Source organism: Megalops cyprinoides, chromosome 8 (assembly GCF_013368585.1).
Source record: "Megalops cyprinoides isolate fMegCyp1 chromosome 8, fMegCyp1.pri, whole genome shotgun sequence".
NCBI lineage: Eukaryota > Metazoa > Chordata > Actinopteri > Elopiformes > Megalopidae > Megalops > Megalops cyprinoides.
In genome coordinates this window covers 13,043,080-13,178,104 of record NC_050590.1, presented here as the reverse complement: position 1 = coordinate 13,178,104, position 135,025 = coordinate 13,043,080, and the positions used below count along the sequence as shown (strand labels likewise).

General features: G+C 42.0%; 2 protein-coding genes across 13 annotated transcripts; both read left to right on the top strand.

Annotated features, from left to right (window-relative positions):
* Nucleotides 1-36,717: 36,717 nt before the first annotated feature.
* On the top strand, nucleotides 36,718-101,712 carry LOC118781590 (chromodomain-helicase-DNA-binding protein 9-like). 10 transcript variants are annotated; one of them, XM_036534568.1, is made up of 38 exons: nucleotides 36,718-38,219; nucleotides 59,753-60,144; nucleotides 69,048-69,156; nucleotides 70,132-70,278; nucleotides 70,576-70,644; nucleotides 70,760-70,815; nucleotides 71,305-71,422; nucleotides 71,675-71,761; nucleotides 73,585-73,722; nucleotides 73,943-74,064; nucleotides 75,964-76,207; nucleotides 76,922-77,098; nucleotides 78,040-78,183; nucleotides 80,886-81,141; nucleotides 82,878-83,088; nucleotides 84,171-84,366; nucleotides 85,055-85,222; nucleotides 85,612-85,794; nucleotides 85,931-86,041; nucleotides 86,194-86,390; nucleotides 87,369-87,568; nucleotides 88,631-88,790; nucleotides 91,583-91,672; nucleotides 92,873-92,976; nucleotides 93,494-93,611; nucleotides 93,938-93,995; nucleotides 94,355-94,403; nucleotides 94,649-94,877; nucleotides 94,966-95,171; nucleotides 95,627-96,508; nucleotides 96,681-96,844; nucleotides 97,199-97,450; nucleotides 98,390-98,564; nucleotides 99,268-99,407; nucleotides 99,522-99,740; nucleotides 99,979-100,116; nucleotides 100,246-100,350; nucleotides 100,623-101,712. In XM_036534568.1, the coding sequence occupies exons 1-38, from the start codon at nucleotides 36,720-36,722 to the stop codon at nucleotides 101,598-101,600; spliced, it is 8,892 nt and encodes a 2,963-aa protein (XP_036390461.1). In that variant the 5' UTR covers nucleotides 36,718-36,719; the 3' UTR covers nucleotides 101,601-101,712. The 10 variants fall into 10 exon arrangements, with proteins under 10 accessions (XP_036390461.1, XP_036390456.1, XP_036390452.1 ...); XM_036534563.1 differs by having other exon boundaries at nucleotides 98,387-98,564; XM_036534559.1 differs by having other exon boundaries at nucleotides 94,352-94,403; nucleotides 98,387-98,564.
* Nucleotides 101,713-106,789: 5,077 nt separating this feature from the next.
* Nucleotides 106,790-124,587, top strand: rbl2 (retinoblastoma-like 2 (p130)). Of its 3 annotated transcripts, XM_036535197.1 has the most exons (22): nucleotides 106,790-107,113; nucleotides 108,709-108,839; nucleotides 110,419-110,619; nucleotides 110,757-110,821; nucleotides 114,216-114,344; nucleotides 115,041-115,201; nucleotides 115,928-115,992; nucleotides 116,421-116,598; nucleotides 116,987-117,150; nucleotides 117,546-117,658; nucleotides 117,810-117,913; nucleotides 118,158-118,295; nucleotides 119,033-119,197; nucleotides 119,628-119,742; nucleotides 120,136-120,366; nucleotides 120,491-120,750; nucleotides 121,060-121,236; nucleotides 121,428-121,499; nucleotides 121,715-121,817; nucleotides 122,341-122,561; nucleotides 122,847-123,011; nucleotides 123,305-124,587. In XM_036535197.1, the coding sequence occupies exons 1-22, from the start codon at nucleotides 106,976-106,978 to the stop codon at nucleotides 123,473-123,475; spliced, it is 3,267 nt and encodes a 1,088-aa protein (XP_036391090.1). In that variant the 5' UTR covers nucleotides 106,790-106,975; the 3' UTR covers nucleotides 123,476-124,587. The 3 variants fall into 3 exon arrangements, with proteins under 3 accessions (XP_036391090.1, XP_036391092.1, XP_036391091.1); XM_036535199.1 differs by lacking the exons at nucleotides 106,790-107,113; nucleotides 108,709-108,839; nucleotides 110,419-110,619; nucleotides 110,757-110,821 and adding an exon at nucleotides 112,223-112,784 and having other exon boundaries at nucleotides 123,305-124,586; XM_036535198.1 differs by lacking the exons at nucleotides 106,790-107,113; nucleotides 108,709-108,839; nucleotides 110,419-110,619; nucleotides 110,757-110,821 and adding an exon at nucleotides 113,525-113,633 and having other exon boundaries at nucleotides 123,305-124,586.
* Nucleotides 124,588-135,025: the final 10,438 nt, after the last annotated feature.

Here is a 135,025-nt window from a genome sequence, read left to right as displayed (position 1 = left end):
TGTGTTCATTTTTAATATAATAACTCTTTTCAGCATGCCTTCTCAGGATTTAAGCCCTTGCATACAGGCCGGAAACTAAAGTTTGGTGTTATCCCTAATCACTCCAGTAACTGAAAAGCCTGTTAAGCCTCATTAGGAGTTCTTCGCTATAACGATTTTATTGGAAGTGGGAGATGAAAATTGCCTGGATTAATGTGTTAATCCACCTCTTTAAAATGCTAATGTCCATTTTATGCCCATTAAATCTCAGCATGCTTTTTCTTTGATGCATGCAATTTCTATCAATTAAATACAGAGAAGTGAAATGGGTGCAGTGCAGATTAATTCTGCTTCTTGAAGTGTAGATCCTTTTGGGTTCAAATTTGCCTTGAATGTGAAGAGGAAAAAGACACTAATATCTGTTCAGTGAAATGTAAAACATCAGCAATGCTGCAAGACTAAAGCTTTTTATATATTTGTATGTGTATGTCTTTATAGGCAAATTAATCTCCGGCACATACTTTAGTTTTACATATATACAGGTGAGTTATGTCTCAACCAGCCTGACAGTGATCAGGTTTTGAATACAGAAATGGTGACCAAAGCATTTAGTGAAGAGTTTATTACAGTTTCAGGTTATGTTCATTAAGGTTTTAGGCACTGTAAAATGTATGCTGTGGATTTTTTGTTTATATTTATTTTTCACACTGCTGTCTTTGGAAACATTGTGAGTGTGAGCTTTTTGCAGACAAATTTTGGTCAACAGGAATATGTTCTCTCCACTTTACGGAAGAAACATGGATTCAGTGAATGGAGATAAGCATTTTGTTACGTAGTTTTAAACACTGTGTTTGTGAAACTGATTTCATTCAATATGTTTTATTTATTAATTGAATTAAATGCTCAGAATTCCTTTATACATACAATACAATACATTATTTTTGTATTTAATTGTTTTGGAGTCTTTCTTCCCTGGGAACTGGCCTACATATAATTCAGCCATTATATTTTTTGATATTAACAATTTATTAATGACAGTGTAAATACCCTGACTGACCATGAATTTGTACATCTGTCACACACAGGAACATTGTTTGGAAAGACTTCCATATGTAGAATGATTCAAATAAATCTGTGTTTATGGCACAGTTTGTATTAAATGTGAATTGACTTGATCTGATTTTCTGGGTCTGGGTATGTTTCTTCTTTTCTCTTCTCTCACTTGTACCACCACTCTCTGTTGTTGGGTGGCTGGTTTCACCCTTTATTTGTATCCATGTGCAGCTAAGAACACTCAAGCACTAAGTTAAAGAAAAATACACATTAAAATCAGTGTCTGAATGGCACTGCACAAAAGTTCACATCCTTTCACTGTCTGTTTAATGCTCCTTACATATTTTAGGGTGTAAAGTGATCTGCCATTGTTATGTAAATGGTTTCATTTGGTTAAAATGGAGGAATGAGCGAGACAGTTAAACCTGAGTGTTATCTAATAAAAGCAATCGTTCAGAAAAGCACTTTGAAGCAAGTGTAGCTGAAACATGCTCAGTGCTTTATCTGCCTCAAAGTATTGGGGAGATAAAATTACATCAGGCGCTTGAAGGACACTTGACTGCACGCAAGTCTTTAATTGGGAGTGGTCCGTGCTCTGTACCCATTATTACCCATCTTATTCCCTCTGATTGCTGTTCATCGTAATGCGGTCAATTTTCACTGTTTGCAAACATTTCCTCCTCCTTATAAGCATATGTAAAGCATTCGATGGGATGAGTAATTTATTAAAATCTACCTAATTTTCCGTGATATATTAAATCTCTGCTTCAGTAATCATAGCCCATTTCATTTAGCAAATTAGGCACCCACTACTTTGTGTGATTAAAGCCCTGGAAAATGAGGCCTGTGCTTGTATTAGTGAACATTCAAAGCCTGCTAATGGCAAGGAGATGGAATAGATTATGAGACAATTCATTACAGTTCAGCAGCAAAGAGGAATATCTGCATACTGTCTGAACCATCTGTGTTCTAATGGTCTTAGTAATGGCCCGCCATCTTCAGGAGGCTCTGAAATGACATCCATGCAATATTAATCTGTTGATGTACAGTGTGAGCCTTAGAATAATATGGTACTCTCTCAGCTAGCGAGCAGGCAAATAATGCAGACAATCAGTAACACCACGGGAACCTTCCCCAGGGAATACATGGCACCCTCATCTTCCAATCAAAGCATTCCCCGCGCAACTTCACGACACAGTACAGGAGTCTGCCGAACCCTTCACCAGCCCCAGAAAACGTGTTTCGATGTGCATGGAGCTGCTTCCTTATCTGTATACACCCTGAATGTTCACACGAGCCTTTTTTTTGGCTGGGCTTGACAGTATCACAGTCAGCATGGTGTGGCCATTTAAACCACTCCTGATTGTCAGGGAGAATGACTGGAGTATCTACAAAAGAATTCTGTCGACGTATTTTGTTGCCAAATTTTGTGTATTGCTACCAAGTACCAAGCAACGGCCTAAGCCCCAGACTTGGTGACTAATGTGAGTCAATGGCTGATCAGCAGAGACACTCCAAGGGCACCTGGAGATTGGCACCTGCCATGCAAGAGGCAGGTGCCAATATTGCCATAGTTGTGAGATGTGTGCTGTGAAAGCTTGTGGGATGCAGCTCTGTGCCCCTCTGGTGAGGACATGCTCTCTCCTCATTAGCAAATTAATTCAACAACATTGGAGCTGGTGCTTGTTCCACCCTCTCAAGGTGAGGAACCGGCAGCTGTCACTCCAAACAGCTGCCACAGCCACGCGCTGCGTCAGTGACACAGCTTACACTGTGTGAGACATGCTACTATTTATAAAGTGTCACACTTAATATACTTTATCATTTGTTATGGAGCTCCGCTGCCGAATCGCATTCAAATGAAAATGGGGAGTCCCTTCAGTGAGTTGGGAAATAAGACAGAAATGAAAGAAATGAACCAGATTGTGATTTTATTAGGTATGTTTTTAGTTGTCACCACAACACACACACACACTAAAAAGAAAAGGATAAATGCATTCCAAGCACACACTAGCATGTCCCTATAACATGACAGGACCACAGCACTGTATCCTTTACTCCACCCAAATCACTGAAGTAGCACAAACTCTCAGCTAGGACATCAACGACCATGCCAGGATGAAACAAGGTCCCTACATCTGTTAAGAAAATGCTGCACATAAAATTTTTGTGGATTTGGAAAATGAGATTATTAGTCAAACTGGCACCGCTATTAAATGCAAAATGATTTCCGCATGCATTCAACAGCAAAGTTTGAGTGAGTTTGATAATAACCTAGCAATAAAAGAATGGAGAAACAGGAATCTTAGCCTTATCTCTGAGCTGCCAGAGTGATAAAGTAAATCCTGCTTAACGCATGGCTGCTTATTTGTCTTCGCACTTCCATTGAGTTTTTACTCCTTTTGAAAAAAAGAAGAGGAAAGTCACTTATGTTCACTGAACTCTGTTGTATCACTCTGGTCTGTCTCTTCTGTATTTGCAAAATGGAAAAATGTCAATAAACGGTTTTAACTAACATCAAAATCTTTGTAGTCCTTTATTTCTACCTTTGACTTGGTTAAGTGTAAGTACTGAAAAGTGACAACATTCAACATGACTATTAAGTGTAATCTTTAATCAGGTGACTACTAAATGCAATCTTTAACTGTATTCATATTGATGTAATTCATACTAAAGGAAATCTGCCTTGAGAAATTATTAGTTTACAAATCTTTTAGCTATTATTTGGATGAACATTTGCCAATTCTTTTTGCTTATTTCCATCTTAATTAGGCATTTGGCCCATGAATAGTGTATGATGGTGCCTGTGATTGAATTCTATTAAAACCAAGAGGAAATGAAGACTGCACATATTTTAAGGGTAGATTATTTAAACAGGCCTTTCCACTCAACCTCTCCAAAAAGCACACATTATTTATGAGGCTGTCAGGAACAACAAACTTCATACATGCTCATTTTTGAGAAACCTGCGGTGTGGGTGAAAACCGGTGTAACAACAATTTAAAAGCAGTGTTGCTTGCACTTGTTGTCACTGTTGTTGCTCAGGCCAAATATCTTCTACAGTTGAAGTTTAAACCAATGACATCCAACTGGTCTAGAAAAAAATATCTGAAAGTGGGACAGGAAAGACAAGGGTAAGAATGTGTGAGTGACAAGCATGCTGACGTGTAGAGCATATTTGCGGAACACAGGAATGCTGCCCCCAAAGGCAACCTCCCCTGCAGTGTGTTTGAAGTGTGTTTGCTTCTCTCTGGTTCAGTCTGTAATGAAATGACAGGTCAAATGGCAAATCCACTGTGCATCCTGTCACAAGAAACATCATTCTGCCAATGCTAATGATTTCATGATGTACTAGAAATTTGATATGAATGTGCAAGTAGAGTTCAGAGGCACAACTGTACACTTATGTCATTGTTTTCATTGTTTTGCTTGGCTTTATGTGACTCCATAACATATTTTTTCTTATTTTACTAATATAGTAAATTGTCATTTAGCAGATAGCTCTTATCCAGAGCAACGTACATACATGCAGGTTATATTTTTTATCCATTTATACAGCTGCATATTTAGTGAGGCAATTGTGGGTTCAGTACCTTGCCTGAGGGTACGACAGCAGTGCCCCAGCAGGGAACTGAACCAGCAACCTTTTGCTTAAGAGTCCTGCACCTAACCACTACACCACACACTGCTTATTGCTGCCCACAGTGCTTATTACTATTTTATAAATGTGTTGTGGATCGTTAATAATGGCATTAATCAACTTCATTATTGTTAAAGCAGTGATTTACATTTGATGATTGATCAAATGTAAAGGTTTTTAATGGTTACTTTCAAACTTTCAAATTTGCATATAGTAATCACTCAGAATGTAAACGTTAGGTATATCTGAGTAAGCAATGTTAGTTTTGTTACATGCTGTAAAAGGCAGACAACAATAGACACTATAAAATGAAATGTTATCTCTTTGAATAAAACTAAATCCTCCTACTATGAACAAGGTAAAACCAGAACCATGACTGGTCCTCTAATGAAGATCATTTCCCTGTGGTCTGAAGCAAAGTTCTATTTAAGGGCTGCTGAAAGCTTGTTTTTGATGGTTTAGTAAATGTGATGTTGAGAACTATATAAAGTTTTTGAGGAGCTTTTGAATCTCTTGCACCTGAAATAAACATGATCATCAAGTGCTCATTTAGCACATACCCTTATCCAAGGCACATTACAATGCAAAGTATTTTTCTGATGAAAACAATATCAAGTCAAGATAGCACATCCCAATAGCTGCATCAACTCACTTCAGTATAGGCAAAAGAATTATGGTTATTGTAGAGTGTGAATAAATGGCAGTGAAACAGTATTTGTTTTTGTCTTTTTATCATTTGAAGCAAATGAACACAGCTGTAAAGAGTAATTTTATAACTTTTTTTCTCCTTTCTGTGTAGAGGCATTAATAACAGTACATTATCTAACCGTGAGGCTTCTGTTTAAGCAGGTGAAGTATTTGGAATTTTCAAATCCATGCCATGTTATATCAATTTACCAGCTAGGGAGGAGCAACACTGCCTATATTTAAATACTGGGATGCACAAACAATTCATAGGGATTTAGTTTGTACTGTACTTGTTCAGAATGTTTCGCACACTCATTTCTCTTCTGCAGTTTGAGGGTCCAGTCTCCCTTAACATGGTAAAAAAAAAAAAACAGCGCGAAACATGAAAATAATTAATCACTGCTTACCTGAACTGACAAGTTCTGTCATTAATACAAAGTGATTTTATGGGGTCCAATGTGTAGCTTTTGTGGAATACACATGAAATATGGGCAATAACACCTACTTCTCTGTGCTGTTCTTGTTTTTAATTTTTCTTTTCTGATACTAGAGGAAGTCTGGTATATATTTTAGGTGGTAAAAGTTCTAATGAAACAGACAAACTTGGTCTTTGATTGTACGGCCATGTTGTCCTTCCAGGGCCCCGTACTGTAATGCCATATGTTTAGTGCTCCATCACCCAGCTGTGGATGACTTCTGCCAGGGGCCAAGTCACAGAGAGGCCACGCCGACACATCATAAACTCCGCTCCCTCTGCTGGTCTCACAAACAAGTGACTCAAAGTCAATGTGTGGAAATAAAACCCAGGCGACAGCGAGCCTGGCTCTGTACCAGTGGCCCTTTAGCCCTCCACATTCTTTTTCTGATGGTTATAAAGTTGAGAACACAAATGGGTTCCATTAGGATGGGAGATGTTTACATATTAATAAGTTCATAGTCTCATGGTAGCTAGTATGTTCATACACATGTGCAAGTTGAAAGTTTATAGGATGTGTGTGCATATTTCTTCTGAAATCATAACCAGAAATCCACAGGACTTGAAGCTGTCCTTTTCAGTGTAACAAAGTGACATCAGTTAATGTCGAAATGACAGTTCTACAGACGGACAGTACATAGTCAAGACAATTCGTCTTTGTTCAATATGAGATTTGCTGATGTAGTGCTTGGTGTTCCAGAATGACTTGAGTCTGACAGTGTAATAGTCACAGTTTCTAAATAATGATTATAATAACAGTGCGCCCATAAGAGACTGGGGTGTCAGAGAGACGGAGCCAGAGAGCATATGCTTTGATCATGTGAACAGTAATTGGGATCATTAGGACCTCACACTGGGTTGTGGGTGTAATTGGCTTTTGCAGACGTGGCCCATAACCGTGTGGATCATAGCAAAGAGTGGCATGCTTTTGTTTGTGACAGCCACCACGTGTCGTCCTGTGTGGCACAGCTGCGCACACAGGCATGGGGGCCTTGCTTTCGATGTCTAATTGTTACAGCATTGGTGTTGTTGCCTTTTTATTCCTTTAACAAGAATGTGCTTTACAGGCATGGGCTACAAGGCTTAAGTAACTAGAGGGGTTTGGAAGTTTAGCCAAAACTGAATCCTTTGCAAACAGTAGTGAAAGCCTGCCCCCTTCTGTTTAATCACAGTATCATTTCTTGGCTGATAAGTCGACACTACAGAATACTTTCACTGAGGAGACATAACATATCTTTTTGCTTGCTTTTTTGTCTTTTATGCAACATGCTTTTTAAGTCGAATTTGTTTAACATAATTAAGACTTATTGTATGTGTCTTATTACTTTCAGCATGTGAAAAATACACATGCAAAGAGCAAAAAAGATGAAATCATATTGCATTGTAATATTGAGCATAATAACGACAACTGTGCCATTTCCCGTTTCTGAAAGAATATAACTAAACCTTATTTGATTTGTTTTGTTTATTGAAAATTGAGTTTATTTATATTTTCCTACACTCCTCGTTTTTGAGAAAAGTGCGTGCCATGTGCATTCATACGCTAAAGATTACTGCAGGTATAAACATTATACTGCTTAATCTCCCACATAATATGATAATGTGTTGTCTGACTTTCTCTCACACGCTAGGCAGTTAAGCGACACCATTATTTGACAAAATACACAATACATCACGAAATTAAATTTCAGGAAGTGGACACCACTTGTTTAGTTCGTTTACATCATACATTCTCCCTGTATTTTCTCGAAAGAAGTGTAGTTTAAGTGGACGGGGTGGCAGTATTCAGTCTGCGGTACTTGTCGAGTTTAATTTAATTCAATAATCCGGATAAATGAAATAAATCCCTTTTGGGACGCTCATTTTCTTGGTTAGAGAGATAATGTGGAATGAGGTTCACTGTGAAAAAATTAGGACATTATGGTTGATTGAGCTTTTACAAAAAGAGAGAAATATTAATACTGAGATATTCTTTATATTTATAATTTCACTTTAATGAATGAAAGCATCCATGTGGAAAACAATCAGAAAAAACGTAGGATTCGGTGTGTGAATTAATTAGTTTGAAAGCATTTCGCTTAATTTCTTTTTTATGTTGTTAAAAGCAGGAATTTTTGTCCATACATATAAATGACTGTGAGCAGAACAGACTGTGAACAGTCTTGAATATTTCAATACATGGTTTGAACCATGTTGTATCTGCAAGATTTTTCTAATAACTTGGCCTTCTGGACTGAAAGTACATAGAGTTTACTATGTATGATTATGTAAAGAAGATTGAAAATTTTCATTGTACTTGGGTAAATAATATATATGTATGTATATAGTGTGTGTGTGTGCGTCTGTGTTTGTCTGTCTGTTTTGCTATCCAATTGGCTTTTTTTAAAAGAATAACGCAAACTAGAATCTGTGATTATCAACAGAAATTAATTTTTTTTTTACTACTAATAGCATTACTATTGTGTGTGTGTGTGTGTGTGTGTGTGTGTGTGTGTGTGTGTGCGCGCGCGCACCCGTTCTTATTTTCTGTGAATTTAGGTTACTGAAGACTTAAATTGTCTGCCTTTAGTGCAAGGACCTCGCTTGGTCTCGGTTACCGAGATTTGCCACCGGCGTTGCACTTTTTAACGTCCCAACAAGAACTCCTACAACAAGGGAGCTCTCCCATCTGAACACAGGTACCACTATGTGCAATTGTTTTTCACTTTTAGTTCCTTAACTCGGCTTAATAATTTTAAAAAATGGTAGTAATAGCAATTCCCTATTTAAATGCATTTGTTGTGTTCTCATCAAGGGTAATTGTGACTGCAGTGATGGTGAAACAGTCTTTGGACCCCAGTGCCATGCATGTAGGTTGTATGATCATTGGTGAGCTCTATAACTGGTAGTCACACCATTTGATGGACTGAACACGAGAACTGTAAGAATGGCAAAAACAGTAAGTGGGCATTAAAGGGTAAACTTCCAGGCACAAGCATCTAATACCCCCCAAATCTTAAGTTATCATACTATAGCAAAGTAATATGTTGACATTTTCATCGCTATTTAGCTCGGTCAATGTACAGTAAACAGCAAAAACAAAATTATGTAGTGTTGTCTATTATGACAACAGATGAGAGCTTGTTACACTTTGGGGAGATGTTTGCGCCAAAATACTATGACTTTATATTATAGTTCACATATCTACAATATACTAAATGAGCATGGCCATGGCGAAAAGCTGTCTTGCAATAATGCATCATTTACACTGAGGGATTGGTCCTAGATGAATACCTGTGTTGTGACATTAAACACTCTTGTTTCTCTAACCAGCTTTGGGTTTGGAACTGCGACGTTTATGGTAGAAAGAAAAAGTGATTTTTAACAGTCATGTGATTGTATAGACGACATATCTTCGCTAAACTGGAGTAAGGACCCACCTTATCTGGTCATATTGATCTAGTTCTCACAAAGGTTACTTTTGTCCACCCGCCACGAATAGTGTGACAGCGAGACTTTCCAACTACTTTCCAATTATCTTTACTTTTATTCTACTGCAGTCACTAAAAGGGTAGTATAGAAAGTTAATAGAAATACAAAATGCATTGCATCAGAATAACCACTTTGGCAATGCGCAAGCTAGTATTAAGTCACTCTAGATCACAAAGGTGCTCTAGAATATGGAATACCATTTATTTTATTTGAATACATTTTACGCATGGCGTTATTTATTTAGGTGGGTCTAAAATGAAATGCTTGAGACTTACCTTCAGTTGTCTATTATTTGACAAGTTATAATGTAGTCTGGAACAAATATACCCTCAAAGCATACCTCTCATTCTTTTATGAAGCCCCGGTACAGTGTTACAAATGGAACCGGTCACCTCTCGCTTTCTCAGTTTCACCTGGTTAAAATCTGACCGGTGTTTTAACTGTGTGCAGCTCCTTTCCTGCCAGGTATTACGCCTAGTTGACATCATGCTGTTATAACTTGCATTTGACAATCTTTAAAATCTACATGGCAATTTTTTACATTTTTTACATAAAATTTACATTGACAATTTTTTAAAACATGTACATAACTGGTGTTCTCCTCACTGCTAAATAGTATTAATAACTTTACCTAAATTAGTGGTGAAATGTTAGCCATGTCCATATTTGTGTTTTCAAAACTTTGTTATGATAGTAGACCACAAGTTGTTTTATTGAAAATCACAATTGTAACTCATTGTTAGTAGATCGTTGCATTAGAGTGCCCTCTGGTGTCATTTATGTCTCTCATACGTTCATGCTTTTAGTTGCTCCGTCTGTTACACTTCAATAAGCTAGTTGTCAATTACTTATTTTAAAGTGTCTTTCCCATGTCCTCCTCCTTTCTCTCACTCTTCGTCTCCCTCCAAATCACTTTCTCTACTTGAGACAGTGACTTTGTGCTAAACATTGCTGAATGAGCTGTCCTTGGAATTCTGTAGCTGTTAAACCAACTCTCAGAGGTAATCACCCTAATTGACTTAAAACCATACACACATAAATGTACACTATATGGACAAAAGTATTCGGACACCTGACCATTACATTGTAATGACATTGTATTCAAATACATATACATTTTGCAGCTATAACAGCTTCCACTCTTCTCGGAAGGCTTTCCACAAGATTTTGGAGTGTTTCTGTTGGAATTTGTGCCCATTCATTCTGTAGAGCATTTATGAGGTCAGACACTGATGTTGGACGAGAAGGCCTGGCTCGCAATCTCCGTTCCAGTTCATCCCAAAGGTGCTCGATGGGGTTGAGGTCAGGGCACTGTGCGGGCCAGTCAAGTTCTTCCACACCGAACTCATCAAACCATGTCTTTATAGTCCTTGCTTTGTGCACTGAGGCACAGTCATGTTGGAATAGAAAAGGGCCTTCCCCAAACTGCTGCCACAAAGTTGGAAGCATAGCATTGTCCAAAATGTCTTGGTATGCTGAAGCATTAAGATTGCCCTTCACTGGAGATTGGTATGCTGAAGCATTAAGATTGCCCTTCACTGGAGATAAGGGGCCTAGCCCAAACCCTGAAAACAGGTGTGGCCAAATACTTTTGTCCATATAGTGTATGTCCAAATAGAGCTTTTACCTGTCTTGTCTGCTAATCAATCATCTGAGAGCATCTGTTAATGAAGGTTGGAGAAAGTGCAGTACGGGATATACCTGCAGATCAATGTGTGACAGCAGGGCTGGCTGTGTGCTGAGTGACAGTCAGAGCTTCACAGGGACCCTGCAGGCAGCCAGCCTGCCCAGGCAGTCCCACACAGACCTTTCTGTACATATATCACAGACTGAGTTCACACACATATGTATACACATACACAAACACACACACACAGTACACACATATATAAACACACATCTTGGCACACATACATACAGACACGCTTTTCAATGCTTACACACACAAGTGTATGTGCGCAAACACACACACACACACACACATATTGTCTACACACACCCTGACACACACATGCAAACATGTATCATACACTAGTCCACACACAAATTTACATATTATATATTGGGTGCATACATACCTGCTTTACACTCTCTTACTAATACTTAGGCATGAAATGTTTCACAGAAGGCAAAACCATTATAAATGCATGTCAGCAAGTAAGAGGGCCACATTACTTGTTAGTAAAGTGAGAATGGTTTGCTAGGCAACTTTGCTTAATGCCTGCAAATCAAACCTTTGACCCACATGATCACAACAACTTAGAAAACATATTCAATTATGGATTTTTGACACTGTCCTGAAAAAAATCTATCTGCTCTGGAGTTGGTGAGTGAAATAAAACCTAAATCTGCCTCTGCATTATCACAGTAGGGGTTGGTGCAACCCAGGATACATATCAAGATGTCAACAAGACATCCAGTCAAGAAGACTCTAGTCTTACCAGTAATCACTAGACAGCACAGCACCGCAACCAGTATTCTGATATGTCATGACTGTTCTGGGAATTTTGATCTTAGAATCCTGAGGGAACTTGCTTCTATAAGAAATTTCATATAATGTAAACATCTGCAGCAATGTATGCAACTGAGCCGTGCCAGCTGTCAAGTGGATTTATGAAGTCAAGGTCATAGTTCAATCTGTGCCTCTGTTTGACTGCAGTTGATATGTCAGAATACCAGAATACCAACTACCTGATTAAACAGGGATTCATCACTTGCATACATCTTTCATGCATCCATTATTCAGAGAGACACAATGTTAATTTGACCCATTACAATATCTAAGTCTTACATGAATGCATCTGTAATGTACATTGCACTACAAATGGGAATTGCAATGCAAAAGAGGTATCAGTGCCTCTCACTGTTGATTTGGTCATTTTCCAAAGAATGTCATCAGCAACCATTTGGAAAGTAAGAATACAATTGGCAGCACATATAACTAGCTGATAACAGCACACACTGGTGCCTTGCAAAACAGTGAGTTCTATGCCTGAACTGACTTAGACACATGGTGCTAAATTAGATTGACTCCTACTTGACCCAGCAGGAAAGGTAGATATTCATAATAAAATCTACAATGTGTCACTGTTCACTATTTAGACATAAAGAGAACACATACATTGCTTTTGTCTTTTTTTTTATCCAATCTAATGTATACAGTGGCTTAAAATGAAAACAACTAACTGACTGACCCCTAGGAGATGTTTTGGATAATGTGCTTGCTTTTGAAAGCTGAAGTTGTTTCTTTTGCCTCTACTCTGTATTCTGAATCAGTTGCATGAGATTGTCTGGCTGAAGACAACAGCCAAGCTCAGCTTTTTGGGTCATTCCTCCTGTGGAGCAATATTCATAAATTCAATTTCCAATCCATTCTCCTTTTATTAGTTTGGGTGTTATTAAATGAGAATGCTTCATCCTAATATATTTCCGGGGATGGGAAATGTGGCTGCAAGCTGTTATTCAAATCCAATAACATGTCTTGTATTTTGTGTGCGGCACTAATAAATGCCAGCATGTGATACATTTGCAGACAGCACTCACAAATCTATAATAGCAGGCCACAATGATTCTGGTGTCCTTCAGAGGTAAGAAAGATGCCTTGCCACTGTTACTCCATCATTTTTGGTTGATATGTTGCTCTTCTGGCCAGAGAACAGACAACTGAACACAGAGAAGGAGCCATCCCTGTGACTGGTACTGACTAGAGGAGAAAATGGGACCACTCTCAGAAACTGACCACTGAGAAAAATAGGCTACTGACACCCAGCTCTAACCTTGATTTCACTACTAAGTAAAGCTGGACACATCTTTGATATTCGCCACAAAGGAGAACACAACTATTTTAATACTAACCATAAACGAGTAAACTGGGCCGATATTTGATTAATTACAGAATAAAGGACAGCAGCCATCTCTGATGCTGACAGCCAAGGAGAATACTGAACAAAGTACTGATAACTGAAGCCAGATCTAAAGCTGGTCACAAGTGGATGCAATAAACTTATATCTGATAATTGCACCCCTATGGCTTGTCACTGACACTTCAAAAGTTACTAATATTTCTTCATGTACAGTACCACTTCCTCTAGTAGGAATACTGAGGCTTGCAGTAAATCTGGGAAGACATCTATGCTTGGCCAAATTCTATACTGTACCTATATATTCCCTTTCCCTCTGATATAATGATACTTACCTTTGTTCCGATGTCATATGAAATCACTTCTGATAAAAGTGAAATTTTCAACAATAAGACTGACATCACACACATACAAAATATCATTAAAGGCCATTGAACTTTGTCAGATTTTTTTGCCAACAGTGACTTCTCTGAACTGAGATTTGGCCAACATGCCAATGTCGTCATCTTTAGTCCATAGGCTAAAACATTAGTATTCCTCTCTTAACCGACTGCTTTATCTGCATTGGTAGACAACTGCTCATGCAAAGGTTACAGTAAGAAGCTTAGCTGTCTTGAGAAATAGCCTCTCCTTCTACCATGAATATATATATATATATATATATATATATATATATATCTTTATAAATGTACTGTGAAATCTGTGCTTATTATTGGCACAATGTATATTTTATTAGTCCTATAAAATGCCTAACATTGAATGGAAGGGACCAGCTTCACCACCCCATCACCCACTCCCACAGTACCCTTCTCCTCTCTCCTCTACATTTGCCTTCAGTATTGAATCTCTCTGACAATGGAAATTAATATGCGTTATATTCCTTCTCCTCTATTTACTCTGTGAGGTTTTTCTGGGCAACTTTATCAGCGGTAACATTATCAAGAGCTTTGCAGAGAGCCTCTTCATCATATTCACATCTGTGCCTGCCCAGTACTTGTCACTGTCAATCACCCAGCAATAATACACAGATGATTCTCTCATTTGGTTTAATAAAATCTCTGGGCTTATTTGCACAGCAGTCATTATAGCACATAATTGCTGCATTGAGGTGTTAGGCGAGCTGTAGCCTGGGGATAAGAGAAGACTATTGCTATATGAAGGATTTGTTTTTTTGCCTTCTCCTCTCCCTAGTCGCTCATATGCCTGAAATGAATATTGCATTTGAATCCAGCTCCTGCACTTCTTATGCCGCTTAACATTGTTATTACTTATTATCAGGACACCAAGTCATTCGTTCTTTCTTTCTCATGTCTTTGCTGTCAAGGCAAATTTCATTGCAAGCTGCCATATGCAATTTTTAACAGTCGTTTAAACCAAATTCAGGATTTGAATTGGAGGTGTGAAGGTTTCCAAAAAATGGACTGACATGAAGTATAACTAGGGGACATATTTCTCCCAGAGTTTAAATTAAACAACTTAGTAATAGCAGTAGTAGTACTGGTTGTAGTAGTAGTAATTTGTGTATGTCTTTTTGTACAACAAACATGTAGAAACATATAGAATCATTAATGTAGCACCAAAACCAATGTGATGGCCAGTTCAGCAATAGTCCTGGTCTCCATAGCACTGGATAACCCAAAAGTATCCCTAGATAATGTGATAGAAGAAAGATGATCAGCTGTTGGTCTTATTAGATTTTGATCATTGAATTCTACAGTTTCAGGCTCATATGAACATCTACATAAAAACAACCTGACTCTCTCTTCTGTTGTTGATTTTGGAGCCATCAGCTTAGTTATGCCACTGAAAAAATCACTCAGAAAATCTGAACATTAATAAAAGTTTTAGATGGAGTCTTTGATTTCACAAAAGCTGGTTGTGGGCAAAAAATAGAGGCACCAATAAAAGAACCAGATGCAAATTGCTTTTGTCAATGAGGTGTGGTGGAAACAAAACACAATCAGATAATAAAGCAATAATTGAGTGCCATAATTAGCTTTTACCTTTCAGCCTGGACAATGTCAATTTGCCAAATTAAATTTCACCAGTGAAGCATTAAATAAGATTTATTTTTGAATAATTAACAATCTTAATTGTCAGGAAATCAATCATTAAACACATGACAATGCAAAAGAACTTAGCTACATAAAATAGTACCAAAGGCACTGAGCAGACTTACTGGTATAGCTGAAAGTCCTGTCTTCACATTTTGCCCTGTGCAGGAAAATAATTATTCAGTCCCTCTTTATTTGCACTATATATGCCTGTATACATACAGTATAATTGGGTCTTAAAAATAAACTGGCACTACTGTAAAAATGGCCCACATCGGATAAATGTGACAGTGTCACACTGTTTGCATTTTAATTACTTGCTTTCTTCATTGATGTTCCTTTTGAGATGTGCAAGTTAAGCATAGCACAATGAGTCAGTATAGTAACATAAAAAATATAATAAAGTATCATTTTGCATGACATGCGGCACACCAATAAATAACCCTACGACTTTTGACACCTCGCCTTTGACAAACAGAAAAAAAAACAATAAAAACTATTCTGTATGTGTCCAAGAATGATCAACAATAAAATAAGACAAAGTTTGTATTGTTCAAACATGTCTTTATGTGAGCCAATGAAAAGGTATGTGTAATTATCATCATTTTAAGGGACTTTTTCTGGGTGCCCAAGGGAATAAGTCAGTTGGTGTTTTTGTGCAGGTATGTATGGTAGTCCATAAGGATTTTCTTCCTAATTCTGCACACCACCAAACAAAACGTCACACCTTTAGAAGATGTGTGCATTGACAGTCGGATAATGAGTTAGCATTGCTGTGGGAGAGGGGTTTGTTGTCAGAGATACTCACTGAACTATATGACAGACATTCTCTAACTGGGCTCTGACACTAGTTGCCAATGGTACCATGGGATCATCCGATATCCAACAGCTGGCATTGCAAATTGAGTTGCCTATTGCAGTGGTGGTGGTGGTGTGTAGTAACCTGTGATCCTTATGTTCCCAACGATGATGGCAGTTGCCAAAGGAAGTGGAATACTTCGAGTGGGACTGGCTGAGACCAGCTTATTTTATTTTTTATTCTCTGAGTACTGAACCCTTTTTGGAGCATGTCTGCAAACTACAGCCAAAAGGTCATTTTTGTCCCTAGCGGTAACCCCCACCCCATTTCCAAGAATGAGCTGCTTTACAGCCCAGTTGTGGTAATGTGAATTCCAAGAATGTGACTTAATTGCATTTAGGCCTAAACCTAGAGGTTGCACATGAGGATTGGATGCACTTTTAAGATTAATTAATAGTCATGTCCAACTGAGCAAAGCGTATATATCGGTATGTCGGCTTTGATAAGTAGTATGTTACTACTCATCATAGTAGTAAGTGATAAGATCTCTGACAAAGTATTGCATCAGAGATGAGAATGTACAAAGGAATAATTTACAGGAAGCAACAAAAAATATATATAGAAGGAACTGCACATGCTGTATATGTTCTTTTTAAATGTTTGCATGCAATCCCACATAGATTCTTCTTTTGTACAGCATATTGAAACTGGAGAAAAGTGCAAATAGGTCATAACTAGTATTTTAAGTTAACATTAGTAGGCACATATATTCCTACCTGACACAAATTTCCCTTTACCGTTCCCAATCCTTCAGATGGACACCATTTAAAAGGGCAGTGGTGTTAGCTTTCAGCAGGGTCCTGCTCCTGAGAGACTGGGAAAATAGGGACCTCAGGGCACACTGGTTCACTCTGGTTTCCAGAGAAGACAGGAAACAGATGGAGTATGTGAGTTCTTGGAGTACATGTCCATCTGAGAAGATCACATGCTCACAGCCCCATATATTTGCATTGAAGTTTGTATACAAGCTACTTGCATTGCTTGGCTAGGCTCTTTTTAGGAAAATCCTTTTCCATCATTTGTAGCATTTCCTGTAACAATGTTTTCCTTTATTATCATTACTACATTATGGATGAACCTGGTTCCTAGGTGACAGAGATGGTGTCAGGCCACAGGCACTGACTCACAAGCAGACCAGGAGTACTCAAGTTCCAGGAGGCTTTACTGGAAGGGGGAAAAAAATTGCAGGGCAGGTACGTCAGGCAGAATAGGCAGGGTCAAAAACCAGAGGGGCAGTCCAAGGCAGCATAAACAAGGAGCAGGAATCAAAAACAGGATCAGGCTGGGTCAAACCGGGCAGGCAGGCAAGGGCGGCAGGCAGGGACAAAGTTGGATGTCAGGCAGAAGTCAGCACAGGATGACCGCAAGAAGTAATCAGGCAGGTACGCAACAGACAAAACTGAGATGAACTGGTGACGAGACAGAGACAAGCAGGGTATATAAAGGCTGGGCTAACGAGGAGATGGAATGAAGGTGGGCAGGCAGGCAGGTGGAGCGATCAGGAAATCAGGTTGGGGGGTGGGGGGGGGCACAGGGCGGAGAGCGGGGCAGGGCCGAAACACATGGGAACTGTAAAGAAAAGCACATGGACACTGACAGACAGGGAAAACTCATAAACAACAGCTAGGGGGCCAGAGTACTGACAGATGGGTCTGTTTGCAAGCAGGAAGATCTGTCCCAAAAGGCAGCTTCATCCAATGAAATATTGTCTGTTGTGATGCCTAAATTAAATCTCAACCTTAACCCTAATCCAAACTGAATGTGTACACACTAATGTTTACACAATAGATTTATTCCTCTAAGCTGCATTTCACATTGGTGTCTGGTTTAATAAATTATGCCATGTGTTTTAATAGTACTGAAAGGTTTTTAACTTTGTTGTTATGCCATTTACAGCTGAGTGCAGAGACAATTTGGGATATCACCTCCATTGACGGGATCGTACAGACAAGGTTCACTTTGTGGACAGATCTACCTCTCTTCTAGCAACCACAACCTGTTGGACCTCCAAGACTACCAATTTAGTTGTATTTAGAGGGTCTCAATTTTTTAATCAACCATTAAAGTGTAACTGTTTTCAGTCTCAAGTTTGATTGACAAGAGGTCTGACCGTGAGGATAAAGGATAGCAGAGACAGAGTTCCCCACAAGCCTTTTGTGGCAAGAAGGAGCTCCCTTCCATCCCCAAGAATGCAGTCCCCTTTACCAAGCCCACATTGCCTGCTGCCTCAGCGCAGTCCTCAAAGGGAACTCACACCTTTTCCAGGCCTTTTAACCTCAAGGACTTACTGTTAGTAGACTTTTAATTTCACACCACAATATATGTGATCAGAGCATAGAATTTTACCATGAGTAAAGCAGTGTAGACATGCTGATGACCAGAAGGTTGGCTTACAGTGAGTACTCCAGCCATGTTGGAAGTCATGTGTGACAGTTAAGCTATGGTTATGAATTCTGATATTGATGTCAGTTACATATGGACTTTTCCCCAGTCAAGGTTTCCTTATCTTTGGTTGGAAGATGCATAGACTGCATGTTGTCATTTTCATTGCAAGTGATTATTTACATACATATTTTATTTGCTTATATACAAAATTCCACAGCTCTACCTAAGCAAACATGTTTACTACTGTCTGTGATACATTGGTGGAATAACTTTGCATTTGTGGTAGATTTCTAGAAAGAGTGTCATTAAATCTACAAGCCCTACTTCAGCGATGTGACTGAAGAGCATTTGGCTCTGTTTGTTTGTATGATTTAAATTCATGTCTGTGGCCTGAATCTTTATTTTGTTCAGATTATGAATGACAATTAGAACCATTCAATTAGAAGCATTCCATTCACTTGACAGTTACTTTAAATCTAGTGAAAAAAATGTCCCCTTAGTACTGGCTCCACACTGTTGGAGTGAGCTTCCTGCTGAGATTCGTACAACAGACTCCCTGGGTGCCTTCAAGAGAAAGCTGAAAACCTTAGCTGTATCTCTAGTCTACCTTCCTCCCTGTCTCTATCTTATCCATACCTTTTATTTGTAAGCATTATACTCATTTTTTTCTGAACTGTCAAACTACATAATACCGTACAAAATGGGTTTGCTGAAGAGCAACATTACATTACATTAAGTCATTTAGCATTAAAAAACCATTCTAGTTTAGCACTTAACTCTAACAAGCACTAAAAAGTATTTTACTGACTTCTTGTAATGCTTTTTGATAACTACTCTCAGCATAGTGATGCACTTATTTGGAGGTTGCTCTGGGTCTGTGTCTGCTGAATGACATAATGTAATGTAATGTTGCTCTTCAGCAAACTCATTTTGTAAGGTATTATGTAGTTTGACAATTTAGAAAAGATTGAGTATAATGCTTACAAATTTGGCAGGATGCTTCAGTTGGTCCTTTACTAATATAAATGATACAGACAAGTTAACTAGTCATCTGACTGAATCTGAAAGTTTGGTGGGAAATGGTGTGATGCAGAGCAATGAAATGGTAACCAACTCATTACTGTATATTTCATGTTGTAATACATTTGAACTTCCCTCCTTGTCTCTGTCTGTCAGTACGTGGTTTTTTGACAGTCCTGTGTATCATTCTTTAGAGATAAGTCATGTCCACAAACTTAGATGTATTCTTTTTTAATTCTATCAGCCTCTTTTACATTTCTCCTTTTTTAGAAATGTAATTTGTTTGTCAAAAGGAAGACCTTGTGTTACCTATAACATATGTACTGGTGAACAGGGTTGGGAGGGTTACTTTAAAAATGTATTCCGATACAATTAGGCTACTAATTACCTGTTAAAAAATGTAATCAGTAACCTAATCCAAGTATCACAATATTTAAGCAACGTAACTTGATTACTTTCCATTACTTTACATGATACTCATGGAATAAAGCAACTAATCATTTATCTGTAATATTTTAAAAGCTGCATAATTTTGCCCTCAACCATGTAAACATATTCACACACAAAGTGAATGAAAACAACACAGCAAGAACCACTGGTGAAGGGAAATATGGATGGAGACTTTAGGTCTGGAACTGAAGTAGCGCTTAGTTACCTCTAGTTTCTGTGATGTGAGTAAATGTAACTCAATGCTCTAGCCATGGAATCCAGTTGTCCACAATGAAGCAAAAGAAAGGATTTTTACACACAAGGTGAATACTCAGATCTGATGCTTAAACGAATGACACTTCACACAAGGCTTCACAATGCTTCTTGTGTTGAAATCAAGTTCCTGCTGGACTCAGGGATTTGTTGTACTGAAAGAGAACCAGAAGAATGGTTGAATGGTTAAGACTAATTTCCATGCCCTGTGTCTTGTGCAATGTATCATTATTGCCTAGGGACAGCCTGAAGATCACCGCAAGGGGCAATGTCACATTGGTGGTTCAGTGGTAGAATTTTGTGGGTGGCAGTGTAGCATAGTGGTTAAGGAGCAGGACTCATAACTGAAAGGTTGCGAGTTCGATTTCCCACTGTGACACTGCTGCTGTACCCTTGGGCAAGATACTTAACCCACAATTACCTCAGTAAATATCCAGCTGTATAAATGGGTAACATTGTACAAAACTGTAACTGATGTAAGTCTCTCTGGATAAGACCGCCTGCTAAATGCCAATAATGTAATGTAACAAGGGCACTCTACACTCTCTATGAGCGTGAGTGTGAACCTACACCTTTATGTTTTTACCACAAGAGGGTGACATCTCCCCAGAATTCTCTGTGAATGGAATTTTACACTGCTTTCACTCAACTTACATTGACCTCTGTTACTGCTTAGATATTAGAATTAAAGCCAGGCGTTGTTTCTATGTGTAGATCAACAGGCAATGGATTAACATTGAAATGGATTAATATAAACATTTGCTAGTGGACTCATGATTTTGGATTTTTTTTTGTCTCCGATTTCAATTGTTGATAAATATTGCACAAACAGGTATGAAATTTTTTTTTGAAATTTTTTCTTTGAAGTTAATGTTCAGAATGAGTGTAAGTTATTTACCATTGCAAATTATTGGATACAACACTAAATGCTTTTGTGTATGATGGACTTTCTTTTTCAGCCATAGTGTATATTACATGCTTTAAATGACATACACCTGGAGGAAAATTAATAGTTTGAAGATGCATCAGCTTTAAGCAGACCTCAAGTTAAATTTTATATATCTGTCTATACTGCAATTCAAATTGAATGTGCCTGTGATTTATCCTTGTTGAAACAATGGTTTTTGATATGTAGATACATAAGGGTATTTGTTTTAACTTCTGACATACCAACCCAGTCTGAAAGGGTATAGATCTGCTAAAACCTGCACTTTGTTCTATTTATATACAGATGTAAAAGGTGTGTAAATATTCATTATGGGGTTTTCAATTTTACAACCATCTTTGTTTCAGAATAACCATTGGTTTTAAAAAGATTGTGTTAAGATGTTTCTGTGTACAGATGTGTTTTTACAAAGATTTAATTTAGATGAGTGTAAACAAGCTGATCAAGTGGCATTGTGTCCTGTATGTAAATGAGATGTATGGAATATGTGAAGACTGTTTGAGGTACATTTAAATAGTTCTAGATCACACGGGAAAAGACAGATATCTACATTCTTAAACCGGCCTAACACACTGCCAGTATTTCCCCCACAAGCAGAGACAAGGCTTTTCAAGAATGACCTTAGTGCTAGAAAATGGCAGTGCTTGGTGACAGATAAAAAGTTGCCATTTTTCCCGACTACATTTACATTTACATTTACATTTATTCATTTATCAGATGCTTTTATCCAAAGCGACATACAAAAGTGCATATAGTGGGCAAACAGGCACAAGGGCAAGATGTGTACAGGTCATACAAACCTACGACTAAGGAACACCAGATAAAAACGCAAAGCAACAGCAGAATCTTGTGTTCTTACTTGCATCTTCTTTAATTACCTACATGTTGGTGTTTAAGCATGGCATTGAGGATTAACCCAGATATCAACAAAATGTTAGTAGGGTACTGATTGGTAATCTTTGAATGAGGTCATTGTTATGTAAAGAACGACTCGGGCACAGAGAGTTCAAGTTGGAGTGTCCTCCATTTAATCACTCACACAACTAACAAACCTGACTGACATTGCGTGCAACGTCATACGTAAACCAGAGAACACTGCATTGCCATGGCAATGGCGAACATAACATTTCCCCCCCCTCTCACAGGAAACTAAGTGTGAAAGACTGCCTCAAAGTCATTGAAGCGTCCAGGCCGCGCATGCGCCCGAGCTGGACGACCCTCTGGTTCAGTGGCAGGCTCAGGGGTCGTGAGTTCAGGGGCTATGGCTCCAGGCTGGACTGGAGGTGTGGGGCCATCCGGGTTTGTGCTGGGATCTGTCCAGGGGCCATCCTGTGGGGCTGATGTGGCTGTTACAGGGGCCATACTTTCACTAAGCCCAACAGGAGCCTGGACCCTGCGCAGGCGGCTGGAATGCCAGCGGGTGCCATCTGTAAGCCTGTAAGTAGCCGGGCCGAGTCGTTGGCTGACCTGGACAGGATGTGACCAGAAAGACTGCAATTTATTCTCGCGTAGTGGTCGGCGAATCCTGACCCAGTCGTGGACTGCGATGGTAGGAGACCGAGCTCGCTGTCTCCCGTCAAACCGAGTCTTCATCTGGTACTGACGTGCATCCACCTTTTCTTGGATCGGGTGAGCTGGAGTCTGGGCCAGGGCAGGGCGAAGTCTATCCAGAGGCAACTGGAGCTCTCGTCCCAGCATGAGGGAAGCGGGAGAGACTCCAGTCGTGGCGTGTGGGGTGGCACGATAATGTAACAATGTCTGCAGTAGGCTGGCGCTGAATGTGCACCCTTGAGCAAGGTGAGCCCTGATTCCGTTCTTCAGAGACTGATTCAGCCGTTCCACCCCCCCGTTGGCAGAGGGGTTATAGAAAGCTGTGCGGATATGGTGAATCCCTTTCTCTTTCAGGTAGGAGGTCAGTTCACATGAAACCATTTGAGGCCCATTATCAGTGGTGATTTTCTTGGGCAAACCCCAACGGGCAAATAAAGAGTCCAGAATGTCAATTAGCACTTTGGCTGTCACTGAGCCGGCTGGTGTCACCTCTGGCCACTTAGAGTGAAGGTCGTAGATCACAACCAGAAAACGCTGATGGTGTGGCACGCCATGCAGCTCACCACAGACATCGAGCTGTAGATGCTCCCAGGGTTTGGACGGCCAGGTCAAAGGTTGCATGGGTGGCGGCGGGGCTGGGGCCCTGGTCTTGCCACTGAGGAGACAGGCGGTGCAGTCCTTGACCAGGGTCTCAATGTCCCTGTCGATCCCAGGCCACCACACTGTGTCCCGACATCGTTGTTTGAGCCTGACTATGCCCAAGTGGCCCTCGTGCGCCATAGCAAGGACACGCGCACGCAGGGAACTTGGGACCACAGTACAGAGCCCCCTGGCAACACAGGTGTCATTCCAGCATGCAAGCTGCTCCCGGATCCTGAAGTAGGGTGTTAGCTCATCCGGCACCGTTTTTGGCCAGCCTTGCCTGATGTATGTTGATACTGAGGAAAGGACAGGGTCGGCTGCTGAGGCATCCTGCAGCTCACGCAGCGACACAGTTTCCTGGAGTGGTGTATGGAGCAGCTGTATGATGTCATTTTCTGCTTGCTCGCGGCCAGGGACTAAGACCTGAGATGTGGGCGGGGCGGGGACTGACCGGGACAGCAGGTCTGCTACCACGTTGTCACGTCCGGGCGTAAACTGCAGGCGGTAGTTGTATTGCAGTAAGCGGTCAGCCCAACGGTGCAACCGTAGTGGCCTGTGGCCAGTGCCTGATGTGGCCAGAAGGGCAGTGAGTGCCTGATGATCAGTCCTCAGTGTGAATTCGCGGCCATACAAATACATGTGCCAGCGCTCACAGGCCCACAGGCACGCCAGCGCTTCTCGTTCCCCCACAGAGTAGCGTTGTTCTGTAGGGGTGAGGGCTCGGGAGGCGAAAGCGACAGGCCTTTCTGTACCTCCCTGGACCTGGGACAGCACAGCACCAATGGCTATGGCTGAGGCGTCGCATGTGACCAGAGTGGGGCTGGCTAGGTCGAAATGTGCCAGGACCGGTGGTGTTGTGAGCTGCATCTTCAGGCGTTGCACGGCATCAGAACAAGCTGGTGTCCAGACCCAGGGCTCATTGTGTTTCAATAGTCTGCGCAGCGGCGCAGTCGTCTCGGAGTACTGCGGCACAAACCTGAGATAGTACGCCGTCATTCCCAGGAAAGAAGCAATCTGAGCTGGTGACGTGGGTTCTGGGACTTGCTGGATGGCCTCTGTGTTAGAGAGGAGCGGGCTTATGCCCTCAGCAGAGAGGCGGAACCCCACATACTCGATAGACGAGGCCCCGAAGACACACTTTCCTCCGTTAAGTGTGAGGTGGTGTTTGGATAATGCTGCGAAAACTCTCTGGAGCCGTTCATCATGCACCGCGGTGGTGGAGCCATGGACTACTATGTCATCCAAAAATACAGCCACGCCTGAAATCCCAGCCAGGATGGAGGCCATTATTTTCTGAAAACAGCTTGGAGCTGAACTAAGGCCAAAAGCCATGCGTTTGTAGCGAAAAACCCCTTTATGCGTAATGAACGCAGTCAGGTTGCGGCTATCTGGGTGTAAAGGCACCTGGAGGTAGCCCTGGCACAGGTCCAGTTTGGAAAAGACTGTAGACCCATAAAACTGGGCGGTGAGCTCCTCAGTTGTTGGCAAGGGGTAGCAGTCGGGTATTATGGCCCTGTTCACGGACCTCATGTCTACACAGATGCGCAGGCCCCCACTCTTTTTCTTTGCCACGACTAAATTAGATATCCATGGTGAGGCATTCACCTGCTCAATTATGTCCTCATCTAGCAGACGCTGCAGCTCAGCTGTGATGTCATCGCGTAGGGCTAGCGGGGAGCGACGGAGTGGTTGCATCACTGGTGTGACGTTACGGTCTACCATGGGTTGGTGAGCAAAAGCAGTGAGACAGCCCAACCCACCGAACAGGCCAGGCCATTGTTCCTGCCATGTGGAGGCGACAGTGTGAATCTCTGAGCCTGTTGTGTCGAGCAGAGTGAATCCGAGGCCACTGAAAAGGTCTAGACCAAGTAAGTTGGCACCATGGCGGGATACGTGGAATGTGAATAGTGGCAGGGTCTTGTCCCCATAGCACACTGGAAGTCTGACAGAACCGACAATGTCGATTTTAGAATTCCCATAGCCATGCAGCGTGGTGGAGGCTGGATCCAGTGGCTTATGAGAGAAGAACCTTTTCCAGGTTGACCAGTTCAAAAGTGATACAGTGGCTCCTGTGTCAAGGAGGAGGGGCAGTGTGACACCATCAACCATAAGTGAACAGGTTTTAAATGAAACACCTGAACGGACATTGTGGATAATTGTTGCGGGGGCAAGTGGATGTTGCTGATTGACTCTGGTTGGAGCAGATCTACAAACTTTGTGAAAATGGTTAAGCTTCCCACAGTTGGCGCAGGTCTTCCCCCGTGCAGGACAAGCTTGTGCTCTAGAATTGTGTGAGAGGGAACCACAGTTACCACATGGCTGTCTGGGGCGCTCGCGTGGTTGTGAAGCTACTTGCACACAATCTGAACTGGCAGTTTGCTTGGCAGAGGAAGTTTGGAGCTGTAATTCGTCTGCTGTTGCTGACGGTGATGGGGCGGACACTGACAGATTTGCCGCGCATTGGAGAGCAGATTCAACTTGTAGCGCTATTTTCACCGCCTGAGCCAGTGTCAAGTCGTCATTCTCCAAAAGCAGTTTGTCTCTAATTTTATCACAGTTCGTCTGTAAAATGAGTTGGTCACGTATCATTTCGTCTTGCAGTGACTTAAACTTGCACGAACTAGCTAAGCCTCGTAGATCAGCCACATATTGGGAGACAGACTCACCAGACCGTTGGTGTCTGCGCCAGAACATTACGCGACGGAGAAGGGCACTCTGCGGGGCCGCGAAGTGGTCTCTGAGCTGTTTCGCAGCCTCGTCGTATTTGGTGGATTTCGCGAAAGTTCCGAAGACTCGCTGACCCTCTGTTCCGAGACAGTGCAGCAGCAGCGCACGTTTTCTCCCGTCCGTAACATTGTCCAAGCCTGCAGCTAGAAGATAGGTTTCGAAGGCAGCAAACCACTGCAACCACGGCACGGGTGGTTCCCCAGGTAGGGCAAGGAAAGGAGGAGGTGGTGGCAGAGAGTAGTCAGCCATCCTCGTCGCCAAATGTTATGTAAAGAACGACTCGGGCACAGAGAGTTCAAGTTGGAGTGTCCTCCATTTAATCACTCACACAACTAACAAACCTGACTGACATTGCGTGCAACGTCATACGTAAACCAGAGAACACTGCATTGCCATGGCAATGGCGAACATAACAGTCATTGCACAATATTCACTTGCTGTGATCCTTTTTTTTTTTTTTTTTACTACTTTTTCCACCATATTAATGTATTGGGGTTCAGGGAAAAAGGTGTTCTGACCCCATTTACTGTGTACCTCACCAACTTAACAATCCACCAACAGAGACAGATTTTGGTAGTGCAGAAACTAATGACGAGTAAGCTACATGATGCTACATGAGAAAGGGAAAGACAATACAGACCAAGGCACTTGGCTAAGAGGCAGTCACCCAAGCAGGGCATAGGATACGAGAGGGACTCACCAGCAGACTACATTCTTTTCAAACATGCATGATGGGGGTTCTGCATCCACTTACCACCTCCAACTGGGTACAGGATGAAAAGTTAACAAAACAAAAACAATCTTGTGACACTGTTATGTCACAAGATTTGAAGGAAGTCCAGGGAAATGGAAATCAAAAGTCTTCAACAGCTTTGTGAATGGCAGTATCAACTGCGTGACTCAGTTGGTGGTTGCATTCTACCAAACTCACAGTGTAAACCACAGAGTGCTCATTCAAACTGGAAAAGAGAAAACCTATAGGTAATCTATACATCAAGATACAAAATACCTCAGAAATATGTCAGACCAGTCGACTGGATAATAGCCACTGATTTGATTATTTTACCCTTTCAGAATTGATCTCCACCACCATGACATTGGCATGACTGCGTATACACCCCTTCAAATGGGGACTGCCTCCTGTCACATAAAAGTGATGTAATGTGCCATAGGGGAAAAAACAGATGGAAAGCTTAAAAGACATATATATGTATATGTGAGTGTTTGCTAACCTCTTACAGATAAGGTCTGTGTAGTGATGGACCTGAAACTGGAACTGTACAAAATTAATATAATGATGTGTTTTCACAGAAGAATGTGGCCCAGGGATATTCATTGTGGTCTCAAAGGTAGGTTTAATAAAACCTATGAAAGGATATGGCTGGACAAAGCATTCATCACTCTGCCTTGTATCATTTTAATTGGCATATATATTAGGCTACACTTCCCTTGGTTTTCATTGTCATATATTTGGTTCAGGCCTTAGTAGATTCAGTGTGACAGGATGCCCATGGTGTTGATGTGGAGATTTCCAAAAAAGCCAGACAAAGAACCACGATGCCAAAATAATGATGATTTTATTGCTTCCCAAACAGGTGAAGGTGTAGGTGAGGACTATTTACAGTGCAGGTAGAGAAAAAATAAACAATAATAAACACTAACAAAAAACAAGACAACTATAGAAAATGAACAAATAAACAAAGGTATATACAAGGACTCAGTTACTGCTAATTAGTGCTGCATGCAACTAGACGTGGACCAGTTTGCTCTCTCATTTTACCAACCCACAAATGAAAGTAAATAAGTAAATGTCTGGCCTTTATACCTGGTGGCTGCCTGAGAGAAACCACCATGTCTGACTTCCTTTAACAAAGACGCAATAAAAATTTCCATTTTAAAAAGAAAGTATTAAAGTATTTCATTTGCCCTTACAATTCACCTGCTACCTAAAAAAATTCGACTCCTCACATTCAGCAATTTTCCCGCAAATAATCGGTGGCGGTGCAATACTCGTAAATACGGTATTGGATGTAGTGTCACTCCATTTGTTCCGGTTGCTCTTGGAAACCCGGAAGAGACGGGTTTGTTTTCGCAGTCCGATTCTCGCCGGTGCGCCTGCTCCCCATTCAGCACACTGTGCGCTGGAACGTATACCGTCTCCCGTTTGTATCTGTGAGCAACAAAACTATTAAGTCTTTCCTTGTCGTTTCTAATAAAGTCCGTAACGGACAGCTGTCTCCGTTATATACAGTATATATGTTAATCAACAACTGTAAGGTAAATTGCAGGTAGTTTTCAGGGTATTACTTAAAGTGCCCTTTAACAACATTTACAACTGGGATTAGTTAGATTTGTTCTATAAATAATGGTAACGGAATCATATTGTCTAATGACGCCCTAATAGCAGGATTAAATCCCTTGCTGCGGATTGTTTTTTTAATAAAATTGTTTGCTTTGAGACAGACAACTCCTGGCTCAGTAAGAATAGCTTAAATTGTACATATTTTGCACAGCTATATTTTAAATAATTTAATTTAAATAATCCTAAAAAGCTTTACTGCCAATCAAATGGTGTATGAAATGTGTCTTTTGGCATATTAGTGCTTGCTATAGCCTATATGTACACAACAATAAATAGCAAATATTAATGTTAAATATCAAAAGTAAACATGAACAGATATTCATAATCTGTTAAATATTTCGGATGGATATTACATGATAAAAGATCACTTGAAGTGGTTCATGAAGTGATTCTGAATACTCTTCAGTGTGCGACTCTTTTCACAATTTATGTTTAAAAATACACAATATTCCTTCTGAGACCATGAAGTAGCCAGACCATTGAATCAAGTATACTGTACCTTTCAGCAGTTTTCAGTCCAAGCAGTCCTTGTCAGTCACAATTCTAAGTAAGACTCAACTGTTTTAACCTTGTCATTGATTATTTACTTTACAAATATTCTGACAATCTGCATTATAAATGAATTGTCTGAGCTCCACACTAGATACTAGAATCAGAATCCACTAAACTGAATTTATCTCTGAAAAGCATAGAAAGGCCTGTAATTTTCCTCATGTTTTTCCAAACATTGGCAATGAAATTACTGAAATATATGTTGTTTTCACAATCATGTTTTTTCAAAATATTTACCTGTAAGTGATGTCAGAATTTAACAAACTACAAGCCCACCCCTCAAACAAACCACGGTGACCCCTCCCTTACAGACAGACTCAATAATTTTTACATGTGTTTCGAGGCCTGTAATAACACCACAGCGCAGAAATTGACACCAGCACCCAGAGCCTTCTCTGTTAATCCCCAAAAGGCTGCTGGTCCAGATAACATACCTGGATGCATTCTCAAGGACTGTGCAAAACAGCTGAAGGATGTCTTCACAGACATCTTTAACATCTCCCTCAGCCAAGCAGTAGTGCCCACCTGCCTCCAGAGCACAACCGTCTTACCTGTGCCCAAGAAACCCAGCCCAGTCTGCATGAACGACTTCCGTCCCGTGGCTCTTACTCCAATAGTGATGAAGTGTTTTTCGAGCGACTGGTCTTGCAACACATTAAGGCTGGCCTCCCCACAAATCTGGACCCCCTACAGTTCGCTTATAGAACCAACCGGTCCACAGACGACGCAATATCCACCACCCTCCACCTCACCCTGTCACATCTGGAAAATCGGGATGCCTATGCCGGACTCCTCTTCACCGACTTCAGCTCAACCTTCAACACCATCATACCACAGCAACTGGTGGAAAAGCTGAGGTTGCTGGAGGTGGATACTGGCACCTGCAATAGGAAGCTTGACTTCCTGACACAAAGGCAGCAGTCAGTCAGAGTCGGCAGCCACACATCAAGCACCATCTCAGTAAGCACAGGCTCACCCCAGGGCTGCGTCCTGAGCGCCCTGCTGTTCACCCTGCTGACCCACGACTTCAGAAAAGCCTGCACAGTGCACCACCCCCTGCTGACCATAGATGGCACGGCCATGGAGAGGGTCAGTAGCATCAAGTTTCTGGGAGTGCACCTGGCGGACGATCTGTCCTCGACCACTGACACCATGGCCGTTGTCAAGAAGGCTCAACAGCGGCTCCACCCCCTCCAGAGGCTCAAGCAGGCCAGCCTACCCATTCTGGCCCTCACCACCTTCTAGAGGGGCACCATTGAAAGTGTTCTGACCTACTGTATCACTGCCTGGTTCGGAAACTGCATAACTTCCGAACAGCAACAACTGAACAGGACAGTGTGAACAGCGGGGAAGATCATTGGTGCCCCTCTCCCATCCCTGCTGGAGATCTTCAATCAGCGCTGCGCCTGCAGAGCCTCCGGCATCATCAAGGACCCCTCCCACCCCTCCCACAGCCTGTCTTCCCTCCTGCCATCAGGAAGGAGGTAAAGAAGTATCCGTACCAGGACCACCAGGCTTCTAAACATTTTTATACCCCAGGCTGTGAGGATCATGAACACTCTTTCCTGCCCCCCCTTCACTGAACCATTAACCCCTCCATAGGACCAGACAGACACTTCTCTCCACTAGTGCAATCCTTTTCACGCTGCACCTGGCACTTTTTGTATAGGAAAAAAAGATAATTTATTGACAGTACATGCTGCTATTCCCCTCCAAATATACCATAAAGACATGCTGCTATAAAGACATGCTGCTATTCTCCTTCAAATGTTTACATAACTGAGTGTATTGTATATAGATATATGTTGTTTTAATTCTCCTTAACTTATGTACACTGTTGGTATAGGAGAAACGGCATTTCATTCTTGATTGTACGCAAGTGCATGATAAAATGACAATAAAGGAAATCTGAAATCTGAATCTGAATTACACAACCATGAAACTCTGTGATCAAATGGCCAGTATAAAAAATGTTTGGATGATGCAATACAATATAACTGAAAATATATAGCCCACAGATGAACTGTATGTGCAGTGCCACAAACAGTGCTGACAAACAGATTTGACCAGCAAGGCTATCTCTATGAAGTGAAGTATTTCATTAAATCAATTGGTGCTTAAGTCTTAACTCTATGCATCTCTAGAGCACTACACTATCGCTAGAATGCACTGTTATATTTACCTTAACTAAAATATGCGTTACCCAAAGATTTTTTTAGCCAGAACATATCGGTAATGAACACATGTTCATTTAAAATATTCAACCCGCGTGATCTAAGATTATGTTTTCTAATTTATTTATATAGCGTAGTACTTCTTAATTTATCAGGCTGCTTAGTATTTGGCCTACATGCTTCGTGTGCCGTGTATTAACTATTCAACAACTGAACTTATTTCGATATGACTTTTGTTTCAGTAATTTCAGAAACAGTACACGGAATTTCGACACTGTATTTAAAATTTTCATGATAAAAACTGATGCAGTTTACGTCCGTTTCTGTTCGATATATTCTGTACTGTGAAATGCATGTTTCTTCGTGACGCCGGTCACGACTACAGAGGATGTCATACCGCTAACAGCCACCAGAGGACGCCACACGATCACTGCTAGTTAGCGCAGCACTTTCACTATCTCTAGCCACAGTTGCAACATTTCTATTCGGGAGACTACAGAAATATGAAATCAAAGTAAAACCTCCGACAACTGGCTTTAGCTTTGACGCGGCCATCTTGTGTGTCGTCCTCATCGTAACCTCCTGGCCCTTGGATTTCTCGCCTAAATTCGGGCTCTGGCAGGTGCGTTGGGGACACACAGGTGAGACCGACATCCAGTTTCAGGCGAAACAATTCCGAATCTCGGTTGCAGGTAGTCTAAACTGAACAAACTCCCAGCCGTCCAATCAGAGAGCAAATAACTGATATGCAAATTCTGCGTTTCATCACCTTAGCGGCAGTGCAGCCGCTGAGTTGGACCACATTGCTGCAAGTAAAACTTCACAATTATAATTAGCTTAGCCTACGAAAACTCAGCTTCGCATTGGGCCGGGTGAGACGCCTCGTGTTGGTAAGTAGCTAGCTGATTCCGAACAACGTAAATTCTGTGCAAATTATGTGTGGTATACGAATGTTTTTACTTCAATCGGTGTAGGAACCTGTCACTTAGCAAGTCGAAAGAGAATTCGTGTCGTTCAGTAAGGCTCAGGGAATCCCTTCCAAATACCAAACTTTCCGTGACATCGCTCCCTTCGACAATGGATATGTCAACTGGGTTACTCCCAACCGCTTCCGCCATGGTATGGGACGCGTCTGGCTATCGCTGGTACCAATCAGGTATTGCTGTGCCTTTTAATTTTCAGGGTGAATTAGGGGAGGATGATGTAGCACTAGGAGATTCCCGTATACGACATAGTGCCACAGACGGGGGCTCGTGTCTGTGAATGACGATCTCCCCTCCTCCCCCGCTTCGGACTACGTTGGCGTCACGACACCAGACTATAGGCTGGGGAAGCGAAGAGGCGATGTGGAAACACGTGTGCGATTCGCTCCCTTAACAAATGAAACGTCCAGCTTGCTAGCCCAGCTGTCTACTTGTCTTTCCGTTGAGAGCAAGTTTGGCCTGTTCAAGTGAGTGTAATAGAAGTTTCCAAATAACCGAAGGGGAAACCTCTCTCTGCGCCGCTGTTATAATTAGCTAGCTACTGGAGAATGAGCACAGGTTTAGCCAGCTAGCTAGTTATCCAGCTGGTTAGCTGTCTTGCTGTCTGAGACGAGGAACCAAGACCTCTCTGAAGAAACGATACTCACACACGTACGCAGGATGCTAAGGTTAGTGGTGATATAAAGCTACCTACCTATGTCTGCCTGACTTCCAGCCTAGTCCCCAGAAGACAGGCATAGCTATCCCAGATACCCGGCCTTACTAAGCTAGCTAGCTAGTTGCCCATTGCGTCACGAACATCTTAGTGGACAGCAAATTATGCCGGGGTGGTAGCTACCAGCAGGAAGCCAACTAGATATGATTTTTCGATTTGTTCCGACGCCTGAACACAAGACATCAGTCATTCGGCTTCATACTCTAATGGAACACCGGCGACATAGGTTTATAAGTGGCCTGTCACATTCTCCCGGGCAACTGAGGCCGATCTGACATAGCCAGTAAGCTAACCTGTCTAGCGACTTAGCTAACGAATTGGCCCTTTTTGTAAGCTAACTAGCTAGTTGCATGCCGGTAATCCTATTTCTCTGGACCTGTTAGCAGGTATAAGAAAACGCCTTCGCTTTTGACTGTGCATTTTGTATTGACAAAGTCATGTGAAAAGTATGGACGTCTATTTATTTTTGAATTGAGAGAAACTGAACTATAAGTGTACCGAGGTATACTTGTTAGTGTTGAGATTGGTGTGACATTCGGTCCGGATAGCGCAACACACACCAGACCCGGGATAAACAAAGAAACAGCTAACGTTAAGGTAAGTTAAAGTAGGAAGTGTACGTAGCCAACTTGACACATGACATGAATAAAAATGAAAAACTGAAAAGTTTATTGTGTATTCAATCCATTTTATCGTGTCGACCTGTTGCTTGTTTGGTCGTGCATTTTAATCATCGGATATTTAACATCTTTATTCAGCTACGTTACAACAGGAAATGTTGCCAGTAATGACTATGACGTCCTGGAACTAGCAATGCACGACTGTTCTTTCTCTCCATCGTGTTTGTCGGTGACAGTTCACTAGCTGGAGAGGACTGCTAAAACCTAATTTCACTTAACCTTCCATGTGTATTCATACGGGTGCAGTGATTTTGTGAAAATCACTCACATTTGTTTATTTATGTTGATATCCCTTTTCGTGGACAGAATTTTTAAAGTTTTTGACATAGACTGGTGCATGTACTGAAAGGCCCACTGGTTGCTTAAAATGATGTTGCAAAGGTCTATGTCAGGAGTGAAGCCTCATTGTTTTTGAATGCTTCGAGTTGCGTTTTACAGAAGAGTTGATCTAGGCTTCATGTCAATTGAAGGGAGTACTGTATAATATTTTTTCTACCTCTGTTTCATGTCTTTTCTATAAATGCTGTGCTTTTATAAATATAGTGATAGTAGAGTTTAATGTACAACCTTTAATGGACAATATGCATTCTTCCTTCTGTGGACAAAGTTAAGGAGTAACCTCAGCAGACAGCATTGCATAATATAATACTTTATCTTAGAATTTATATAATGGTGTGTGACATATGCATGTGCACACATGTTGCATGTGTCACCCTTTGTTGTGGCTTTTTCCTCACCTTACAGACGTTGATTCCAGGTACTGAAAAGACTGTTTTCTGATGGTTTTGACCATCCATTCTGAAGTGACATAAAAACATGGGGCTATGTAGAAGTTGTTCAGTTTGTAAGGTTAAACTGCTGTTATGAGCGAGTAAAATGTTGGCTACAGGTTTTCCTGTGCCAGAGAGTGTTATAATCTAGGACCTTTTGACCACACATTTCACAAAATTAAGATGTTTTGCTTACCCTAGGTATAGCCTAGTTCACTTAATGTACCAGAAGGAGTCTGTCTTGAGGTCAGTCTGTTAATGCCATGGCTCTCTACTTGAAGTGGACGGGATTGAAAGACATGTATTGTATTGTTGAAAAAATTTCAACTTATGAACAAAATGTTGGAGGATGCTCAACCACAGTTGTGAATCGATTACATCATTTTAAGTATTGTGCAGTTCCAGTAGGTACCCATGTGACATAATGTGTCAAGCAGCTGAAGTGGCCTGTGGTCACACTATTGTTAATACAAAAATGGCTAAAGCATGCAGAGGCAGGGAAAGTACTTCAAAAAGCTATGAAGGTCAAAGTATTAAAATGTTTGTCAGCAGAAGTAGTTCTATTTGTAGCTCTGCTTTAGAAAAATCTTGTCTAGTAAGTGGCTAAGTAGTCCTTAGATTCCCATAAATCCTACCTGTTGCTAAGTGTAGAATGTTTCAGTATTGATGGTAGCTATTTTCATTGATAATGTAAATAGTTAGAAATGGAAATGTTAGTGCCAAAAACTACATTTGTGAAAACATGTAGTCTAAGGTGTGCAGGCAAAATCCGAAGTATCGAACCACAAATTTTCTATATTATGTAGATTAATAATAGTGCTTGAAAAACAGGTGTCTCTAAAGGAGCTCTCATAAATGTCCATTACTGGGAGATCATCAGAGTTTACAGCCCAAGAGGCAAATTTGCTCAAAACTGGCTTTTTTTCTGAAGTCAGCTCCTAAGTGGGTTTCAATGGGTACTCTGAAACTGAAAACATGACCACACTACTACTACTAGGGTGAAAGATAGGAATACATTTACTACAGAAACATGAACTGTGGCCTACATTCTTGTATTTCATTTCGTAAGACCTGGAATTGATTACTCAGTAGGATTATTATCAATATGGTAAGTTAGACTGTCAATATGGTTGTGTTCCTTGAGCATGAGTCCCTGAGTAACTGCAAAAGGAGATGAGAAGGTGATGTCTCATCCAACATTTCGCAAACTGTAGGAAATTGTTATGGAATCTCATGCCCCACAGTAGAATTGGATGAATGAAAGCGCTTAAAAAGGAACTAAGTATAAATAATGAATGTACCAGGCCTTGTGTGTCTTTTAATAGAGAAACCAAGCATGCACTGGTTGTTTTAATGCAACCATGCTATGAACTAGCATCGCGAATTAAGGATGATATGTTCGATGACTGTTTATTTGATGTGAACGAGACAGGAATCAATCAGTAATGAATCTTGCACAAGCAGATCTGTGACCAGACAGTGCCTGTCTGTCCTTGTCAGTTGCTTACTAGTGCTGCACTGTGTAGGAAGTTTGCTGGTGGTAACTGACCTCACTGTGTCATCATAGCAGGGTATGTAGTCCCCCCACATGCATTAGTAAGTGATGTCCTGGTACCGTTCGATGCTGGAGAAAACTCTGTCCTTTCCTATGAATTGACTGAGAGGAACTCACCTTTAGCTTACCTTAGCTACCACTCATGCAGATACCTGTTACTCTGAATAACTGCTGGTGCCAAGTATGTTCCACCCCCTGATACTTTCAGTTGAAGTCGAAGCACAGGGACCATAAATCTAACAGCAATACACTGGCCTTGTGTGAGCCACGTTGAGAATTTGCACATGAGTCTGCAGGCAGAATGATCCAAGGCACATGATATTTTTTTTCTGTTTCAAAAGACTTGGTTTGTAATTAATGGTGCAAATGCAAGCAATTTAGAATAAAGTAACATTTAAATAAGTTAACAACTGGCTGGTGTTCTTTTGGCTTCCCATGAAAGTTTAAAAAGGTTTTGGTTTTGAAAAAGTGATGAGTTTTGTAAAGCATCTGTTAAAATTTGCCCAGAAAAATAAAGTGCATTACTCATGTTTAAGACACTGTCACACTAGGGCACCATATCTCATGAATCATTGTTTTTTTTCTAACATCATGAATTTTATTATGCAGTGATCAAAAATTTAGCCAGCATTATCTTTAACGTCAAGCCTTGATCCTCGCACATTGTCACTGACCCCTAAATCTCTTTCTCTATGTCTTTCCCTCAGCTCACAGGATCTCTCTGTGGTGCATCACAGTACTATCACGTCATCTTACCTTGATGGATGAATTGAGGTTCTGTATCCTGTGAACCTTTCATTCAACAGCAGCTTGGAACCAACAGAGTCCTGCTTGGAGGGTTGGGAAGTGTGCATGAGTACACACCATGACTGATCCCATGATGGACTTCTTTGATGATCCAAACCTGTTTGTGGGGAGTTTGGAGGGGCTGTCAGATGAGGCCTTTGTAGCTGGTCCTGTGTCTTTGGTGGATGAGCTGAACCTCAGCGCTGGGTTTGAGCCATTGCAAGTGGAATCTTTAGCTGCAGGGAAGCACACTGGCATAGTACCCACCTCCTCCTCTTCCTCCCAGAGCTTGAATTTTGAGCAGCAGATCAGTCATTTTGAGACCATGAAGGCCCCACCGTCTGTTGCACAACCTTTCTCTGGGTCTGAGTGCAGTGCTGTTGGCAGTGGTGGTGCCTTGTTGGCCCAGCACTCACAGTTCCACAACTCCCCAGCACATCAAGCACCCCAGTCCAATGGGCTTTTCCCAGACAGCAGTCCCATGTGGGGAAATCAGGACCAGAATGGGAATTCATTTCATCCACTGCAGCAGCAGCAGATTCATCACCAACACCTTAACCAGCACCACCACATTCAGCAGCCTCAGCAGCATGTGGACTCCCAGCCACTGCACCAGCATGGCAAGGCCTTCCCAGACCACCGCAATTTTGACTTCTACCAAGGCAACCTAGCACAGAAGCAAGAGCAGAATCCCCACAACCTGCCCCATTCCCTGCCACTCAATGCAAATGGGAGCCGTAATGGGAGCCCCTCTCACCAAAGGGGTGCAGCTAATGCTATGAACCAGCCCAAGTCCTATCTAGACACACACAATGCCTCCTTTCCGAGTGGCCCTCAGCAGCAGCAGCAGCAGCAGCATCAGAGCAGCATGCTGAGCTGCCAGGGGGCTCAGAAGTTCTCAAGTTCATCGGAGGACATGAACCTGCCTTTCTCCAGACCATCCTTGTCTGCATCACATTCTCTCTCCTGCTCTGTCAGTTCTGGGGCTGCCTACTCTCTGTCTCAGTATTGCTTTCCTGGACAGCCAGCAGTGAGCATGAGCGAACCTCAGTCTTCTGTGCCAGTCTCTATCACCACCACCAAAACCTCCAGGGCTGCAGCCCTGCAGTCGTCAATGGCGGACTTCTCAGGGGCAGGAGATGCTTTTTCGTTGCTCCCTGGGATAGAACAGGATGCAGTGAATCAAGCTGGGAAATGCCCTTTCCAAGCTATGCAGAACTTGAGGCAAACTCAGGGAAGCTACAGCAGCGCTGAGATGTTCACTGAAGACATGACCTGCTACCCTGGAGCTACGAGCCAGCATTCCTCCAACCAGCAGGGTAGCTGTGAGACGACTGTACCTCCAGCAACCAGCAGTAATGGTTACCCGGAGCTGGATGAGAATCTTCTGCAGCAGGTGGGTGGTCAGAGTGGGGATTTTGAGGGGCTTGAGGCACCCGACCTCCTGGAAGACGACCTTCTTCCTCAGCTAGAGGCTGCCCTGAGCCAGGAGGCCCCGCTGGAACAGCAGGATGACTCCAACTGCTCCTGGGCAAATGACACCCAGGTGGAAGAAGAGGGCAGCTCATTCTCACTGGATTACATGACACAGGTGAGTTTTAAATGGACGTTTGGTATGAGCAGGGGCTTGGAACAGTTGGTGCGATCCATAGGCTCAATCATGTCCTGACAGCTGGAATTTGGGAACGTGTCTGAAGGCTGCTGAACACAATGGTTAGGTTGCAGTTTTAAACAATTTTGTGACATAACATTGTATTTTAAGTGGTGTTTTATACTCTGCACTTGGTTTGGAATAGCAGGGAAGCCTTACTGGCGATGCAGAGAAAACCATGACACTCTTTCTCTGATATCCCAGATCATAGGCCAGCCACCTGTGTAATGTTTAACTAGTGCTGAAAGCTATGAAAGTCACAGGAAGCATGAAGTTGAGGGGGAGTGAGGGTCTCCATTAAAAGATGATGATTTATTCTAGCTACCCAGACTTCAGGCAGCATGTGTCAGCTAATTAAGAATGGCAGAAGTGTCTTCAGGACTTATTGTAAGCATGCTTAAAGCTATAATGAGATGTGGGTCACTGCAGGCTGGAGTCACTGTAAGGTTGTTAGCTGCAGCTTTTATCCACTTCCACTGATGTGGTTTGAGGGGGTGGTGGCACTGTGTGTGTTGGACTGATCTGTGTCCGTTTTCTGAAAGACTCAGAGTGGACTGACATCCAACACAAGGCTGAGTTCCCAGCAGTCCTAGGAGTGATAGTGTCATTCCTTGCTGGCCAGGAGCACAGCAGTTATGTACTGTGAGGGGAGAGCTGGTCGGCATCCAGTAGAGAGGCTGTAGAGGCAACAACTGGCCCCTGAAACAAGAACAGCAGGGAAGGCTTTGGGAAATCCCGTCAGTTTTCTCGCTTGCACTCTGTATGGTCTGTGTCCAAAGGTCTCCTCATTAAAATGAGACGCTCAAAACAGCTGGGTAGTCATCTTTCCCATGCATGCCCTATGTGGCCATAACAGCCATTTGCACTATCGTCAGCACAGCCCAGACTTGCATTGATGCACAAATCCTAACGGCACTGCAGATGGATTGGTGCGTTGAAAGCCTACCCAATCATTAGTCTTACTGGACTGCTCCTTTGCTGTCAGCACCACATTTTAAATCTCTAATGACTATTCCTTTTTGTTTGTGACACTGTCAGAGGAGACAAACTCTATTGGCGTTCAGACATTTTTTGGAGGGTGGGCTGATATAAGTGTACAATTCCATACTGCATTGAAATGAAGAAAAAATAATGTTTTCCATCAAAAATGGTAAAGCCAGATATGTACATCACACTGGTTAAGGCCATTATTTGTTTGGGGCCCTTATATAGGGCAGCTTTTATAGCATTTTACATTTTGTTGATTTGTACAGCTGTGTAATTCCTGGAGCAACTCAGGTTGAGTAGTTCAAGGGAAACCACAGCACCCACCTGGTATTCAGTTTTGTGCTCTAGGTCACAAGTCCAGTCCCTTTTCAGCCACACATTTAAGGCACTGCTTTGACAAAGTTGCAGAATTACTTTCTCTCTACTGGTCTGCAAGGAAGTGAAAGTGAATCTGTATAGTGAATTAAAGAAACTTGATGGGCAACATACTAACACTGATTTCAGTGACCCAGAGTGTGTTTATAGCTAGAACTCAATATAAATATGATTCTGAAGACATTTACAATTAATGTTGTTTCATTCCTATCTTTTAACTTTTTTGGAGTTCTCTACTGAAGTTTGCACATGCAAGTAGCCTGATATATCTAGACACCCTTTAATTAATAATAATTTTTGAGAAAAGAGTTCATTAAAATGTTAGCCTCAGCATGTTAGCCGAGGAAACTATGTATGACTTAGTATTTTAGTTAATAGTAATAGTTAATAGTAAATTAGATATTCAGAAGACATGGCTTGCTTAGGGCCACATGAAGTCCTTTTTCTTTTTGATATTTTCTTGATTTCTGTTTTTTCTAGTTTTAAAGCATGTTTTCTGTTTTCCTTGCAAAACTGTCTGTAGCTTAATGTGTCTTAATACAGTTTGCTAGTTGGCATAAAACTCGCTGTGTAGTATTTAATTTTACAGTAGGTCTCACCACTGAATTTATCTTTCACATTATCTTTTGATAGTAACAGCTGTGCCCTTCAAATCAGAACGAATATGTCAAAGTGGAGGTTGTCTCCGAAGTGGCTCAGAAAGCAAAGACATTTGTACCACGTGCAGGCTGAGCCCTACAGTTCAGGTTCAGTACCAGCCATTTCATCTGTCAAAAATGTGTGGAAGCCCACAGCAGTGGAACAAATTGTCTGCCGTGGTTAGGGGTGAGAAGGTCAGCTAGGTTGCCCTCGTTTCACTGTTCTCGGCACCATCAGGTGCCTGTAGGTTGCTCGGATAACATCGATGCAGTAGTGATTATCCTCCAGGTGACAGCTGCTTGGCTGAAGATTGCACAATGTTCAATTGGCAATCACTGAAGTTGAGTGAAAATGGGGAGAATGCAGAAATAGAGAAAATGTGAGGTTTGTCTCAATATAGGCTGAATGAAACATGGGTCGTTTTTTTTTTTTTTTATTAAATATTTTATTGTATTTTATACATAGTTACAACAGTTTTTCCTGGTCATGGTAACTTACACAATATCTGTATTTATTTTATTTATTCTGTTCCTTCTTGGTTTTGAGTGGTAGTGTGTAAGTGATTGTGGGAATCTGTGGGGTCCAGTGTATGTGAACAGTGTGATGTCATGAGCTGAGTGTGATCCCAATAATAAAGTGCTCCTAAAAGTGGTGGTAGCTGAGTCCAGTCAGTAGTAAATGTTTCAGTTGGTTGGATTTAATTGTATTTTTTTTTGACAGAACTTTGACATTAATCCCTACAGGACAATTAGGCAACAAATATAGAACAAGAGTAAGACAGTACAAGGCCTTAGTGGAAAAGTGCTCCATATTACATAGTGGAAAAGTGCTCCATATTAAGAGAGTAAAAAGACACAGTCGTGGTCTTTGCAGATGCATCCCCTTCTATATATGTTTTTGAGTTATTTTCTGCACAACCCACCCGCCCCCTTGGGTGTGGGGAGAGAATGGGTCTGGTGTGAGAAGATGGCCTGGAGCCATAGCTGAATCGCTGGCTTTGTCGCTTCCTGACACTGCTTTAAAAAGGTTTATATAACTCTGAGCCAGGGCGGAACTGTGGCCAGGCCTGAAACCTGACACCACGTCACTCAGAAGAGGAGGAGTGGCCACCTGCTGCTGGGAACCTTCCCTCTCTGTGTCTGTGAAAGGCTGTCACTGGCTCACTCTCCCAGGCATACGGCCCAGTCTGCTTGCACACTGCTGGAGAGAATGAGAGGAGGGCGGAGGGTGGGGGTCAGAGGTGAACAGGAAGCAGACTTTATATAAAGCCTGCAGTCTTGGCAATGGGAGGAAAGGGAGGCGGAGCAATAGAGGAAGGGGGAAGTTGTTCTTGGATTTAGACTGTGAAGACCATGTGGGATCCCTGCCAGCCAAAATTGCACAGTAGGTCTGACAAATAAGCATTCTCTTTTTTGTGTACAGGGAAGTTTAATCCACTTTACTTTGTTGACCGGTGGTTTGGGCCTCTGGTAGTGGTATCACTCTGTGTGCAGATGGGTTTTTGTGTGGCTGGAATGTCAGGCTCGTGGGTAGTGACGCAACGTGAACTCCCCAAGCCCCACTAATGCCGGCTTTTAACCGCTCACTGGGAAGCGAGAATCTTTCCACCCACTGACAAACTCCCTGCCTGTCTTGTGGGAGAGAAGGGAGGAGAACTGTCTGTTTTCAGTGATTTTTAGTGGCACATGCTTAGGTGTTTGCCTGAAACCAAGAGTGGAAACAAACCAATTTTTATAGCTATAGCTATTTCTGTGCCTATTTTTGAGCTTAATAAGCTGTAATAAAGTGAATGCACTTGCTTTACGAGTGAAATGGTCATTTCTGTTATGTTTCCCCCCCATGGCGACAGTAATAGGAATGGGAGTTAGTTATTGTTGCAGACAGGTTTTGAGGGTAGTGGATAGATGGAAGACGGCAATTGCTGTTCATGAATTGAAGGCCCTTTTTTTTACAACATCCAGTGATATTAGATAGGAATATGCCATATAATCAGATGGTTATAAGGAATGTTAATGGGGTAAAGTTCAATTCTTCTTTTGTGTCAGCATGTTAAGAATTAAGTTCCACTCTCAGAGATGCAGTTATTTTACTCTTAGGCCTATATGTTTCATCTTTCTTTATCAGGTATGAGCTGTACAACATGTTTGGAAATAGCTTTCATATTTTAATATGAACACTGTGTGGACATCTACACAAAATAGGTTAACACAGGTTTGAAAAATTTATCACGTGGCATATGGATAGGGTTTACAAATCCCTAAACATATATATTAAGCTTACATTTCCATGCAGTTTTAAGCTCATAGTTTTGCTGGAAATGTTTTTTTGCTTTACTAGCCAACATTTCATATAGAGGTTGTAGAATATCATATTTACAAAGCACCACAAAGTTAAATTGCAAGGTTACCAAATCCTACCATTTTCATAGTAATCAGGGTAATAGGGAACTCTTGTCGCAGCCTGAAACCATGCTCTGCACTTGTTTTAAATGAAGTGTACTTGTTGTTGCAGTGCAGAAAAATAGTCTAATGGTCCAACTACAGCTTTCCTCATGCTAGTAACACTCTGTCAATCTCAACTAGGGCTGCAACTAACGACTATTTTGATAGTCGAATAATCTATCACTATTGAAACGAATAAGCGACTGTTCGGATTATAAAGCACACAGTTACTCAATGGCTCTTATTTATCTATCGCCTTTTAAATTTAGCTTGAGGTTGGAGTAATTCAGTGAGGGCAGTTGCTTGCTGGGGGGTACAAGTCTGCTTCCTTTGAAGAAAGCCATCCATGGAGATCCAACAAACCCATAACTCATTCAAATTAAGACCTGATGTCATTGTGTATTTATGCGTTACAACATGAAACAATCGGGGTGGAGGAAAAAATATCTCTCTCCCTCTCCCTCTCTCGGATAAAACCAGCAACTGTTTGGTTACAACTCCTGCTCCTTAACCACTGTGCTACACTGAATGAATTTGGGGCAGGCAGTGAAATTTGGGCACAACGATAAAAAGAACGGCTCTCAAGTATGACTCGGAGCCCTTCGTTCGTACCAAAAAACCGATCAAAAGGCTTGGATGGGTCGCGAACGTAACATCACTAATTCCAATGCAACCCACATTGGGCACGCACGCATCGACACGAGTTGTAGAAATCTTTCGCAATTTAGAAAGTATCAAATTCTCCAGTGTTCTCTAAACTTGTGCACTCGGCAGCAACACCATCTCCAGCCATAAACATCACCATGACAACGATGCAACGTTTAAGCAGAGACAGGCTCTGGTTTAAAGTTGTAAAGTTAGAGCACATTTGGAATGTGAACAGGATTGTTGTGAATAAGAGGTTATTTGCTAGACTGTATGTTCAATGTCATTAATAATTTATTGATCAAGAGAAAATGTATTTCAAAATAGAAAACGTTACAGCTCATACCGTGAAGTAACATGGCTTTTAACATTAACATTGGCTATGCTAGCTAACTAACTTAACGAGACGAGTCTTCATCATCCAGAAAGCCAACGTGCTTGAGCATAACTGATGTGCTGCCATGCCAGGCAAGGTCAAGTTTGCCATGCCAGGCAGAGTTAACCCTTTCGCGCATGGGGTCACACCGGTGTGATTTGCCGTTTAGCGCTTATGCTTAAAATGGTGCGATTAGAAGAATTTTTCTAGATTTAATTTATCTAATTTTAGCTTTGAGGAAACAGCGATTTAACATTAAAAAATATAGCAAATGCTAACTGAAAACTGGGAAGCTTAATAATGCTAATGAAAGCATAACAAACCATGTAATGGAACACGCGTGCTACATAGAATAAAAAATAAGTTACGTGCGAAAGGGTTAAGAGTGAAATGCTGCCACACTTTTGAGGTCTTTGGTCGGGAAGGTGTTGTTCACTCCAGTAAAGCAACGTAGCTTAGGCTACATGTCTGAGCATTCTGAGTCAGCACGAAAAACACACGCTATGATGTCACCAACTAACTGACAATTAAATTCATTGGCAACTAATTTGGTAATCGATTTTAGTTGACTACGTCAATTATTCATTGCACCCCTAGTCTCAACAGCATGCCAAGTGGAAGCAAGAGGACCATGCTCAGCTGAATTGTTTATTTCACAAGTAACTTGAATGGGCAGATTTCCTTGCTAAATTTCCACTCATGCGGCTACCTTGGTTGTTTTTAAGACTTCTCTGCTTTTATAGGAAACCATTGTCTAACAAGCTAACCAAAAATATGTTGATTGGGATACTGAATGTTATGTCATTCAGTCAGTATTTGTTGCTCAAATATATTGTATTGACCAGTAGGTTAAAATGGACACAGGTTTCTGAAAGGTTCTGAAATGGACACAGGTGGGATTTTTCATTCGTCAGACATTACAGTACACATTGGGCTGTTTTCTGAAAAATAATATAATGACATAACTGTTATTGTTTAGCATTCCTTGTTGGGGGAAAATGTTTTCAAAAGAACGTCTGTTAAATCACATTGTATGGTTGGACACAATCTCAAATATGAAAGACCTTCAGACTTAAATGAAATGTAGCATTTTGGTTAACTGAACAGCTTTTCAGTGCAAAAACAAAAAAGCAGCTGGTGATTTGGGGATATCATAAATTTATATTATGTGACTACATATTGATTTTTTTTTTCTTCTAGCCGATGTCCAAGGTTAGATTATGGTGAAGTAGTTTATCAGGGCTTTGATAGCCAGATTGCCTACCTTTCTATCTTGAACATCTTATTTATCATCTCATCATATAGATTTTAGCTATTGTGCAGTTTAGTGTCTAAGTAGTGCATAGCTTGGGGCAGAACACAACAGAGACTGTTTGTTCTTTGATGCTACAGTCAACCTTATGAGAGAAATGCTTTGAAAAATGTATTTGTAGAGAAATTAGGTTTGCAGTACATGGGTATTATCAAACACTGCCCCATGAAAACAGTCAGGGAATGAACACATTACTGTGTCACTTAGTGTACAATGGTGCTAGGTAATGCATGGGTCCTTCAAATGTATTATTAACCTAATTGCAACAGTGTCCCGAGACTGTCCTGTCTTTTCTTATCTGTGTAGGAAATACAAAGGTGTTTTTGAAGTGCTTTCAAGCTGTTGATGCTTTGAACACATGAGATGTTTTTGCTCTTTTTGTAGATGGAAATTGAATGCGAATTAGGCCTAATTTGAGTACTCCCCTGCACCTTGTCTCCCCAGTCCCACAATGCCCTGCTGTCATCTGTCCCCTCCAGTGTACCCCCCACAGGCACCTGTCTCTGGCTGAAGTGGAAGGGGAAATTAGAGCAGAAAAAAAAGATTGACCTCACACAGCACTCAAACCTCTCAATCTGCCTGGAGCTTGAATCTGCATCTCCCTGCCTAACGTGTCTCATTCTCCTCCATGAAAGAAGAGAGGTTCTAAATAATGCAAGAGCAGTAAAAGTATGGAATTAGACACACTGCTGTAACTTGGCATTGATGGCTACGGCTCTCCTCTGGACCACTCTACACTCCTCCCCTTTCAGCAGGATGAATGGGGCTGCACTGCTCCTGTGTGGCTCTTCTGAGTCTTAGGACCCACAGTAAATCTGTCTCCAGCACTGTGCCTCCAGTGTGACCAGTGTGTCTGATACAGCATCTGATACGACACATATGTTTGAGAGAATCGTTGCTCGGGGGAGGTCAAACCCTTTGTAGGTGAAAAAACAACCGACTTTCTCCTCTACAGCATTGAAGAGGGATTCTGAGTAATAGTGAGACTGTTGCCTAAAAGATCCACACAAGCACTCTCCTGTACCATATCTTTAATGTGGCCTCCTAAATCTGTCTGTGTTACTGTTACAGTTTGAAGACACACCCAATTCTAAACTGATTTAGATCAAGATTGGGCATGAGCCAAATAATGTTAAATGATTTTACCCTTACCCATTGTTTCCTGTGAGTATGTAGACTGGCATTACTCACTGGTCTGTGCCTCTTGCTGCCTGGTTGGCACAGAGCTGGGATGTCTAACATCAGAGGTCCCCCATCACCGAGGCCCTATTAAGTTAATCTCCTGAGATCTTCTAATGTGCTGAAGAATGCGGCTGGAGAATAAGGCCATGCTTTCTCAGCCCAGCATTCGCCCCGGGTCAGCTCTGCCCCACTCACTGTTTTACCCTCTCACCAATTCTCAGGCACACACAACAGCTATGAGTGTAGCATAGTGGCTGAGCAACTGAACTGCATGCTATAGTTCTTGAGTGGTGCAGCATGGTTGGACATCTGAGCAAGTTTAACCTAAATTTTGGATGTGTGGCATAAGTGCAGACAGGGGCTTCTAATCTAAGCGCTGCATAAAGACTAAAACCTATGTCAGCTAATGTGCAACAATGAATACATTAGTAGTCGTGATGACCTTTTTTAATGACTTCTTAATTATATCATGGGTTCCTAATATGGGGAAGGTGAAAAGGTATGGGCATCAGTGGATGAGCTACAGCTGTCTATACAAGGGTGTGGGATGCTCAGACTGGTTTAAATTTGTTTTTACAGATCATGGTAACATTTTCAAGTAGCTGCTAATCATAGCAGCTGACCACCCGTGCGTTTGCACTGCAATGTAGTTAACATAGAAGTGACTAGTAACAACATTCAGAATGTTGGATACAGTGGGTTTGAAGTTTTGAGGATGATACAAAGAAATAAATCAAAAATGTGAAGTCATTCTCAGTTATTCCTGGAAATATTTGGCGTTTCCTAGCATAGTTGAAGTGTAGCTAGTTTGGTGCCTAGCAATTTGGATCCTTTGTGTTACACTAATATAAAATAGCGAAGTTTACTGTATGAAAACAACAAATTTAGCTAGTAAGTTAGCTAGCAAGCTAGCTACTACTTGCAACAACAGCAGCTAGGTAAGACAACACAGAAATAATAATTGGCTAGCCTAAGGAACCACAACAGCATCCTTATTTACTACTTCTCTGAAATTGTCAATCTAACCTTGCAATCTACTTTGCGTTGAAGGGCTGAGTTAAGCAGGTTTTTTTCCCCCAGAAATCATTCTTCAGAAGTGCCATTCATTAGACTGGCATTGCTTGCAAGGCTTTGAAATCCTTGTTCTGACACTGTTTTGGGAAATTCATGTAGCTATACTAACATTATGTATAGTATGTAGCTGCGTTGAACTTTCACGATAACCTTTATTGGGGCTCAAACTCATGTTATTCTTTGTCAGACCTACACCAAACCTACTGTTCTGGCTGTGACCAGTTTGAAACTGAGGTTTTGAGTTGGGACTATGATCTGGAAATCTTCCAGTTCAGACTGTCTGATACCCTTCATTTTCCTTTCATGGAAACAGGGTATTACAGTGCAGCAACAAAAACATTTGTTTGACTACATTATAGAATGAGATGAGATTTAATTGGACTTATCCTGACATTTGTGACCCTATTAACTGTGTCAAGGTAGTAAACTATTCAGTATAAACAACTGGCCGTTACTTTGACTCTCTGTGTGAAATGGGAGTTATATCAATTGGATGATTGATGTAAGAACACCATACATATGCATTATTTACATCCTGTCTTACACATATTTACTGTTCTTTTTGATGATTACCTCCACCCACAAGCAATGTCTGTGCTTTGATGTTATGCAAAATTGAATTGTGGTGGTGGGGGTGGAGAGCTATCCTAAAATGTGTGCTTACTTGTACATCAGCCTATATGAATGTGCTTGTTAGGGGCCCTTCATCATGATTAGCAGGGCAGTTGATGGTGGGCTGTAAATCTGCGTGCCAGTCCCTGTTTTATTCTCAGGATTCCCCCTGTCCCCACCTTCAAAGATGCTTATGTCAGGCATCGCCAGTCTGTCTTGGTTTGCTGTCCAATAAAAACACTAATAGGCCTCAACACACTTACCCTCCTGGTATGTCTATAAAGACAGTCCCTATGACCCACTGGAGATGTAAAAAGTTTGAGATTTAATCAAATGAGCATGTGAATTAGGTGGATTACAAAAGCCAGCCTAATGTGCCCCCTATTTAAAGTTGGGTTTAGGGCCAGCAGAGAAAATCTGAAATTTGACATGGCTAATGGTATTCTTACCTGAAATATTAATGGATGCATGCATGAGAAATTAACATGCTGATCTGTGTGCCTTGGCTGGAAAGCCAGATGCTCCAAGTATCTGTCCACCTCAGGTAGAACTGCTCTATTTAGGTGCCATTGTAGCATTCTTGGCTGCTGTTGTACAAGTTGCAGAGGGGAGCATACCTCACGCATATACAGCCAGAAAGTCAGGATGTATGTATAGAGTCAGTACTTTTCTGTTATTTATTTATTTTTATTTTGGCTTGTTTTCTACCACTCTCTTCTATCTGCTACTAATATGCTACCCAGAATCTCCACAGAGAGGAGCCTACTAAATGCAGAATTAAACAAATAAATTGAAACAATTGTCTTCAATCAATAACCTTCTGCATAATATTGAACCATATTAAATGAATTTACAATGAACTTATAATTGCCTTCTCTTGGACACAGTCTTTGCCAGGATTTTAAGCAGGCAGTGGCTTTCTTCAGTGAAGACAGTGCATACTGCACAGTCTGAACAGACCGCATGAACTGCTGCTAATGAATTCCTGCATACTGCATGCTATTAAGTGTCAGTCAGTACATGCAGCCCCCCTTTTTTGGTTAAAACAATTATTTTCTATGATTTTATGTTTAAAGTTTTCTCTGGGTCTTCAGACAGCATAACTAACTAATTATACAATATTAATGAAGTAAAATGATCAAATGTACCCTGAGTTATCACAGTTTATTACATTAGAGCTATATGTACAAGCAATGCATACACATTGTTTTAATGAAGTCCCATGATAATGCACTCCCTCTTTCCAAGTATTTTTACTGCATAGGCTGTTTCACACCCTAAAGTTATGTTATGTAAAGGGGTCTTTACAGAACAATTTATCATTTTATTCATATTATTTTGAGCAATTATTTTGTTGGCTGTTGAAGGCACACAAGGCAACCACCAGGGTGTGAGGGAGGTGGGCTAAGGTCACTGTTCCAGTATTTGATAACCTGATAATATATCTCCAAACTCTTAGTTTATACTGTTTGCTGTCTTGCAGCAAATTTTATGTAGCAATGATTTAAGGCAGTAGTAAATAAGGGCAGCATTATGGAATCTGTAGTTTTGTTTTAGTGTGCCAGATTCTGCCATGAATTGGCCAGTTACATTTGAACACGGAACCTTAGATTTCAGATGTGTGTGCTGTGCTTACAGTGATTCCACTGTACCATGGGAAGTAGGAGCCCTGTGCAAACTGTAAATGTGCACGCTGTTGGGAATGCACTCTAATAATAGAATACCTTAACTTTTTTTTTTTTTAATGTACACAGCTCTGTCATCAGTCTCAGCCATTGCCTCTGTTGTAATTTTCCTTCTGGCAGTTTTCTGTGGTTCAGCCGGTGTATGGATTTTAGTCTCATGATTTGTATGTTTTCTGTAAGCTTAATCAGTGAGGCACACTTGTTTCATTTCCTTGAAACTGAATGGGATGTAGTATAATAGTGTATTGGCCCTTGTTCAAGACAGTTTTTGAGCTGTACATAATGAAGTTTTTGTGGATTGTGTATGTGTTAGTCTAGTTTGTCTTCGAATCGCTAAAAAAATCAAACTTTTGCATGCAATACATGTGGCATGAGTGCATGCAGAACCATTGCTGCAGTGGCTTCTAACTCCCCTTAAAGAGCAAGTGGTTTCAAACGGTACATTAAATGTAGTTTTCGTAATTTGAAAGGATACCCTTAGAATCAACGGTATTGCATTTTTCAAATTCACTCACAAAATCAAGGCTAAAGGGGTTGTAGTTACTGCTTTTAGGACAAGATAATGTCTTAAATAGGCATACAACTTAAAGTAACTGCTCTGTAGCTCTCAGAGTTGCTATAGTAAGTTAATGGATTACAAGTACTCTCCTTACTGTATTTGAGTGTTTTTTTCCAGTATTTGTAGTTTTTGTGAGTATTGTTAGATGACGAAACTCTGTTTTACTCGTGTTTTAATAAAGCATTCTACTTTTTACTCCACAACATTTTCTGGGTTGCACATAGCTCATCTGAAGCTCATGCTTCACATGGTCATTATTTTATATTATATCACCAACTGTGCACAGAAAATAACTGGGCTCAAACAAATGGCCAAATTATTCAACCTACTATCACCGTAACAATTCAGTAGCCAGTCAAATCAACATCCTGCCCAAATTTGAGTATTTAGTTTTTTTTTGTACTACCAAGTGCTAAGAACGTAAATGTTCCTCCCTGCTCGCACTTGCACAAACTATTTAGCCTGGAAAACATGAGGAACAGTTGTGATAGTAGATGTATCAGCATACAGGGACTCTTAATATAGCCAGAGGATACATGTAAAGTTAAGTTTTCAAACATTTTATTCAGTAATATTTGAGTGGTTGCAAGCTAGCTAAATACAGCTAGCTAGTTATGTAATGTTATCACAATAGCCATTAGGTAGGCAGAACAGTCACTAACAGCCACCAAGATAACACCAGGTTAGCTAGCTAGAAGGTAATAGTTGAACTTGGCATCCTAGCTTTTGTTATGCATGGTAAATTAGCTAATATTTGCCAAGGAATCACCAAAATAGCACGTGCTAGCTTCTCGCTAGTCACTCATGTGTTGTATCTTTTGATATTCTGTGGTAATGTTAGCTAGTTAGCATTATAGCTTCAACACCCTGTATTCAAGAAATACACAATAACATGATGGCTGTCCAACAACATGAGTGAGATAGTTAATGAAACGAAACATTGTGTGTGTGTGTGTGTGTGTGTGTGTGTGTGTGTGTGTGTGTGTGTGTGCGCGCGTGCGTGTGTGCGTGGGTGCATGCGCGGGTGCATGCGCGTGCTCCTCCTTTTTGATTAATGCACATGTTGCACAGGACAGGTTGAATACACAAAGGAAAGTAGCTGTATTCAAGTAATTTATATTACATTGCAAATGTTCCAGAAATGCAGCACAAAAGTACTTCTAAGCATTTTTCCCATAAGGTACTTTTCTTATTCTTACTCAGGTAGGGTCTTGGAAAATACTTTTAAATTCTACTCAAGTAATTTTCTTCTGAAGTAACAGTACTTCAGTTTTTGCAGGATTTGCCAGGATTCTTTCCACCACTGCTACTGTGCATACAGGGCTCAAACAGACCACTAAAGCATTTGGCTATCCTGCAGGCCCCACAAGCTGGTTGATGTCTGTTCTCACATTAAAGGATCATTAAAGCCTGTTGCTCTTTTTAATCGGTTCAGGAAGCACCGCTGCAGATCATGTCCTGTTTCATTCATCAGCATTGTATGACTTGCGCCATTGTAACTGATAATTGGCCAAGATGTCCAGGTCTAATTAGTGGATTTAATCTTTTCCCCCCAGCCTACAAGTGTAATCTACATTTCATTAACTGGGGCACTGGTGGAGTGTCTGTTTTAAGGGTGGCTAAATATTACTGGTTACTCAAGCATCAGGCTCTCTTATTGTAATGTGCAGCCTACCTCCACTGCTGTGTTGAAAACAGTGGAAAGACAGTACTTGAAAGTGTTAGAGCATACTTTCCTGGAAGTGATTAGGGCTACTAATTAAGGTAAAAACGTGATCTTTGATATATAATACACACACAACATGTTGGGGGGCATAGGAGAAGATATTTTGTTGCTTTAGCTTGATTTCTGGGAAAGAAACAACCAAGAAGTAGTTTTTGTTTTGTTTTTGCTCAGAAGAAAAATGAAACATAAAATGTTTCATTGACAAAAAGAGAGCTTACTTCCTTCAGTTGTTGTGGTATTTGTTATAATAATAGCTAAAATGCAAGAGAGACATTGTTTCAGGAATAGATCATGACGCAAATGTAATGAGACTCAAATACATCCACTGTATAGTATGTAATCTGTCTGAGTTATAATATTTCATTCATCTGGAATAAACATTTATAGAAGGTGGAGTTTATATCCATATATATATATATATATATATATATATATATATATATATATATATATGTATTCCTTTTGTTGAATTTTCTGTATAATTTTGTTTTATGATGTACATTGTTCATAAAAAAAGGTAAGGCTTCACATTAAAAAATGGACAAAAAAAACACCAATTTTAAAACATTCAAATTTAGGGAATCAAAATATATAAGTGTAGTTATCCACCCCATCTTTGCACAATGTATAATCCTTAGAATAGGAATTGCGAGACCTTTGCTAGACTCAGCTCAGCTTTTGCAGAGAAAAACAAACATATGTACTCTCTGGTTTTAGGAATTCATGTTTGTTGCTACCCCCCCCCTCCATCACCATGAACGGGCTTGATAATGCCATGGTTAACCACATACCCAGCATTCAAAAGTGTACACATTCAAATTCTGAGGTTCTTCCATGGATTCCCCTCCCGGAGAGATGAAGACAGTACTGTTTCTACCTAACGTGTTCAAAACTCATTTTCTAGCTAGGACAGTAATTTAATATCTTAGGTTGTTCAAATGATTTTCAAATCCAGAAGAACATGGTAGCAACGGTGGAAGAATTTCTGTGTAGGTGTTAGTGGTCAACAAATATTTTATTTTCTGACCACATTGAACAACAGATCTAACTTAATAGAAGTTTTGCAGGGTCTTTTGAAATTCTTCAGGAGCTTAGAGAAATGCACTATGCACAAGGTTATGTCACATTCTGTTCAGTATGCATTGCAAAGCAACTTTGTACAAAGGCCCCAAACTAGCCTAGAGCTGACAACTCCCTGATGTGAATGTTGACCAGAGCATCAGCCTATCCTATTTGAGAAGTCTAAAAAGTCTGTAAAGTACCTTAATATGAAAAAGGCTTCTTTTTAAGTACCTCATCTTCCTCTTCCTTTCTTGGATGCCAAGTGGCTCAGCATAATAATTCCAAATGCCACTTTTTAATAGATCGCATCTGGGTACATTTTTATTTTGTCCTCGAAATTGTTGTCTTTGAGGTATGAGGAACAGCATGTCTTCTCATCTTATCTTCTAGGAGATATAGTGGCATTTGATCATACTATGAGCCATGATTAATTTAATTGCTGCGTTACCTGACATGAAATGAATGGAATCTGGACTGACAGGTTAAATTAGCTCAAACTGGAAGTCATACTCAGAATGCAGGCAGAGCATGACGGGAAAGGTCAAAGTTTGGGAGGCTTATTCATAAGATATTTATGGCACAAGCGTAACAACATTTTGTTTTAGTAATCATCAGGCTTTGTCGAATAAATCAGTGAAGAAAGGCTGACTGTCGCTGATTGATATTGATTTTGTTGTAGCAGAGCAAAACACTAATGGCAAGTAGGAAGATATTTGCATATTTGTAAATTAATATTCATTTAAATAAGCTATTAGTATATAGATAGGACCGTGGTGCTGTTTTTACTCCATGGTGTTTAGTTATATGGTGAAGGGTTTTTTTGTGGGGTAAGTGGCAATGATGTGGACAACTGGGTGACTTGGAGCTGTGTGATGACATCTATAGCACAGTATTTCTGTCTCTACAGTTCTCTGTGTTATTCAAATCTCACGTCTGTCAGCTGAGGAAAAAATAAAATGGTTATATCAACGCTGGATATGAGGCCATCCATCTTTGAGGGGCTGTAATAATGAATAGGACTGAAACTGCCACCTGCGTCTCTGTTCACACTGAAGAAGGAAAGCTGCTCTTAGCAGCAGAAGACAGAATATTTGCATTTTAACTGTTCAGTTGCCAAGGAGCTGCTGTATGGAAATCCTAGTACCATGTGATTAGTGAAGCATGTGTGCATTTGCTGTTTTTTTGGTCCCCTCATACTGACTGTCAGATGTCAAGAGAGAGATGAGCATGAACTGTATATGGACACCATGCTTGTGTGTATGTGCTTGTCTCTGTCTTCCTGTATTTGTGCACGCATATCTTAAATTGAGAATTCAGGTTGTCTCCTGCTCATAAATAAAGATTAATGACGAACTACTCTGCCGTTAAGAAACAAACCGTTACACCTTGGTTTGTAACCTTATGCAGAAATTACCAAAATGAGCCATTGAGGTACACAATGCTGTTAAGAGAGTGAAATTGTTGCCTTTTAGGATGTCAGGGGTAGGAGTTCAAAGGCTGTGATTCAGCTGTATTAAGAGTCAGTGCAATGGGTCTTGCTTATTTATCTGCTATATGGGATGTGCTGTCTGATTATCATGTAACAAAGATGCACATATTGTGCACACTCATGTCTGGAACATCACAGAAGTCTGCAGGGCTGGTTCCTTTCCCAGTAGTTCAAACTGCAAGGACTGACCTCAGAGAGGCGTCAAAGACACAGACAGAAGTAAACATTGCTGCTGTCAAGGTCTTTCTGATACAGTGTGGTTCCTTGTGAGCCACAGAATGCACAAAGCATGCAAGGTTGTTGAGAAGAGCACCACGGAGCCAGAGACTGTACATTTGCACCTAGTTTTCCATATACCCAGGTAAAATTCTTCACATCTCGACTGCCTTTTTTCTGGTCTTGATAAAGACTTTTGTTTTGGATGTGTTACTGTCCAGAAACATGTGGGTTGATTATTCTAGTAATGATGAGTCCTAAATATTGTTGTAAGTATTGTTTTTTATTCTGAATAAATTACTTAGTGTGGATGAAATATGCCAATATGCTGGACCCAGCAGGCCAGTATGTCACAGGATGATGGCTTGAATGTGGTGCCCATTAGGGATGTGCATCTCCATCACTGAGGCCGATGCGATACACATCTCGATGCATTGCCAATGATCCAATACATTAAAGATACATATGAAGCAACTACTAATGCAATGCGATATGATTCACCCCTATTGTGATGCAGTGCGATTCGACACGATCTGATTCAACACAATGCAATTCAACGCGATATGATGCGATGCAAAAGAATATGAATTCAGTATGGTACATAGTTTGATTTTTATTTTTTTGGTTCTTTTAAGCAGACAGCAAATCATAAATTAACTAAAAATGTGCCAAGTTAGTTGTGCTGCCTGTGTACTTTATTAATTGCATGCGTCTTGTCAAATTGTCCGTTGAAAAATCCAAAGTGTCACCAAACATTTGATTTGTAGTAATTCGGTGGAACATGTAGCTCTTCCTTCTCCATGATAATCTTATGACTCACCCGAACACTCCCCCAACTCACGCAAGACTTGGCCAAGAGACTTGACGAGAATTGGCCACTGACAGCAGTGGAGATGAGAGCGCGCTTGAGAAACAGTTTAGAGAGGAGGAGTCAATCTGAATATAAAATTATTGATCACATTTCTAATTAATAAAGACATAGGGCATCTACTAATAATTATATATAAATAAATCAGATTTTACCGATGCAAAAATGTTATTATTATGTCCGGTGCACACTTTTTTAATCGGGGCAATCGCTTCGTGAACTTTTATGCCAGTGCACTGGTGCAAATTGGTGAATCTTACCATCTCTAGTGCCCATAGTGATGCTGTGTGGTCAGGATTAGAGATGCAACTGCCCGCCGCTGTGCCTTTGCTGCTTTGAAGCTCCGCTGCTGTGGAGACTGTGGAGAGGATGGATTTCCATGGAAGCAAACTAGGAGGGGTTGAATAGCTAGTGTGGATGCAAGGGGCTCTGTGGCAGGGATACACCCCTCCACACAAGCAGGGAGGGCATATGTTGTAGATTATTGCTTCAGTAATTATTACGTCTCATGCAGACTCCCCAGAGAGAGACGCCGAAACGCTCAGCAGCAGAGACTGTAAATCACTGTTCCACTGCTTAGGAGCCTTGGAATCTTAAGCAGGCTGCACAGCAATGTACCTTCTTCATGGAGCACGGTGTTCATTTAGACATTATCTGTGTTCACGGGTCTCAGATTCTTAATAATGACTGTTATATGTCATTGTCACAGACTGTCATTCCGCAGTATGTTACAGTACCTTTTCAGCAGCATGTGATTATATGGTAACCATGCTCTGAAAGAGATGTAAAATCCAGGCTTCATACCTACCTCATGTGAAAGGGACCAGGAGTGATTTTCTGCTTTGATCTGCTTTGCTGAATGGGATTTCAGTGATGTGACCTCTCAGAACCCAGACACTGTGGACTGAGACACAGTCAGGTACTGGTGAAAGCCCCTCAGGTTACATGGGGGGGAATGCACCAATTTCAAGTGCAAGGAGGTTTTTTGTGGTTCCTCCCCATCCCTTGCACCATATGGTGGCACTTCACATTTGAAGGAGGCTGAACATCATAAAGAATTCCCTCCACAGGGACTCTAGCAGGATTGATGGGTCTTTCATTTATTGACAGGACTTTTGTCCTTTGAACCAGGACTGTTTCTTAGAAACACACTGACTGAAAGGTCATTTCAGTGGCTTATTTGTGATACCTGGCTGCTGTCATAGACTGCACATGATTTAACTGTGGATTTGGAATTTAACTCCTCAGCGAATATGGTGTCTTTGCTAGTTATTTTTAAATTGGATGTAGGGTGTATATTCGTTATATTAGTAGCTGTTCTGAAAGTTTACAACCACTGCTCTTGAGTGGTAGGTTTATGTATTCAGAATTATATGTTAGAAAATATTGTATAGTTTATATGGTGCTTAACAAAAACATAGATTACATCAGGTAGGTTTGATTTGGGGTTGATGAAATCCAGTGCTTTTAGAGTTAAAATTGTGAAAGTTAATGTAATAACTACTAGCACCATCTGCTGGTCTTCTAGCTCACAAAAAATGTGAGTGAAAGAAAGAGAGAGAGAGTGAGCGAGAGAGAGAGAGAGAGAAAAACGAGTGGATTTTAACGACATCTCTAATATTCATGCTGATGCATTTTGCTGCTTTGTGCTTTCATTTTCCGCCGCTCTGTCGGAAGCTCGCACTCTCAGCACACTCCTCAGCCAGGGAAAGGGGAGGGGAGAGAGGGAAGAGGAGGAAGAAAAAGTGGAGAAAAGCAAACCAACCAACCACGCTAGTACAAAACCCTTTTATACACATAGGAACCTACCTTAGCCTGGGATGTGAGAGGAAGAGGCAAGGAGGAGAAGGAAAAAGAGATTGGTGTTTGAGGGAGGTAGGAATAGCATCGGACTGCCAGGGAGACCCAGCTAAAAACAGCAGAATGAGAGCTCCCAGTGCAGCCACGCACCTCTGCTCTCACACCTCCGACTGAACCGGGATCAGCCGTCACTTCCCAATGCTTTCCCCCTGAGCCCAGCCTGCTAGGGGAGGAGGAGGACGAGAACGAAGAGGGACTGCTGGTAGCAGTTGCTGTGTTGGGGGTAGGGTGGGGGGGAGGGGGGGGAGAGATCGGGTTTGGAAGAAGCAGTGGAAGGAGAGACAGCAGGAGTGAGAGAGGAAAAAATCCCGGTGAAAAGGGCAAGGCTTTTGTTAGGCTGCTGAGGGGGAAAAAAAACATGTCTTCAGTGAAGAGGCCAAGAGGAAGGGTAAGTGAGACACGCGGGCAGCCTTAAGGGAGGGAGCGGGGAGGGGGGGCTGAAGGGCTGACAGGAATCAAACCCCTCTCTGCTACTGCCTCACACTGCAGCCTCTGCATCGCCATCTTGTAACTGCTATTTTTCTTTTCTATTTTAATATCATTCAGCTGCAGCAGGCCTTAAAGTGGCACAATTCGTTTGCTCGCTTTACTCCTTTCCCCTTTTTACTTAGATGCTCCCACTCCCCATCTCATTCACTCCCTCTCTCTCTGTCCCTCTCACGCTCTCTCCCTCTCACTGCCCCCACCCCCCCCACCCCCCTTCCAATGCAGCAGTGGCTCTGTGTTTGCGTCGGCAGGGTCTCACATGTGCTCTAAACATTAGTCACCTAAGAGGCCACTACATGAGGCAGCAAAGTGAGCCACTCCAAACACGTTCCCAGTACCTTCCGCTGTATTGTCTGTGAATGCTTTCATTGGAGGTTGTGGTGGCAAAGAGCTTCATATCACCACAGTGCTCCAAGCCTTTCTATTTATTTATAGATGTAGCACAAATCTGTAGGGCATTTAATTTGGTTTGTTTGTATCCACTTTCCTGTTCTCCAGCTTGTTTTTTTTTTTCCCAATAAACTTGAAGTGGATTAATGAGACTATTCCAGTGCTGGGGAGTAATTTTCCCTCATAGCCTTGGTAAGGCACACGTGAAAAAACGTAATAGAGTTCTTGTTTATCATCCAAATGAATTGCTATTTATTCCATCCCCCTACCCCCTTTTGTTTCCGTGCTTCTAGTTGATTCTCTTTATTTAGCATGCAGGATAGCAACTGGCCTTGGCATGGTCATGTATTTGCAAAGCTTTCAGACTGGGGAAAAATATAGTCCAAGGCTGCATTTCAAGGGGTTGACGTGGGACAGTATATCACAGTGTGAAGCATGAGTGTTTTCATATAGTTGTGAATTTCATTTTTTATACTTTTATGTGGTGTTATCCATTTTTTTTCCTTTCCCTTTTGCTGTGTTCTGCGTTATTGATGTTGATTGTGGTGCTGTACCTGTCAATCTGGACTACTGTAGAAAAGACCACTATCACTGGTTGGAGAGGAGAAGCGGGAGTCCTGTGTGTTGGTCAAGTGTACAGATCAGAGATTTGAAAACACCATTGTGTGTGTGTGTGTGTGTGTGTGTGTGTTACTGTAAAAAGTGGTATTTCTTTCTCTAAAGCTGTGAGAGAAAATCAATGGATGCTGGCTTTGACTGGTGTGACAGCTTCTCTTCATTTTTAATGGCAGCTTGCTGTGGCATCTCGCTGTCACAAATACGTTTATTTCACAACATTTTAATATGTCATCTCTCTCATCTTTTGCTGGACAGATCATAATTTCTGTGAACCTAACCCATCAAATGAATTAGGTTTTCAGGTTTTCAGAAATTCCTGATCTACATAGAGGTGTAAATTTATAAACCTCTTTTATTTGCTCAGTCAGTATGGATCCAAATTTATAGAGAACTACATGTTTAACAGTTGACAGTGGACAGCATTTATAGAGTAAGCCTACATAGCATTTGGTACCAAACTGATGTGCATGCAGTGATGTGGCTAATTGGTAGATAAATTGCCTAAGGCTAAAAAAGTAAGGTAAATTGGGAGCAACTGAGTGACAGCTCAAGTGTTGACACAGGAGATGGGTGATGCAAGGTTTCTTCGCTCGTCTGTCAGCATGTTTTGCTTGTTTTACTATTGGCCCTCTAAAGCAAGTCATACAGTCAGCTTCTAATATGTGTAAAACATGAAGGTATTTTAATTCTAAATGTCAGACCAAGCAAATATTAAAAAGGATTAGAAGATGTAACCTCTGTTATGACTTTGAGATTTCATAAATCCACAGAGTTGAAAAGAAGTTATTCTGTATACTAAATATACTCTGTATGTAGTGTGATGACAGGGATGTATTTGTAGTGATTGTATATCTCTCCTCTCCTTCCTTAGCCCCGTAAGAACACTAATGGTTCCAGTAACCACCCACGGGTCCTCAGCCTGACGATGAAGAGCAGCTCATCATCATCTTCATCATCCTCATCGTCCTCCTCCTCTTCCTCCTCCTCCTCCCCCTCCTCCTCTGAAAAGAGGCTGCAGAAGAAGCAGCTGATGGAGATGGTGCCAGAGGACAAGCAGGAGAAAGCCAACCGGATCATCTCAGAGGCCATCGCCAAGGCCCGGGAGAGGGGCCAGAAGAACATCCCGCGGGTCATGAGCCCAGAGAGTTTCCGCTCACCGGAGCGCAGGACGCACCACAGCAGCAAGGCCCAGGCCAAGGAGAAGGCCTCCAAGAAGGCCAGGATCATACCCCCTGCCAAGGCCAAACAGAGGCCCAAGATTGGGTAAGTGCTACTCTGCCATGGGCTGCTAAAAAGCTGTAGCAGCAAATAGGTGAATGTGCACTAGACATGTAAGTGTTCTTTGATCAGCTGTGTTTACTGTTCTGTGATTACGGAAATGTTTTTGAGTTATTCTTATGCTTTGTTTTTGATCTGATACTAGTAATACAAATGCCCACCACACCCTTGGGACTGTAGTAGCATTGATCTGATTCTGTGCCGTGTTCTGATTTGACCTGAGTCTGGGAATAAGGTATATGCCCTGATAGATTAAGGACTTAATAAATTATAAGATTCATGACTTACAACAATTAAGGTGGCCTCCTGGTTTCTGCAACACATGGCTTAAATTGGTCTAGAGTGTAATGCCAGATGCAGCTATGTGTAGGGCCCAGCAGGTTTTCAGGTGGATTGTTAGTGTGCTTCCCCTCTGTCTACAATGAGTGCTGTGATCCTGAAAATCCTTGTCGGATCAGCATCATTGGTGCTTTAGCCTTGCAAGGGCATCTATTGCAATGGCCTAGTTATCCCTCTGGGGTAGTAGTGAATCTCCTCAGCAAAATGAAGCAAATACCAAAAAGGTGGTGTGGGCACAGTGCTGTGTCAGACTGTCAGTAAAAACTGAGTCATTCTTCCAGTAACCGGCTGCTTATCTGTTTTAGTTCAAGGTGTTAGAATGAGTGCTGTGCTTTCATTGTTTGTGTAAATCCTTCCTGTGTGAGCTGATTACAGCCAGTGAAGGTCTGAAATGCCATGGTGGCAGTAGAGCACGCTGTCTCTGGAAAAGCAGGAAAAGGAAGGTCTTCTTGTCTGGTTGCGATAGCCCTGCCCCGAGGGGGGAATCATTCTGTCTCCTCTTTGCGGAGGTCACTCAGTGCCACAGGGGCACCAGGCCTCTGCTGTCTGTGACTGGTGGGCTGCTTGTGCAGGGTGCTGAGAGTGTGTGCACACGCACAGTCAGTGAGGCTTGTGAAATACGGTGCTTTCAGGCCAAGGGAGTGCGGGGGGTGGGGAGGGAGATTGGTGTAGCATCGCGGCGCTGGGTTCAGTAGGTGAATGCAGCTGCTTCATATTTCTGGTAGAAAAGGTGCACAGTGTTTTTTGATCGATTATTTTTCTTTTGTGCAAAAGCTGTTGGAGCTGTTAAGTATTTGCTTGAACTGGTGATTATTTCTGCTCGGTCAGATTTTGTCACACCATGGTAGTTCTGAGTGAATAATACAGACATGTCTCAGGTAAATTAGCCTGCTGGCGTCAGCATGTGACCACACAACAGGCAGGCTGTTTGTCGAGATATACACAGGATGTGCTCAGATGTAAACACTAAGCCCAGACTGTAGCGCAGAATCATGTGTGGCTCCAGTTATGGATGAGAATCCGTTACAGAAACACTTTGATTTGAGGAGTCTGAATATTGAGCAGATCTACATAGACAGCTTGTGTGTAACATAGTACATGGCTTTTATGAATGTTATATCTAAATGTTAATGGTGGTGAGGTTCAGACAGTGGTTTTAGGAATAGATCTGTACATTACAATGAGAAAAGTCTGGAGGGTACTCTGTCAGTTTCATTACATTACATTATGTTACATTATTCTCATTTAGCAGATGTTCTTGTCTAGAGTAACTTACATGGTGCTTTTAATAAAGTGGCATAAAAAAGTTGCACAAACAGGACACCACTAACCACACATGAACATGAAGTGTCACTGCCAAACATAGTGCTGAGATCACAAATGTGTGCCTAGATTGAATTGTAAGTGCAAAGCAATATGTACGACTTAAGGACTATACCATTCCAAATACAATGCAAACACATACTACACACATGCAAGTAAAGTTTCTGCAAATGTGGTTATGCAAATATTTCAGTCAATGCACCGTTTAAAATATTAGTGTTAGAATTGCCATCCTCTGTAGCATATGGGAAGTGTTTTTAAGTATTTTTTAAGGGCCGGTGTGTACAGACAGTCCTGCTCAGAAGAAGCCACTTTGGCAAACCGTGGCCCATCCTGTCTGGCGCCTGCCCCACTGTAACATGATCAGGGCCTAATGTCAGCAATCAGCATGACCCCCCACACACAACCATACACCGATACTTGTGTCCCTGCAGACAGCTGTGATGAGCTGTTTGGTTGGGCGCATCCATCCCTTTGTGATTGATATGAGTGCAGTGTGCTCGCTACATGACCTCAAGCCCACATTTCACCCCATAACTGAGGACTACTGTGCACTGCAGTTAGTGCACATGAACACTAAGGACCCGAAACATGAACAGGGAGAGGTCTGCGTGCTCAGAGGGTCACACAGTTTAAAATGAAATCTAAGATGGCATGCTGGTCCATTACTTTATTAAATTGGCTAAATATTGTCTTCAGGAGCCATCTGGAGAATTATAGTTGCGGGGAAATAATCTCCCAGCATCAAACAACGGTCCAGAGCCACCGGGTTCTGCAGAGGATGTTAGACGATATGATGCCAGTTGTTTATAGTGGGTTGATCACATTTTGACTTTTGTGCTGTTTCCCGGCAGGAAATAAAGTATAATGTAGGGCTATCTCTGCCTGCGTGTGGGAGAGGTGTACAGTGGCACTGTCATGTAAAGGTGCACCACTTCAGCACAGGGGATTGCGTCTGTCCCAGATAATGTAGGCCACGTGAGTAAACGCTGCTCTGTGGAGGTTTCATGCCATATTACACCCTGGGCGGCGCTGGCTTGTTTTTCTTGATGAAATATTAATGCGCACCTCTGCGCTCCTCCTGCAGGGCCGCTAAGCGTCAGGGAGAGCCATTACTCCAGCTTGCATCGTGTGCTCCCTGCATACTGATGGCCTGCTTGTCACTGCACGGGGGGTAGGATTCTGTGGTTAATAGCTTCTGGAGAAATGAAGGCACAGGGAGGGGGAGGCTGCGTGTCTCCGCAGCACACAGGGACAGTGATGGGCGGTGACAGTAGTCATACCTGCAGAACATAAACATGGCTCCCTCCAGCGTTTCCTGGGCAGATCCTGGGCTGTTTTACCTACAGTGGATCACACAGTTCTTGGATGAAATTTATGTAAATGAGCTGATAATCGACCATAATGCTAAAAAATCTCTGTGCAATTAAACTGCCAGATGCAAGTGTGTTGTGCATATATAAAAAAGAAATGTATTAAATGTGTATAATCCATCTGGTAGCTGTCAGTTATGTATGGTGCATCTTGCTTTTGCATAGCATTGGGAAGGCTGCAGCACTATTTCCAAGTGGCCTCTAAAGCCCAAGCTGCTTTTCCCTGATAGAGCAAGTCTGTTCTATAAACAAAATAGTCCAGAATCCCAAGTGCTGTTGGGCTGTGGTGAATTTTACAGCTGTTTACTGTGGAAGTGCTAGATATGGAACTTGTTCCACCACACTATTCATATTCAGACACAGTAGGTACTTTCATGCTAGCAAAAAGAAACCGAGTAGGCTGCATTTGGTTTTGAAATGTGAAAACAAATTTGCTGTGAGGGTGCTCTGGATTGGGAGTGCTGCATTCACATGTCACATTTTTTATTCTGGATGTTCCAGGAAGAAAAGCGTACATTAAAAGCATATGTGTTTGTATATAACCCAATACCTTTTTCCACACTGCTCTGTCTTTGAAAGCCACATCATAGAGTTCAGTGCCCTCATATATGGAATATGAAAAAAGCAAAGCAGACAGAGTCTGACCTTGGCCAGGGCCTGTTTTGAACCAGTATCCCAGCCAGCACTGGTCACAGTACGAAAGCTGCTAGTGTCTGCCTTGCTGCACCACCAAGCAGCACAGCTGTGTTTCCTGTGACACATGTCATCACTGCATGATCCTTGTCATGTTGTACAACCTGCCACAGTGTTGTATATGCTAATTTCACTCTTCTGTCTGTAAGTGGTCCAAGTTCTGAATATATCACACCAGCTATGCTTGTGAGAGTGTCATTGTGGGAATGGGAGTCATGGGGGGTCATTTTCTCATGTAATACAAGCAGGCTACTTTTATTCTGCTTAAATATCATTACAGTGAACATTCAGTACAGTTGTAGATATCAGTAAGGGAAACAGCTGACAAATCTGTCAAGTGCAAATATCTGTGGTTGTATCAGATTTCTTTTCAAACTTGAAATGCACACTGTGGTCACACCCTGATCACTCACATGGCACAGGGGACACAACGCACATTTCCAACAGTACGGAACAGCAGGCGCCCTGCCAACTAGGGCAGGCCAGTGGAGTGTGGCTGGAGGCAAAGAATCGGACAGGATCGTTGCATGTAATGCTAATCTGAGGAGGCGGAGTGGCCGCACATCTTCCAAGGAATCACCCTGTTTCTCAGAGCTATCGCCTCTGAATGGAAATCTCATGTAACCAAAATCATGCTGTTTTGGTTACAGGGGGATCTCGCCAAATTTAAGTGTGCATATTAGTCTGTTGATTGATGTGTCCTCAGCAGCATGGGCCTTCTTCTAGCATCTCCCCAGGGCTTGGGTTTAGCCTGCTTTCTACAGTGAAAAAGGAATGGGGACCACAGGGGTGGTCATTTGAGGCTCACTGCACTTTGCAGGGGAGTGTGCTTGGGAAATGGAGCAGGGTGTTCTGGGATGGCGATGGTTGATGTTTTCACAGATCCACACTAGGTGTAAACCAGTAAGGGGTAACAGGATTACTGTGCAGTGCACTACTCCTGTATACTGTACAGGGATGTCACACCTGTAGGACAGTCATGAAAGCACTTAGACCTCAGTGTAATTAGCACATTGTGAGTTTTAAAAGCTTACCCTAATCTGTCTTGGGATCAGGTCATTGTTTTGTATAGTCAATGGTGATTTTGGAAAAAAAAATGCAAAGAAAAAAGTTTGATTCACTTCGAATGATATTTAGAAGCACCACTCACCTGTGATGTAGTAGATGGAAACATAAGCATGAATTCAAATGAAAGTTTGTTTTTTTGGGTTAAGTCAATGTTGTGGAGGTGTGAAAGTTTAATGTATTTCTTTGGGCACTGGTAATGAAGAGCACCTAGGGTCTAAGAAGCCACAAAAGTGTTCCACAAAAGCGCACTGACACGATGAGCTAATGGTCTATTTTTGTCTTCTTCATACATGTAGTGGAAAGCTCTTGTGTGAAAACTGCCTGCAGATTTAAACTCCCAGTGCATATTTGAAAAGGCTAGCAGTAACAGTGCAGCCTCTGAGACAGCCATGTCTGTGCTCTCCTCTCCTTTCAAAGCTGCTTCTCTGAGATCAAGAACAGCTGAGTGAGCTGTGGTGTCATTGACAGGATGTGATGCAACTGCCACAGCCCGCACTGCTTATATCACTTCTGGACGCGTTGCCAGGCAGCTTCAGGTCATGTGTTTAAGAGGATGTGTCAAGAGGGCTATCATCTGTTGTGTGATGGATGCAGGGCCAAATGAAGATGGTTAAAGCGACTGCTCAGTCTTTCACGTTGTAGCAAGGCTTCTGTCCTTTCCAGAGGTGCTCACCACTGATGGAACCAAGCCAGGACTGACTGGACCAGATTGGTTGTTAAGCTTGGGAGTCATGCAGCCTCAGACATAAATTTAGGTTATCACATTTATATTTTTAATGTTGAATTTTTACATTTACATTTATTCATTTAGCAGACGCTTTTATCCAAAGCGACTTACATAGGTTACAGTTCTTTACAATGTTATCCATTTATACAGCTGGATATTTACTGAGGCAATTGAGGGTTAAGTACCTTGCCCAAGGGTGTGTCCCAGCGGGGATCGAACCGGCAACCTTTCGGTTACGAGTCCTGTTCCTTAACCACTATGCTACACTCCTGCCCATTGCTTTGTTTGTTCTCTTAATTAGGTGCGGGACAATGTATTGGTTCACAGAATGCAGTGTTTGAGGGCAGGTGGGAGTGGATTGCAGAACAGCAAGTGTAATCAAAGATGTTTTACTGCGGTAACATTAGGTCTGGCTTTCTGCTGTATGTGCTTTGATAACTGGAGGCAGAACTCCTGTCACTTCACCTACTTCTTATGTGCTTGTCTTGACTGTGGAAATCACAGCCACCTGCATTACATTCAAGGGACATCTTAGTCATAGCATTGTGTGTCTGTGTGTGTGTGTCTGTGTGTGCCTGTGTGTGTGTGTGTGTGTGTGTGTGTGTGTGTGTGTGTGTGTGTGTGTGCAAGCATGCGCATGCGTGTGTGCATGCACGTGTGTGTGTGCATGTGCGTATGTGTGAGAGAGAGCGAATTAGAGTGCTTACACACACACACACACACACACACACACAAAGACCAAACACAAGTAGGCCATAAGTTTTTCTGTTGTGTCAGTGGTTGTTTGATAAGTGGAAGTGTAGGCAGTTGAGATCTTTCATACTGTAACTGTTCTTAGCTTGCTTTGAATTTTTGATTCCCTTTATAAAATGATAGGTTTTTAGAAAAAAGTCAGCAGACACAGTGCTGTGTTGTAACTTTATATAATGGGCTTGGCCCAGTACATAACAGATGTTTAGATTGGTGAAACCTGCTTGATGCAGTGGTTTGTGGGTAATTTTGAAACTGAAATGTGAGTAAAATGTATACAGATGAGCGGAAGGGAGTGACGGGACTATGATAGGTGTCTACAGCTTGGCTGTTGGCCAGATTGACTGCTACTCTCTGGATCCAATAAAGCACTGGAGTCCTGGGGCACTTCCAGGAGAAGGGGCCTACCACCTCAGCACCATACAAGTTTCTCTCTCTCACACACACAGACACATAGTGCCTGCCTGCATACACCATTCATATTTCCCATGCACATGGAGTATATTCACAGCTCTCTTGCAAACAAACACTGCCTCTCTCTCACACTGGCTGCCAACTATGTCAGAGTCCAGAATACAAACCAGCTGCATCAGCCTTCACATTTTTCAGTCTACTGAGCGGGAGACCTCCAAGGACACCTGCAGATCCCTAGTAGATGTTGTGTAGCAATTAAGTATTTAGATTCCATTGGTCGAGGGCAAGGCTTTAAATCAAAGGTTCTGGGCCTTGACTCAGGACTGTAAAACTGTGTCATGGCAATCAGCTTGCATTTGCTGAATAAATTAGGCATCAGTAAACTGTGAGAGGGAGAGATTCTCCAGACTTTGTGAGTGCTAGCATAGTTCATAAGTTCCATTGTTCCTGTAGGCCCATAAACTGTCAGCAACTTTGTGTGTCTAGTGTGTTAGTACCAGAGCTGTCTGTTTAAGCTGCTTCCACTGTACCTTTTGACCCTGGTGTGGAGCTGGGAGAAGGCTGCTGACCCTACCCTGTGCAAACTCCATGGTGATAAAAACACTGAATAAAACCTCAAACAGTCCTGGGAAGACAGGGGCTGCCATAACTCTAAGATACAGAACACAGTCCCACTCTGACAGGATGACGGATACTGTTCAGCTGCCATTTGATGCAGGAGACACTCTGGCCATCTGCTACCACATAGCATCAAGGTCTCGTTTCTGCATTCTGACATAGCCATTTAACCATCGTTCTTGCAGTGTATGTGCAGGATGATGGTGAAGCATGGGTTGTCTGCCTTTGTGAATGCAATTTGCTCCAGTACAGCAGGCCTACCTAGGCTGTTACTGGTCAGTGTGTGGAACTGACATAGCCTGTTCTTCACAGTGTGATTGGCTTCCACATTAGCACATGTGGGATTAAAACAGAACTGGTCATCAACATTTTCATTTGGATCAAATATTACATTTATGTGGCAATTGACTAATTTTGTTTGAGATTTGAGCTCAATGTTTGAAATACACTATATGGCCAAAAGTATGTGGACTCCTGACCATCACACCTATATGAGCTTATTGGACATCCCATTCCAAAACCATGGGCATTAATATTTACATTTATTCATTTTTTTCATTTATTCATTCATTCATATGGAGTTGCCCCCCCCCCCCCCCCCTGCAGCTATAACAGCTTCCACTCTTCTGTGAAGGCTTTCCACAGGATTTTGGAATGTGGGAATTTGTGTCCATTCAGCCGAAAGAGCATTTATGAGGTCAGGCACTGGTGTTGGATGAGAAGGCCTGGCTTGCAATCAGCGTTCTAATTCATCCCAAAGGTGTTCAGTGGGGTTGAGGTCAGGGCTCGGTGCAGGCAATTGGAGTTCCTACACACCAAACTCGTCAAACCATGTCTTTATTGACATTGCTTTGTGAACAGGGGCACAGTCATGCTGGAACAGGAAAGGGCCTTCCCCAAACTGTTGCCACAAAGTTGGAAGCATACAATTGCCTAAAATGTCTTTGTATGCTGCAGCATTAATGTTACCCTTCACTGGAACTAAGGGGCCTAGCCCAAACCCTGAAAAACAGCCCCAGACCATTATCCCTCCTCCACCAATCTTTACAGTAGGCACTGTGCATTCCAGCAGGCAGCGCTCTCCTGGCATCCGCCAAACCCAGATACATCCATCAGACTGCCAGATAGTGAAGCGTGATTCATCACTACAGAGGACGTGTTTCCACTGCTCCAGAGTCCAGTAGTGGCGTGCTTTGCACCATTCCAGCCATTGCTTGGCATTGCGCATAGTGATGTTGCGCTTGTGTGCAGCTGCTTGGCCATGGAAACCCATTTCATGAAGCTCCCGACGCACAGTTCTTGTGCTGATGTTGCAACCAGAGACAGTTTGGAACTCTGTAGTAAGTGGTTCAACAGAGGATAGGCGGTGTGGCTGAAACACCTGAACTCAATAATTAGGTGGGGTGTCCACATACTTTTGGCCATATAGTGTATCTTACCCTCATTGGTTTAATTGTGTTCATAACCTTAAGAGAAGTGATGATATTTTCTGTGGAGGTTTGGAAAGAATGTTAACAGAGAAGATGGATGTGTTTTATTATTATTTGCGTTCCTTATGACAAATTCTCCAATTTTGACTCTAGGAAAATTGTCATCAAACTGGGCAAGAAGAAAAAACGGAAGAACGAATCATCAGAGGAGCTTTCAGAGGACGAACCACCCCCTCGACGCTCGTCCAAGGAGGACGACTTGGTGAGACTGTCTTACCAGGATCGTAACATCAATGTGTTGATATACATGTGTGCTTCCAGAGAGGAATGCATTCTGGAAGAATAGGTGATGTATAAGAGGCTACAGAGAGGCACATGGCTACAGAGAGGCTCATAACATGGTGAGAATATGAAGTAAAGAGATACAGTCATCTCGCAGAGTAAGTACATATGACTTGTCTCGACACTTGTGATCACCTCTGTCTGCCTATGAAGTTATAATTATCCTTGTTGAATATCATCCCAGCCTTAATTAAGTCATCCAGATGATGACTCATTTAGGTTGAGTCCCTAGAATAAATGGCATGCCAGAAGCTTTGATAGCTGTTAACAGCCAAGTGATTTTGTCAAGGCTTTGCCAATCACCGTGTCATACGCTTATGTGCACTTTGTCTTTTAATGCACTGACATTTTTGTGCATCTGTTTCATTGTAAATTAATCGTGTCAAGTCCTTGAAGTCATGATGCATGAAAGTGTCTCCCAAATACATTGATTGATTTTTACTGGTAATTATGATAATGATGATGATGATGACGATGATGATGATTATGGTTATTATCATAATTCAGGACGATATTCTGCTGTCATTCCCAACAGCAGCCCCTTACGGACACGGGTACGAGACTGCACAAAGATTAATCTGAGACTGTAGTGCAGTGTGAAAATCTTCTCATTACAGTAGGCCTGAAGTCATTGTTAGAGAAGCCACACCAGTGCATTGTTGGGTGTTGCATCAGAATGGATGTCTGTTTAACTAATAACTGGACAATCACCTCCTCAGTGAATGTGGTGTAAAGAGCAGTAGAAGTGGGAAGACCACAGGTCAGCTTGCTGTCTTCACACCTCACACCTGGTCTCTTTAATGAATGTGTTCTCATTCAGCTAGCGGGGCTCATGTCATGCTGCCTTCACCTGACCTGTCCAGATGATAATGACAGCTCTTTGTCACCCACACAGAAGAGAAGATCCAATCGGCAGGTCAAGAGAAAGAAGTATGTGGAGGACGGGGAGTCCAGGGTGTCTGACGAGGAGATGAGGGTGGTTGTCAAGGCTAAGAAAGCAACGGCAGACCCCCGCAAAGAGTCGGAGATGCAGCTGTTTGTGGTGAGCGCAGGCCTCACATGCAGCAGCCATCACAGTAGTGCAACTTAAAAACTTAAAGTCTCCATAGGGACTAGTAATTCCAGGACTAGTAATCTTACGGTTTTCTCATTAGGCAAACTGTAACAGTAACTGTAACTGTAACTGACAACAGCAAATAATTTGACAATGTATAAAGCAATGCTTTTCCATTCCTCTTTCACATTAGTAAAAACTCTTATACCAGTTGCACCAGTTCCTTATTAAAGTTTAAAGGTGTTTCTGTGCTTTGTTTCACATTTCCATTCACCTTTCCTGTAGGAGAACCCCACTGAGGAAGATGCTGCTGTTGTTGATAAAATCATGTCATCACGCCTGGTGAAGAAGGAGGTAATAACTGCATCTGCTTAAGACTGTTGTGAAACACACCTTCATTATGCTTCTGTTTTCTGGGCTTGGTTTTGCCTTTTTTGTCATCATATAAAACGCTGCTTCTCTCCTGTAGGTCTCTCCGGGAGTTGCGGTCGAAGTTGAGGAATTCTTCGTAAAATACAAGAACTAGTAAGCATTACTTTTTGTAATATACAGGTGCATAGTGTTTCAATATTCCTTGTTCTTTCTTGGTTAACTGAAGGGCTATAAACTTTGTCTTTTTTTTTTTTTTAATAAAAGATCTAAAGTCATTAGCCTGTCTATGCTTGCCTATGCGTGACCAGTATTTTAACAAGCCTCTGATTTAAAGCATCCTGAGCAACACTCGCACTGTCTAGCAGCAGAGCTGGGCTGTTTATGGGTTTGAAATCAAGAGTATGAGAGAACCATATTCTCTCTTTTCCTCAAAGGTGATAGGCCTGACACAGCTGGCGTTCTGCAGTGCTGCAGTCTGTTTTTGTAACATTCACTCCATAAAGTAAAGGTGTACAGTATTGATTTATCTATTTCATAAGGTAGTATATGGCTCGCATGTCATACAGTTCTAAACTCCTGACAAGGATGAACACATCCTCGCATTTATTTGAAATTAATTTGTCTCTCCCTGCCCTGTGTCAGCTCCTATCTTCATTGCGAGTGGGCCACAGAGCAACAGCTGGAGAGGGACAAAAGGATCCAACAGAAGATCAAACGCTTCAAGATTAAACAAGCACAAAGAGCACACCTCTTTGCAGATGTAATGGATTATATGTGTGTGTGTGTGTGTGTGTGTGTGTGTGTGTTTGTGTGTGTGCATGTGTGTCTGTGCGTGCGTGTGCATGTGTGCGTGCAAGCATGTGTCTGAGTGTTTGCGTGTTCTTAGTGATGGTGCACACTTACGATACTTAATCTCACTCTCACCTGTGGCTGCAGAGATGACTGTATATCGTGCACAGTCTCACACTTGCAGCAAAAGAGCTAAGACTGGTTGTCTACTCCTGATTTTCAGATGGAAGAAGATCCCTTTAACCCTGATTATGTGGAGGTGGACAGAGTGCTGGAAGTGTCTTGCTGTGAGGACAAGAACACTGGAGAGGTAATCGTTCATTGAATCGGCATTCGATTGTGAAATTAAGCATTCGATTATTAGGATGGGTGCTCAGTTGCAGTTTTAAGGTTATTGCTACTGTAATACAAGAAATTTAGATGTTAAAGCGGCCTACTTTTTATTATCATTGAACATAAACAATTTTGCCAATAAACTGTGGGGTGCCGCCAAGTGTAGACGAAATGACTTCTGTGCTTCTGTGTTTCTGTGCTACGAAACGCATAAATTCATTACCAAACCATGTAACACGTAACGCGTTTTGTCCACGAAAAACACAAACGCGTTAGCACTGTGAAACGAAATACTGAAGAGAGCACATACTTTCATGCACAGAAAAAAAAACAGATGATTCCTGTCGTGCCCCGAATTGACCGTTGTGCTTTTCATTTTGTGGACAAAAGAAATTCATTTTGTAGACAAAAGTAGTTCTGTTCACGTCATAGATGTCCCAGGCTAGCATTTATGCTTTTTAGGCACGAAATGCAGAATGCGCTGTACTATCATCATTCCGTGCCATCGAATGTTCATTTTGTTCACTTAACTGTTTTGCTATATTACTGAAAGTATGATGTGCACGAAAGGGATTTAGCACAATATATTCCGTGACTCCGCAGTTACAGAAGGCATTCCATCCACAAAAGCAAAGGCTGCTTGAACTTTCGTAGACATCAGTGTTTTGCTTAAGTACAAAATTATGTTCATAGGCTATATTACTGAATGTGCACGAAAGTGCTTTGGTTCAATACATTCTGTGAGTCAGCAGTTTACAGAATGAATTATGTGTCATGAAATCGCACAGGAATAATTCCTTACACTAAAGCAAATGCTGGTTGAACTTTTGTTAACAGAACTGTTTGTTACATTCATTTGGTCACTTACGAAATGCCGAAGCAACAGGCCAAAACAACGACGTCACGTCACAGGCATGCAAAGCTTTGTTTGAAAAAGGTTGGCTAAAATTTGACTGACAAAAAATGGCATTCGATACAGCCCTAGCACTGACATGATAAAGCAGTGCTTTCACTATATTACAAAACTAAAGCTTAATTGTAGTAGTGCACAAATATTTGTTCCCTCTCCAGCTACATCATCATGGACAGCACCAGTCAAAAGTTTGGACACATCTACTCAAAGAAGGGTTTTTCTTTATTTTTGCTATTTTCCACATTTTAGACATCATTTTAGACAGTAAAGCCATCAAAATTATGAAATAACAAATGTAATTATGTAGTGATCAAAAAAGTGTTAAACAAATGTCTAAAATATAAACAAAAATCCTAGATTTTAGATTCTTCAAAGTAGCCAAAAATATGTTTTAAAATTGTTTTTTTTTTTTTTTTTTTCCGAAATTCATACATAGGCATCGACCTCACTATTTATATTTGTCTAAGAAACAAATTTCAAGCATTTAAGCATAAGTCTTTAGATCAAAATGTCTGTGAATGCATGTGAAAGCACCTTAACCAGGTGTGTCCAAACTTTTGACAGGTACTCTATGTGTGCTGTAAATTTACAGCCAAGAAAACCCCACAAAATTTCTGTGTTCCAAGCCACAAGCCCTTCTCATATTGTAAGGAGGTAGTGGTACCACCTTGACAAGACTCATCTGCTTTACCTTCTGTCACCCTGAAACACACCAGAAGGTTATTAAAACTCTGCCTCTTGACATGGAGAACAGTGACGGAAGGACCGCTGAAACTGACATCCAAACCCTGTACCAGTTAAGCTTTTGATGATTTGAGGTAATTCATTCAACCTGGGAGAACCTTGTGACTCTCTGTCTCTCTTTGTGTGCTTGTATGTACCTGCAGCCTGTGGTGTATTACCTAGTGAAGTGGTGCTCCCTGCCTTATGAGGACAGCACCTGGGAACTCAAAGAAGATGTGGACCAGAGCAAGATTGAGGAGTTTGAGCAGCTGCAGGCAGCCCAGCCAGACTCCCGCAGAGTGGTGAGTGGCTGTCTTTCCCTCTCAGTTTCGCTCTATGTTGAAGTGCAGGGCTATATGTAGTATTAATTTGGTTGGCCTGTGAGGAAACAACAGGTAACTATGCCTGTTTTTCCAATTGTGTATATATGTTTGTAAATAGCTGTCTGGTTGCCTAAATAAACTCTCCCCTTTGTTTACTGCTTTCCTCCCTCCCTTCCATCTTTATCTCGTTCGAACACAGGAGCGACCCCCAGCTAGTCACTGGAAAAAGAGGGAACAGTCACGGCAATACCGCAATGGCAACAGCCTCAGGGACTACCAGCTGGAGGGAGTGAACTGGCTGCTCTTCAACTGGTATAACAGGTCAGTGACCACAGGACTGGCCAGACACAGCACACTTAACAGCCTGGTCTTTCAGTGCACTGGGAATAACCTTTCACATGCAGTATAAACATGGGCGATGGCATTAGACTGCTAACCAGCACACAGCATGCACTGTTGAAGCATTACCCTGACAGCCTGTCTGCCCCAACTCGCCTGACACACTGAAAGATATTCTGTTCCAGCCTGTTATTTAAATACAGAGAGGAGGGTATATTTAATTGCTCATATGTTGTGCTCTGTTCAGAGGTTGGATTCAGATGGTTTTTACCTCACTTCTTTATGCAGGGGGACTTGTTTGAAACATTTGTGTAATATACAAATCCAACATTTTGAATAAATTTGTGATTTTGTTGTATTTTCTATAGATTTTCACACTTGAAAATGTTTTTGAGATTTAGTGTCCCATGAAGGTGAAAATTCCTAGTCTGTATTAGTGCTATTCGACACGCTTGCTTTTCCGAGGGCTAATTGCTGTCAATGGAAATTAGACTCCATTTAATATTGGCTCAAAGTATACAGAAATGTCTGGCCACTTGCCATGCATCCATTCATTGTATTGTTCAATTCCTTGAACATGTCTGTCTGACAGACGCAATGTTCAGACTCACTGATCTACTCTGGATAACACCCCAAGCCTAATCCACGTCTGATTTCTTTGGTTACACTTCTTCTCGCTTCCCGTTTTCTACAATAACAGTGCAGCATTTGTGGTTCAATAGAGTGGATACCAAGATGGGCCTTGATAAACTGTCAAAAATGTCAATAGCATCACTTCATGTTCAGCTGTCATTGAAATTATGTACCACAGAGGGAGCAATGAAGATGCTGCATTTATGGATGAAGCTCGTATTGTTCACAAATCTGTTAATGAAATGACTATTCACCTGGGAGTTCATAGATTGCTCTTCTGAATGGCTACACACCTCCTTTCAAGCTCAGCTTCTGGTTTGCTGAGGACATGTAGATTCAAAGTGCCACTGCTTTGAATTATACCATTGTTATATTATACCATTGTTAATGGTATTGCCAGGAAACGTATGCACTTGTGCAAGTTAAATGATGTCTGTGGATTCAGCCCCTCAGTTTTGTATCTGGCATTTCTGATGTAGGTAGGGAAATACAGCTGTGAAGGAGGTGTGTTACACAGATGGATGGCCTATGTAGATAGAATGCTGGGTAACCCTATGCACTAGCAGCACAACTTGCCGAGATGTTATCTGTTCTAAAAACTTTCCAAAAAAGAAAAAACAAAACTCAATCTCCCTAAGTCACCAGCTGCTGCTAAGTGGTTTGGAAAATTGTTCCTAGCCCTTTCTGTAGTGTGTGTGTGTGTGTGTGTGTGTATGTGTGTATGTGTGTATGTGTGTATGTGTGTGTGTGTGTGTATTGACTGAGGGTGTATTCGTGAAATATGAAGCACATTGCTGTGTCCAATCTGGACAACTGCCAAGGAAACCAGCAGTGAAGTTGTGAAATGGGAATAACTGCACATTGCAATTAATGTCAAGACTTGTTAAATTAAAAAGCCCTCTCTGGAACACAGGGTCTATTTGATACGGCTCATGCCTGTGGAGAAGAGCTTTTATTCCCATGTCAGAGTCTTGCCTACCCCATAATGCACTTGTGCTGCTTGTGTTCATAAGAAGAGAGGTAGGTGGGAGGGCTTGTTTTTAGCATTGATGCTAAAAGGCTTTCACTGAGTATCAGTGAGTGTTAAATTGTAGTGTGAAAAGCAGTTGCCCCAGGCTAAATGGTCTGTCCCTTCAGGTTAAAAAACAGTCAGACTCAAATAGCCATTCACAAATAACAGTGGGGGTCAGGTATGCATCTTCCCTAGATTCTGCTTGATCCATGTGATAATTTTCTCTGCCCCCATAGACGAAATTGCATCCTGGCTGATGAAATGGGCCTGGGAAAAACCATCCAGTCCATCACATTCCTGGAGGAGATCCACCGCGCGGGAATCAAGGGCCCCTTCCTCATCATCGCCCCACTCTCCACCATCACCAACTGGGAGCGCGAGTTCCGCACCTGGACGCACCTCCACATCATCGTGTACCATGGCAGCATGGTCAGCCGGCAGATGCTGCAGCAGTACGAGATGTACTTCAGAGACCTGCAGGTGTGACATTATTCATGGCACTGCTGTTCCAGTTCTCTATATTGAGTCTGTAGAGCAGTACCATTGCTATCATTGCAGAATGAGAGATTTTGAGAGAGAGAGAGAGAGAGAGTTTCAGTGCCTTCCATGAGGCTTATCAGGCAGACACCTGAGGCACTCTGTTACAAGCCCAGGCGCACACGCAGGCTATGATCTGTCATGACAGCAGTTTTTGGATGTATGCAAATAGATGCGCCTAGAAAGAACAACAGCCACCAGGCTGGATCACAGCAAGGCTGTACTGTCACCCCGTCCTCTGTAGGCTCTTTTTGACAGTGCACACAGCTGGAGGGATCAAAGAGAGGTTTAGGTATGTTACAGCATCAGGCGACTAATCATTTGGATGGTCCATCCCATTCAGTGTGCGCACTGTCAGCCTGTCCACTTAATGTAACAACAAGTGACTCTGCAGTGCATGCCATCTGAAGACATGGCCAGGAAACTGGAGAGTGTTGACCATTAATCACATTATATGGTGTAAAACAAAAGCAAACAGTTTACTGTATGCAGTAGTGCGGTATTAGGTATTTGGTTAGTTCATGTTTTTTTTCTGTTAATTCGTGTTATCTTCTTGGTTTATCACAGAAGTGTACAAAAGGTGAACAGATTTAAATGAGGCTTGTTTGGTTTGTGTCTGTGAATCTATGCTCATATGCACTTCTCTGTTAATGACAGGGCCGTATGATCAGCGGGGCATACAAATTCCAGGCCGTAATCACCACATTTGAGATGATACTGGGCGGCTGCCCCGAGCTGAATGCGATTGAGTGGCGCTGTGTCATCATCGATGAGGCCCACCGCCTCAAGAACAAGAACTGCAAGCTGCTGGAGGGCTTCAAGCTCATGAGCCTGGTACGTGTTCTGTGGTCAATTAACAGACAGTGTGACATATTTCTGCCTAAAAACAGAATGGGTGATCTCCATATAAATAATAGTGTAGAGTTAAGCATCCAAGATCAGCTGAAATGGCTCATATTTGTCCCTGAAGGACTGAAGTTAAAGAGTATAGATATCTATCATTTCAGTAATCCCCAAGGGGACGTTAGCAACTTCCTAAATGCATGAATCAGATTTTATAGGGCAAGACTTGACAAAATTTAACAAAACATCATCTTATACATACATCTCACTACCCTTAATGGTGGTTATGGTGGTTGCAGAGTCTCGCTTGATGTATGTTCTTTTTTTTTTTTTTTCTTTTTACATTCCGTAAATGCATGACTGTATAGGTGATGTGCTTGAAAGTAAACAGTGATTGTTTCATTCATTCCCAGGTATTAATTTCATGGTGAATATGTCTGTAACTCATTTGTAGTCTTGTGGTTAACATCCATTATCGTTTGAGTCAGGTGAGGTAATACATAACATAATCATGGTAGTGTGAAAGAACTCAACGTTTTCACAGTCTTTGTTCCACAGCCAAGTGTTTGGAAAAACGTGCCCAGCATTGCAACATTGAGGATTATTTTTAATAATGCCCCATGGCTTGTCTCTTTTACTTAACACCTGAACCATATCTGGTAATTCTTCCATCACCATTAGAAACAAAAATAACCTCATTTAATAAAGCTTAAAAAATTGAGTATACAACAATATGCAGGCAAATGTGCTGCTGGTGACAGCACATCCATGTCTTTCACACCTACTTCACAATGCATTGTCATCATATCTTGTAGGCATATCAGGTGGTTGTCTCTTGTGATAAGATGCAAGTTGTAAAACATTTCTTTCTCCGTCTCTATGTCTCTGTCTTTTTGTCTCTCTCTGTGTCTCTTTCTCTGACCCTGATCCAGGAACATAAAGTTCTTCTTACAGGCACTCCTCTTCAGAACACAGTAGAAGAACTCTTCAGCCTGCTGCACTTCCTGGAGCCATCGCGGTTCCCCTCTGAGAACACTTTCCTCAAGGAGTTTGGGGATCTGAAGACAGAGGAGCAGGTATGAGCTCAGCCTGATATCCCATCATGCTCTGCACCTTTTTTTGTGCAGTAAACATTCAGAGTATGCATATTCATCAGCATTCCTAGCCAAAGCTTGAAGGAAAGGAATTCAAATTCTGTGTTCTGTAGCTGTTAGTGAAATTTGGAGAAAAGGTGACGGTCTTGTGTTACATTATGGCCCTGTTCACACCGGCATTAACATGCGTCTTGATCCAATCCGATCACAAGTGGACAGCTCTAAGTACGTCAGTTCACACCTAGCATTAGAATCCGTCTCCACATGCGTCTTGAGTGACCACTTGTGATCGGATCTTGCTTCCCTGCTCTATATACAAATAAACACGTACACGTACACATACCAAATGACTAATCACGACGAAGAGATGGATTACGTGCTGGGAAGCTGGTTCTGGGTTTTTCCCCTAAAGTTAAAATCATATTTTTAAAGAGGATTTATGATTTAATCATTTCTTAATTTTCGCCATGGTTATTTTTTTGTCAACAAAAAAATATCAGTCGCTGTGTTGAACCGATGTCTGACCGTTGTTCTGTGGTCTAGCCATTGCTTTTTGTGTAAAAAAAAAAAAAGCAGACAGTTTTGCGTTTGCGTTTGGGTCATTAACTGTCTGTTTACCTTTCAAATAGCCTACGTTCTACATCTCACTGTTTCATACAGCCTTCGGGCTCACAGTGTCCCGGACACCAATAGCCTATTTAACACTAGAACTGTGGCGAATGTCATGTATGTGTATTTAATTTTGAAAATCGGTACAGGGTTAATTTAAGGCGGGTCTTTAGCATCATAGGGATACTTGAACTTTGTGTTTTTGTTGGTATAATAATGTGTTTTCAGCTTATTTTGCATGACAGTGCCACGAATAGAGCCTTGGCTTCAGTTAATCAATGTCAGTAAATCCAAGGTGTAACTTCATCGAAAAGACACTATACTTTATCTACATACGCAAATCTTTGATGACTTGACAGTGATTAATCTTTTCTGAAGCATTAAAATATTGTTGTCTGGGACACCCACGAGCCCGGTGGCTGCATAGCCTATGGGACACCGTTGTGCTCCTGTCAGACGCACACCCATTCTATCTCGCGTTGTAACAACGGAGAACTTTAATCCCTGTGAGTGGGCGGTCCTTCAGTGTGGCCCCGGACACATTCGCGTACACACTGCTAAAAGAATGTGGCCACATGCGGTCCAGACCACCTTCGAATGTGGTCTGAACGATCGGATCTCAATGTGTGCTCAATGCATCTTGGGTACGTTCACACCTGAACTTAGAGCTGTCCACTTGTGATCGGATCACCCAAGACGCATGTTAATGCCACGTGTGAACAGGGCCTTAAAGATACTTAAATATATGTCATTTACCCCATTTGATGGAGGTCCTGTTGGTTTGTTTGTGGTTGTGGTTGTGTGGGGAGAACGTCACTTTCCTACTGGGTCACTGTGACTCTCTGCAGAACTAGTATAACCAAATATACTTACATATTGCTGATGTTGGTATTGGAAGACCTACATTAGCTTGTGTGAGTACGTTGCAAAGATCTGATACCTACAGGGCAATATTACTCAAGCTCTTACACATGATTTACTCTCAGTGACATAAAACATTAATATAGAAAGTTGCACTTAAACCTTAAATGGAGAAACCCCTGCTTGTCTGTGGAGATGTGGAAATCCTTGTTGTAAATTTCTTCTTGATGAGTGGTGCATGGTTCACACCTTCTTGGGCTGCTTTCTCGACTTCCCCCACATTACTGGCAGGATTTTGACTTGTAACATCATGTTCCCAGGGTTCCTGATCCTTGCTGAGGAGAGCTGCCTCACAGCAGGTTTTCAGTCTCTCTTTAAATAAAGAACACTCAGTGTGTGGTTGTTACCTTGTTACAGTTCAAGCCGTAATCAGTCATTCAGTCAAATTGTATTTGTTTTATAGTGTATTTTTATCATGGAAATTGTCACAAAGTGCTGGACTGCATGCATCTTCCAGCAGGAATAAAAAAAAAAACCAGGGCCAATTGGAAATGGAAAATTATTCTCTGACCCCAGGAAAAGGCAGCTGAGTGATTCCTGGAAAACAATGGAATGTTAACAACGGAATGACATGAAAAATCCACTAGTTCGTTGCACCAGCTTGAGTCTAGAGACAACTCTTATAAGAGTTTTACAGTGCATTGATGGGCTGGGCATGTTGTTCATTGAGGCAGGTAAATGCCAGTCAGTTTGGGGTCTAGGCTGCAGGAGCATTTGTGGTTTGCATGAAGAAGGTGAGCAGGTAAATGTGGACCAATGGCCATGAAGGTGATCAAAGATTCTTCAGAGCAGTATACCTTCTCAGCAGTGGAGGCTAGATTTGATATGTGATTAGAGAATAGGAAATTTGCATAGGGTCCAGGCGGTGTATTAACATTTAAAAGTATGAAAGGTAGCGGTTTGGAGGCACATGGTGATCCAGTGGATTAAAACATGTCTCCTGCACCCTGTCTCCTCTGTCCTTTAAAACTGGCTGTGGGAAATCTTCACAGAGCCTAAAGCCTTTTTGTGGAGATTTTATTACAGTTCAGTAGTTGAGTTCAAGATGATATAAATACTCTGTTCTTCCTCTTTGCCTTTGACACAAAGTGGCAAATGTATAAATGGGACCCACGGTACATGTGGAACATCCATGTATCTTTGTGTTGCTTTAGGTGCAAAAGCTGCAGGCTATCCTAAAGCCCATGATGCTGAGGAGGCTCAAGGAGGATGTGGAGAAGAAGCTGGCCCCCAAGGAAGAGACCATCATCGAGGTGGAGCTCACCAACATCCAGAAGAAGTACTACCGCGCCATCTTGGAGAAGAACTTCTCCTTCCTGGCCAAGGGTGCTGGTCAAGCCAACGTGCCCAACCTGGTCAACACCATGATGGAGCTGCGCAAGTGCTGTAACCACCCCTACCTCATCAAAGGTACAGTGTCACACAGTGTCAGTGTAACCGCTATATCAAATTTCGCACACAATCACCACTTCTGCTTTGTCAAAGGGACACTGTCACAAGTAGTCATTGTGCCAACCTCATTAAAAGTAAATCGTCATGTACTTATCGTCCTCAGCTCAAAGATATTCACAATCACTGGTAAAATATTCATATAGTCATACACTAATTTCTGTACCTTTCATCAAAGCAAACGTAATCATGATACTGTCTCCCAACATCAGCGGCCTTACTTCTAGGCTATTCACACTGTTACCCTTTCGATACACAGTCAACAGCTTTTTCTTCACATATTTGTTTATGTAACACAAATGCATACAGTTGACTTAACACAAAATCATGGTCATGCCTCATGCCTGTCTCTTCAATGTCCTGTGTACAGACACCGTTAATAGCACCCTTTATGTGATACGCTGATGTTATATCATGTTATTGTTGCTAAAGTCACTTCTCTCACAAAGTGCGCCGATGGCTCTCACAGCTCTCATGTTGTTTTACAATATCAAGCCCTTTGTTTTAGCCCTGTCTTATTCTTCCTCTAATTTTAACATGTAATTTTGTCAATTTGCATATAATTTAGTTTCTCATTAATTGAGGGGAAAATCCAACATGCTCAGCTCTACCATTAGTTTGTACCATGGCTTAGTTGACGTACGTATATAATCCTTCCGTGTGTGAGGGGAAAAAAACAAATATTGCAGCAATTTGCCCCACTTACCCTCCTCTGCTCCTTGCCGGGTCAAAATGCTATTTCCCTACTACAGATATTACGTCAGATCACATGGATAGTAGAGTGAAGTACGTCATGTTATTGTACAGTCGTTTTCACTTCTGTTGTATGACACTATTGACCTAAATCATGCTCTTAAATATTCTCCGTTACATCAGAGGGAATAATCTGAAATCCCTACTAAAGGCATGCTGTGAAATCATGGCTGAAAATAGTATCGGAGTGGCGCTGCAATTTAAAACAGACTTGTGACCACATAAGTTGGCTGAGGAAGCACAGCCTCATTCAGTGTTGAGCCAGGCTGGCCTCTGTAAGAGAGGCACAGGGAATGTAGGCCCTCCTCCATGGCGCTTCACTCCCCTGGGCTGTGTTAGTGTCACAGAGCCTGGCCCTGGGATATGAGTAGCTGCCAGACGGTCACCATCTGACATGCTCCCTCCTCCCCTCAATATTCCACCATCTAGCAGGCCGTGTACTCCACTTCTTATTGTGTGCTAAATGTCATCCTAATGTTCATTGGCTTCGCTGTTTGTGGTAATTAAAATGATTGTAATTTGTAGTTTAAAACTCTGTTGCTTGGAAGCCGATGACTCTTTGAATTCTCATAGGACATATTTCTCTCCATTGTAAACCTGTAAAGGTTTGGTTCAGTTGCAGTGCAGGTATTTTCCCAAGGTAACTGTAATGCTGAAGTGTCAAGTGTTGACTTTTGGCATTATGGCATACATGGAGTAAAGTGCTGTGAGGGTCTTTTTACTAAATAACATTGATGTCGCAAAATCAAGCAGGAACCAAATGGCCTGGAGTTAGTAGGGCTATATGATGATTGTGTGTTTGGAGAAGTGCAGTAGGGTTTAACACTTAACTTTGTGTTGTAGAGGCCCCTGTTAGCCCCTGTGAGGCCCCTGTTTTGTATCAGTGGGATTTGTAAAAGGGCACTGATGTAATGCTGAAGGGCCGCCCTGTTCTCCTCTCTCAGGGGCTGAGGAAAAGATCTTGGAGGACTTCCGGGAAGTTTACAGCCCGGCTGCTGTGGACTTCCATCTGCAGGCCATGGTGCAGTCGGCGGGCAAGCTGGTCCTCATTGACAAGCTGCTGCCCAAGATGAAGGCTGGAGGCCACAAGGTGCTCATCTTCTCCCAGATGGTGCGCTGCCTGGACATCCTGGAGGACTACCTCATTCAAAGGAGGTAATGTACAGAATACATGCTGAAAAGGTCCCAACACTTCCACTACACCATTTGAGACATGCTGTATCTCATTTTATCACATCTGCATTTGCACCAGAGATAGAGCTAAGAATAGAGGACCTGAGAGGTTCTTGGATATGACTACCCTTGGAACCATAGAAATAGAATGAAAAGTAGCTTCTTTTTTTATAGAATGACTGAAACCAGCATCATTTTTGGTGCTAACTATTGCTGTAGGCACTGCTTGTACTATAGTGATATAAGCAGAGAGTGTCTACTTTTACCTACCCAGTGATGTTCCTTATTAATCTTGTCAGTTAATGGATTTGAGAGAGATTGGGGGCAGGAGAGAGAAACAAAAAGCCTGGCTCAGCCACTCAGAGGATTGGTATTAGCTCATTGCTTGCAGGTGCCCTTCTTTTCTCCACATGTTTCATTTCCTACACTTTTCTCTGACTTGCCCTTGGCATGAATAAAAAAAAAAGCACTGTAGAAGTAAGTAAACACAGTGGGTGGTGGCACAGAGCCCAGCTGGAGTTCAGCTGAAGGTCTTGGGGCCTCTGGGGTTCCTGGCAGCTGGAAAGGGGCAGCTGTGTGAGGTCACTAGAGGTGCAATGGATTTTGCTGGCCTGAAAGTGTATGAACTAAAATCATATACAGCATGGTTCATTTGTCATTTTAAACTTGACTGATTCAGTCCTGAGAAAAAGACTGCAAGAGATTTTGAAGCTGAACTTCCTGTGGTTGGATGCTCACTGCATTGCTGTTGTGATTAGTCATACAGGAGGACGCACTTCCTGAGTCCAGGAACTGCAGTGTGGGAGTGACAGGAAGACATCCCTTACTGCATTATGCAGGCAGTGTGGGAATAAAGTGGGCTTGTTGTGCAGTGTAACAGTGATGATCAGTATGAAACAACCATTGAGTTTCTATTTAAAACTGTACAGTATGCTGACCTCCGAGTTAAAACATGAATTTATGGTATAATACAGCAGCACCTTGTGTGCGATGCAAATATCAATGCAAGAATGTGATTTTTGCCTTGATTTGGCATGGTATGAGCTGCTAATGCTGTGTTGCAGGTATCTCTATGAGAGGATTGACGGGCGTGTGAGGGGAAACCTACGTCAGGCCGCCATCGACCGCTTCAGCAAACCAGACTCGGATCGTTTTGTATTCTTACTGTGCACGCGTGCAGGGGGCTTGGGCATCAACTTGACCGCAGCGGACACCTGCATCATCTTTGACTCAGACTGGAACCCCCAGAACGACTTGCAGGTGCAGTCCCTCTCAGAGCATTGTCATGATGATTTGTTCTGATTTTACGGAAGATTGTGCTTGTGGTCATGGAAACTGATCGCTGTGCCTAAAATTAATTCCCCTCAAAAGCATGTTTTCTGTACATAGTTAAAGATCAGGGACCAAGCTCTTTCAAGAGGTACTCTTACATCACATATTTGATGATGTAGAAGTGTCCTTTGTGTGAAATGCTATTTTACATATGTGTGAGGCTACATTTGAAAATCCAGAAATCTGCATCGTGTGTGGAAACGCACTAAGCTAACAATATTACCTCAAGCCAACTTCCTCAGAATGCTTTTCTGAATTACGAGACTGAGTGAGTTACATGTGGTTAGTTTCCCCCAACTCATCTGACAGGCCTGACACCTGCTGGCTGACCAGCAGTAATGCTGCTTGGGAATCTGACAAGGGGGATATGAAGCTGGCTTTTTCTATGAATAGTATATTTCTGCATAGCTTTGTGATTATCCTCATCTTGGCCAATGTTCTGTAGAAATGAACTTTAGGTAATGACACACAAAACATAACAGAAAACATGGTTAGAGGAACATGTAGAGGAAGTCTTTATATAATAGCTCAAGAATATCATCATAAAAGATGAAAATCTGCATCTGAGCTGTTTGACATACTGTGAATGTGTGCGTGTGTGTGTGTGTGTGTACAGGCCCAGGCTCGTTGCCACAGGATTGGGCAGAACAAGGCGGTTAAGGTGTACCGGTTGATCACGCGGAACTCTTATGAGCGGGAAATGTTCGACCGTGCCAGCCTGAAGCTGGGCCTGGACAAAGCTGTGCTCCAGAGCATGAGTGGGCGGGAGAACAGCATGGGTGGAGTATGTCTACTTATCACTTCTGCTCTCTGTCCTCTTCCCCAGTGTTCAGAGACATACATCTTTTGCACAGTAGCTCTTCTGCTTTTTTTCTTTTGTTAGATGACAGTGACTAATTTACCTCCCATTTTACGTGTGCAGTTTCACTGATATTATAACAGTTTAAAAAAATTATCTGGAGAAATTAAGTTATTGTTTTAATGCTGGCATTGTGGTGTATGTACTGTTTAACTATAAAATAGAATGTTGAAAATGTTAAGTGTTACTTTCTGAACTACATGCACATGCATACAGTATACTTGCTATGGTGTGATGCGTTGGGTCTTAGGCTTGGTTTATCAGTGTGTCAGGGTCAGTGGGCCTGATCCTCCATGTCCTCTATCCTCCAGCAGATCCAGCAGCAGCTGTCTAAAAAAGAGATTGAGGACCTGCTGCGGCGGGGGGCATATGGGGCCATCATGGACGAGGAGGATGAGGGTTCCAAGTTCTGCGAGGAGGACATTGACCAGATCCTCCAGCGCCGTACCAAAACCATCACCATTGAGTCAGAGGGCAGGGGCTCTACTTTTGCCAAGGTACAGTGCTTTTCCTGTTGCTGATGTTGCTGCATCATCAGATGTCAAACTATTTGGAGCTATCAGGAAAATAAGTACAAAGATAAAGCACCTTGACTCAGTTTTAGTGATGTTTTGGAATTGTTTTCTCCCTCAGGCCAGTTTTGTAGCCTCAGGGAACAGGACAGACATTGCTCTGGATGATCCCAACTTCTGGGACAAATGGGCTAAGAAGGCAGAGATTGACATAGCCACTGTCAATGGCAGAGTAAGTAGAGGGCTACAGTCAGACACTCTGTGGTCTGTGCCTGTCTGTGTTATTTCTTTACCATTGATCTTTTTACTCATGTTTTAGTTACCTGCCCGCCTACCTGATTCCTCTCTCACTGCTTCTCCCCCACCCCCACCCCCCCCCTACAGAACAGCTTGGTGATTGACACCCCGCGAGTTCGGAAACAGACACGTCCATTCAGTGCCACCAAAGACGAGCTGGCAGAACTGTCAGAGGGTGAGAGCGACAACGATGACAAGCCCAAGCTCCGCCGTCCCTATGACCGCTCCAACGGCTATGGCCGCACTGAGTGTTTCCGTGTGGAAAAGAACCTGCTGGTGTATGGGTGAGTTGGACTAGAACCATGCTGACGCACTTCAAACTCACAATCCAGAGTCAAATGCGATGAAGTGCTCCAGGGACATGCACAAATACCCTGACTCTCCAAGAAAATCTGACACATAGCAGACCCCACTGATGCGTACACATGTTCACACACTGAACTCACATTGTACCTAACCATCTTGCATTGTTCATAACCACAAAGGAATGGAGCAGCTCCCATCACTCTTGAGGCTAATGCACTTGTGTACAAAAGCCATAGTGCTAATGCTGCTGGTAATTGAAGTCTTTTCATCAGACTGTAATTCTTTAAAAAAAACGCTCCCTCAAGAGGAAGTCGTTATCTAATAGGCTAACAGTGGCAGTATAGCAGTGTTGGTACTACATGCTTAAGACTGGTAAGTGTATTGCTTGATCATAAGAAAGTAATGAAATGCTGAGGCAGCCGTACTCCTTTACGGGTCCTAACATGCCTTTTAAGAGGACAGCAGGAGACAGAAGAGACAACCTATTCCAGCAGTTTTGAAAGAGGCTGACATAGCCTGGCAAAGGCCGCTGGCTATTTATTTTTTCTTTGCCGTCAACTGTCTCCTAATGTACTGCTCTGTTTGAAATTTTGGAGCGTGAAAAGGGTAATACTGTAGCTCCTGTAGACATGAGGGAATAGCTCAGGAGAAAAATATATCATGCAGCATATGTTTTCCAGCTGCAGCAGAGAAACACCAAGTATGGAACATCGCAAAAAAGAGCTGATTGTATCATAAGTTATTGTATTTACATTTGGCTGGGACCTCACAGACATCACCAACAAGACATCTCCAGTAATATATAATCTTAGCAGTTTTGAAGTGCACCTCAATAGGAATAAAAAATTTGTAAATTTTACACCACCTTGATTAAATGAATGAAACACTGCATGATGTGGTGTCTCCAAGAGTGCCTGGACATTTGTGTTGTATCCATGACAAGTGGTGCATTTCAGGTGGGGCCGTTGGAAGGACATCCTCTTGCATGGTCGCTTCAAGCGGCAGCTGAGCGAGAGGGACGTGGAGATGATCTGCAGGGCGCTGCTGGCCTACTGCCTGGTGCATTACCGTGGCGACGACAAGATCAAGAGCTTCATGTGGGACCTCATCGCCCCCACTGAAGACGGCCGCACTAAAGAGCTACAGAACCACCTGGGTGAGTCACTCCTTCTCACCTCACTGCCAGATCAAAATTAAGGTCAGGTCAGTTCTATTTGACTGTGGTGTCAGCCACAGAAATGGCACAGGGTTTGATAGATACAGATTTTTAAGGTTGATACCAATATATTAAATATCAGGAATAACATAGACACAGCCTAACAAGGAATTTCCTCACTCTAATACAAGGAATCAAACCTGTCAGACAGCTTAATGTTAGCTACTAGCCAGCTGTCATGTACGACAATGATGCAGCGCACAGTGGTAGTACAGAGAATTACAAACACCGTTTCTGTGAAAAGTTTTTAATCATGCTTAGCAGTAGCTGTATTATAATAAAAGAACAGGACAGGACTCTTTGTAAACCTGTGCAAATTTCTGCCTAACCATGGCAAGCTAGCTAGCTGACAGTCACGCACACATTGTTCCATTGTCCCTGTTTGCTCTCAGTTTCTTCTTGCTCTCAGGCACTGTTATTTGTCAGGCCCCTACAAGTTGCTCTGATGATGTCAGAGGATGGCACATACCCTCCAGTGAACACCCCCTTCACTGTGATGCACTGTTGGGTTTATGGTGTGAAAGATGAGCGTTTATAGGAAGTTGCCATTCATTACCGTTAAGTGCTCCTGCACTGAAACGCAGAGATAGTGGCCATGAGACAAGGCGAATGTACACTTGCCAATTCAGTTGCATAAAAAGGGCACCAAGCATAAAATCATTTTGAGATTAACTTGATTGCTGAACTAGATTGTATCTGATAAATTCATCAGGGAGAAGCTTTCAGCTAAATTCAGCAAATTAGCAAGTGTGCTCTTGCTAATTTGTTTGGTTCAATATTTAATTCCTGTTTGCTCTTCCTAGCCTAATTTTAACCATGTGTTCATAATGACGCAGAACAATGAATAATTACAATTATATACACTTTAAAAGGACAGACATCTGGATTAAAATAATGCCTGTGCACATTCAAGTGCTGCTGTTCTTTCTAAATTTTTAATTTCTGAAAATGTCATGAAATTATTAAGAGAGTGAAGCTGAGTGCAACATTATGTCTGTGCAGGCCTGTCCACCCCAGTCCCACGTGGGAGGAAAGGGAAGAAGGTGAAGACTCAGTCCAGCTCCTTCGACATCCAGAAGGCCGAGTGGATCAGGAAGCACAACCCAGAGCACCTGCTGCAGGATGATGGTTACAAGAAGCACCTTAAGCACCACTGCAACAAGTGAGTGCTGCCACACCCGCTGCTGCTTCTGTCTGCATTACAGTTCCTGCTTCTCTGAGCTTTCCATGTCAGAATATCTGTTCCAGGAGATTTGGGGCGAGGCTTGCAAAACAGATTCTGCCCCACTTGCCCTCGTAGTCAGTAATATTGAAGGTTTTTTGCTGTAGCCCATTGAATATACAACAAATCAGTTTAAACGAATGAATGGAGAATGTTCAAGAGCCTTGAATTTTATTGTCGTCTTATACAAGTGTTATGAAAGAATATTTTGAGGATCCTGTTTGGTTTAAAATTATATAATAGTTAAATATGAATATTGTTAAAAATTGTGAACTTAGTGCAAATGGAATCTCATAATTTATTGATTTAGTCTGGGTATTTTTAATTTTAGTCAGCAGCTGTATGGTTACAGCTTCAGTGGTTGAGAGATTGCAGAAAGTCCCCATATGGGCAAACCTCAAACATTGAGACATAATCACACAACATGATCAATTGGTTTGTCCCAAATCTGTACTATTTCTCATCTGGAGAAATGCTGTCCTGGTAAAATGGATCTGTGTAAAAATCATTGCTACATTAAGTATATCATTCATTGTGTTGTGTCTAGTAAATCACCTCCCAGCCATTAACACTGCCAGCCAGTGCAAAATTTGGAGACTGACTTGCAAAGAGGAAGAGCTGAGGCCATGCAGTTTGATGCAAGGCAGGTCCTGACCAGTACACTGTGACATTTGGCAGCTACACCATTGGAAAGCTGCTTTGTGCAGCAACATTCAGGGCTGGTGTTTGTGCTCACTCCAGATTGAGGCTTAGCTTTTAATTTTAACTGAACTGTTAAAGCAGATGTGCCTGCACTGCCTACACTGGTTACCCCCTGAAATTGGGAAATCTGGAGGACCTTGCAGGACCTTGTTTTTATTATTCCCACTAATGCTCAATGAAATATCAATCAGAATGAATCCTGAGTAAGTATGCTGGGCACAACCTCCCTAGAATTGCATCTAATATGTTTGCCGTATGTACCCACAAGTTTTCTATTAACCAGGTCAAGTTGTTCTGATTGAAATGCTGCTCTTAGCTGTTTGGAAAACAGAAATTGAAACATGTGGCAGATGAGAATGGTATTTTCTGGAAGCCTAACTAGTGTTCAGGCTCTCAGGTGATTTTTACTTAACATCCCTGTATCATGAACCCACATACTATATTGAACCACCTGATATCTTATTTAAAAACACACTGAAAAAACTCAGTTTTCATTCATGAAACATTGGCATTTTATTCAAATAAACAGTTTAGTCATGTCAAACAATACTAACAAGTGACACTGCTGCACCTATCATTATCCTTATTTACTCCTACTGCCACTTTGCTTAATGTTAATACTTAAGTTTAATACATTATTAGATTTAATATTAATAATTTAAACTCGGTAGATGATAACGATTATGTGCATAATATAAACCTTACAATTTGGACTATGATGGGGGTAGTTACTACTAGCCTTTGTTGTTCCTAATTTATTGTAGAATAAGATGACATTTAAAAAAAAACAGGGCTGTTTAATACTAGCCAAAATAAAAAGTAAAACAAAACAAAAAAACCAGATTTAGACCTCTTTTTAAAGCAGCTTGTGTCTGTGTGGCTTTGGACACAGCACTCAGAGAGCTCCCACAGAAAGTTCCTCATTGTTTGCAGAGCAGGATTGCTGAACCCGGCGATCGTCAGATCTGTTATAGGCTGGCCAAACACTGACGCGCCGAGGACTCTGCTGATCTTTGCACTTTTCTCTAGCACTGGAATGTTTCCTACATGGGGCACAGAGATTTTGTTTTTCACCAGTCACCATAAGACATTAAAGCAATGAGAAATGAATGGAGCCATAAGTAAGGTGTTCTGTATCTCCGTGCACACCCTGGTTGTGTAGGTGTGTGCGAGGCTGTCATTTGTTCGCCTGGCTGTGATGTGATGGATCCCTCTAGGAGGAGAGGGGGCGGGAGAGCCTCGCTGAGAGCGCTGTCGGAGCGAGACGGAGGCAGTTCACCGTGAAACAGCTCCTGCAGCTTCCCTCCCTCTCTCCATCCCACTCCACATCACAGTGATTTAGTGCTGCAGTGACAGCTACAGGAAGCAGCAGCTGTTCCCAGGCAGAGCAGCCCTCAGCGGAGCATAGGGGAGGGGGCAGGCATCGGGGGTGGAATGGTTGTGTCCAAAAGAAAAATTGGAAAAGGTTGTGTTGTCAAGATGTGCAGTGAAGAGCTGTGTTGAATTTAGCCATCTCTTGATGATTTGGGTGAGAGTATGAAGTGCTCAACAGATCATGACTATACTGCGGCAGCCAGGTGCCAGGTGGCGCTAACCTCAGCAGCCTCATTACATCCTCCTGCCCCACGCATTACACAGTGGCATGCTGTAGAGCTGGACTCTGCACTGTGACTCCCTCACACTTCCCAATCCATCTGATGCTCAGCACTCTTTCACACACATTTCACCTTATTTGTTTTGTCTCAGACAGAATCAAACCCTGGTGTTTTCTCTCTGTGTCTGTGGGAGGGCATTGCTTTTCAGTAGAACACATAAGCTAATGAGTGTTGAAAACAACTAAATATTTTGTGAATGTTTGCATTTTGTGTATTTCCTTTCTTTGTGCCACCAAGCTGTCTTAAGTGTGGTCCAGGACAGACTGTTGCTGGCGAGTCGGACCCTGTGAACACAGCGGGTGTCCTGCGATTCTGCATACTCAGCGTTTGTGTGCTGCGCTGCTTTGTTGTAACCGCTCCGCTCTGTTTGGGCAGGGTGTTGCTGCGGGTCAGAATGCTCTACTACTTGAAACAAGAAGTGATAGGACACCAGTCCCAGAAAGTTCTAGACGGCGTGGACTCCAGGTGAGAACTGAAAGCTGAACTTTCACCTCTTTGTCTGAGAGCGATAGGGTTTTAGAGATAACAAACACAAAGGCCTGACTGAAAACACTAGGAGGGCCTCTTCAGACCTAATACAAAATTTGACGTATTTATTATCTCTAATATCTGGATTTTTACAACCTCTGTTTGATCTGAAGGCCTGCAGTATTGGTCCTTGCAAAGCAAGCCTACGTAAGTGGGTAATTGTTTTAGTATGGTCGTTGTCAAATTTAATTTATTTTTACAATAGGGCTGTGCTAATAAAGCAAATGCTTTTCTGTAAATTGTACATCTTTTCTGGTAAAATGTATTCCATTAGTATGAATTTTGGGTAGTATTAGCATGAGTTTATAACATTTTGTAAGTAGATAGGATCTCCATAGGCCTGAAAACAGAACTGTTCTATTGTGATTTAAGATGGCTGATTTATGAGGTTGTCCACTTTGTTAGGAAAATTTACTGTCAAATTGGTGATGTAATGTATTGGCAAAGGTTGCAGAAATATATATATCACTCACTTTTATTGTCTTTTCCCTCCTTATGGTTAAGAGACAACTGTTGCAGAGCAGCTCAGTGAGAATAAACCACAAGAGAAAACCTGTCTCACAGTTGATACATTACTGTTTCTGAGTGAGGAAGTGACTGTGAAGCCGTTTTTCACCTGCTGTTGAGAGAATAGACTGGCAGACAGGTTGTATTAATGTGGGGGTGAGGATAAGAGTGGCAGCATTCCCAGGAGATGGTGTGTGACAGCAGTGAGTGGGGGAGCCTCCCTGCCTGCTCACTCACAGCTCCTCTCCCTCTCTGGGAGGCCAGATTTAACACCCGTGCGGGACTAGACCCGAGCACTTCTGTTTCTGCTGAAACTCTCCAAGTTCAGCTCTTAGCGAGGGGTTCAGTTCCACAAGGTTTAAGCCTGCCGGAAGCCTTTTATTGCTTATTAAACCGTATCACTGTTTGGCAAAGGGAGGTTTTGGCAGGAGGAAATGTTGACTTGCACTGCAGATTTCCGTTGGGGAGAAATAAAGTTTAAAAAGCCATAAATAAGAAACGTATCTCGAGTCGAGCAGGTGCTCTTGGTAGTTGATCTGTGTGTTGGTTTTCACGCTGCGCTGGTTTCACACTGCCTTGTCCAGATACATCTAGGCAGGCCTCTCTGACTCTAGCAGTTTCTCTCCCCAGTGAAATCGAGGTCTGGGTTCCAGAGCTGGACCATTCGGAGTTGCCGGCGCTCTGGTGGGACACGGAGGCTGACAAGTGTCTTCTCCTGGGAGTGTACAAGCACGGTGAGAAAGGGGACACATCGGTCACTGCTCCTATTACAGGCTCAGCCAGAGCTGGGTGAACCCGTGGGGGAAGGGATTATCACTAGAGGGAGAGAAGGAGCCAAGCTCGTTTTCCATCACAGGCTGAGCTGGGGCGGGACAGCTGTAGCCTCTGGATGAGCACACTCCAGACTCCCAACTGCCTGAAGCTCCCAATTACGTCACCCAGAGTCACCTCTGAGATTGTGGAGTGCTTGTCATTAATATTTAATGCATTGCACATTGTATAATTACTGACATATTAACAAATGGACTCTTTTCCCATGTCTTTTGCCAAGTTTAGCACTCTGCAAGTACATTTATTTTGTATGACACATAAATTGTTTTTTTCCCAATAGTCTTAAACTTATGTCTGATTACATAATTTAACTGAATATCCAAAGGAGGTGAAGTGAGCAGGTAGCAGTTTGTACCGTTGTTCCTCCTGCAGGTATTTGCGCATGTTAAAGCCCTGTGTTCTCTGTTGCTGCGCATGCAGGTTATGAGAAATACAACACCATCCGTGCGGATCCTGCCCTCAGCTTCTTAGAGCGAGTGGGCCGACCAGACGAGAAGGCCATTGCTGCTGAGCAGAGAGGCAACGACTTCATGGATGGGTATATGTCCTTGCCAAACCACCTCACTGTTACACTCTCACGCACAGTGCTGGGAAACCGGTTTGGCTGAAGCCAGTGCACATACAGCCCAATGACCCAGTAATCAGCATGCAGACAGTGCAGGTTTTTTTCATTGGATGAAAACAAAATAATGTAATAATTTGATTTGGACACAATTATTTGCCCCACACAGCCCATAGATTGATGTGCTTCACTTGATTAATGTTAGTTTAGGGGAAGAGGCTAGCTTGGGTAGTGTCTCTCCATATAATCCAGCAACGCTGTAACTTATTTCACTTGTAATGCCTCTTTATCTCACTTAACAGGGACGTGGATGACCCAGAGTACAAGCCTGCCCCAGCATTGCTGAAGGATGATATGGAGGTAAGGCCTGGGGATGTGAATGCCAGACTGCACTGCAGGAGGTTGATTACTATGGAGGGGACTGAATGAATGCAATAATGAGTTAAATGTGTCGACATCTCTGTAGACTCACTCACGACTAGTGGGAATACATTTCTGTCTCTTAAGTTAATCAAGAAAATGGTCTTTCACAAAATATTAAATTAAGATTTAACAAGGAAATGTAATTGTATACAAAGCTGTTATGTGGAGTAATTCCACTCTGACAATGACCTTGTTTTGTAAGTGGCTCTGCCAAATGAATAACTGTGCATGTTAATGCACGTAGACAGGGGCTTGAGTAGGTATGGTAATGTAAACAGTGACCTCTGTACCAGCAGGACGACGCTTCATCTCCTGGAGACCTGGTCATCACAGATGCTGGTGGAGGTCAGTCATATTGTATGGCATGTAAATTGGAATATTTAATAAAATATTCAGATTTTGTGTTTATGTTTATTCTTACTTGGCCTGAAAAGGTTGAAACTGAATGACAGATGGAAATTTTTACCTGTGTTCATAGGAGTTTAAAACCGTCGCAACAGCACAAAACTCCTAAGAGGTTACCATTGACTGTGTTTTGTGTTGATTTTTTACGCTCACTGGCACTCCCTATCCAATACGTTATATCCTAGAAGGAGGTGTGGTTGTGGAAGGAGGAACAGCATACTGGCCCACCCCCTCTGCCCTAACTGCTCGACTGCGCCGATTGATCACTGCCTCCCAGCGCTACACCAAGAGCCGTCAGATCCAGCACATCCACCAGGCCCAGCAGGCCTTCCTCAGCTCACCCTGTGCTGTGCCACCCACCCTCAGCAACACCCTCAACCCCAAGATGGCTGCCAAGATTGAGAGGCAGCAAAGGTGAGACCCCCTCAGTCCCCTTCTGATGACTGAAAAACGTGTATCCCTGAGACCAACATCATGCTCACCGGCTCCTGTTCTTTCTCAGGTGGACTCGGCGAGAGGAGGCCGATTTCTACCGTGTGGTGTCAACTTTCGGTGTGGTGTTTGACCCTGACTTGGGCCGCTTCGACTGGACGAAGTTCCGGGCCATGGCGCGACTGCATAAGAAAACTGACGAGAGCCTGCAGAAGTACTTGTGTGCCTTCACAGCCATGTGTCGCCAAGTGTGCCGTCTGCCACCCAGGGACGGGGGTGAGTGATACTGACGCGTTTTCACCCCAGTCGGAGTAACTGACAGATTGCAAGTGACACACACCCATCCAGATGGCCACAGCACTGTTGCTGTCTTTTTATGCTACTGTCCCCTTAAGGCATATCTGTGGTTAATACAGACCGATGAGCAACAGGATATAGCTGCTCAAACTATGGATTCAGATGGGTATCGTACATACCTCATCATGTGTGTTTGATTCATATAGCTGTGCAAACTATAGATTCAAATGGGTGTTATACTTACCTCATCATACCTCTTTGATTCATTATAGTTTGCACAGCTATATGAATCAAAAACGCATGATTAGGTAACTGTAACACCCATTTGAATCTATAGTTTGCACAGCTGTAGATTCAAATGGGTGTTATACTCATCTCATCATACCTTTGATTCATTATAGTTTGTAATGCTGCCTTTGGTACCTCTTTCTCAGAATCAGTGGACCCCTCCATCTCCATCCAGCCAATCACAGAGGAGCGGGCGTCTCGAACCCTCTACCGCATCGAGCTTCTGCGGAAAGTTCGGGAACAGGTGTTGCGCCACCCCCAGCTGTACGAGCGTCTGGCATTGTGCCAGCCGGGACCTGACCTGCCTGTATGGTGGGAGCCCGGCTCTCATGACTGTGACCTGCTGATTGGGGCAGCCAAGCATGGTGTGAGCCGGACTGACTACCACATCCTTCGTGATCCCGAGCTCTGCTTCATGAATGCCCAGCGTAACTATAGCCACACTAAGGGGGGCCAGTCCCGCACATCTACGCCCCTTCTACAGCCACAGTACCAAGCAATGATGGCAGGGTCCCCCCTGGCCACCCAAGCCCGCCAGGCTGACACTAAGGTCCCCAGGGACGAGGACGCTAGGGTGGTGGCGAAAGAGGAGCCCATTTGGGAGGAGGAGACCAAGGATAGGAGGGGACAGCCTGAGGGGTGGAGCCCCAAGATGGGCCCAGCAACCCCGACCAGCCACGAGGCCAAAGCAGGTCCTGCGAAAGCAGGCAGTGAGAAGCGAATGGTAGCAGCCCGGACCAAGCCCCTCACACCAAACTCCACTACCAAAAGACAGAGCAAGTCCAGCAAGAGGGGCCGCAGGAAGGTCCGCAGAGGCTCTGGATCAGACTCCGACTCCGAGGGCTCGTCCTCATCCTCTTCCTCACGTTCCTCATCATCATCCTCATCCTCATCCTCCTCCTCCTGCTCACGAACGGGGTCCAGCTCGTCCTCATCTTCCTCTTCTTGTTCATCAGGATCCTCATCCTCCTCTTCCTCTTCTTCCTCCGAGGACAGCGACAGTGAGGGAGAGGAAGGAAAGAAGAGTGGTGAGTGCCAGCACTTAGCTACAAATCCTAAATGTTCTTCACTCACAAAAACCTCAGAGTTCAAGGAAAAAGACCTCGACCAGAGTAATCTTTTTGAAGATCAGCATACAGATTTAGGCTTTTGTGTCTGCATTATCCGTTGATACTAAAGTGTATGATTGTGTCCCTTCAGCATCGACAGTGCCCAGTGTGAAGGGTTTTGACGAGGACAGCGTTGCATCCCTCAGCACTGTGCAGGACGAGACTCAGGATAGCTGCCTCACCGAGAATGGCCTGCCCAACTCCTCCCACCCCTTCCAGGGTGGCTACATGCTGGCTGCCTCCTACTGGCCAAAGGTAGCTTCACACTCATGACCCCTCTTAATGTTTTGCCACTTACATCTTACCAAATACGTAATATATGAGGTTTAAATACTTCCTTAAAACAGAGGTGCACTGCCTCTTATTAGCTGTGATGTGTTGCTTCCTTTCCTCACTTATGGACCTAATGCAGACATCACATTTTTAGCTATTAACATTTGCAAATGGATGATTTTTTCAGTTTTTTTGTGGCATTTTTATTTTAATGCTGTGTTTATCCAAAAGCTTTGTCAGACCAATTGCCCTTTTGGTTACATGGTACTGTTTGGTTACGTGTTACTGTTACATGTTACTGTACTGTAAAAGTGCACTGTTCCCCTGTCCTCATAGGATCGAGTCATGATCAACCGGCTGGACAGTATCTGCCAGGCGGTGCTGAAAGGGAGGTGGCCTGCTGTGAGGCGCGCCTACGAGGGGAACGTTGTGTCCTCCTTTTACACCACCAAGCTGCTGGACAGTCCCAGTAGGTCGGGGGACCCCGCAGGGCCCACCGACCTCGGAGAGGACTGCTCTGCCTCCCCTCAGATGTCAAAGGTGAAGAAGCATGTTCCAGACAAGGAGTTTACAGTGAAAATCAATGACGTATGTTTATTTTTTTTTTATTCCCGGTAGGACCTGAATGCAAATTGCGGTGTACAGCATGTTTTTTTTGTTGTTTGGATTCATTTTCTTGCAAATGGCTGCCTATGGCATAAATTTTGCTTCCTCTCCTCTTAATTTCTGCATATTAACTGGGCTTCCAGGGTACTTTATTTTTAAAAAGGGTCACTCTACATATGGGAAAGGGATAATGATTGATCCTGTACACAGAATCCTTTGGGCTGAATCTGGGCTGAGATCGTGGCTGACCAACAGCGTGCTTTTTGGAATTCCGTCATCCTGCGGAATTCTCCTACTCTCTAAGTGCTGCACTGTAGACGCTGCCTGCTTTGCTTTGCTCCTGCAAGTAAAATAAGCCTTATCAATGAGCGCTCACTTACAGTGGAAATATGAGCAGATAATGTGAATGGATATGCACCAGATCTGTGCAAGTTAATGTAATGTGCTTTACGTCACTGTATGGTGTCACTCCTGTAGTAGTTCAGTCCTGAAATAGATTTCCCCTATGGTGGATGTCTTGGCTAGTTTCACACACAGTAGGTAGAGTGTGTGTGTAGCAATGGCAATGATTGGCACATGTATTGCACTAATCTATGCTGTTGCTTTCGGAAGATACATATTGTCCATTGCCACCCCAGTCTTATTCTAAAAAATAAATAAATACCAATAATGTCGTTAAATTGGTTTTACAAAAGCTAAAATCTAAATCTTAAAATTACAGTCTCAGTGCTGATACACTGTTCATCAGGTCAAAGCCTACTCTTCCTGTGGACTGAATACTCAGGATTCAGTAGTTAAAACAAATGAAGTTGCATTGGTTAGACCATTAACAACAATGCCTACTGCTATTTCAGTCAGTCTGTCTGTACTTAACCATGTGTACGCAGGGCCCATGTCTAACTTGTGCTCTAACTGCAGCAGGAAGGTGGCTTGAAGCTGACTTTCCAGAAGCAGGGTCTCCCTCAGAAGAGACCCCTGGAGGGTGAGGAGGGGCCCCTAGGTCAGCAGCAGTACCTGGCCCGCCTGCACGAGCTGCAGAATGCCTCCGACACCAGCCTCGCCGATTTCACTAGGCCCCAGCCTAGCATCGCCCAGGGTACACCACTTATTCAAACAGTCCAATTTGTCAAATTTCCAGAGGGTGGAGCTAAAATAAGGCTTGCAGAGGTGTTGTTGGAACACCCAACAGCAAGTTACTTGAAGCTAGAGAGCTGTACATATTTCTTTCCAAATCTCCAGCCACAGAATTACCCTGTACCAGCAATATGACCAGATCAGTTTTCATCTTATCTAATGTTAGTGCTAATCCCTTTTAAAATTTACAGACAACAGTAGTTTCTTTAGTAATATGCAGGTTTCCATGAATTGGCTTCGTCAGCCTTTCAGAAGAAAAAGCTAATGCTCCTCATGCTAAGTGGTTATTTTAAAGGCAGATTTTCCTGGATGTGATGTGGTGTATTGTGTTTTGAATTTGTGTGTGCCGTTGGGTGGGTTTGCATGTAATGCACTTGTCTTGCGGAATTTCCTCTCAACAACACAGTATTCTCACACCAGGGATGATGCATCTGAATATGACTTTCAGATTTTTGCTCTTTTGCAAAACTGAAAGGGTGCAGAATTTTTTTGTCTTTATTGGTTATTCTGGAAGAGATCACTTTCTTTTTACTTCTAGCCAGAAGCAGGTCACTGATAAGCTACACAATAAATTGACAATATTCCACTCTGGAGTTATGCCCGAGCCTCTTTTATGTAACTGCTCCTGGTTTGTCCCAGGACTAACTCTGCTCTGCTTCCCCCAGGTCTTCCTGGTCATATGAGGGTGAATGGTGTGATGGACGGCCAACCTGTAGTGAAGAAACGACGAGGCAGACGGAAGAACGTGGAGGGGATGGATCTCCTGTTCATGAACAAAAACCAAAACCCCGCAGTCACAGACCAGGTAAGAGTACTAAGTCTGAGTGTGTATTGCATTTTAAGTGGTTCTGAGGTTAGATCCTGGAGCAGTGCACAGGAGAAAAGTGAGAGTAACAGCAGGTACCCCCCCTCCTTCCAGGTGGCACCAGGATGGTGTGGAAGTGCCAAGGCCAACCCTGCTATGAGCCTGGGCTTCGGGCAGGGTCAGGGACCGCTGGACATGGAGAGTAGAGTTCCTGTCATCCACCTCAAGGATGGTACCCGGCTTGCTGGTGACGATGCCCCCAAGAGAAAAGACCTGGAGCAGTGGCTGAGAGAGCACCCAGGCTTTGTTGCTGATGTTGGGGCCTTCCTCCCTGTGAGTCCCTTACTGCTTCGTTCCTCTTCTCCCTGTCCTTTCCTGCTGACGTGGTAAATACTGCATAGCAGGGATGGATTTTAAAAAAAAGTGGACTGTTTTTAAAAACAATGGACTGTGAAAAGAAATGTATATCTGTGTATAATGTGTTGTGATGAAATAAAGTGGTAGTCCTAGACCAAACCGGTCACCTCTGTTCTTGTAATTAATGCCCTTACTGTTTCCTGTTTCTCCTCAGGGGGTTAGCAAGGTGCAGTTTCCAGACAGTCGGCCAAAGCAGAAGAGACATCGATGTCGAAATCCCAACAAGATCGATGTGAACAGCCTGACAGGAGAGGAGAGGGTGCAGATCATCAACAGGAGGAACGCCCGCAAGGTGAGAGAACGTGACCAAGGCAGCAGGGTGCATGAACTGCAGTGATGCAAGTAGTGAAGTTGCCTGTCTGCTCTCGGTATTGATGCACTCATTGCCTCTGCTCACTCCCTCATTCTGCTTCCTCCACAGGTGGGTGGAGCCTTCGCCCCCCCTCTAAAGGACCTCTGCCGCTTCCTGCAGGAAAACCCAGAGTACGGCGTTCCCCCAGAGTGGGCCGATGTGGTAAAGCAGTCGGTGAGTCCAGTTGCAGTAGGGCATGGTGTCCTCAAGTGAAGAAAATGAAATGCTGTTGCCTTTTTGTAGTGTCACTGGATTCATGCTCCACACAGGACCTTCACATCTCAAATGTTACATATTACTAAAAAACTTGAATGCCTGATCCACATTGCCTCCTTTTTATATGGGTGTTTGCCTCCTTTGAGCACTCTATGCTCTGTTAGTGCAGCTCTGTTGACTCTTTTTCTTAACAAGATGAGTAAAGGTGTGTCTCCTCTCCCCCCTCACAGGGGTACCTTCCTGAGAGCATGTATGATCGAATCCTGACTGGACCCATCGTGCCGGAGGAGGTGAGTCGACGAGGTCGACGACCCAAGAGCGCACAGGCCAGGGCAGCCACAGCGGCCGGTCTTGGCTCCACGCCTTTGGGCCTGAACCCTCTGCTGGCCAATGGGCTGCTGTCTGGCATGGATATGTCTAGCCTGCAGGCCCTTCAGCAGAACCTGCAGAGCCTCCAGTCCTTGCAGTTGACTGCTGGCCTCCTGGGCCTGCCAGGGGGGCTGACCGCTGGAGACGCCAGCAACCTTGCTGCCATGTTTCCCATGATGCTCTCGGGCATAGCTGGACTTCCAAACCTTCTGGGCCTGAGCAGCTTGCTGGGGAAAGGCCAGGCAGGGGCCACAGCCACCACAGAAAGCAAGGAGAAGGGAAACAGCAGCAGCAGCAACAGCAGTGGCAGTGGGGACTGCCCGGCCTTGAAAGCTCCCTCGCACACCCCTGCACACACTTCAGACACTAAAGGAGAAAGGACAGAAGGTCAGAGTGCTGACCCCGACACAAGCGAACCCTCCGCCTCCAGCGCTCCACCAAGTGCTTCTGCTGCAGCCGCGACCACGGCTGCAGCTTCCACCCACCCAGTAGCTCTTAACCCCTTATTACTCTCCAGTATGCTTTACCCAGGGATGCTTCTCACTCCAGGCCTTAATCTGCCCATCTCCACACTATCTCAGTCCAATATGTTTGACACACAGCAACAGTGTACAAGTAGTGGCCCCACCCCCCTGCCAACCCCCTCTAAAGAGGCATCCCAGGGTACAGGGGAACAGAGGGAGGGAGAAGAGGGTGTGAGGCAGGAGGCAGGGGAGACATCAGAAGAGCAAAAGGAGAACAGTGGTGCAGAAGGCTCAGAAAAGGTGGAATCCTCTTCATCTGAACCCAACAGTTCCTCTTCATCATCTGAGGATTCAGACACCAGTGATGAAGACTGAACCCTCTGTATCCCAACACTTGCGTTGACTTTTTTTCTCTTTGTAAATATTAAAGTGTTGTGTAATAAAGGAGAAAAAACTGGATAAAAAGAATCTGTATCTAGGAAAACGGAAATGAAATTTCAGAATTTGTTCACAGGTATTATATTGTTTTGATAGACAATTTGCATGTCAACCTTTGATAGACTTATGAAATTTGTGAACTTGTACTACACTATGGTGTATAATTGCAACAAAAAAGAACACAAAAGGCATTATTGTTATGTTGGGATTTTAAGTTTATTAAAAAAGAGAATAAATGCTCATGCTGAGCTATACTTTTAATATATTTGGAGGAGAAAACTTTATAAATATTTTGGTTTAATTTGTAAATAATTTTACAGGCTCCTTGACAGTTCTGATTTACAGATCAAACTTTGGAAAAGTCAGCAATAACTCAGGCAGCTAATGAATGTCACAGAAGCTGTAGATTTGACGCATGGGCTGTTTCTCCTCAGATCCTCTTTCGGCTGTTCCCATTGAGCAGTGTGGGTGCTTTGGCTACCTTTTACCCTATCTGTCACTTGTTGTGCAGGTCCCCTACCCCAGAGTGAAATTCTGGGTGGAGCCAAGGGAGCTCACCATATAGGAGAGTTTGTGACATGACTGTATGCATCACATGCTTGGATGTAAATATAGATATATCAAGATATATACTGTATATATTTTTTTTTCTTCAGAAGTGGATCTTCTCAAACTGAGTTGCACTTTAGTCTCATAAGTGCTCTTGCACACGTGTCCAGGTTGGTCTAACAGCAGGCATCTACTCCTTATTTGGGCTGAGCCCAAATGGGGATCAGACCCCCTACTGAGTGGTTAGGAGACTTGACAACAAGTGACTGCAGCATATGTGCGCCAAACACCACTCTTGTTAATGGAAGCCTGGCATAACAACCAGAAATAAAGAAAACAACGCTGTTTCATGTTGTAGTGGCACTGCTGATTAAATTTGAAATTCAGGTACAATTCCATGTTCTGAGGAATCATTTGAAAGAAAATTCCCATTGGCCAGTTTTGCTGGCACTTACCTCAGCTGAGTGGAGGTGTAGTTTACTGCAGGTTAACTTCATTGTCTGTGGCTGAGAGGGTGTAACCCTAGATGTCCTGTGCAGTGTTGTGCACTCTCTTCTGCTCACCATGAACTTGTGTGTGTGCTTTCGTGCTTTTTGTTCTCTTTTGTGTTATTTCATTTTGTTCGGGGATGTATACCCCATTTGTCTGTTTAATTTCGAATAATGTTGTGAATGAGCATCTGTGAGACAATCTTGCGCAGAGCACCATTCCATCAGTAGCATTGTATTACTCTCTCCCTCTAACAGCACACAGAGGAATCTGATGTAATTCAGTCTGTTTGGAGAGGCCTGATGACTTCCTGATCCCACTTTTGGCATCAGAGATCCAAACTGTGACAAACAGGTTTGTTACACCTGGGATCACAGTTAACGCCAATTGATTTGTTACAAAAGAAAGCCTGTGGTTAACTGTCATGAGCTGTTGACTGATTAAAAATGATGATGAATATGACTTATGAAGTTTTCATCTTTCTGATTTGAGTTATTGAGCTATAGTGTTGTGGTGTAGACCAGAAAAGAGAAAAGGTATTAATCAGTGTCTGTCTTTAGACGCTCTGGTTTCATCAGACACTGAGGAAAAGTGATAGGTGAAATGAGAAATCCCTTATCAACTTCTCTCAGGATTCATGATGGCATATATTATATTTAACTTACCAGGCTTTGCTAATCAAGTCAATACCTGCTTTTTAAATAATGCCTGCCTTTATTCCAGATTTATTTTTTCACATTTCCCTTCCCATTTTAAATTCCTTCCCAGTTATTTATTGCTGATGCATTTCAGTTTGACAGAGGGCCTGTGTGGTGTTGTGCAAATGTGTGCACATATATGTATCTGTATCTGTGTCCTTACAGTTCTGAGTCCTCCAAATGGTTCTCTCCAGTTGCTAATTTAAACCATGTAGAAGGATTGTGTTACCTGAATTGCATCCAGTTCCTTGGCTGTAGTTCAGGGTGTCATCGTCCTATGCAGATTTACTGGCCTTTATGGCATGTGAATCGGCTGATTTAGGGTCTGTGCATGTAATTTAGTCAACTGAAAAATATAAATATTGTTCCATCTTTAATTTGATAAATGGGTACTGTCACAATCAAGAGTATTTGGTGATTTTGGAAAGGGTACACTTTGGGAAAGATTACCAGAATTGTCAGATGGCTCTATAAAGAACAAAACCTGATAATAAAAGGTGGACTTTGGTATGTAGTGGAAAAGACCCTTGGTAATGATGCACAGACATCTCTTTTGTGTGAGGTAAATCAGAATCTGGAATAGACATTGGCTGAGAGTCATGTCAGCCCATCACCGGGTGTCTGCACCTTAATACAAGGGACTCATTATAGGCTGAGGCAGCCATGACTCAAGGCTTCCTCAAACACCCTGCTGCTGATCCACATGTTTGCTGGATTTAGCACAAGAGGTTGTCCATAAATATTGCTCCTGTAATGGAGGTTAAATGGCCCTTGAATAATGCTGAGCAGGTTGTGCTCTGCCTTTAACAACTTCTAATACATATTCCTGCATGTGTTTTTTTTCTGAACATCAATATGTGCTATGTCTTATTATGTCACTTCTCTCATGAATAGAGGTGGAAACAGGTTTAGATAATGTGCCTTATACTTCACTTAGTTAACTCACACTAGTACTGAACCAAGGCCAAGAATGATGTTTGAGTCCTTAAAGTTTTTGCTCACATGCTGTATGTGAGGTGTGCACTTGTAACAAAAAAGCATACTGGGGAGAATTTGGTCATCCAGTAAATCGGGACTAAGGACAGTGATGTTAAAATTAATTTCTGAAAGGCAGGTTTTCATTGCTGCACAGAATGGTCTTTCCTGATATGGAAAGTGTCCCATTCTTAATTTTGGTGTTAAACCCATTCATTCACTTTACAGCTCACGGAATGTATCATCATAGGCCTGTCTTGGCATTGTAAGCCAATACTGATGAAGAGAGACCACTAAAGTAACGCTTATTTTCAGAATGTTTTAGCAAGGTATTTATTCTAAGACTTGTCATTTGTCAGTGTCAGTATTGTTACACATAAAGGCTAGTATACCTCAGTGCTCAGTGCTGCTATACTTGGACAGGTCTTCTCCCTAGCCCTCCATTGGATCTCCCTGACAAAGGCTTCACCAGCATTTAATTACATATTAGATAGTCATCTAAAAGTGCATTTCCATAACTTCTGAATTCTAATTGCAGAATTTGAAGCAGTGCCCATATTTCTGAAACTAGCTATTATGGCCTATAACCAAACCTTGACCTTGTAACAACCCCTGCAACATCACACGGAAACAGAAGAGCATTTATCCTATGAACAACAGCAGAAATTCTCTGCGGTAAACAGCAATTTGGGATGTTCCCTGTGGTAATGTTTTTACCTGAAAATCTTGTCACTGTAAATGATTTTGTGCATTTTATTTAATATTTTTGGAAGTACACATGTCTCCATGACAAAAGTAATTGCTAATCTTGGGCAAAGGTGAAGTGGTCATAGGCCTGCCAGAAATAAAGAAATGATCACCAAATCCAAACGTACAACAAAGTATACTAATGCATTGTAATTGTTGCTGATAAAATAAAAAGCTGTTGTCTTTGTTTAATTTTTTTTTTTTTTTTTTTTTTTTTTTTGAAGCTTAATATTTTGAGAGTTGTTTTGAAATCCTTTTCTTTTGGACAGTTGCAATATTTGCAAGTTATGGTCTGTGCAGTTCAATGATGCTTCACGTAGTGGAAGAAAAGCATCATTGAAAGTAATTTGTAATTTATTGAATTACTTTCTGTGACGTTCTATAGAGCAAATGGAAAATTAATTATTTTTATTAAACATTTTCTCTGACAATGTATGAAGTCTGTCTGTTTATTAAATAAATTCATAAAATTTAAACATACATGTATATGGGGGTGGTAAGGACAGAATTATTGTTAGGGCAGTGCTTAAGCAAAGAAGTAACTCAATTTTGGTTATTTTTCTGTAGAAATGTCATCTATCTGTACTTACTACCATAGCACACAGTATTACGTTTACTGATTTTTGGTGATTGTTCCAAAGCACTGAGTAACAAAACGTTTGTTAGATTCCACAATTTATACCACTGATGATCAAAAAATTTTCAAACTATTTAAAGGGCAGAATTGAGTCATATAAAGTAGTTAGTTCCCCCCCCCCCCCCCCCCCCTTTCAAAAACTTTTGCATAAAACATGCACAAAAGTCACATTACGTCATGGGCTAGGGCTACAGATAAACATTTTGTGCGGCAATGGAATATTAGATTGTTTCCTTCCAGTTATCTTGTAGAGATTACAGTGATTATCAGATTGCAGTGAAATAAGTCTGCTACTTTTCAGACTGAATGAAGACTAAAAAATTGCGTAAATCAGAATTAATAACGCCATCTGCCAGAAATACTATGGAATAATAATTTTGTTTGTGTGCAGTGTGACGCTGCCCGGAAACGGCTATCCTTTGACATTATTCATTTATTTTGTTCACGTGAATTACTGTAAATTACTCCGTCACTGAACAGCGGGGGTACTTCTGTGAGAAATAATCCATTCAGGGCGCAGTGCGGGATTGAGTTCATATCAGGGCAGGCTCAGTGCCAGGTGAAAATACAGAGGGGTGCAATTGCAATCCACGGGAGTGCACAAAAAATCATAAATACTACGTATACATCGAGATATAAGGAGACAGCTGGGGATGCACTGAGGTCCGTCCCCCATAGCGCCGGGCCTGTTTCGGGGATACAGTGCGATCTAGTAATTCTATTTCTATGGTTTTTTTCCCCCTCGAGGCCGAACAGGGAGTCACAGATCTTAGTGAATTAGAGCATCTGTGACGAAATCTACACAACAGGAAGTTTACGTTTAGTTTGGTTTGAGTGACTTGATGGTTGTCCATTCCAAGTCTAGGACGCATTTTGGGGGCGGGTGCTGTATGAAACGTACGTTGTTTGTACTTACCCACTTACGCGAAGTATGTACGTAATCATCGTCTTTCTATGGTGTGTCACGCACCTACCGTAAGTCTGCGACACAAGGCAGCAGCTGTCACTCAAAGGACATTTAAATGGCTACACTGTACAGAACCGCATATCTTTATCGTACTGTACGAAAACAATGATCGGCTTTCCATTTAGCTTATACAGCTAAATTGAACGTTTTCTGCTATTGCTACAACCATTGCGTTACGTATTAACATTGAAGTGTTACTCCGAACTCTGTATTTTGTCTAGTATTAGCACCGTTGGCATAAATAAAAAAAATGAACGAAGAGGAAGAGACCTTGCACAAAACGAGACAGCGGTTTGAAGAGCTATGCCGAGCTCTGAATATGGACGAGGAGGCAAGCAATGATGCGTGGAGGAATTATGAAAATATTAACAAAAATTACACTTTAGAGGTAAGAACGACATATTTTCTAAGCTATAGCTAACCGATATTAACCGAACCGCTTTCACGACGCGCAGCAAGCGGTGTTTCTTTTTTCCGCTCAGTCTACAATGTTTCATTCCATATAAATCATAATATTACACAAATGAAAAATACGTGGTGCATTGAACAGTTAACTTAATTCGTCTTGAAATGTTTGGGTTGGCTGTCACGAAAGGGGGGAGGGGTCGGCCTTATGGTCCCGGTTTAAAGGAGACTTTAACGTGTCACCCTTACGACTTAGCTGACGTGATATAGCTAGATACCTTTGGTTACTTTGGCGATCAAAATGGAATAAGTGGATTACTGTGAAACAATAAAGTTACGCTTTCTTAATCTGTAAGGCCAGAACAGCAGCAGCCGATTCTGGGGGAAAAACACTGCACGGTTTTTTAATGGTATTGTGTTGTATTTATTGTATTGTTTGTATTGTATAGTACTGTTTGCATTTATGTTTTACTACATCCGCACCAAGAGAAATTCCTTGTACATTTGTACTTGTCGAATAAAGTTCTGATTCTGATTCTAACGTCACAATTTTAAGAATTCATTATTACGGGATTAATAATTTAGTTATCACCCATTATTCAAAGTGAGTGTATAGTCAATGCAACTATATGCAAAGATCGCAGTTTCAAATGGGATTGTTATTTATTATTATTTTGACAGTACCCATTCTTCCAGTCAAACACAAGCAACGGGTGCAGTGCTTTGGTATTTTATCCCCCGTTAGAGCAGTAGATGGTGTACCTGGGCTGGGGGGGGGGGGGGGGGCACAAAAAGTCATAAATACTATGTAGACATCGGGATATAAGGACCCCTAAGCACCCCCACAGCGCCAGGCCTTCTGTGTCCAATGTACCGATTTGTCCTGTGGGAAAAGCAGTAAGGTTTATGCATTAAGATAACTAAGCATGGTTATGGCTAAATTGAGGACAACATGCGAAAGGCACCTCTGTTGAGAGAATTAATAGAGTTATCTTAATTGGCATCCTTACTGTTTTTGCAGAAGTCTTCAAATTTTAGGGCAAACTTTAGGGCTTCCTTTAATTCTTAATGTGCTCAAAATATGTTGTTTCATTTCACTACGCCCTTGTTGTGTAATGGACATGGCTAACAGGAAATCAGAAAAGGAAACATTCTACTAATTTAATGTTTATGCTTTTATTACACTGGCATGTTTTCCGTGTTAGCCCTTCTGCCAATTGAATCCACAACTCTAAATATTCAAGATTACATTGTCAAAATGTAGATTAATGATTCAGAAGACAAATATAATTATTAAATAGAAAAAAATCTTGTATAGATTGATTTTGGTAAATGATATCTATGAGGAATCCATCAGAGATAGTGATCAGGTTAATTCATATGTAAAAGTGGTGGTGGTTAGTAGGTACCACTAATAGATTTCATCTATACACATACTGAATCCTATTTGAAGTTAACGTGACAGGAAAATGTGTTGGTAACGCATTTAACTTTATTTTCAAAGTGCCTTATGTGTGTTGCCTAAGCATGACACTTGTATGTCTCTCCCCCTTCTACCTCTTGTCTGTGTCTCTGCAGGGCAGTGAACTACATTGGTTGGCCTGTGCTCTGTATGTTGCTTGTAGGACATCAGTTCCAACTGTGGGTAAGGGGACAGCTGAGGGCAACTATGTGTCTCTGACCAGGATCCTGCGTTGCTCAGAACAGAGGTTAGTTTGCTTTTCTCAAAAGCATTAGAATATTTTATGATGCCTACCAGTTCTTGCAAAAGTGAGTAGACTCACTGTAGATAATTGTAGACACTTTGCAATTGTAGACACTTTGACAAAAGGTGATACATGTTACCCATGCTGCCTCTGACACTTGATCCAGAATTGATCAATCTAGGTATCTCAAGTCTCACATATTTAGTTATCTTAAACGCCTTCACTGTAACATCTGATAATCTCATGCTTTTATTTTTATTTATTTATTTTTGCCAAATTATGGTTATCTCCATGCAGACTTAATATTCATGTGATATACAGCTGGAATAAATTGCAATCTTAAATCCTGAGAGAATTTCAGTCGGTTTAAAGAGATATGCTCAAAACTGAAGTTGCTTGTTGGTTTTCCAGTCCTCACAGGCCTGGGTTCTTTCCTCATGTCCTACCCTGAACATGACACCAAATGTCATACCTTGCACGGACCTTCAGATATCTGTGAATCTGTTGCCGTAACAGAATAGGTGGGACTGATTTAGTTTCTTGTACTGGAGACTTGGGTTCCCTTGTGTTACAGCCTGTGTATTTAGGTCTCTGTGCATTTAATAATGTAACCATTATGTAAGCATGATATGCTTCAAACTTATTTTTAAGAACTGAAATGAAGGCAAATTTTGAATGCACAAAGTCATGAGTTCAGTGGTGACTAAAATAAAACATAATAAATACAAATATAAAATGTGAATGAGTATATAATATATAACACTGTCATGGTCCAGACTGAGTCAGTTGGGTTGCTTGTTTCAAGTACAAGCTGAGACTTACAGGCCAGACTTGAGCCAGGGCTATATCACTGACTGGGGTAATGACTGGTGGGCCATAGTCACAAGACACAACTGGTCTTGTTCTGGTGGGGTTGGATACATCAGCCAAGGTCATGCCATCACCCTGCTCAGTAGTAGCCTATGCTTTTATGTTACCTAGATGAGGTCAGCAGGGGCTGCACCTCTCCATTTACCCTCCTGTGGTTCACTCTTCGATGTGTAGTGGAAAATTAGCTGTATGTGAGTATGTCAAAGATAGCATGCGTTGTGCTGGAGCACTCCTGTGCAAGTGCAGAATGGATTGGTGTGGAACGGGATGATGAGCAGTCAACAGGAGGTCAACAACACAACAACTGGGGTAATAAAAATATTTATTGACAGCTGACAGACAACAAATAAAACAAAAAACTATTTACAACAAGGAAAGAAAAAAAATAATAAACCAACAGCAATCAGGCAAGCTAGTGAAGCAAGCATAATGTGTGTATGAGTAGTGAGTCCAAATTCAGGGTGGAATAAGGGTAAACGTATAAGAATAAATTAAAGAAAACACCTCAGATTTGTTACGTATTAAAGATGTAGCCAAATCTGGACCATATGCTGGCGTGTGTTGTGTGGTAGGGTGCTGAATGTTCATCTACATGTTGTGAAACTATTTTGTTTTTCAGTTGTTTTGAAAACTTGTGGACATCTTGACAATACCATGTTGACGGTATGCTGAGCTCCCTTCATACTTTCTTCTTGTCTTTCTTTTGTGCCAGCCTGTTTGAGTTTTTTAGCAAGATGAAGAAATGGCAGGACATGGCTAACCTGCCACAGGAATTCCGCCAGCGTACAGAGAAACTTGAGAGGAACTTCACTGTGTCAGCAGTCATCTTCAAGAAGTACGTCCCCATCTTTCAGGACATCTTCAGGGCACCTTCGGAGGACCCACCCAGGGTGCACAGGAGCCGCAAACAGCGGTATGTTTGTATGTAGTGTATTTTTGTCCAAGGGAGACATTATTATGCATGTCATCAGACACTTTTTAAAGAAAAACTCACAGAGGTGAGTATAACGTACAGTAGATTGCAGCTCAGGTCTTTACATCTTTCCTCAGGCGTCATCCCTGTACAGTCTCAGAGGTCTTCAACTTCTGCTGGATCTTATTTGTCCATGCCAAAGGTGAGTGGGGATTGACAGGAACAGTTTCAGTAATTATGTTTCAGAGTTTACATTTACATTTATTCATTTAGCAGACGCTTTTATCCAAAGCGACATAGTGCATATAGTGGGCAAACAGGCACAGGCACAAGGGCAAGATGTGTACATGTCATACAAAGCAGATAGTGCTGAAGCTGAACACAAGGTCAGTGTAGCAAGACAGAGCTAATCTGATCTAGGGGTACAGAGTTGTTTTTATATAGGTCTGAGAGGAAATAAAATACATCCTAACCTTATTCCCATTTTTAGAAGCAATCAGATTAGGATATGAGGAAGAATAACACTAAAATTAGACTGAAAACACACACACACACACACACACACAAATGCTTATATAAAATATTGATATATATATATATATATATATATATATATGTGTATAAAAGATAATGGTTTGTTGTTAAAAGAGGCTTACCACATTTGTCTGAATAGACTTTTATTCAGGAACACTTGGCATCATACATTTACTGTATAACCTCCATAACATTTACTGTGTTTATCTACTTTATAAATTGGATGCCTGGCTAGAATATGTCTGGCTGTGTAACCATCTCATCAGCATGGAGGCAGGGCTTCCCGCATCATAGGCTATAGACAGACTCTGGACAGTAGAGAAGTGTACAATGGGATTCTGTAGACCCATTCCTTGGGCTTAATTACAGGAGTGTTTTTTTTTCTTTGTGATGGCTGCTAATGGGGGCTGTGTCTGTGGCAGTAGAGCCATACTCCCTCTGAGTGACGAAACAGGGCAGAAGGCCCGGTCACATGCACACTCTCCACAGCCTGGGCATTCTGGGACTTGCACAGGCTTGTTGGCGTCAGCTGGAGACTGCAGTTGTTTAGAGACACAAGTGGATTTGGCAGTCTTTTTTTTCCATGTGCATTGATTTGCTGCAGTTTCTCGGTAAGAGGCCCTTCCACATGACAGGCACTGCTCATGCTTTTCACACAGCTCTGCTCAGGGAGTGAAGGTAATACAAACTTAGACTGAAGACTGAAGAAGTGTGTATGTGTGTGGCCATACTGTGAGTTACTTCTGAGACATTACCTTTTTGGGTCATCTAACTACGGGATTTAATGTGGAATTTTCATGATTTTGTGTTTTTGTTTAGATTGCTTTATAGGTGAACTTGAGTTTCTTGTGCATTTAGTTTCATTTTTATTTTTCTTATTGTGGAATGGCAAGTGAACATCGCTGGGGTGTTTAATGTTCTTGCAGCCTTCTTTGTGGTGACTAACAATACTGTATTGATTTGACCCTGCATATTTGTTTTTCTGTAAAAGAGATTTTTTACATTATGCATTCATTTTTAAAAATCTCATGCTTGCAACATCCATGCAACTGATTTTGTCTGCTTCTTAAACTATACTGTAGTAAGCAGGAGTCTGGTATTGTATATAGATGTAGGTAGAGAATCTATGCCAGTATTCTGCATTCATACTTCAGTGGCCATAAACACAACTGATACTGTAGGTATCACATCATTCAACAGAGTTATTTTCATTGTGCTTATGTTCATGAGACAGTTTTGTTTCCTTAATGCTCCCCAGTTGACTGCCTTTTCAATGCAGACTAATTAATGCACACTTCAGTTTCTGCCTGAGGAAACTCAGAAAACAGCAGGGATCAACCTCACCCCTAGGGGGCCCCCTGGTTTCCTCTGTATATGTCTGAGTTCAGCCTGTCATGTTTCCCAGCCCACAGACAGCCCTTATCATAGCAACCACTCGCCGATGACAAGTTGAGGCTTGTCTGTGAGAGGGCCTGTGTTCTGCAGGGCCAAAAGGCTCAGCTCCCTCCCTCCTCCTACAGCCTGCACAGCTGTTCAGTCCAACCTGCAGAGTGCTGTCACTGTCTTCCCCTGCACTGTGGTTTTTAGTTATTTTCATCTCTGATGGCTTGCTTTGGCGACTTTGAGAAGATGTGAGTAGAAACTGACATTGCCTAGGCATGTAATACTCGTGTCTTTTGTGTCCATATTCAGGTATTACATTTCAAATTGAGGTGCTGATAATCTGCATAACTGTTGTGAAGTGGCATGCACGTGCAATGCATGTACATTTCAGTAAGGATTAAGAGTGCAAGATTTTCACTATATATTTAATATGTCAGGGTAGGAGGGTTGTTTTTCTTGTGTTCTAATTAGATTCACATATTATGTGAGTGCTAATTTTTGCTTTTAGCATGTAGGAGACTGTAGCTTGTGATCTTTATAGGTAACACAATCTCTGTTTGGTGGTCTAGTTTAAAATGTCAGTGGCTTTCAAGTCGAAATCAGATTGAGTGTCATTTTGGGACCTTTGTTGTGTGACAAAAAGTTTGAATGTTCAGTAATGGATGCTGGTGTGTCTACACGAGAGCATATGGCAGGTCTTAGCCAGTGTGTTCGGAGAGAAGGCAGTGTGCTGCATAGATAAGAGCCCATGACAGAAGCTGCCGGCATGCTGCTGTGTGGGTGTGGCAGGAAGAGGATTGCCCTCTATGAATGAGGACACCGCGTCCCTAAACGTTGCCGTTCAAACACTCCTGCACACATCCTGTTCGCTCTGTGTAAAGTCAGCTTGCGTCTTCCTCATTAAACCGCTGATGCGCAAAGCCAGCCTCCTCTCGAGGGGGAAGTGGCACATCATTGTGAGAGAGATCAGAGAAATACAGTTAAGCAGTTGCAAAGCACTGAGCATAGTTGCGTGTTGCAGGATGTATCAAAGGAAGTAAAAAACATGCATGAAGTGCTGTAATTTATAACCAACAATTCTGCATTGTACAGAAGAGGTACGTCTTTGTGCAAGGGTGAGACAGGGTTCATTCTTGGGTGAGCAGGCAAGGATCTCTTTTTTTTCATTCTGTCAATGTAATCTTATTCTAAGGTGTGCAGGGCTTCAGTCTGCAGTGCTTCTGTGGCAGGCCCATCTGATCTGTCCTTCAGGGATAGCTTGGAGCCCGGCCAGTGCTCCTTAAAACTCCTCTGAGAGATGTGTAGAGCAGGAGGAAGGGTTTGATTCCTGTATTCTGGCCATATAATTAGTAACTTTATCTGCCCACACTGGGCCCAGGAACATAGTGTTCATAGTGTACAGGTTCATCTTGGATCTCATTTAGCTGGAACATTCATGGCCATATTCTTTGATGTTTTTATTTTCATGCTGTTGATTTTTGCTAGATTTTTTTGTCCCTGATTTGATCTACTGTATGTCCGTGCATCCATCTACATATTCCATTCCTTCAGCCTGCACTGTGGGGGTGGACATATTAGTCATGAGATCAGATGGTGCCAGTAGGGAGGGGGTTGGCATTGGATCAGGAGATTTGGGTTAAGCCTTTGCCAGGCTTCGTCAGCTTCACTCTCTGTTCCAGGGAACTTCCCCATGATCAGCGATGACCTGGTGAACTCCTACCACCTGCTACTGTGTGCCCTTGACTTGGTCTACTGCAACACTCTGTTGTGCTCCAGCCGCAAGGAACTGCTCAACCCTGCCTTCGCAGGTACCGTACCTGCTCTTTTTCAGCAGGGAGATCTAAAGTCACACCACTACATGAATCAAGCAAGCCTGTCTCCATTACTGTACCTCTTCAGGAGACAGGTAGTGAGTTTGTGATAAGTGTAAGTGTTGCCGAGGGGCCAGACGACTGTGTCTGTCTTTCAGGCTCCAGGGAGGCAGGCTGACAGTAACCTGGCCTGATAAAGAGGACATGTGCAAATAATTAGTGCTGAGGAGAAGAAAGTTTCCACTGAGTCAGCAGTGTCCCTGAGCTTTTTCACATGAGACCTGCAAGTGCTGTAGAGAGTCTGCGGGGGATGGGACGGTAGTAGGAGGTAGACAGAGAGAAACTGTAGATACTGTACTCATACTTACCTCCAGACACATGTCCACAAGTGCTGGTAAGTGCACTATTTATATTGAGGCAAGAAGAGAGGGTCTAGCACATTCAAATAAAATGCACTCTTTCACACAGGCATATGGACACATCCATATAAGCGCACTCTGACAAAAATTGGCTAAGCGATTGTAACATAATGATAACATAATTGGTGGAAATGTTTGTGGAATGTAAGATGGAAAATTTCTGTGTGACTAGGACATTAAAAATGGTGATACTGCGTGTGTGCTGCTTTTGCTTCTTTGCGCGTATGTGTGTGTGTGTGTGTGTGTGTGTGTGTGCGTGCATGTGTCTACACAGGCCTGCCTGAAGACTTTGGCAGTAAGGACTTTAAGCCAGGCCCAGGCCCGCTGTGCTTCATTGAGAAACTGTGTGAGCTGCACGATGGCCTGGTGCTGGAGGCCAAGGGTGTGAAGGAGCACTTCTGGAAACCGTTCATCAAGAAGCTCTTTGACAAAAAGGTGGGTTTGTGCTGGTCTGGGATCTGTTCTACAGCATGCCAACACATTGGACAGGAGACAGAATATCAGTAGGAATCTGTATGGTATCACACTTGTGAGGGCACATGGATACAAAACACACCATCCACATAAGGATGTTTAATATAGAAATGCCATGCTCTGTACAGGGGTCTGTATCAGATTTGCTCTGCAGGGAGAGCTGTGAGGAAAGGTTAGACAAAAAGAGAGGACTCTACTGAAAGGAGAGGGCTTTTGTTATGGACAGATGTACAGTAGCTTTTATTGGAAGGTATTAGAATAAATTATAATATGAAATAATGTATGGCACTCTTAACAATATATTGTTGACTTAATGTGTGTGTCATACTGATTAACACTTAATTTTTAAAAAATGTAACGCATACTGTAACATGTATAATGCACTTGTAGTGGAACAATGAAGCTGTCTCACTAAAGGATGCAACAGTGGTACCCAAACAAATATTCAAACCCACAACTTTTAGGTTTCACTTCCTGTGCTCCTACCATGCACAGCGCACACAGCTCAAAATTTTTTGACGCCTGTCAAATAAATTAAAACATATTCTTGACTTCGTACTGCGCTTTTCCCTGAACTGGTTGCCGTATTACCCAGGCATAGAGACTCCCAACTACAGTTACAGTGGAGTGTACCACATTTCTCATTTTGTTTTTCCCCCTCACTTTGAAATCTTATGTTTTCTACAGATTCTCAAAGGAAAAGATGAAAACCTGACCGGCTTCTTAGATCCAGCAAATTTTGGCGACAGTTTGTAAGTACTTTCATGTTATGTGCTTCTGTGCTGGCATAAGCTCGTAGTTTTGTGAAAGTGTGTGTGATTGACATGAGCTTAATAGTACCTACAATAGTTCGTTTTTGCATATGATATTCCTGGTAAAGAGGTGTACACATTCAAGCACAAAGTAATAGTATGAACAAAGGTGAATGGAGAGTAATTGTGATGTCATTTACTACTTTGTTCGTTCTTGTTCAGTGCTGTACCCTTCCTCAGAGTTGTGTTCTCTTCCTGTGCTTTGTGGAAAACAGTGCTTAGTGGCTGTGTAAAATATTGTAGTGTAGCTGAAATTTGCCGCCCTCTTGTGGCCACTCTCAGGTCTGCATTGCCATTCCTCAAGTGGCTGCATGCACACTGTCATTGTGTGTGTGTGTGTGTGTGTGTGTGTGTGTTTGTGCACACAGTACAGCTTTAGGTCGGGTGTACGAGGAACACGTGCTGTCCACAGGCAGTCTGGATGAAAGGATTTTTCTGGGGGACGGTGCCAAAGAGGACATTGGCACCCCGGGACACTGTCATTGTGCTGGGGGCACAGAAAACACAGAGCGGCCAGCTCACAGCCTCCACAGCACAGCACAGACGGTGAGATTATGAGGAGCACAGCTGCTATATAAATGGGATACTGTAGACAAACTGTTAGACATACCATATATACACTTTCTCTGTTTGAGGAGGTCAATGGCAGTAATTAAAATTCCCTTCTGGGAGTGGGGGCAGCAGTGTAGCATGGTGGTAAGGAGCAGGACTCATAACTGAAAGGTTACTGGTTAGATTCCCCACTGAGGCACTGCAGCTGTACCCTTGGACAAGGTACTTAACCCAGAATTGCCTCAGGAAATGTCCAGCTCTGTAAATGGGTAACGTAAAATTGTAACATAATGTAAGTCACTCTGGATAAGAGCATCTGCTAAATGCCAATAATATAATGCAATGCAATGTAATGTAATAACGCCTCTCTTGTGTTCTGCAGGCATCAGCTCTTAGAGTTGCCACCCCTCTAACTGGCCGTAAGTACATGCAGGACAACAGCATGGGCACCCCAGTCTCCATGGCAATGCAGAGTGTGGGACGTTTGCACAGTCTGCTGACGGGGCTGAAACACGGACCCAGTGAGAGACTGGCCAGCATGCTCAGGTCTGTACACAGTTACTAACACACAAATCAGCACCATCCACATATATACAGACCTCATAACATAAGCACTGCTTCACCCCCAGCAGGCTTATTCTGCTCAGAGAATATCACCTGTATACCTTGTGTTTTTTTTTTTTACTTTTTTTTAAACTTTTAAAATGTTTAAAATGTAACAAAAACACAATGGTAGAAATGTCTCCAATATCCCATATGTTTATTTTATTGTAGTTTTCTACAAGTATTAAGAGCTTATGTTTTGAACAGCCACTGCAAATGTGTTTAGAAGTCCTACCTAATGAATTAGATAATTACCTAGAGTATTTCAGGTGGAAGCTTGCAGAACGGTATTGTGGATGCTTGCCACTGTAACAGTGCTGGTTGTGTTTCTGGTTTAGGGCCTGTGCCAGAGACCCCAGTGAGGCCATCTCAAACAGACTGAAGGACATGTCCGAGATCTTCTGCCAACACTATGAAGGAACTCGGGAGGAGAACAGTGGCTTGGCCAAAGGTAGCCAACATAGTTCAACACAAGACACAGCATTTGGGCAATGTGTGTTATTTCCTGTTGAAGTGAGCAGGAAGTATTCTTCGTTTTTACGGAGAGGATTGTTGTTTTGTGTATGTTGTGATTATGTTTCAATTTCCCTGTTCCTATGTAGATATTGGAGTGAAATATTTCCGGCTGGCTGAAGCTCTGTACTACAAGACCTTGGAGGCTGTAATTGATCAGGAGAAGAAGAGGCTGGGTGATAGTGATCTGTCTGTGAGTCTGCTGTCTCCTGCTGTATTAGCATGGAATATACACACACACACAAACACGTGTGTATATGTGTGTGTATATACATATATATACACACACACACACACACACGCATGTACACGCACCATTGTTTCATTACGTTTTTCATTATGTTTTTTGTTGTGTCATGATGTCATGAATTGACTGGAGAGAACTTAAGTGAGGTGTCAGGAAAGTACAGAAGAGTGTCTCTGTGTCTTTGCTGTAGGGGATTTTGGAGCAGGATGTGTTCCATCGCTCTTTGCTTGCCTGCTGTTTGGAGATTGTAATTTTCTCATATCGCCCTCCCGGGGAATTTCCCAGAGTAATTGAGATCTTTGACCTGCCTCCGTTCCACTTTTACAAGGTAAACATCTTAATGCCACCAATACATTATTTATAAAACATTATCAACAATATGTCATTGTTTTCTATAATGGAGGATGCAGAAACCTGCCTTTGGACAACTTTGTTGTCTGCTGCACATTGCCCCCTAGTGTTGAACACCCACAGGCATAAATTCTCAAAGTCATTTAATGCTCAGTCTTGGGCACAAAGCAAAAGCCCCCTATTTCACTCATCCTGGTATGAGTTGACTTGAAAGAATACTCATCATTCTAGTTGAAATGTCAAAAGCCTCTCATTTGTACTCTCCACCGAAACATGAGAATGAAGCAGCTCTTTCATCACAGCAAGTGGAGGTCCTTTTACACCCATGCCTGTCTGCTGTCTTGTAGAGCAGTGTTTCTCAGTCCTACTCCTGGAGGCCCACTGTCCTGCATATCGTCTATCTATCCTTGCTCCAAACACACCTGATTAGTGTGATTAACATACTCTTGATTAAATCAGCTAATCAAAAGTGCCACTGATGAGTTCAGTCAGGTAGGTAGAGCAGGGAAAGATGGAAGACATGCAGGACAGTGGGCCTCCAGGAACAGGATTGAGAAACACTGTTGTAGAGTATTGCTGAACTCTCAGTTTGTGAGTGTGAGTGGGGTAAAATTCTTGGTCCACCTGATTGTCAAGAAACAGTTTGTCATCTGTCCAGAGCTTCTTTTCGGAGTGAGATTGAGTGACACCCATAAACTCTGTGTTGTACTGCAGGTGATCGAGGTGATGGTGAGGGCGGAGGAGGGGCTTTTTCGTGAGGTGGTGAAACATCTGAATCGTGTGGAAGAGCAAGTGCTGGAAAGCCTGGCCTGGAAAGGGGGTTCTCCTCTGTGGGACAGTGTCAGAGCTGCCAAGAACCGTGTGCCTGCATGTCAGGAGGTCAGAGGCTTCACTTGTCTTTACATGTCATCAGTTTTTTGCTTAGCAGAAACCCTTATCTACATATAATCCATGAATGCTTCTTAAAGCTTTACTGAAGCAGTTGAGAGTAAAACGGCATCCTCTCTGGGATTCAAACCTGCCCAACCTTTGTGCTTAATCACTACTCCACACTGCCCCCCCAACACACACCTCACACATACATACTATTACTGTTGTCTGTTTACTGTTAACAAACTACAGCATCTACAGTACAATTTCATCAGGACAGAGTATCATATACAACAGCTCATATGCATATAATATAATAGTAAACTGCAGAAAACCACCCATGCCCACAGGGCCTATGATAAGATTTAGATTTAGATTCAACCTATTGTTATCATTAGAGTTGGAAATATGCCAAACGACTGTTGTCTGTATGTTCCAGGTGATGCCCCCCCAACATTTTGAGGGTGCTGATGGGAACAGCAGTACAGGGAGCACACCGCTTACCCCCAGTCGTCTGAACGAACTTCGTGCAAATGCTGCCGGAGCAGGGAAAGGTCTGGACACATAGGCAGTGGGATGACACTGTATTCACATGAAACTTCTGCCTGGTCTATGCAACCAATACTGAAGACTCAAGTTATGATTAAAGCTCGTTCTCTTTTCTTGCCTTGTAAAATGATTCTAGCCCAGGCCTTATCAGTAGGATTTTCTTCACACTCAGAACAGGCCACAATGAGATTAAGGATTAGAGATTAGAGTAGTTAAAGTTTTTCATTAAAGACAATGATTAGTCAAATTAGGTGGTCACATACCTGCAAATACAGGGATTAGTGGCCCTTATCCAGACTAACATATCTCAGATGTCTATATTCACTTGCAGTAAAACAGTGTAACTAAAGGCCCATTGCAAGAAAAGTGAACACTGAATTTCTGTCTTCCCCACCTAGTGGTTTCTGCTTCTCCCACCACCCTCCACGACCGCTACAGCTCACCCGCTGCTGGTTCAGCAAGGAGACGGCTGTTTGTGGATGGCGAGACAGCCTCTGACCCCGCCACCCCAGTCAGAGTCTCACAGTCACCCCTCATTAGCACCATTGCTGCAGGCCAGACTGTGGTCACCATGGCAACAGCCACTGTCACTGCCAACAATGGGCAGACTGTCACCATACCTGTGCAAGGTAATGAGTAACCCCATATTAAATCACCATTTACATCATTTGCCCTTGAGGCTATTATCTGTAGTGTGACTCAGACTATAGTTCTGAAATATTCACATTGTTTCCTGTGCTTAAACCTCTCCAGGGATTGCAAATGAGAACGGGGGCATCACTTTCATCCCAGTGCAAGTGAGTGTAACGGGACAGGGTGGCAGCACCCTGCAGCCCCTCACAGCACAAACCTTAGCTGGGACATTAACTGCACAACAGCTTGCTGGTGGTACCCCTCAGGTCACAGCTCAGAACAGCTCCTCCAGTGGACAGCAGGTCAAGAGGGTTATACCCCAGAGCCCATCCACAAACAAGCCACAGAGGACTGGGTCCCTCTCCCTCTTCTTCCGCAAGGTAAATTGTTCTCTCACTTGGCCAAACTGATTAGCGAGTTTGGTCAGAGAGGCACAGTTCCATCATGTCTAATTGAGCCTATTGACAGTTTATTGAGGGAATCCCTCTTTAGCTCTGAAAGTTCAATATTACTTTACCCATTAACTGAATGTCTAACATAGACTTTAATTGATAAATGTAACTTTGATGTAGCTTTGATACCCCTGCCCTTATGTAGCTGTGTAACATAGCCCTGTGTCCAGAATTGGCTAGTATTCTGCACTGTGATGCTACTGTGATGACTGATACAGAACCACCCCTATGTGCCAGGTGTATCATCTGGCCAGCGTGCGTTTGCGGGACCTATGTGCCAAGCTGGACATCTCCACAGAGCTGCGTCGGAAGATTTGGACCTGCTTTGAGTATTCGCTCGTCCATTGCACCGAGCTCATGCTGGACCGGCACCTGGACCAGCTCCTCATGTGTGCCATCTACGTCATGGCTAAGGTGAGGGCTGTCATCCAGCCTGACCAGGGTTGAGCACAGAAGCTCCCACTTTCTAAGCTTTATCCTAATATGGTATTGAACCATCTGTTTTCTTTCCCAAATGGAACTGAATTGTGTATTTGAGTTATATGGCAAGTGTCTTATGTTTTTATTGTAAGTGTCGACACACACTGTGTTGGGCTGTCCTGCAGGTGACCAAAGAGGACAAGTCCTTCCAGAACATAATGAAGTGCTACAGGACTCAGCCCCAGGCCAGCAGCAGTGTAAGTGGGATGTCGAGGTTGCCCTGGTTGCAGTTGGAATGATTGATGTGGTGCTATATGGTAGGATTAAAGACTGTACCATGAGTGCTTAGTGTGGTGCTGTAGGGTACATTAGACAATGTCCAGAGGGGGTGGCTTTGTTTTCATTTAGGTTTAAAGAGTGTCCTGTGTGAGATTGACAGATGGTTTGAGACAGTGCTGTGTCCTTCTTTCAGGTGTACAGAAGTGTGCTGATCTCAGGGAGGAAGAGGCGTCACTCAGGCAGCAGTGAGAGTGGTGCCAGGCAGAGCTCCCCCTGTGAGGCTGGCCGAGAGCGCGGTGAGAGAAGCTGCAGAGTCTCACACACGCGCACGCGCACGCGCACGCACACACAAACACGCACACACACACACACTCACACACACACACACACACACACACACACACACACACATACCTACAGGATACAAACGTCCACATACAAAACACCACACTGCATACATGCAAATGCTTTGTTATACAAACGCACAGTAAGAATATTCATTCATGCTCAAAAAATGAAGTACTGAGGTAGTGTTTGTTGATGCCTAATGAGTTCACTTTACAACTGGTTGCTAATTTTCACAGAAAACAGTATTGGCTCTGATCCAGGAAACATCAAACACAGACCCATATTAATAGTGGCCATGAAAATACGGTGCTGAATCTGAAAGAGAGTAAAGTCCACACAATACTGAAATACAAATTCACAAATCTTTCACTTGTACATAGTCAGGGCAAGTGAAAATGTATTGGGATCAAAACATATGGTCTGTTCAGAATGTGACTGTGAGTGTACTGAGGTGTGACTCTCTCACCCTAGCGAGTGAAGACAGCAGTCCAGTCCCCATGCGTTCCAGCAGTACTTTGCCCATCCCGCAGCCCAGCAGTGCCCCAGCCACTCCTACACGTCTTGCCGGGACCTCCGCAGAACAGGAAGGGGAGGAGAGAGGAGACCTCATCCGCTTCTACAACAACATATATATCAAACAGATGCGCAACTTCGCACTGCGCTACTCCACCACCTCGCCGTCAGCCTCGGGGGTGAGCACAGCCAAGCAGGGTCATTAACAGCAGTCATACATTCATACATGCAGCACATACCTTTTCTGCTCAAGTTTTACTTCTCATAAGTCCTCACACAACAGTGCCATAGATTATATTGCAAGAGTTGAATCAAGTGTTATGTTTTACACTGATCAGCTCTTAGAATTTGTAGTAATGAAGCTACATATGTCAGTGAGATTTTCGGCATATCCCTTCTTGTGTCAGGCTGGTCTATGGGCATGGTCTTCTTCATGTATTTTAATGAGATGTTATGGGTTACAGGTGGAGGCTCCGCCCCTCTCTCCGTACCCTTCCCTGCGTACAGGATCTCCACGCAGGGTGCTCCTGTCCCATAATCACTCCATCTACATCTCTCCACACAAGAATGGCAGCCCCCTCTCTCCCCGGGACAAGATCTTTTACTACATCAGCACCAGCCCCTCCAAAGTGAGTGCTTAAGGCAAAGTGTTGTATGGTACTGCATGTGCTGCAGGGCAGCAGTGTGGTGTACTACTCATAGAACAGTTCTTTAATTGTAATTGCTCTACTTTTTTCTTGAATTAGCTCAGTACATATCTAGTTGTGCAGACTCAACCTGTGTGACATATAGATATGACCAATGTTATTGCTGGGGTCTGAAGCATGTATAAGGTTTAAGGTGATGCCTTCTCATCTTAGGGAACTATTCTGAACTGGACCCACAGTAGTGCATTAAACAGTCCTTCCTCTCCATCTCACAGCGTCTGCGAGAGATAAACAGCATGATTCGGACAGGGGAGACGCCCACCAAGAAGCGCAGCATGGTGCTGGAGGAGGGCGGCCAGTCGCCAGCCAAGAGACTCTGCCAGGAGAACCAGACAGCCCTGTTGCGCCGACTGCAGGACGTGGCCAATGACCGTGGGTCCCACTGAGGCTGGACATACCTGACCCTAGTCCTCAGCTAAGCTAGTTCTCAGTATTTTTTCATGTTTTTCTGTTTTAATTATCTCCCCTGGTCTATCATTCTGTGCATTACACACCATGCCCCATCAGTGTGCTTTCAGAGAGAAAGAGCTCAAGAAATGCCCTTTAAGGCTCAGGCTTCTACCATGCAGTTGTGACACCAAAGGCATGACGGGATACCAGCAATGTGCTGCCAGACTGCTGGCTAGGCAGTGCTGCAAACGTTCCTGGTAGAGTAGAGCCTCCAGCTCTCTAGCATCACATACCAGCCATGTGTCAAGCCTGACAACATTTTAGGTGACAGCCTTACCCTAAATGGAAACAGAGCAAGCACAAACACAAAGCAAGTGGTGGTGAATGTCATTGTGTAAGGTAACAAGTAAAACACATCCCTGTAATTTTGGTGGTTGGCCTATGCATACTTCATTTGTTGTACACCTGAAACATGGTTGTTATGAGGCTGTACATTCTCCTGAAAGCTGTCATGAATTTCACCATCAAGAAGAGAGTGACCATCATTATCAAAGCACATGAGAGAGAATACTGTGTTCATTCTTTAAGCCCCACACAAGGTCTGGCATTGGTACATGTTTTTTTTAATTATCAAAGCATTACATGATAAACATGACTTAAAAAATAATAATATTTTCAGAAGGAACAATTTTTTTCCAAAGTTAGAAAAAGCTTTTGTGAACAGATTTTATATGGTAGCTTATCTTTTAAGCTGTGACTTTATATCAAACTGTATCATATGCTATTTTTTGTAACTATAGGTGTGCTAGAGACCTGTAACCATTTATTGTTAACTACCCCATAAATGTAGGTAGATGTTTTTACTTAACAGCAATACATCTTCTATACTTGCCCTGTGTACTCAAAACGCCTATGATCACTTTCTCTTTAGAAACTTAGAACTGCTGTTATCTTCTCAAAGTACTTTGTTACGATTTGTAAATCTACTGAGAGTTTAAGTACCTCCTCATAACTCTGTAGACATATGTACATTCCTGTAAATAAGATGAGTTTATAGTAATCAGTTCAACTGCAAGTGCCTTTTCTCTCTGCTTTTATGCTGTTTAAGATTTACGTATGTCTTGCAGTGCATCCTTCAATGTAATTTTGACTAAAACAGGTTATTCTGCTTCTAACAGGAACCCTTTAAACATCTTGTAATCTTTCTCCATTAATAAAAGAGAATAAAAGAATGCAAATTTTCTGTGTTCTGGGAACTGTAGATGTAGTCTTGCTTGCCAATGTGTATTTTGTGTGTACATGCAGTACAGGTATTTGAAGTAAAATGTTTTGGAAGACATTGGAAAAATACTTGACGAATAGCAATTAACTGTCTCCAATGAAATGTGGTTGCTATGGCTGCTTAGTGCATGACAAACATTTCTACAAGTGTTTATCAGTAACCAAGTCATGACACACCATAAAGTTAAAACTAAACTAATGTTGCTTGGCAAACTGGTTACAATAGGCCAGGGTTAGTAACTAATGTAAACTGAAACTTAAGACATGGAAAGCTATACACACATATATGCAGATTGGGTCCAACAGGAAGTCTGGGCTGTTGTTATGGAAACCTTTAGGCTCTGCTCCACAACAATGCTATAGAGGAGGTATTTAGGTAAAGGTTACCTTAATAAAGATCCAGACTCTTAAGGACAGCTTAGACTGAACATCCGCCCAAGGGTTTGGACCTCCTGAAGTGCTTGATCCAAGAGGGATTAACAGGGCCGCAATATGGGTTGCAATACAAGCAAAGGTGCAATAGTTGTGGACCCTTCCAAAAAGCCAGAGGAAAAACCAGAGGCAGCAAGTTCAGCTGGGGGGGACTCAGAGGAAGAAGCCAAGGGCACATCTGAAAAGGACAAAAATGAGAAAGAGGAGGTCTCCAGCTGAAAACTGGCACCACTCATCACTCTTCCACTTCATACTCACCATAAGGCAAGGATATATTACATTTATATTTATTCATTTGACAAGACACTTTTATCCAAAGCAATTTACAAAGTAAGCAGACAGAGTACAACACAATCTCCGAGCTGGTCTTGTCAACTGTATTCTAAATTACTACTGATATCTTATATTTTCTCTTACAGAGTCTTATATCAATTATGCGTATGAATTTTGGCAAATACAAAAATCCAAGTTTTTTTTTAAACAATCCTCAGTGGTACTTGTAACTGTGGATTATTTCATTTCAAATGATCAGCCAATACTGGCAATTGTTAATTTTCTCACTAATGCACCATGGTATGACTTTTAAAAATCCATCCATTCAACCCATATTTGACACTGAATGACTCTGAATGTACATACTGAGGCACACATTTTTCATACTGTAAAACTTTTGAGGCCTGAAATGTGTTTACATCATTATACAATGTATGATGATTTCTATTTCAAAATGTAAATGTTTCCATTAAATTGCTCGGATTTAATTCCTCTGTTCATTTCAGACTTTGCACAGATTTATCTCTCTGGGATGATGAAACTCCATGGTTGACCAGAGGGGAAATGACCACACTGGACAGCTGACGGTTTTGGGTGCTCAGCCCTTTATTAGTCAGACCTCATCAGTGCCAGACCATATCTTTAATTCAGCATGATCAGTCCAAGATCCCTTGTGCCACATGTAAATATTTGATGTAATAGTTTAAATGTAATTGTTGATAATTTCTTTAGACCTAATTGTTTGCATAATTTATGTTACAACAATAAAGGACATGAATGAACTAACATGCAAAATGGTGAAATCTTTTTCCATTTAATTACAATAAAAGCTGTTTGAAGTCTTAAAGACATTGGAAGTCCAGAGTGGATTCTGAGGGTATAATCAGAACAATGAAGAACGTCTGTTTAAAAATGGTCACATTGTACATTCAACTGGATACACATCTAACTGTCCATAAATATTGGGCATTTAATTTGTACAGTATTGCAAAGTATGTATACATTATTCACAAAATGATTGCTGCAGCAACTCCATTTGTGTAACTTTTCATTTAAATACAGGCTTTTTAATATATGTTACAGGCTGAAAATGTTACGTTTCACAGTATATGATATTGATTATTTTTGGTAGGTGCAGGGCATGTTTTTCATTAACAATCAATTATTGTCCAACAAAACAACAATGAATGTGGATCAATCGAGGAATGAAATAGGCTTAATTCCATGCCAGTTAAATTAGTTTCGCTCTGTGTATCTCTAAACAACGACGTGTGTTCAACGTACTTACAGAAGAAATAACAGAAGTGATTAGCAGGTACATGGACATTACATGGCATCACGAACGGCCCAGTCGACATGGTGGAACAGGTACACGAAAGAACAAAGGAATTGTGAATAGGTAGATGCTAAAAACAGCTGGCACAAGAAGGAGTATGTATATTGGGGTTTTGCTGAATGCTCTCGCCCCAGGACGTTACTGTGAAATTCTGAAGTACTGTATGCTAATCCACCTCAAGAAATACAGTACTTTATAAAGCCGGATTACTTCCACAGAATATAGCTCTACGATGTGCCAACTCGTATTCGTTCACTACTCAAAAATACGGGACAGGATTTAGCAAACGCTAAATGCCGAAGGGTGGCGCTATTGCGACGTCGGCAGACCATTAAACAATCAGTCGTCTGAATTAACCGGCTAACAGAGACCATGTCGAAAAAAGTGTATCAAATCTGAGTATTCAAGGCCCTGAGAACAATGGAAAATAAGCATGCTTTTTAAGGATAATTTGTTTTAACTAACCTAAGGAGGCATCCGTAAAGTAAAGTCCTTAATGTTGTTGTTTTTTATGCCCATTGCGGTCCATATATGGATCTCATATTTGCATACTGGAACTGGAGGTTCACTAGCAATAACGTTAAGGATCATGGTAATTGATCACAGTCCTGTCAAATACTGTCCCGCTGAGATTTGAAAAATTGATAGTTGCAAGTGATACCTATCTTAAAGGCTGACATACTCAATACAAAGGTCCAAGCTTCACGAAATATTTTGGTAGCATATTTTGCTTTGGAACATTACTTGATCAGTTTTTGTGAAGCAATGTGGGCCAAAATGGTAAGGTTATGTCCATGTTTTATTCTTTATAAGTGCGTTGGTTTCCTTAAGTTTGCGGGGGTTTTTTTTACGCTGAAACATAAACCCCCTTAGTAGCAGGGACAAATATTTATGTAGCTACCTATGGTTTCAGATCTATGCTAGGTGGGTTTTCTCAGCTTTCTGCCTGTCACCTGAGTGCACGAAATGAAATGTCATTGTATATTATTTTACTTAAATAATGGCCTGTGAGTAGCCATATTGTAGTCAGCTTGTAAAATGTTGTGATCGTATAGCTTTGAATTTAGAAAGAAAGTTAAGTCTACCACAGCATGTTTCCATTCTAACTCATATGTCACATAAGCACACACACTAAATACCTACTTTTTGACGTTCAGTGCAACACAAAGATGTTGCTACAAAAGAGTGTGGTTTTTTGTTGTAGGCGTGCATATTATAGAAATTGGAATTTTCAAGTGCTAGATTACTAATATCACATATTACCACATGTCAAATGCTTTCAAATGTAAACATTTTTAGTGTGGACAATTTCAGTGAGTAACAAGTTAAATAAACCTGAGACTTGACTTGAATGGCCTTTACACACTCATTGTATTTAGGTGAACAGGGTTCTCAGAAATACCCTCAACAGAAAGTGGTTCTGTGTAAACATGGGTATTAACCTGTCTTTGTGTATATGTTCTTGCACATTCTGTTATATCTTGTAGTTTGATATTTCAGGCATATATATTTAATATAACACAGTAACAAATAATTTTTTTGATTTCTTTCAGCTAAAACCAGATTTAAAGCGGGAGATTCAACTAATCATGTGAAAAGAGACTACTGTAAAAGTTTGACCATGATACGGACGACCACAAAACCATGACTGCATTATGGTAAAGCTTTTTTCCTACTTCCCCAGTGGAAAGAAGTTCCAGGATTTACATATGAAAACACAATTTTTCAGCCTTCAGTTACCTCAGTTATGTTTTGGTGGTTAAGACTTGGGGTGGAGGTGAATTCAGAGTTATTAAATGTGTAGAATGAGACATTGACTTTGATGAGCACAGATATTTCTGGGTCCAGCTGGAATATAAACTGTAATGGCTTGGCCTCTGATTTTTATAGCTTGGAGCTCAGAGCTTTGCCCACATCACAGAGGGCCTGGCTTTTCAAATATGGCTTTTCTGATATTTCATCTATGCCCATGCTAGAACTCCCTGCAGCTGGTCTGGGATGATTGGATTTTGGCATTCTACAGGTTTTTTTTTTAACTCTGCAAATGCACTTAACACGTTGACATGTTACAATTAGATTACATTTACACACTGCCACACACAATGTGGGAAATGATAGGAAACCTATTCTTTCAATCACACCTCTAAACATTACATGTTTAAAGTCAGGGACATGTCCAACCTGATGTTTAGTGGATTCTCTGATGTCACAGTAACTGCGCTGCACAGCTGGGTACAGGTTACAGGGTTATGGCTACACTGCATTATAATCCAATGCAAAGTGTAGGATTCCATTATTTACTATGATGCCATAACTAACGTTATTGCTAAACCTGTTCTCAAAGTACCATAGAAAAGTTTTCATATGTTCTTTCATTGAGTATATGTATTTCCTTTTGCAACCACAGGGTGGCTCTGTGACTTTATGACATTGCACCCTCATATTTCATTGGGACACAAAACTCAGGTTTCAGTACAAAAATACAGATTCTGATCCTTGCTGTTATTTAGACTTATGTTATCTTATTTATAAATAAAACTTTGATTTAAAAAAAAAAAAAAAAACAGTGGACTCAGGTATTCAGGTGTTTTTTTTTCTCTCACATTCTACAGGAGCACATTTACATTTACATTTATTCATTTAGCAGACGCTTTTATCCAAAGCGACGTACATAGGTTACAGTTCTTTATAATGTTATCCATTTATACACCTGGATATTTACTGAGGCAATTGTGGGTTAAGTACCTTGCCCAAGGGTACAGCAGCAGTGTCCCAGCGGGGATCGAACCAGCAACCTTTTGGTTACGAGTCCTGCTCCTTAACCACTATGCTACACTGCCACCCACTGATGGATATAAAAAATAAATAGCCTAACAATATACACCAATAAATAAAAGTTTTTTATTTTTTAGAAGGTCTATCAGAGGGTGCTCCTGCTGCATGTGAGAGAAAAACACCTCAGAGTCCACTGCCCCCCCCCCGGTAAACAATATACCCATTAGGTTCTCCTTGGGTGTGTATGCACAAATGTTTCCAGAGTTAAAGGTCTGAGCTTTTCAAACATGGCAGCAGGCACAGGAGATGCAATTAGACAGTCTAATTTAGCACTGTATACCATGCCACTAGGATGCTAAAGTGTAGGAAAGTGGTGTTTGATTGACAGTATGATAGTATGATAATTGGTATAGTTTATTGTCTTGCTAACACATGTCATTGGAAACCCAGTTCTTACTGTGTCCATGGCCATTCTGATGGAAATTGTCATATTCTTTTCCAGCATACTGTTGGTACTCTACTTTGTATTGCATTGGCTGTATGTTTTATGTAACAGTGATATCTGCCACATATTTACAGTATAAAGAAAAGTCCATAAACCTAGATTAAACAGTGCCGCAATGCAAATTTTTATTGGTTAGACATTACCTGCTCACCAGTCTGACCAAACAGAAGTCTGGGACTCTATATTTAGGCTGAAAGTGAAAGATTTTAGAATTTAAGGCTAGTAAAGATATGGCTGCCTCTGCATATTACACTCATGTTTCATGTGAAAATTAAGTTGAGCTAGTCCATAACAATATTGTTTAACAAAAATAAATATATAAATAAAGCACTTAGGTTCGTTAAATGTTTTTTTTTTTGATAAATATTAAAATGTTTGTGCATAGTAATTCTGCAAGTAATACATATCCCCATATCAAGGGTGGTATTCCTATGTGCGAGCTGACTGTAACATGTTCTTTTCAGAAAACTCTACAGTGCATTTTGCAAGTTCCTGCTATTAGGTCATCGAGGTGTTACAGAAATCAATTGACCTGAGCACAAGTGTCCTTTGTGAACACTGGTCATATCACCACTGCTTGCAGCAGGGCTGTCAAACAGAGTACCGCTAAAGCCCTGTGCATTTATGATGATTCTTATAGGATAACACATAGCAGTGAAGGACTACCATCCCCAGGCGATGCTGTCACTTTAATGAGGGCATTTTAATTAAGGTGTATTAAAATCAATCTAGAACATAATTGAGGGATTAAGAGAAAACTGACAACCCTGTCAACACTCACTCAAAAAGGAATTGATAGGATCATGTTGGGAGGTTCCACCAGAGAAAGTGGTGTTCAATAAAAGCAATAATACACAAGAGGGTGTGTGTTATTGCGATTATTGGCACAATGGTGATGCAGGCGCAAGTTATGAGGTGAAGCAGAGTACCACAAGCATCAGTGACTGATAATCTCAGTAAATGACAATTTGTTATTGAATGCAGATTAATATGTAAAGCGATTAGGCAATTTTCAATAACACATGACTACTTGACTGTTACTGTGAATCTGACCAACCAGATTGCTTGGTTATCTGTTTTATAACAGCATACATGTAATGGACCTCATTCCATTTACTGAAAACAGTGCATCAAAATGTGTTATAATTCTTCTTCCTTGCATAAAGATGACTCATTTGACAAGCAGGGTGAAATTGCTATTGTGAAATTGTATTTCCATTACACAAATTGTTGTATTACACAAATTGTTACTGTGGTAAAATGGTTACAAACAGCAGTGTGAGGCAAGGGTAAGGAGCAGGTCATTGTGTTTGAAACAATGTGTTTGAGAAAATAAATGGAATGCAGTTTGTTAGAAAAATGTGTGAAGTGGCTTTTTAACTTATGATACAAGATTTATTTGATTTGCCGTTAATTACCATACAAGTACCTGGAGAGCAAAAAGATATGTTGTCACCGTTATGTCAAATAATTCATATGAAGGCATGAATGCACATCATCTTTTTGGTTACTTTTAAGGGAGAAGAGTCATTGATGTAGTAACAGGTCTGGATATCTGATTTTCAGCAGTGCTTTAAAGAAAGTCAAACACAATATCCAAAATTATCTGCAATCATGATTTAAAAACTGTTTGTGCAGAAGCGCCCCCTAGCGAGCCTGTCGAGGGGCCAGTTCTGCGTATACAAAATCTTCTTATTTTAAGCGTTGAATATTCTTAAAACACAATCCAAAACAGCAACTCAAATTTATTAGAACTGGTATAACTATGAACTATGTGCATACCAATTTTCAGCTGTCCACATGCAACCATTAGAACTAAATATGCACATTTCAAAACATTTAAGCACGATATCTTCAAAAGGATGGGTTACTTTCACTGACATCTTTACTTTATGATGTTATCACTTTATGTGCACAGCACACCATTTTGCTCTTCATTTTTATTTCCATAATATCAAAAATAGTGAACATTTGTTTCATTATAATCAACTCTAAAATGTCTATCATGAATTTCTTATTATGAATCCTGAAACAGGATTCATAATAAGAAATTATCTAAAAATTTGTTGTTTAGAAATTATCTAGAATTTGTAGTTTAGTTGATTTAATTAGGTAACTAATTTAACTAATACTGCTTTTTAAGGTAACTAGATGGCACACTCTTTCCAGCTAGATTACATTTACCTACTAGATCTGGGAAATGTTCATATCTGTTGTATTCACCTACTACAGAAGCCGAGAACGGCTGTGCTTGCAATTACGTTTTAATGCCGTTATCTCGAGACAACAAATCTCGTTTTCTCGTGATAATGGGTTAATTTATGTCATTATCTCGAGATAACAAAGCTCGTTTTCTCATGATAACGAGTTAATTATTTCGTTATCATGAAAAAACAAAAGGTTGTTTCCTCTTATTACTTATAATGTTTATCAGAGATCAGGAGTGCTACGGAAGCCGAGAACGGCCGTGCTTGTAATTATTGTTTTAATGCCTCGAAATGATCTCGAGATCAGAAGATTAATTATTTTGTTATCTCGAGAAAACAAAAGGCCGATTTCTCGAGATACAGAGATAATTTATCACGAGAAAACGACTTTTGTTTTCTCGAGATCACGGGATAATTATGGAGAACTCGAAAATGAGTGTCTGGTTCATTTGATCACAGCCTTCAAGATCAGAAGGACACAATGCAATTTCTGCCTGTGGTAGACCTTGAGTGAAGTACAGTCTGATGCGTTGATCAATAATGGGTACTCCTTTCAGCTTAAATCAGTTGCTACAGTTGTCAAGATGCCATCTATGCATGCTGGCATGGCACTCCTGATCTCTGATTTATAAGCAGAGGTGGACACCCCAGCTTCAGAAAGTAAAAGTCCTGCCACGTATTTGTTCCACCCATGCACTACACCAGCTGAATTTAATTAGCACAACTCTTCAGCCAGGTAGAGGAGCTAATTAGTGAAATCACCTTGTTTAGTGAATGACTAGAATAAAGACATGGTAGGACTTTCTGAAACCAAGGTGTCCACATCTGCTTATAAGTAATAAGAGGAAACAACCTCTCTTCTCTCTTCAATGTACAGTAAGCAACAGCTATTTGTCCCTATTTGCTATGTAGCTAACTAATAGCTATATCTTTATAGGAAACATTTCCTTCATGTGGTATCGGTTAGGTAGTTGACAATGTTATAGGCATACCATTAGTTTTCCAAACTAAGAAACTAAAAATACCTTTTCTTTTCTTTTTTTTGCAGAAAACTAAGGAAAATGGTCCCATGCACAAAATAAAGGTAGTGCAACATTTTTACTGGTTTATTTTACGTCTGACAGAAAGCTAAAGATAAAAAAGTGACCAGACAGATATGGCACTATTTATGTAATATTAGATGTATGAGCAACTGGCCTAAAGTTCTATAAAATATTGATATCGTTAGTAAAAGTCCAGAACACCAAAACGTGTTTCGTTACGGCAAAGAAGCAGATTCGATGTTCATAGCAAAAGACAGGTAGGTTTATTTGCACAGCCGGCCATGGGAACATCAGCATTGAGCAGAAGTTCGACTAGTATAACATTTCGTTCTTTTTTTTATACAGTTAATAGCAGGCACATATACATAAGAGTTATGATGACCAGTGGGGGTGCTGTTTCTGATTGGTTTTGTGGAGCTGTGCATAGCTAAACAGCTCCCTCTCTAATTGGGTATTTCCTGAGCCCTGTAACCTAATTGGCTCCATAGGGTTCACAAGAGGCGCCGTTTGGCTCCAGTCAGATGCAGCGACATTGCTTTGTATTCAAATACACATCGCATGTCTCCGGATCAAGCGACATGCCATTCCACAAAACTGTCTCCTAACAATATTGACATTTCTCCTAAAAAAAACAGACATAGATTGACCAACTCTACTAAGATTATTTTTTTTTAATGGATGAAAACATTTTTAATAGCTCTGGTGATTTTCCTTAGAAAAGCCAGTTTGCCTACCTTGGGTATTGAAAGTAGGTAGGTATGCTGTCCACATTGTAGAACTAAAGTGTATTTCTCTGCTGTGTCCACCTTGTTTGTAATATGTTTTGTTGACTATGGAATGTCTATAATGTCTGTATTAAAATACAATTTCCATATGCCTGTAGTGAGTCTAATTTGTTTTCTATGCAAAAACAGATGTCAGCTATTTACATGCATTTGCACTCTGATTTGATATTGAAACCAAATTAGCAAGATGCTGAACCTAGAGTGACCAGACATGTGCCTTACAATTGATGACTGACTGAATAGGTCTCAGATGATATATAAACTTGTATATATATAAGGTTATTTTGTCTGAACACTGAATGTGGCTGAGAGAAAATGGTGTCTTTAAGGCTATATCTACACTGAAATTTCGCTCTCTGAACGCTATGTGTATACAGTATGCCTGTAACTGTAAATGAGGAGATTCTTCACTTTAAATAAAGCTGTCAAGGAACGGAAATGAGATCAGATGGAAAATACCAGTATCAAATTTTTTGTTTATTTTAACAACACAGGAAACAACACAGTGCTGCATTTGGTAAAACGTTTACAGTGTCCATCAGGTAGATGAATAACACAGGAATATCAAATGCATTCCTACAGACAGTATGTAAATATTTATATTTTATTGGTGGATGGAGTTAGGGAGTTATCTGGCAAAGTTGTCGGCAACACTTTCAAGCTGTATGTATACGTACACACATATATATATATATATATACATATATATAATTTTATTTTTTATTATTGAATATTTATATACAATTATACAATTTGGTGCATCAATCATTGCTCATCATGACTGAATTCCACTTGTAATAGCCTTGAATGTTGGGCTTGAAATCAGTATTTCCATGCTCTCTCACTTACACAGAGACAAACATGGACAAAATGTCACAGAATAATGGAATATTGAATAAGCAGAAACTG

What these genes read in the sequence shown, in the direction of transcription:
- LOC118781590 (XM_036534558.1), top strand. Translation starts at nt 36,720, where the DNA reads ATGATGGACTTCTTTGATGATCCAAACCTGTTTGTGGGGAGTTTGGAG. An exon ending in AGCCAGACTCCCGCAGAGTG is followed by an intron (nt 73,723 to 73,942) that starts GTGAGTGGCTGT and finishes GTTCGAACACAG; the next exon opens with GAGCGACCCCCAGCTAGTCA. An exon ending in AGAGGAAGGAAAGAAGAGTG is followed by an intron (nt 96,509 to 96,680) that starts GTGAGTGCCAGC and finishes GTGTCCCTTCAG; the next exon opens with CATCGACAGTGCCCAGTGTG.
- rbl2 (XM_036535197.1), top strand. Translation starts at nt 106,976, where the DNA reads ATGAACGAAGAGGAAGAGACCTTGCACAAAACGAGACAGCGGTTTGAA. An exon ending in TCTCCCTCTTCTTCCGCAAG is followed by an intron (nt 120,751 to 121,059) that starts GTAAATTGTTCT and finishes CCTATGTGCCAG; the next exon opens with GTGTATCATCTGGCCAGCGT. An exon ending in TCAGCACCAGCCCCTCCAAA is followed by an intron (nt 123,012 to 123,304) that starts GTGAGTGCTTAA and finishes TCCATCTCACAG; the next exon opens with CGTCTGCGAGAGATAAACAG.